The 144,179-nt window shown below is 39.6% G+C and overlaps 1 protein-coding gene across 7 annotated transcripts; it reads left to right on the top strand.

Moving 5' to 3' along the window:
- The first annotated feature begins 20,178 nt into the window (after positions 1–20,178).
- IGF1 (insulin like growth factor 1) lies at positions 20,179–96,532 on the top strand. 7 transcript variants are annotated; one of them, XM_037846759.1, is made up of 5 exons: positions 20,179–20,499; positions 25,013–25,169; positions 75,246–75,427; positions 76,898–76,949; positions 90,266–96,532. In XM_037846759.1, the coding sequence occupies exons 1-5, from the start codon at positions 20,437–20,439 to the stop codon at positions 90,289–90,291; spliced, it is 480 nt and encodes a 159-aa protein (XP_037702687.1). In that variant the 5' UTR covers positions 20,179–20,436; the 3' UTR covers positions 90,292–96,532. The 7 variants fall into 7 exon arrangements, with proteins under 7 accessions (XP_037702687.1, XP_037702683.1, XP_037702684.1 ...); XM_037846755.1 differs by lacking the exon at positions 90,266–96,532 and adding an exon at positions 78,470–79,682; XM_037846757.1 differs by lacking the exons at positions 20,179–20,499; positions 90,266–96,532 and adding exons at positions 22,229–22,299; positions 78,470–79,682.
- Positions 96,533–144,179: the final 47,647 nt, after the last annotated feature.

Consider the following 144,179-nt stretch of genomic DNA (forward strand, 5'->3'; position numbering starts at 1 on the left):
TTCAAACCGGCACAGTATCTTTTCCAGTTCCTGTTGTACATGAAAGATGAGAGAGGAAAGAACAGTTCCCACAGAGAAAGGTTGGGTAAAATCACTGCCCTCAGGAAGCAGCTGAGTTTCAGTTAGAATAAAAAAGGGGATACAAATGTTCAAGGAAGGTGACGAAATGGGGGATTTAGCTCATGCATGCCATGAGTTACAGAGGGCATAGTAGAAGGGTTTGGGGGAAGGTTATAGAAGATGAAGTCAGATAAGGGACGTGCAGAGCAGGATAGAGAGTACCCATGATTTGATGTGACCTGGGATGTAAACAGAGATAAAAAAGTATGATGGGATTAGTCCATGTGATCTTTTAGAAAAAAGTGAATAGTGACTTCTGACCATAGCCTCCTTTTTAAGATTGGTCTCGTCATTAGTTTCCAATGATCAGGTTGGAAGTGGTGGAAAGCAGAGGGGTTTTGCTAAAAAGCATGAGAAGCTTTGTTAGCCTTAGATGGAACTCCAAAGTAATTTCTATCAAGTTCTGTGCAAAACAAACTTTCTCATTTGTATTTTTACAGGCTGTTTGCACTTTTAAGGGAGACTTTTTCCCTTAAGTAGATGGAGAGAAGGAATTTTGAGCCTCTGCATCTTCCCTCCTCTGGTCCACTTTTAGGCTCCCCACTTCACCATCATCTAGAGAGTGAATGTGGCAGAACAAAGACTATAGCTGCAACTCTCCAGTCATCAAATAATCAAAATCAAATAAATATTCAAATAGAGTGGCCCTCTATATTTGATGTCTTTTGAACATACCCTCTAAATTACAGCTAAGAAATACAGCAGAAAAGACAATGTGACTATTTGTAGTTTGAATTAAATTTCAGATCCATCTACTGGAAATGCTGTTAGGTAGTCATAAAAGCTAAATATTGAGATTTGGTGTCTACTGTGGATTAATGACAAGGATGGTAAATTTTATAGTAAGTGATGCTTCCTAAGGGCTTGGCAATAATTCATATTAACTGAATTATTTCTGAAGGCTTAAATGAGCTTGGGAATACCCAAATCAGCTTAAAACAAGTCACCTTAACCTTGAACCAACTGCTCTACCAAAGGGAGGCTATCAGAAAACTCAAGTGTGCAGATATCACAAGAGTGATGGATCCAAATTGGAGAATTTTGTAGGTTAGTGGTGTGTACTAAATATGTAAAAATATTCTCATACTAATAGCATCTATTATTTTTTCAGCACTTTTTGTGCATTCGATCTGTAACATAGGTATTGATAGCCCAACTTTACAAGTGAGAGGATTCATAGATAATGAGTAACTTCTCCAAGGTCACACCAGTAGTCAGTGATGCTGCTAGGATTTCAACCCAGGTCTGGCTCAACCTGAAATTATAGATAGGAAAACTCAGAAAAAATGAGTAACGTGTTCAAGATCACAGAATTATTTGGTGCTGCTTCTGGTATTTAAGCCCAGTTCTGTTTCAACCTCTGTGTCAATTATTTTGGCAGATAGCTATATACTCTTTCCAATACCATGCTTCTATCCTTTTACATGGACCTATCTCCCAAAAACCTATCTCTAAACTTCCCTTCTTTACTGTTGTCTCTCTTTTCTGAAGCACAGAAATCTAGAAGATACATGTTTCCCAGGTAATGTGTCCAAGAAGCCATCCTACTTACCATTTGCCCCTTCTATAAAGTTTCACACTAGTAAACATATATAGCAAAAATACACATTCTTATTTCTTGTTCTTTGCCCAGTTGGGATCACTGTACCTCATTATTCTGTACATTATCCTGTATTAGATCTGCCTTCTCCATTTCAATGAGATATCAAATGAATAGGCAGTTGGACTTGAAATGGCCTCTAAGGTTCCTTACAATTCTAAAATTCCATGAGTCTACCAATACTGTACTTGTCTTGAAACATGGTATATTAAGCACTGTTAGCAGATATGTGCTTTCCTTGTTCCCCCCTCAGTAAAATATAGGCATAGTAATTATTTTAATTTTCTATTTCCATGTCTCTAGTTTCTTCTATGATGTCAAGTAACAAAGTCTGTCTGTAAAGAGGGAAGATGGTTGTAGTTTTCTCTTTTTGCAATCCAAGTTTCCAAGTACCCAGAAATAAGATGAAAAGATGACATTGATTGGCTTGTCTTTGATGCTGAGAGTAGTTATTCTTTATCAACTGACTCATGTTTTTCTTCTAGATGTCCACAACTTGACTCTTTTAGTCATTGCATTGGCAGTCTACCAGTTGAGCTTTGTCTGCTGCAGTTTCTGTTATTACTCTTTTTTTCAAGGAGTCAGCCATCCACCTACTTCTAACACAATTTTAGTACAATTCTATAAGATACATTAAACTATTCCCTTCTAGTAGACTAAAATTATCACAGTTATTATGAAGCAAGCAGGATCTAATTCACACCAATGATTTGTGTTCTAAATGCTCACAGACTCTAAGAAGTCAGAGCTGCATGAAGAAACTGAGGCCTAGGACATTAATCCACTTGTTAGATAATTGGATGTGAGACCACACTAGAATTTACGACTCCTTACTTTTATCCCAATTTTATTCCTACTGTATCTGCTACTAGAGGTGCTTTCTTTCTCTAAGGAAAATACTTTATTTCTAACCTGCTGTAATCAGACCTTTAGAAGGCCTAAACCTTGATAAACTGTGATTCCCCTGCTCCCATAGCAGTAATGTAAAGAAAATTAAATAAGTGGAAAAACGGTCAACAGAAATAATACTTGAGGGTAAAGGGAAGAGAGAAATGAGGTAGCAGCTAGATGGGGAAGTAGAATCAAATGGGAGAAATGCCAGCATATTTTTGTGCTAATGGACGTGATGTAGGAGAGAGAGCCACTGAGGATCAGAGAGCGGGGGAATAATTCTGTACTGAGGTTCCTGAGTAGGTAAAGGGAATGAAAGTGGAGGGCTGGCCTCAGCTTTCATGGATTTCATAAAGAAGCTTGGATCTTTATCCCTAATGATAAGAGAGCAGGCAAGATACGTAGGTGCAAAAACAAGTGGGAAGGTGGGTTTGTGTGGGTGATCTTCTTTTGGCAGAAGATCTCTTTCGACTGCTTCCCTTTTCAGTGAAACAGGAAAGGTTCTTCAGCTAAGAATGAGGATGGTGGTGAAGGTGCTAGAGAATTTGGGGGGAGGTGAGAATGTACCAAACAAGTCATGTACAAGAGGAGATGGAGTGAACAGACAAGGAAAATGGAGCATGGGTGAGGTCAAAGGCCCATTCTCCTCTCTATCCCACTAGCAAAAAACCCCTCTATGTCATATAATTTAGAAATTGATCATGCATTCAGTTTAATTCTTCAAGGTTTATATCATCTTAATTTCTTTGTGTTCTATGTCTCCTCCAACAAGAGAGCAAGCTTCTCAAGGTCACGAATCATGCATTATAATTCTTTGTGTACTTACAGTGCTGATCAAAGGGGCAGGGCACATAGTGGAATTTCCTTGATTATTCATTGCGTTAAAGTAAAACCACAACTTCCATCTCTCTAGAGTTAGAAACTAGTCTGACCTCACCAAGGTCACAATCCTGATGCCAGCACCAAAAGAGAATGTAGTTCAAGATGCTTGGTTCTGAGCTCCTGGCCTTTTTGATTGCTCCAACTCGTGATTTCAAGGGCACTAATTGAGATGCAAATATTCACACTGGAGAGCTGTTTGCCCCATGTGGACTTCAGACTATAGAGATCACTTTGGGAGACTTTACATGTGTTTATCATCATGTTGCCAGGCAGGTATTATGAAACCTTACCTGGCTCACAGCAAATACAGTATAATCTTTGTGGATGAGTTAATTGAGATTTATTCTTAACCCACTTGCTTGCTCATTTTTAAAGAACATTTGGGTATTTGTTTCCCATCTCTGTGCTTTCAATTTATAGAATTACAATTTCAACTGAGGAGTACATTTGATTAGGCTTGTAGTACTAAAGCTTATTCTGCCAGCCCAGAGGTTAGCGGGAACTTGAGATTTAAATTTGTATCACTACTTCTTTAAATCATGTTACTGTAACAGGTAATTTCTACATATTCAATTGTTCTGTTTGTCTGATTTTTTGGAACTACCTCTAGCTTCTTATATTTCTGGTCTTATATCAGTTTAAATTATCTGCCATCTCTCAAGTCCAGCCCACTTTTTACCTGCACTTAAAAAAAAAAAAAAAGTGACTTTGGACTCATGTTGTTTCATTGAAGCCCACAGCATCAACTTTCTCTTTGTGCTTCTAAGAGGCTTTTTATAAAGTGGGTCAATGCCATAAGCAATTAATCCAGGCACTAGTTAGAAGAATAAGGGAGTGCTACATTTCTAGAAGTATGCAGATGAGAGACAGCCAATACAATGGTGGCCTCTGAAAACAAGTTAGGGGAATGAAACAGAAACGGGTTCAGCCACCTCACACAGGGTCATCTTTGGGTCGATTCCTCCATATTGCTTTGTTAATCCTCCTAAACTATAGAGTATTTGGCAATGCCATATGTAGTGGCCCTGTTTTATTTTCTCCATTGTGCTTAACACTCTTTGAAATTAACTTATTATTTATTTCTTGGCATGCTCATTTTCTGTCTCCCTCCACACACCCCAACCCAATATACACTAAAATGTAAGCTCCGTGAAGGCAAGGACTTTGTATTGCTAATCAGCCAGACCCCAGAATCTGGAATGGTATCGGGGCAGGCAGGAGGGCTCAATAAATATCTGTTGAATGAACAAATGAATGAACTATCCAAATGTTCATTCCACACCCATTTCATTTTGTTCCTTAGTTACTCCAGCTCTGCCTGGAGTTTTGGGGAACAAAGATGGGTATTGAGTGAAGTCTGCCCTCAAGGAATACTTATAACTAAGTCCACCATTTCTACTTCTCCATTCCTTAAAGAAGACTCTGCTGCCTTCTTCCCCTCAGTCCACACTTTGCTCAGGTGCCTTTTTTACACTCTGTAAAAGAAATAAACAATGACAATGAACAGTAATTTCCTTCATGATGCATAGCTCAGTTAGTAGTTATGCAATAATTAGTATGATAATTTAATTAGGACTGTCTCTTTCCACTGGACAGTAAGCACATGGCAGGAGAGATGATATGTGGTTTTACTCATCATTGCATTTCTAACACTTAACTATTTTAATAGTTAATTCTAATAGTCAACACATAACTATTTTATGAATGAAGGAATAAGTAAATACGTGAATAAATGCAGACGTACTCATGTACATGCTACATATATGCATACAAGAGAAAGCATGAACCCTAAATGGGAGTTCACAGGGATGAGCCATCACTTCTAGCTGGTGTGAGGGGGGGCATGGAAGCAAGGATGACAGGAGGATTGATGAAGGACAGGTGGTAAATGAGCAGGACTTTTCAGCCAAAAGGGCAAGGGGGTGGGACGAGGATCCTCTAGCATGAGCTAAGGGTACAAAAGAGACAACAGTGTGTGTTTAGAGCATAGTAATTAGTCCAATTTGGCCAGAAGTACAGATGAAGTTACATAGTATGAAGAAAATTTGCAAAGGTCTCTTCAGGCAGAGTTGTAAATGGCTTGGGATGTTGTATTGATAACATAATATCTCCAACAAAAAAAATCAGTGTGATTTACTCTCAGCATATTACTCTTCAGGGTAAATAACATTTTGAAGTGGATTTCTACAGTCTAAAAAGTCTAAATACTTTTTAAGGAAATTCATTAGAGTTTGCCTAGAACTAATTTCTTTTGGAAGAGATTTTGAAATTTAAGCAACGCAAGAAATAAAAGCTTCTATTTCTGATAAGTGCAGGCCATTGAACAGTCTGATTTTACAAAGGTCAGTTACAGTGACTCAGTGATAACAGTCTATCTGATCTACATCTGCTTTTACTTTCCATGCCCTAGAGTTTTCCAATGAAGGCTCAGTTTGACAGTAGAAATGAACATGGCGATGTGGGGCTGAACTGGGAAGGAAAGGCCTCAGAGAGAAAAGCAAATGTTCTTTGCTCCTTTCTTTCTTTCCTTCCTTCCTTCCTTCCTTCCTTCCTTTTGCTTTTTACATGTTTGTTTGTTTTGTTTTGCGCACATATACTAACTTAATTGGAACTAAATTGGGATTTAGTATTATAATTCCAAACATATCAGATTTCAAGTGTGTTTCTGTCTCAATTACTGAAATCAGACTTCCCAGGCAGGAGAAAGCCTCCACTTTGTTCCAGCGAATGACTGGGACACAAGAACATCTGGAATGTATACTCGGCTTCTTTACATGATTTTGATAGACCCAATCCTATTGCGCTCTTCCAGGACCATAAAAACGTGTTAACATGGTTACATCACACACTTCAGCTGGTTTGTATAAGGCATGATTTTGCCACGTGACATTTCTTTAAGGAAGTAAATAATAGTCCCATTAAAGTGTTGCTGTAACTCAGGGCATCCATGTAAGCGCAGCCCTGGCATTTCCTGCCCAGTTTTTGCAGTTAACCAAATGGTTTGACACTGAGTTATGTAAACGTATTCTTGAGCAGCATAGTTTAGTACTTACAGGAGAATGAAAATTTCTCAAGTTTTAGGTGACCCCAGATGATGATCTGCACCTTCTAGTCTTATGTTTCAAAAATGCCCCCCCACACACACATGATCCTTCATGTATGGAATAACACAGGGCTGGGTTTGGCATGCTTGATACATGGGTGCCCCTGAAATTCTTCAAAAGGATCCAATATGGAGATCCTTGTGGAACTTTTATTTATAAACTGCAAAAATGCAATTTTATCACCACTGATGCTAAATGCTTATGACAGCAGCTGCTATTGCCTAAATATTCCTGACAATACTTAGTGCCTGCTCTTGGTTCTTTTCCCATGGAAAAGATTCCCTTCAATCCCAGGACCTTTGGCTTTTTTTGTTTTCTTTGTTTTGTGTTTTGGTCCTAAGATTTGGTTGGGTTTGGATCACAAGAGCTCCTTGCCCCACTGAGCCTGTTCAGCAGGGCAGCACCTGGTGAATTGCCCGTGGTTTGAAAGCATTTGCTCTAGCTGCAAAATCCACAAGAGTGAGTGGGTTGGAAAAGTCCAGACATTGGAAGACTTGACCTAGATAGCCTCTTGGGAAAAACAAATGCCCTCACTTAGCAGCCCCAAGTTCTCTCCAAACTTCGCAAATTCTACTATTGCCTCTGGATGTCTCTCTCTTTCCAAAGTAGCAGAGTGAGTTTTAACAACCTTGGCACCTTGTAGAGAAGCTTGCCAATCCAGGATGTGGGATTGCTACCTTGTGGGAACCCAATCTGGGAAGGAGCCTGCCAGTTGGGTTGGCAGTGCTCTAGTCCCAGCAAGATCCAAATCTGAAGTCACCATTTTCCTTGTGAAGAATCAGGAATAGAGAGCCAGAGAGCAGTTGATTAAAAGGAACTGGTTCAGCTAGTACTCATTAGCTAGGGAAAGAGGGGAAAGGAAAAAAATCACGAGAAATAACTGAAAGAAAAAGGTCAAAACACTAGTCAGCAAGCATACAATCTGGTCAAACCATCCTACTTTGAATTGCAGGAAAGTCAACAAGACTCCAGGAGTGTCCCTAATCCATCATGAGCCCCATTTGGAAATTGTCAAACAAGAAAAGCAATAGCTTTCTGAGAGCCCCCAAGCCACACTGATTCTAGGGCAGACTGAGAGGGATTTGTTATGTTTTCTATTCCAGGGCAACCTGTAGGTGCTGCTTTAGACTTAGGAAGTAAAGACACCAAAGATTGTGTTTGTCTTGGATTCTAGGACTCTTAAGAAATGAGCACTCACAGTTGTTGAGTAGGAAATATTAAGGCTCTAAGACTCGCCAGAACAAAGTTTATCTGAGTCAGAGTATGATACAGTAGATAAGATATTTGGCATTGTGAGTTGTATTAGAGCAGCTGCCCACATCTAAACTCCAGTAAGAACATACATCAGAAAACCAGTCCTTTTTCCTTACTGTAATTGGAAGAGTATAAGTATAAGTGGCTTCCTGTCTGAGAGGGGCTGTGCCTGAGCTTCTGACTTAGACTCTTGCATCTTTTGCTTTTGGAGAATCATTAAGAATTTTTCTGGACTGGCTGCCTGATTTGTTTTATTAGAGACAGAACAGTAAAGTCAAAAATCTGTTATGATTTCATTTCTTTTCTGTGCTTTCTGAAGTAGTAGCTCAGACTGGAAATGGTGGGAATGAGAAATAATCAATACAGTCTTTCTTCATTAGGTTCCCCTAAAATGATTCAAACATGACTGCAACCAGATCCCATCCTAAGTGCTCAGACCTGATACTTTGGGAAATGGATACTGCAAACTTATTTTGAGAATTAATTATCCTTTTATTGTGGGAAATATAGGGTTTTACAAAAATATGTTGAAAGAGATCATCCATCTACTGATACATAAACCATGTACTGTTGTGTATTAATCAACCTGAATTTCAATCCCTGGTCTGTAACTTACTAGCCATGTGACATTAGGCAAATCATTTAACTTCTCATAGCTCAATTTTCCCTTCATTAATCCAATATTTTTGAGAGTCTGATATGTGCCAAGAACTGCACCAGACACTTTGAAATGGAAATGGAAGTAGAATATGTTTCATTGGTGTATGAGAATTAAATGAGATAATTAAAACAATATAAAATAAAGAATTACCTGTAATAGTGTCTTCATTTGCCTGCACTACTATCACAAATACCACAACGGGTTGGCTTAAATAATAGGAATTTATTGACTCATGGTTTTGAGGCTAAGAGAAATCCAGAATCTAGATATAGGCAAGGTTTGCTTTCTCTCTGAAGAACTAGCATGCTGGTACTAGTTGCCATGAATCCTTTGGGTTCCTTGACTTTCCTGTCATGGTGGTCTCTTCTTTCTCCTAGTTTCTGTGACTTCTCAGTTCTCTTCATAAAGTCCTAGTAAACTGGATTAATACTCATCCTTATTAAGTTGGGCCACACCTTAACTAAAAATATCTTTTTCAAGAGGTCCTATTTACAATAGGTTCACACCCACATGGATTAAGATTTGTTTGTTGGGGTACCTAATGCAAACTACCACAAATAGGCAATCAAAAATGGTAATTGTTATCATTATAATTAATTAACAAATATTTACTGAGCACTTATTAAAAACTAAGCTCTATACTGAGATCAAGGATATTGTTCTAGTTTGCTAATGCTGCCAGAATGCAAAACACCAGAGATGGATTGGCTTTTATAAAAGGGGGGTTATTTGGTTACACAGTTACAGTCTTAAGGCTATCAAGTGTCCAAGGTAACACATCAGCAATTGGGTACCTTCACTGGAGGATGGCCAATGGTGTACAGAAAACCTCTGTTAGATGGGAAGGCATGTGGCTGGCGTCTGCTCCAAAGTTCTGGTTTCAAAATGGGTTTCTCCGAGAACATTCCTCTCTAGGCTGCAGTTCCTCAAAAATGTCACTCTTAGTTGCACTTGGGATATTTGTCTTCTCTCAGCTTCACTGGAGCAAGAGTCTGCTTTCAACAGCTGTCTTCAAACTGTCTCTCATCTGCAGCTCCTGTACTTTCTTCAAAGTGTCCCTCTTGACTGTAGCAACTTGCTCCTTCTGCCTAATTTTATATAGTGCTCCAGTAATTTAATTCAGACCCACCCTGAATGGGTGGGCCAACACCTCCATAGAAATTATCCAATCAGAGTCATCACCCTTAGTTGGGTGGGGCGCATCTCCATGGAAACACTCAAAGAATTACAGTCTAATTAACACTGATAGGTCTGCCCACACAAGATCACATCAAAGATAATGGCATTTGGGGGGACATAATACATTCAAACTGGCACAGATATGGTGTTGAACAATATCAGGTTATGAAGAAACCATACTGGGCATTAGCAAGAAATGAGACTGTTGAGGAATGAAGTGTTTTGAGTGGCAGGAAAGAAACTTAGAAATAACGGAGGGACTCTGAGGAGCCACTACATATTCCTGAGGAGGCGTGAAGCCCTTGAACAGGGTATTTGAGAAAAATGATTCCAACAACCAGACATTGACTAGGTTGCCATGAGGAAAGACTGGCTAGAAGCCCGTGCAATAATCCAGGAATCCATTAATCTTATTTAGGGCAATGCTGGGCAAATGGAAAGGATGAGGATGAACTTTAAAGACATTACAAAGGAAGGTGGAAGAATGAAGATGATGTTTGATGAGTACAATGACATCAAATACATTTATTGTCCAAGACCAAAATAATACTGACAGAGGCTCAAAATCTTTGAGGAGTAAAGAGGAAGGCCAAGTAACTAAATACACACACCCACACACACATGTATAGGTTACTTTCTTAGTCAGCACTAAGAACAGATAGCACAGGTAGCACCTATCAGTAATTTTTTAAATAACTATTTTGTAAGATGTTTCCTGACTGTGCAAGTAGTCCTTCCTCAATAATTAAAAGTATTAAGAAGAAGGGTACAGGGAGAATCTAAGATGGCAGCTAGAAGAGACGTGGCAAAAAAACACCTCCATGAAAAATACTAGCTAGAGGCCAGAAAGTGACCCAGAACACCAGTTCCAGTGATGCACCAGCTGGACAAGGTCTGCTAAATCCACAGGGACCATGCACTTGGTGAAACTGGGAGTCTGCATTCTGAAATGAGTGAGTGAGAATGCTGAATGTCCAGCAGCCATGCTGCAGTGTGGGGAAACCATAGGTTGACATTTGGAGGCAGACTAGTTCTTTTTTAAAAAAAACCCAGAAGCAGCTGCAGATACGGCAGTGAGAACCACACAGAGAAGCGCGGCAGGAAAGGGAGGTGTGAACGCCTCAATATCTGTCATGGAAGATAGCGTTTCATGCACCCACTGCTAGTTGTCTTGGAGTGAGGAGGGCAGAGGTTAGCCAAAAGGGGAAAAAAACATGCCCCTTGCAGCCATCTTCCTGGCGGGCTGGGAATGCTCCTGTCCAGCACTGGGCCCACAGCTCAGAGCCGCACCAAGGGGCCCAGTGTGACAGGAAGTGTTTCCAGCAACACCGCACACATGTCACAATATCGGGTGTGGACAATAGCCTTTCATGCACCCACAGCTAATTGTCCTGGAGCTGGGAAGGGGGAGCTGTGCCAAAGGGGGAAATTAACACGCCCCATTCAGCCATCTTTACAGCAGGCTGGGAACGCCCCCGCACAGCCCAGCAGCCCAGGGCTTCCTTTGAGGGTCCGCGCGCACTTGTGACATGGCACAGCCTTCCCTCAGCAGAGGCTCTGGAAGGGCACGGCTGCAAGAGGAACCCACCCAGAAATCCCAGGGACCCCATGCCAATACCAAGGACTTGTGGGTCAGCAGCAGAGACAATCTGTGGCAGGACGGAAATGAAGGTTTAGACTCTTGCAACAGCGTTAAATCTCTGGGAACACCTGGGAGGTTCTATTATTAAAGCTTCCCTGCCTCCCTAACCACTCAGACACACGCCCCACATTCAGGGCAGAGAGCACCAAAAACACACCCAAACTTGGTGCACCAATTGGACCCCACAAGAACCAGACTTCTACACACCACAAAGACAAAGTTGGGGAGAACTGACTTGAGGGGAATAGGTGACTCGTGGATGCCGTCTGCTGGTTAGTTAGAGAAAGTGTACACCACCAAGCTGTAGATCTGACAAATTAGAGATCAGTATTTTTTATATCCTGAAAGAACCCTATCAAGTAAAGCAAATGCCAAGAGGCCAAAAACAACAGAAAATTTTAAAGCATATGAAAAACCAGATGATATGGATAACCCAAACCCAAACACCCAAATAGAAAGATCAGAGGAGACACAGTACTTGGAGAAATTAATCAAAGAACTAAAGACAAACAATGAGACCATGGCACAGCACATAAAGGACATGAAGAAGAGCATGGCACAAGACATAAAGGACATAAAGAAGACCCTAGAAGAGCATAAAGAGGAAACTGCAAGAGTAAATAAAAAAATAGATGATCTTCAGGAAATAAAAGAAACTGTTGACCAAATTAAAAAGATTCTGGATACTCATAGCACAAGACTAGAGGAAGCTGAACAACGACTCTGACCTCAAGAACCACAGAATGGAAAATGAAAGAACAAAAGAAAGAATGGGGAAAAAATTGGAAAAATCGAAATGGATCTCAGGGATATGATAGAAGGGGAAGAGAAGGGTAAAGGTCTAAAAAGAGTATCCAAAGAAATTGTTGAGGAAAACTTCCCAAACCTTCGACACAATATAAATACACAAAGCATAAATGCCCAGCAAACTCCAAATAGAATAAACCCAAATAAACCTACTCCAAGACATATTCTGATCAGACTGTCAAATATTGAAGAGAAGGAGCAAGTTCTGAAAGTGGCAAGAGAAAAGCAATTCACCACATACAAAGGAAACAACATAAGACTAAGTAGTGACTACTCAGCAGCCACCATGGAGGCAAGAAGGCAGTGGCATGACATATTTAAAATTCTGAGAGAGAAAAATTTCCAACCAAGAATACTTTATCCAGCAAAACTCTCCTTCAAATTTGAGGGAGAGCTTAAATTTTTCACAGACAAACAAATGCTGAGAGATTTTGCCAATAAAAGACCTGCCCTACTTCAGATACTAAAGGGAACCCTACTGACAGAGAAACAAAGAAAGGAGAGAGAGAGAGAGAGAAATTTAACAGACATATACAGAACATTACATCCCAAATCACCAGGATACACGTTCTTCTCTAGTGATCACGGGACTTTCTCCAGAATAGACCATAGGCTGGGACATAAAACAAGCCTCAATAAATTAAAAAAAATTGAAATTATTCAGAGCATGTTCTCTGACCACAGTGGAATACAAATGGAAGTCAATAACCATCAGAGACTTAGAAAATTCACAAACACCTGGAGGGTAAAAATGAGGAGGAGATGAAAACATTCTCGGATAATCAAAAGCTGAGGGACATCATCACCAGTAGATCAGTCCTATAAGAACTGCTAAAGAGAATTATACAGGCTGAAAGGAAGGGACACTAAACAATTGACTGAAACCACATGAAGAAATAAAGATTTCCGGTAAAGATCACATGGTAAATATAAATACCAATAATACTGTATTTTTTATTTATAACTCCACTATTTACTTCCTGTAGGATCTAAAATACATAAACTATAATGATAAATCAGTGGTTTGGTGCTCATTGTAAAATATGTAATTTTTGACAAGAACTACATAAAGGTGGGGGAATGGAGGCGTATAGGAACATAATTTATGTGTCCTATTGAAGTTAAGTTGCTATCAAAGAAAACAAGATTGTTACAGACTTAAGATGTTAAATTTAAACCCCACGGTAAACACAAAGAAAGTATCAGAGAATATGATCATAGAGATGAAAAGTAGAGTATGGGTTATGAGAAGTGGGGGAAGGGGCAATGGGGAGTTAATAAGAAATGAGTGTAGGGTTTCTGTTTGTGGTGAAAGGAAATTTCTAGTAATGGATGGTGGGAAGGTGATGGCATTGCAACATTCTGAATGTGATTAATCCCACTAAATGGAATGCTTGGGAGGGGTTGGAATGGGAAGATTTATGCTGTATGTTTCCACAATTGAAAAAAAAGACAGTCTAAATAGATAATGACAATTAAATGCCATAGATGATCCTGGATGAGATCTAAGAATAGAGGAGAAAAGGCCCAAAATAACACAATTGGGACATAAGAAAAAAATGAAATACAGAATGTAAACTTTATATCAATGTTGAATTTCTTGAACTTTTTAACTACACTTAATGTGATAACATAAATGAATATTCTTGTTCATAGGAAATGTATATGTGAATTATATTATTTGTTCAAGGATGTGTGCAATTTGCTCTCATATGTTCAGAAGACAGAGCAATAGATGATGGATGATAGGGAGGGAAAGAAAGAAATGGTAAAGCGACAAAATATTAAAGTTGGTAGATTGGGGTATCAGTGGAGGGGGGTTGGGGTATGCTGGAGTTCTGTGTATGGGGTTTGTATTATTTTTGCAACTGTTACTGTAAGTTTGAATTTATTTCAAAATAAAAATTGAAAAAAGAAAAGAGAAACACAACTCACAGAATGGAATAAAATAATTTCAAATCAAAAAAAAAAAAAAAAAAGGAGAAGAAAGGTAAAGTCATTTGCTATCCTGTAATCCAAAGGCTAGTGATCCCACATAAAGCCAGGCATAGGGTCAGAATCTCTGGGGTAGGGGCATAAGCATGTGGGAAACCTTTCTCTCCCTTTTGCCAAGGGTCAGGATACTGCTGCACCCTAAATGTCAGCTTAGTCCTGAAACTTCTCACTATTAATCTAAATAACATCTTTAAGGGTAGATGCTTCCCTGGTGGTTATTACCAAGGGTTCCCCTAGATACTGTCTCCTCCTCAATGATTACTCAAACTTCTGATTATGCAGTTTTAATGAGAGGGACAGTTTCCAGCAGGAAACCATTTGAAAGATTCCCCAGAAGTCATCTTTAAGTAAAAGAGGCTGGAGCAGTGTGGCCTGCTCTCAACGAGCGCAATAAAACTTCCTCGTGGAGAGTGTGATGCTCTGATGGACCCAATTTCCAAGGAAAATCAGGGATCACCAGAAACAAGACCTTTTTGCCCCAACTCTTATTATGGAAAATCTTTATCAAGTGCAATCATTCCATTTTTCTGTTAAAATCTACTTATCAAAGTATAAACACTACAACTGAATCAAAATGGAATTTCTGGCAGGACCACTGGGTGACCACCCTGAACCTCAGTTCTTCTGACCCAGGCCTCAAACTGACCTAGATTATAAGGTAACCCAGGTGTGTTATTGCATATTTACTTTAAGCCCCAAGCCATTCCCAGGGTTAATCACAGATTCAATTTACACATAAATCTTTGTATATAAGGGAAATTAATGTATATAAGGGAAATTAATGATAGAATTAAGACTGTTTTCCAGTCCTCTAGCTACGATGACTGGGAATAAAGGGGCTCCACAGTACAGGACCCCAAGAACAGCTCCACAGTCTCATCTCCCGCAACACCCAACACTGGTTACCTCTTCATTCCCATTTAACTTGACTTATGCTATTCCCTCTGCAAGAAACAGCCTTTACTGTTTTTCCATCTTGGGGGTGAACTCATGCTTCAAGACTCAAACAGTATTTACTCTGCCAAGCCTATCTCAACTCCTCTAGGCCCTATGAGAGACTACAGTGACAAATAAGTGTGAACCCAAAGGGGGTATAAATTATCTAGAAATGTAATTATACATTTATATGGTGATTTTTTATATATATATACAGGGTCTTTGTTCCCTGTTTTCTCATTGCAGTTCTGTGTTTGTCTTCCTAGCACAATGGCTTAGTGCAGGGATTCCCAAACATCAGACATTCAAACACCATTTATGCCTTTTTTGTCATGATTGTTAGCCACCTGTAATCTTATTTACTTAATTAAAAAATATTTTTCTTAAATTGATGTTTTTAAGACTTAGATACGTGCATTTTTAAACTAATCCATAAAATATCTATTTTTAAACTAGCGTCACTTGCCCTAAATAGAATTTGCAATCAAATGCCATAAAAACAGAACAGTATTATTAAATTTCAGCAGAAACTGCTGTCTGCAAAGACTTTGGACTTGAAGTCGGCTCTTTCTGTTGAAAGGGAGATTTGTAAGTGTTAGAGAGGCATGGAAAGGACCAAACTGGGACTTTCTCCTTGGTAAATGCAGAGGAAGAGAAAGGTAATTGAAAATGGAAGCACTTCTCTACTATGTTTTGCTTTGATGCTGTGTCTTTGAACACTGGTATTATCACCCAGTTTGAACACTGATGTGGTGGAAAGAGTGCAGAATAGAACAGGGAGATCTGGATTTGAGTCGCATTCGCCAGCACCTAAATTTGTTTCATTGAACAAGTCACTTCTCTACCATCTCTCCCCACCCCCCAGTTTGTTTTCTCATTTGTAAATTGAGGAAGTTGGTATTTTCCAGTCAGAAAGTCTACGATCTTTTTACATGAAATAATTAATCTTTATCGTAATTCATTTTCCAGACTTTTGTTCATTCAAAAAAGATGTTTTGAGCCCATACCAGGAGTTAAGCATTGGGGATTTGAACTAGACATCCATGCCCTCATGAAACACAATCTTTCATTCCTCCCAAAGCACTATTCCCCTTTCGAACTGCAGTGAATCAAACACCTAGCTTATTTATTTCCAAAGGTTGAATAAATCTGCAGATAAGTATGGGCTTAAAGTATTTTTGAATCAAGAGCTTTTCAAACACCTCCCCCCACCTCTGCTCCTCCTAGATTCCACACATCAAAGGTTAAGATTGCAATGGAAGTTTCCCCACGGCCCACTAGAGGGCGCACACATTTTTCTTTTCCCAAAAAATAGCACGTAATGTGGTACTGCCCGTGAAGTTTAGAACTGGTGTCACCTTTTACACATTCTATTCAACTTGGGGCAAGAGTGGGGAACCCTTGGCTTCTCTCACTCCCCCAACCAGACCTCACCCTATGCCGTGACTCCTCATCTGCCATATGAAGAATTCTTTTGCTCACAAAACCACGCTAGTTTTGTTTTCTGTTTCCAGCATTTGCCCTTTTGACATTCTAGAAGACACGAGATTCAAGTTTGATGTTGAAAAGAAAGCACTGATTTCTTTAGTGCGAGGATTTCTCCTCCTTATTACTCTTTCCTAGCTGTGGGGAAACGGCCTTTGAAGGTTTTTGAGCAGTTCCTTCCAGCTAAAGAAGGTCTTTTTTGAGGAATAACTGTGTTCTTTTCAACAGATCTGTAGTTCCCTCGCTCTGAAACATTTTGTGTTTTGAGGTCCAGACTTTCCCTCTGAGCTTTACATTCTGAACTGACAAGCCCTCAACCCCTGCCTAGGAGAATATACTTCCAGACTAACCTTCCCCACGACCCAAGAGAAATATCCAACGGTTTCCTCAGGTCCTGTAGATTTCCCCAGAACCCAAAAGCTCACCCTTTATTTGATTTCAGATTAATTCTGTCTCCAAATATATATTCTGAGCTTTTCTTGGAAATCGGCAAAGACACATTGATGAAATAAATTGTGAATAGGACCTATTGCACACAGATAAGAAATTCTCTTTTGGATGTGCTCCTCCCCAGTTAACACAAGGAAGACTGGGAACATGGCTTGAGCAAAAAGAGGGGGCACTGGGCCTTGCCCACCACCCTTTTCTGTGAACCTCAATCAGTCAGCCCTTTAAGGAAATGAACAATCTAAAAAAAAAAAGAAAAAGAAAAAGGTGTCGGAAGTCTTCAGAGGCTGCAGCTTTATGCAAATATGCTACTCAAGAAGAAGGCTTTAGGGGAGAGTTATTTATATCCCACAAGCATTACACATGCACAAGGTGAAACTGTGACTCTCTGAATTTCCAGGAGTGGTTGTTCTCCTGATGAGCACATCCTTGCAGGAAGCTATTTTGGTGGCACAAGATTCCCATATCTAACTGTCAGATTTTTTTCCAGGCAGGAAACAATAGAACCATTCCGTAACTTTAGAATGATCCTGTGTGTTTCACTCAAATGGGACTTCACGGAACTTTTCTTCTTGGGGATCAAATGTACCACCAACCTGGAATAGGTGCTTTGGTTTCTTTTTCTCCTAAACAGGTACAGCATTCAGTCATTAAAAGGTAATCACAAGGGTACGTGCATTGCCCTTTTGTTTTCATATCGACTCTTGGAATCAACAAAGAAAATGGCCGTTTCTCTAGGAATTATTGCCCTGCTCTGTTGCTGGCTCACCCAACCCAGAAATATAGGCCATTCTTCAAATTGAAATATACAATAATCACTTCAGGAAATTGCTTTCACTACTGAAAACTGATAGTGCACATCGGAATGTTTCCACAGTGCAGCTGATGACAATTACAACTCACTGAAATTTCAGTTTGATTTCATTGTGACATAAAAACCGAGACATAAATTAAAATCCAATTATCCTTTAAGGGTAATTGGGGTTATAAAACCAAGAGACTATGAGTCAGTGTGTCGCTATCGCAAGAGAACAGTGTCTGATGGAATGGTATGTTTTCTGTCTCCCAAAGCTGCCCTTTCATAAGAAATGACTGGGGATAAGGTGATCGATGCACAGTACATGCCGGGAGAGCACATGAGATTGGGTTACAGACGGGGGAGTGTAGTGAGCTTCTAGAACATCTTGGAAAGATTAAAATATGCTAAAACTGCAACGGGAAGTGGTGGACCAAAGTCCTGGCCTTCACCTGAGAAGGTGCCGGTGGTAGAGCAGGGCACTCAGCATCGAGACTCTAGCCCTTACCGGACACTGTCTTGGAAATCGCTGTTTGTGAAATAGGTGAGATTAGCTCTTGGGTTCCATACAATCCACAACATCAAAGCCCATGTGAGGAGGACCTTGTGTTTTCACAAAGGGCATGATCTGCAAAAGCTGCACACAAAAAGATTTTTGGTAAGTCAAATCAGAAATGCTCGAAGAGAGCTTGTTAAAGGAAGCCTTGGGTTGTTCTTTAAATACAGAGATTACCCATATCCCTGCAGGTGCCTAAAGGACCACCTCTTGATGATGTGTGTTCGTGTAGTCTTTGGGCCAAAGAGTATCGCTGAAACTACACAACGTTGTATCCCCAAGCTTATCATAACACAACCCCCTTCCCCATTCTGCATTTCAAAAAGGTTTTCACTTCCCTGTTTTTGTCACTCCCTCCCCCTGTGCGCTGTTCATATTTTTAAAAGTGCGCAAGCCCACCACGTGGCAGTGACTTTTCCTCTGTGTCTCTGCCACTGAGCTGAGCACACTTGTTGGGCCTTGACCACAGCCTATTCCTCTTTGTTTTCCTAGGGATGAGTGTGGTTGGGCACATAGTAGGTGCTCACTAAATGATCCCAAATACAGTGAATGGTTGAAACGGCAGGACCCCAGATCTCATTATTTCTAGAAGGTAAACATGGCTGTGAATTATTAACCATGCAGAAAATTTAACCAAACCCAAACCCCTTTCAAAACCAACCAGGTTTTCCTTTGAGGGCACCCGCCTCTGCAAAAAAATTTCTGGCCACAGGACAACATACAGAGCCAGAAAAGGGATCCCGCTGCTTCCGTTTATGTGTCAGTGTCAGGGAGTCCCCAGAAAAGCATGAAAGAGAAACGTAGACTCCTGGTCATTACCACCTTGCCCGGGAAACCAAGCCTAAGGAAAGTGGTATGTGTGAGCCAGGCTTTTGCAACCGTATTTCATAATCCACTTTCTTATCTACCACCTCCCAAAACCAAAGAGAAATTGGTACAAATTGTATCAACAAAAGATCAGAACGTGATTCTCAATGGCAAAGGCAAATATACATTATAAATAGCAAAACAGCTGGCTTGGACCATGTTTTAGGCCCTCACCCCAGTTGAGGGATTTGGATGACATCATAACCCTTGAGAGGGTATTCTTAGCCAGCTGATGTTGTTTAGAACACACAAAAATTGGAGAGTGAAAACACACTCTCACACACACACACACACACACACACACAGGTTCAAGTTATACAGAAAAATTCTAATGGGAAAACCTCAGGTGCCCTCCCCCAGAGAGGTGATAAACAATCTAGTAGAGGAAGGAAGAAAAAGATTTTATTTTTTCAGTTGGCTTTATGGCTGAGCAAAGTCCCTGAGTGTTCTAAAGGGAGCTAATTGCAATACTGCCTGCCCTCATCATAGGTTCTAGGAAATGATATCATTCCCCTCAGTTGGCAGCTGGGACACGGTTCACCCTCAGGACTGTCTGCCAATCCTGTTTATCCAGTCACTTCAGGGTTAAAATTGGAGGGTTTGCTTGAGTTGATCTTTCCTAAATTTAAAAAAAAAAAAATTTTTGCATTTGCTTTAGAATATAAAATGGTTTGCCCCTCCCCCATATATATTCCTTTAATATTATTAAGGTGTATTAGCAGATGTGTGTGTCTTCATGCCCAGTCTAAAGTTAATCGGAGAACAGATCCTTATTTTCTATGGCAGTATAAGTATTTAAATGTCTGCTAACCCTGTCACCAACACACATTTTTTTAAGGGAAAAAAATGCTTCTGTGCTCTAGTTTTAAAATGCAAAGGTATGATGTTATTTGTCACCGTGCCCAAAAAAGTCCTTACTCGATAACTTTGCCAGAAGAGGGAGAGAGAGAGAAGGCAAATGTTCCCCCAGCTGTTTCCTGTCTACAGTGTCTGTGTTTTGTAGATAAATGTGAGGATTTTCTCTAAATCCCTCTTCTGTTTGCTAAATCTCACTGTCACTGCTAAATTCAGAGCAGATAGAGCCTGCGCAATGGAATAAAGTCCTCAAAATTGAAATGTGACATTGCTCTCAACATCTCCCATCTCTCTGGATTTCTTTTTACCTCATTATTCCTGCTAACCAATTCATTTCCAGACTTTGCACTTGAGAAGCAATGGGAAAAATCAGCAGTCTTCCAACCCAATTATTTAAGTGCTGCTTTTGTGATTTCTTGAAGGTAAATATTTCTTACTCTTTGAAGTCATTGGGGAATTTTCTTTAAATTGTGTACTGTTTGCTTCTGCTTAGAGATGTTATTTGCTTTAGAATTTTCATTGTTTCAGAACTGGGAGTTATTTATAAATTGCTGAATATGCAATTCTGTGGGATCTGAAAAAATAGCTCTGGGAGATGGATGCATTTACACAGAAATCTGTATGAGTAGAAACTAATGCAAGGTACTTATGCTAAATCCTCCACTTCTACAGGGCTTCAGTGCTATCATTAGAGAAGATTCCTTTAAGTCCTGTCTATGGTTAAGGGCTATAGAACATGGATATGAACTTTTGGAGCTTTTTCTTTTTTGCAGGTGCAGATGTTTTATTTTTAAGACCGTGTTCATGTATGTGTGCATGCATGTATGTCTGTGTGACTTGTCAGGACTTTGTTTATGAGGCATGCTACATATGAAGAGTTATATTTTAGATGATGTTAAAGCTTTTAAATATGATCTTTGGAGCTAAAGTCCCGGAACTCTCTGCTCTTATGCCCAGAGAGTCAAAGTTAGAGTGAAGTTTAATTTGCTCTTCCGAAAAAGAACTCCTTGACAACGCTTGCTGACCTTGCATATTTGTATAATTTAAACAAATGCATACTGTGTTTGCAAAGCGGAAACTTTCTAACAGCTGCCTGTCCAACTTTTGTCTTTTGAAGAGGACTTTCACCGGCAAAGTTTTGACTGGGGTTTTGTGTTGTAAAACTCTGCTTTTATGCTCAGAGCTGTAAAGTCTCTTTAGGTAAATTTGGCTGCCGTTTTCAATGCATTGACTTCTCCTTTCCAATCACTGGCCCTAGCTCAAGTTTCCATTCTCAGCAAAATAATATCCTTCAAAACTTGTGCTTTTTTCAGTTTGCAAGCACTTTTGAGCTGTTGTCACTGACTCCGTTGTTGCAATTGCCCGAGGGCTCAATACATAAAATGTCTCTGCCACTTAATGCTGCTTTCACTCTCAGCTCGCAAATACTACACCACTAGGACTTTTGTTGGCTAAGTGGTTTGGGAGTTAAGGACAGTCTCCTATTGGGCACCTGATTCTGCTGTCCTTGAGATTCCAAGGCATCATTTGTCCCTTGCTTTAAAAGAAATGAAGTCAATACACATTTATACTATGTTGTCTGGCAGTTGGCTTTTTTCCTTTCTACTTAGATGATCCTGAAAGAGGCTGTGGACTGTTACCTCTGTGTTAATTACACGGTTGGAAAACTCTCTCCAAATGAACTTTTCATTCTGGGTGTGCTGAACTTTTCAGAAGTGCAACTAGCAAGTAGTTACTTTTTCCTGTACTTGAAGCAGGAAGTGGTTTGAGGGAGCTGCGTGGTCTTTGGAATGTCATTCACTGAGTAGAGGTGTCCTGCCCAGAGGCAGAACTCAGAAGCTGATTGTACTTTGAGTCTCAAGGTATTTCCAAATGCAGGAGTCAGAGGGAAGGGTGCAAGGGAAAGGACTGGATCTTGAGTCACTCTTGCAGTCTGCTACAACAGGCACATAATGGAAACTGGTGGCTTGACTTGGGGGAAAAAGATGGACTCAGATCCCAGCTGTGCAATCTGTTCATTGTTTGAATGGACAAAAGGCAGTTTACCCAGGCTCGCGGCATACCTGCCTGGGTGTCCAAATGTAACTAGATGCTTTCACAAACCCCACCCACAGAGCAGCACATGTTTTTAAGTCCTCAGTTTTCTACTCACATCAGCCTCATAATATCCACTCTGACCTGCTGTAAAAGACCTGGAACAAACAAAAATGGTTACACCTACAGTGAGTATTTTCTTATGACTATTGCCCTCAAATTTTTACGGGGCATTTTTATTGTAGCCCAGCCATCTGGAATCAATTGCTATTCCATTTATTGGAGACAAAAAGAAAGGTCTTTTAAAATTTGGATTTGTGAATGATTTTTGAGAACGCATGTTCTGCATTTTTTCCTTTCCTCATTCTGCTTCTTCCTTTCTCGCAATAATATCTTTCCTTTCCCTCTCTTTGTTTCTTTTGTGTTTGGCAAAATAAAAGGCCAAGGAAATGATGAACATATGGGGCCACTTGTTTCAAACTTTTAACTCCTAAGCAAAGCCATTACTGTTTTCCTTTTTGGGAACATAATGTGATAAATTCTCTGGTTCTCTGGGGGTGTACTGGACTGTTCCCTGAACTAAAGGAAAAATGCCCTAGAGGTTCTATCTTGTCCTATAACTAACGTGCTGATATTTATCTGACAACATAACTCAGAAGAAAAAAAAATCTGTGAAAAAATTCTTAAGTTCTTAAATGCTAGAGATTTACATGTATCGTTGGGCCTAAATGTGTGAGACCAGAAATAAGTATTAAAAATATAGTGTTGACATCTAATGAAGTTCTTAATTTGCTGAGGCTATAAGCTGAGTGATTTTTCCCCTGAATTTCATGAGAACTGGAGAACTTCAGGGCATCCATAATGGCAGGTGCTTGGCTTTTAGCATTATTATAAACTCAGTGAAGAAGAGAGGGGTAGAGAAATAAGATTGGTAAAATCACATGCATTCTAAGAACTGACCCATGGCTAGAGTGTGGGATTATGTCCTATAAGATCATTTATGGGTTTGCTCATTTGAAAAGGACAACAATGTCCAGTTGGCTGGATTTGTTGAGGCTTCCATTGGAAATACTGAAAGGGGCAAAAACCCACCACTTCTTTTATAACTAAGAAAAATGAGGACTGGATGATGACATGTTTCTAGCAGTCCCTGTGGCTTTGGCTGTGTGGTGGTGGAGGGTCTCCATGCAGAGGTCCTATTGAGAAAATGGAAGAAACATTCAGCTGAGCTTTCACCTCCTCTTCTATTTCATGTCCATTATTTATGATGATTTGCAAATAGAGAGCACTTTTCATCTTCAACTGTTTTACAAGCATTAACTAAATATTTATGTTGTGTGAATGAGAGACAGGGGTTGAACTTTCTCTCAATTGCTGAGCCTAAGGTCTGGCCACAAACATGGAAATCTTAATTAAAATGATTGAGTGAGCATTGCCACTGATGTAGAGCCATTACACTGAGAGTTCACAAAGTGCAAGACAGGTGGTCAGAAAATAAATTACTGAGTCTGCTTCTTCAAGAGTAATGGGGTTGAATGGGTCCTGCCACTATTATGAGGTTCAAAAAGACATCGTTTAATAACTATGGCTTCCAGCTTAATTCCAGGACCCCTTTAATTGAGTCCCTGACCTACCGTCCTGTCCTGACTCTTCCAAAGTCACTGAAAGTAGATGCATCCAAGAGAAGCAAAGCTACTCACCTTGGGAGGCTTCCTGGAAGAAACCACATCTTTGGGCCACAAGTAGCAATATGGAAAAACTTAATGACCACCTTAGCGTTGTTTCTGCTACTTAGAGTAAAGAATTGAGCCACAGGAATCCTGCTTCTGGCAGGGCTGCAATTTGGCTGTCTCCCATTGGCTAAGTTGTCCAAACAGGGGTCCCTCAGTATATTTTGCTATAAAATGGATACAGTGACATGTAAGTCCCTCCAAGAGATGAAGTCAGAATTCCTGTGACTAAAAAAAAAAAAAGGACTTTGCAGGTTTTGAGCCCAGTGCCCTGTGCATGGAATGCACTTGCGAAACACATGTTGATGTGATTTTGGACTTGACACAAGGGGCTTTAGAATACAGGAGTAGCATCTACTTAGGATGAGCCAATTTCATTCCTAAAGCCTCATATTTTTCCTGTTTCTGTTTTGTGTGTGTGTGTGTTTATTTTGGGCTCCCCCCCACCTTTTCTTTCACTCCTGTTTGTTAACTGCTGATATTCCCTGGGTAAGAAATCAATCAGTCTCCCCCCACCCCCTCATCATCTCTCTTTCATTGAGTGGGCAAAAATATATTTATAAAAATTTATTCTATTTTTGCAAGTCAATTTTTGAGTCAGAGTAAATTCTTTTTAATCAGTAGCTGAGGAATGATGTTCTGGTTAATTTAATATTCTGATCAATAATGAATGCATATGCCACCTTTAATGGCCAATTTTTAGAGAATTTAAATAAGTAAAACATATTTGATCCCAAATGTAACCTTTGATAATTGAGGAGTCTTATCAGGATTTCAGAGTCCTGTGGGAGCCTCAGTATAATAATAGCATCTTCCATTTATGTAGTAAATGCTTCCAGATATTTTATCTCACTTAATCACTACAGGAACCTATAAAGAAAATCATCATATAACTCCACTTCTCCTCCAGAGGTAGCTGAGGTTCAGAGAGGATTTCCCCAAAATTCCACGGTAGCAAGGGGACCCAAACACAGATTGTGTGACACCAAGATATGCTTAGTCCACAACACCCAGCAGCCTCTCATGCACTTTGTTGTACTTCTGTGTGGGGTCATTCTGATTAACACCAATAATGGAATCCTGGGGGTGGGGGTGGGGATGGGGCCCCTGTCCCCTATTTGCCTTGCAAGGATCAGGGAGGGAACATGACCTTTCTCTGTTTCTTTGGCAGGTGAAGATGCACATCATGTCCTCCTCACATCTCTTCTACCTGGCCCTGTGCTTGCTCACCTTCACCAGCTCTGCCACAGCTGGGCCTGAGACGCTTTGTGGGGCTGAGTTGGTGGATGCTCTTCAATTCGTGTGTGGAGACAGGGGCTTTTATTTCAGTAAGTAGCTATCCCTCATAATGTGCTCCTAAAACCTGAAGTAGATGGCTCTATGGATTTACAACTGCAGAGTGTGTGTGTGTGTGTGTGTGTGTGTGTGAATAACTGAATGACTGCTGGTGCCTGGCAGCCATCCTGGGCCTCTGAGATTCCCCACTTTAAAGTGAACATAGTGTTTTAGTGGGACTTTGGTAGGTTCTGCAGATTTAGGATGGAATTTTTCCCCTTAATAGCTTGTTTTTTAACTACTTCCTGCTGAGCCTTCCTTCAACTATTAAGGTTTACCCTCCCTATTCCTGTCCTTTCAATGAAAGAATGGACAAAGTGACCCTTGGGTATTGGGTTTCTGTTTTCGAGACCTACACGTGCACATATAAACATATGGAAATATGTAAGCCTGTTTTAAGTGCTTTGTAATTTGGAGTTAGATAGGAAGGCCTCTCCAGCCATGTGGACTCAGAAAACAAATTAAGGGTGCCCATCCCAGATGTTTCCATGAGATATGAAATTGCCATGAACAGGCAGAAGGTGAACTTCGTTCAAGGGCACTTTTGCAAATACACAGGCTCTCTCTAAATGCAAACTGAAATGTAGTACTAATTTGCCTCTTTGGAAATTGACCTTGATTTTTTTGTTATTGCTCTCCGACATACCTTTTCTCTGGGACTCTCCGGTGATTAAAAGTAGACAGCCAAAAAATAGCAGGCAGCCAAGTCAATGCTTGCAAATAATAAACACAAACTAAAGTCAGTGTTGCCCAAGGGAACTGATTACCTACAAATCTACCTCAAATGCATAAAAGATTTAAAGCCAGATGCTCATGCTATATAATTCTTTGGAATTTTAGAGAGTTCCAGGAAACTGATGATCAGACCTTCAGTAAGCATGAATCATTCTTAAAGTTTCATATCACTCAAGTGTAGACAGCTTACCTCAGTTACCCACTAAGCTTTGAATAGCTCCTGGGATGACTCACATGCTTCAAGTCTCTCTCATCTCCTTCCCAGATGTCAACCTCTCTTTAGGCAGGTGGTATGCACGTGTGTGTGTGTGTGTGCATGTGCGCACGCACACACCTGTGAAAGAGAAAAAGAGAGAGAGAGAGACACACTAGGGGGTCTGTACATAGCAGTTTGAAGACAAATAGGGGAGGTGGGAAGGAAGAGGTGGTAAGGGGTCTGATGATCTATACTCATCATGGATTCGGCAACAAATAGCCTTTAAAAGACTAGTAACGGGGCTGTCTACCACTCGAATGGGCAAATTTCCACTCTCTGCTTCCAGCCAATGCTTTTATTGAGTGGATTCATTAATTTTTCTAGCAATAAAGCAGCTCTATCCAGTTCTCTGTTACAGTTCATATGAATGAGTTCATCAGGTGGGTGCTTTTATAAAATAGCAGATTTGTTTCACCTTTAAAGTAACCTGCAGAAGGCAAACATGAGACAGCAACATCACCCAACACTAAGTTGTAATTATTCTATGATTTCCTGCTTCTGATCCACATTAAAAAAGAAATGATTAAGTGGTTCTCACTTATTATGCACAAGAGGATTTTTTTTTTTTTTGCCTTGATAATACATTTGTGTCTTTTCCTTTGATCCAGTTCACTAGATACTTGCCAAACATGCAAGCATCCTCTGTTATGTGCCAGGTTGAATTGTGATGTTCAACCTGACATGCTCCAGGATTTCAGTGCACCATGCCTGGAAAGTAGATACTTTTATGCTTGTGATGTTTGCTCTAGATGGATAAAACAAGAATGAGAATGGAATGATTTGGTCCTAAGTAATTCTCTGTGAACACATATAATATATATATAATATAAATAATATATATAATATAATATGTTCACAGAGACACTTGAGGGTATTGGATAACTATAATGGAAACAAATTTCAAGGCATTGAAAGGTTTCTTTTATTCTGTTTCTACAATGATCAATTTTTAACAAACAAAAATAATTCTATTTTAACAACTTGCAAGGGTAAGGTTATATGTACAACTCATGGTGTTTAGAATAAGGATTTGGATAGAAAGTGGTTTTAGAAATCCTAGAGAATTGTGTATCATTGTTGTCAGCATTATCATTTTAAATGTTTCATATGTTCTGCCTTATAGAATTCCATGGTTATGTTAATCCTTTCTCTGAAACAGATCCTCATACACAAAAATATTCTTTTTAACTTTCTAGATAACTAGACAATCCTCTTTACCCAAGAAAAGTCGGCCCCTTTGATTTCTTTAGTCCAAAACGTTTATGGAGCATCTGCTATGTGGAAGCACTATACTAGGCATGCATAAGATGCCTAGAGGGGAATAGGAGATTGAGCTTGCCTTCAAGGAACTCAGTCTAGTTGAGAAGTAGAAACATGCACATGAGTAATATCAAGTATCGTAAGAGAAAAATAACCATGGGAGAATAGTTTATAGTCCTTTATTCTTTTCTTGCATATTTTGTCCCATTTTTGGAATCACCTGCCTTACCAACTTCTAACCTCCCAAGAATAATGTCCTCTCAATGGACTCCTTGATGTCAAAGGCCATATTTTTCACCTTTGACTCCAAGCGTTTAGCCCAGAAGCTAGCTGATATAGTAGCTGTCCACACTGAGTTTTGAACTGAAAGAGGAATGAAATGGAATGGAATGTACTTCAGTAGGATCTAATGGAATTCAATTTAATTGATTATAATTACTGGTTTGGGATCTTAGTCCTAAGAACCATCAAGAATTAGGTTGTGTCTACACATTCATTCTTCTCACATTAGGGTTGCCCAGTTACTTGATAAGACTGATGTTTCTTTTTTTTTTTTCCAATTTAATATAATATATGCTAACAATGGCTTAGAGAGTGCATTTCAGTCATCCCCAGGCTAAATTGAAGGCCTGCTTTGTGTCTGAGCCAGTTACTCTTAAAGGCATTAACTGTTGTCAACAAATTTTATTGTTTCCTTTTCGTCCCCTGAGAATTTCTGTGTATGTAGGCTCTAAGTCTTTACAATCTTTGAAATACTTTTCAGAGGAAATCAGTCTTCCCTATCACAACTTCCTATCAACTGACTCTTGTTTTTGTTTTCGTTTTTGCTGCCCTTATTTTAGAATTTTTACTGTGGCTGTGCCTTTTATTTTAAGCTGCTACAAATCCACTTGGGAAGTAAGTGTGGATTTTTTAATAGTGGAAGACAGTTCCTGATCTTAGTTTGAAATTCAAACATCCAAAAGAAAATTGCCTCCATAACTGTATCTTTTTTTCCCATCCAGAATATTTAACAAGGAGAGATTTTTAACCCTCTTAAGAGATCAAAGTGTTCTGAATAAAAGTTTATGTAATGCTTATTTTGTATTGATCAATGCAATGCTGTGAATGAGCTCATCGTTTCCTATAAGCCTAAGTTCCACTAGACCATGGTGGAAGCAACCTTTTAGATTATCTGTTTCATGAACATCTTCCCGACATAAGTGGGATAGTTTGTCTATAATTAATGCAGCTTCCCCAGACATTTTATGGAATGAAAGTTCCAGTGAAGAGCTAATTACTGATTCTTCCCTATGCATCATAGTAATAGAGCATATCAGCCAGCCTTGTGCTCTCACAGTCCTGTGAGAAAAAATGGTGGCATAATAGGTATGAAATCACACTGGGAAAAGTCTAATCAGATTTATGGAGCCCCCTTAGAGGGTAGCTTCTTATAATCTTGTTTTCTAAGTAACAAAGTAAGAGGAAAAGAGCTTCAAGAGAAATCGGACAAGTTAAGCTTGCCATAGATATAATTTTTGACAGCCATGTTGATTAACCATTTTAACATGCTGTTTATGAGCTTGTAGAAATTCCCTCCTTGGAGATACTTAAAAAAATGATGGACAACCAACCATCTTGGATGGTTTTAATTAAGAGCAACCAAAAGAAACAGAGTTTCTGGGGTCCTTTTTAGTTTTAAGAGACTATAAACAGTCCCTTACATAAACTGTATATTTTACCTTGGAGGTCTGAGAAAAAAAAGTAAATTAATTAGAAAAGAAAGTTGGATACCCTTTGAGCTTTTCCAGATTTACAGCTTTTGTAAAGCATACTTCCAATACATAGTTATTAGGAACAGATCTGAATAAAAGAATAGCATTTTCCCTGTGTTAAAATATACTGCTTTGTATAGACTTTAAGTGCAACTATGCAGTTAACTTCCGTTGTTATTGATTGCAACTACCTTCCTAGATCAAGGTTATTATTATTAACTCAAGCTTCTTGCATTGAAATTTAGTTCTCAGAAAGCTGCTCCCAGACCTGACATTCATTAGCTGTCTGACTTTGGCAGGAATTTAAACTTCCTGGGCTGAAATGTCCTTGTCTATAAAACGAAGGGATTTTGTTAAAGTGAATGACCTCTTCTAACTTTAACAGACTCTATGCTGGGTTGTAATTAACAAGGATTTGGTGCTGTTCAAGAAAGGAGAACCTTGGACTTAAGTGGTGACCAAAGAACAGTTAGTCTCCGTTATCTTCTTTACACAGTTTCTTTTGGTCCCCAAAGATAGGAGAGCCCACCTTCTTAAAGAAACAGGAGCCAGTTCTTTGTTTTGTCTTATTTTAAACTGGATTTCAACCACTCAGGGATGGACAAGAAGCTCAGGCATGATCAAATACGCACAGGTTATCTGACCAATGGAACACACGCCTCATGAAAATAGAACACCATTTTTCTTTGCTAGGAAGGACCAGCTGAAAGTGACCATCTTCACATTTCTTCACATTTTTTCTTGGATGTGAGGACAGATGAGTAGGTCAGTTTTTAGCTGGCCTTTATTAAATTAGAGGGGATGAATAAGAATCTATAGTCTTCTAAACCTTGACCAAAAGCCCTTTCCCAGCCTATTGATGCTGCCTTCCTGCAATTAAAGAAGAGCGCGTACAATGTGGGGCATTCAAAGACACACTCAGCAGCAGCATCATTGCTTTGAGTGGGACTAGATTTGAGCTTCACTGTTTGCATTCCCTTGCTTGGTACCACTTAGACCACCAGCCATGCATCTGTGTGATCACTGGTCAAAGTTAAGGGTACAGTTACTGACTGTGGAAAGGCTTTTTTCTTTGAAACTAATAGGCACATATGGGATTTGACCTCATGACCCTGGCCTCATTAGCACCACTAAGGTAATAGGCCACAGATATTGTTAAAGACAAGCAAAAAGATTCTATATTAACCCCAAATGTTTGCTACTACACTTAAAATGTGCCCAAGAGGACCAGTCTGGGAAAACAAAGCACCACTAAGAAAGTGATGGTTTCTGTGCAAAATCAGAAAATAACTTACATTCTCCTGATATATGAATGTTTGTCGAAACTATCTCCTCCCTGATAGAGAATTACAAAAAACAGGAAAGTGAAGGGTTTGAAACCAGTAGTATGGCCTCTATTGTCAGGTTTCCCAGGTTTGAATCCCAGCTCTGCAACTTACTTCGTGTGTAACCTTGAATAAATTACTTGACCTCTTTCTTAATTGGACCTAACTCATAGAGTTGGTGTTAGGATTAAATTAGTTAATACATTAAAATATATTAACTTAGAATACTGCCTGGCACACAGTAAGCACCATATGCATGTTAGCTATTGCACTCATTTATTCTCTTCTGAGATCAGTTGAAGGGTCTGTTGCAAAGGGTAAGGTATCTGAATAGCTCGATTAATTATACATTCATTTCCTCTCCTTGGAGGCAGCTGATAAAACCTGTTTTACTAGTAACAATTATGTAGTAAAGAAGAATGTCTTATGTTTGTCCAGTATATTTAATTTTCCAAAATCCAGTTGTATAAATTCCCCCACTTTGTCTCTACCCCAGTCTTGGTGAGCAAGTGTTTGGCTTCCTTGGACAAATGAGAAATGTGAAGCACTGAGATTCTGTGACTTCCCTTACTGGGTGGATCTAAACCCAGTAAAATCAAAGTCTCTTATCTCCAAGGAGAGTGTTCATTCCACCATCTGCCTTGTTTAGAAGCCCAAGGCATTGTTAGGATAAGGGGGATACTTCCAAAAGCCCATCCTCTTCTGGAGGATAAGAAGCAGGAATTCTTGATTGACTCAGTTGATTTTGAGTACTTCCTTGAAAGGAGGCATGAGAAAGATATCCATGTAGTGACCCTACATTTTATCTTCTGGAAAAAATGAAGAAACACTAATAGAATTTCCTCAGGGTGCACAGGACAGCAAGATATGCCATATAATCTGGGAGAGCCACTCATCTGACAAACTTTAGGGTCTTCTGCCAGCAAATCTCATGTGCTCCATTTCTTGCAGCTATTAGTTTTTTCTCTGAGACCTCCTAAAGAAGGGTTATTTATTTGGAGCAAGGATTTTACTAGGAGCACTATGAGAGGTGGTAAAGGGGAGTTGGGCATGGGGCACAATAACCCATATGGTGAGCAAAGCGGGGACGGGCTTCTCCAACCTGACTGTGAAAAGAGCTATAGGAGGAGCCATGGGTTTGGACAGAGGGCTTCTACCTGTGCAGGTATCATTCAATCAGTTGTTTTAAAACCATTGGTGCTGGAAGGTCTCATATCGTCAGTGACTGATAGGGTTGACATTTTGGAACCAAGAGGAAGTGTTGGCATTCTGAAAATTCAGTGGGCCTCCACAAACTTTGTTCAGACATCGTGTGCCATACCAGTATTCTTCAGGTCCTCTGTTACAGCCTACCTCCTCTTGCTAGCAGCCTTCATTCTGATCTCATTCACAGCCCACAGCAAAGAATCAGACACTAAAAACAGGCACAAGATCTCTCCCAAGAAGACTCTCCATTGTTCATAAATGGGCTACAAGGCTTTGCTCTTTTATGCAGCTAGATGTCTTTGACAACCATGGTGGCAAAAATCATTTTTGCACTGAGCTCCTGCCCTGGCAGTAGTTCCAACCTATACCTCTCTGAGAATCGTCAGCAAGCTCTTAGATCCCAAAGAATTATTTTTGGTTGCCTGGAAAGTTCAAATCCCCAGGCCTTATTAGCTGTTAGACTAAGAAGATGACAACACAGCATTTTGTTTGTCTTTATCTATATGCTAGATCATGTTTAAAGCATCGCAAAGAGCTGTTATGTGACATGCAATTCCTTAACTGCAGTAAGCTGTATGCGTATTTAATGCATTGTTTAGTCTCGCACTGGCTAAAGCCACTTAAAGAAGGACTTGGCAAGCTCTGGCTTTTCATTCTTGGTATAGCTGCCCCTCTTACTTTTGCACTGAACCTTAAATACCAAGACAAATCCTTCACTTACTATATATCTGGAATACTGCACTGCTTTATGCAATTGGCCAGAACCTTTGCACATGGCCCTCTGCATTTGTCCTAAGGTAATTAATGGCTTTGCAATATTTGATCGGCAGTAGCATGGACACAAAGAGAAATTGTGCAACCATGGGGTACCTCACAGACTTTTAAATTAAAACCTTTGGCACTAAATGGTCAGGCTTCCTCAGGGATAAGGGTTTCCACACACACACAAAAAAAAGAGGGGGGGCATACTGCCTCCTTTGGGAAGACACCCAAGAACCTGATTATTGATTAAATATACACTGCACTAATATCTCCCTCTTAAAACTAAACTGTTCAATTAAAACTAAATTGTAGACAGCTACAAGCTTGCAAGGCCTTGAAAAGTAATCTAGTCAAACACCACTGTTGAAGATGGGGACACTGAAACCCAGGGAGAAGTAATTTATCCAAAGTCACACAGCAAATTAGTGGCAGAGGTAGGAGATACTGTTGATTCTGTTTTCTGATTCCAACACAGTGTTCCTCCATTTAGCGCCAGTTAACCTGGCCTATGTCAAAGTTACCTGATAAATTAAAATGACTAAGAGAGATCTCCAATTAAGCTCACCCAAATGATTATGGATCTTGGTGGTTCTTTCATTCCAATAAGCTCAATAAGTTCTTCCACTTCAATGAGCTCAATCATGAAGTTAATGATTTTATTTTCCTTCCTTTAGAAATTTGCATAAACTGAAGTGATTCCTGCCTATCTTTCATATGGTGCTCACAGCCTTCAAGATGTGCTTTGGGCATTCCAAGTCCACTTAAGGTCATCATTGGGATTATTAGTGTATATTACATTATTCTGACTCTTTGGTCACTCTCTCCAATGTCAACTTGGGTAGAAGTTCTTGGAATGACTTAGCAAAGCTGTGCTCCTGGAAAATCTGAAACTGTCTGACGAGTTGTTGGACCAGCTTTTTTGCTGGAGGTTTCTCTAACAGCCCCATGCCAAAAGAAATTTACACCTGATTTTTTTGCAGACTTCGAAGCAAATGCTCTATGACTCTCTTCTGACTTTCTTCTTTCATCTATGGTCTTTATAAGGTATTACAAAGGGCATTTGAGGGGTCTTTTGAAACTTTGAAAATCTGTCAATCATAGAGTCAATTCTGTGAATATTGCTGGAATGATGGGACTACCTCCGTGCCATTTACCCTGATGAAATGGGTCTTTCATCAGAGCAAGTGATTAAGAAAGCCTGTGCTAAGCCAACCCACATGCAGCCAACTGCTGATTATCTGGGGAAAGGAGCAACGGGAGTTAGAATTCTGGAATTAGCTGATTTGTGGACAATGTAGATTTTCAGCCTCCTCTCCTTATTCTCTGCCCCCACTTCTACCCTCTTGATAGGACCAGGTGACATGTGTTTTAAATCTGACTTCATTCTCATACTCTCCCTCCACCTCCCCCCCAAAATGCCATTGCCAACAGGGTTTCTCAATCTCAGGATTATTGACACTTTGTGCCAGATAAATTTTTTTGATCCAGGGATGGGGAGGAATTTGTTTTGTGTATTGTAGCATATTTAGCAGCATACCTGGGCTCTGCCTACTGGATGTCAGTAGCCCCTCCCAGTCAAGACAATAAAAAATGTCTTCAGACATTGTCAAATATACCCTGGGGTGGGGTGGGGGTGGGGGGCAACATCATCCATAGTTGAGAACCCACAGGACTAGAGGAGTCACCAGAAAGGGAGCGACCAGAAAGGTAGGGAAATCTCCAGGGAAAGCAACACATAAACTCAGCAGTCACTGGTTAATCAGGGGTCTACATGGCCCATCGCCTGGAGTAAGAGTCATCGTGGTTTTGAAAGCTTTACTCTGAAAATAAAAGCTATTCCTATAGGACAGTTAAAAGGTATTTGCCACACCTCACTCTCACCATATAGCTATGGAAAACATTTATTTAAATAGGAGCGGTAAGGGCAGGTATAAATGGTTCAGAACAAAACCATGTGCTTAGAAATTTGGTTGTGACCCCCTGGAGCAAGTGAAAAAGGAGCTGATTATCTTTGACCCCAGTATTTGTGGCCATTCCCCTTCCGGGTCACATAATAAATAAGATCTCAATTTCTCACAAATGAAAATGCCTGGTTCAGAGGAAGAGGCCACAATTTGTCTTCTTCTTCTTTTGTCTTTCCCATCTGAGTACCATTAGGGTCATTTCATTGCCCAGAAACAGTCCACGAGAAAGCAGCAAGAGAACATTAAAGAAATAATACTTTGGAAGTCAGAAGTTCCACATTTGGGCCCCAGCTCCTCTACTTAATGGCTCTGTGACCTTAGAGAAGTCACTTAACATACCTGGGTCTTATATTCCTCATTAATAAAATGGGAATAAAAATATTGTCTTAGCACTGTTTTGAGGCTTAAATACAGACAGGTTTTGGAAACTGAAAAGGCTGTGTAAATATAAGCCACTCTTAATGAATTGAATTGGATGCTTTGCCTTGCCCCCTAATCATGACCCACAAATTGGTACAATGGTTCTACTTCAGTGCAACCTTCCACTATAATTGTAATCTAGAAAAGTTAATTTGGTAGTGTATCTTCTCAACCTTACTAATTAAAAAGAAAAGAATGTTGGTATTTCCTATTCACATATCACTTTGCATTCAGAAGATCTCCCAAGTGTTAATTAATGGATCTTCAGAGAGCTGGCTCAGTATTACTATTTATTTTCTCTCATTGAAGGAAGTAGAAAAGAAATGGGGCCTATCACTTTACCACAGTGAGCTTGCTTAAGGAGTTTGAGTCCCATGAGGTGGTTAGGTAGTCACTGAGGTATCACACGTAGGCAAAAGATTTCCGTTCTCCCAAGTCAGCTATTGGTGATTTCTGCTTAGCCTCAAAATGCAGTGTTCAGCAGAGAAAATGTACTCATTCATCAGAAAAGTATATTTGCTCTCTCAGGTTGCCCATCTAAACTGCTTCCTTATCACAGGCTGGCTTAGGGGAATTGATTTTTTTTTTTTTTTTTTTCATTTAATCTTGGCTTCAATGGAATCAAAATTGTGAGTTTTAGCACCATGGGGACTAGTGACTATGTGATTCTTCTATCCTAGACACTTCACACCCAGTGACTCTTCGAGACAACGGCTAGTAGGGACATAGAAATATCACTTTGAACACAGTCAAATACTGGTTACTGCTGCCGTGAATTTTCATTCTATTTTATTTTGAGCTCTTTCAGAAGTTGTCATTCCAGATGTTACTAGTTCCTTAAAAACAAAGACTAAGCATTTAAATTTTTTTTTTTTTCCTGTCCTCCCCTAGCATCCAGTGTTGGGTACTTAATTTAACTTCTTGACTTGATCTTGAGTTAAGGATCTCAACCTGACCCTGTCTTAGTTTCCTGGATGCTAAAACAAATACCACAAAATGGGTTGCTTAAATGATGGGAATTTATTGGCTAATGGTTTTGAGGCTAGGAGAAGTTCAAAATTGAAGCATCAGCAAGGCAATGTTGTGGTGTTCTGGGGCTAGCTGGAGGCAATCGTCAGCCCTTGGTTTTTCTGTCTCGTGGCAATGCACATGATGATGTCTTCTCCTTTCTCTTCTGGGTTCTGTTGACTTCCAGGTTTTTCCTATGGCTTTCTGTAGGTGGATTGCATTCTGCCTATTATAAAGGACTCCAGTAATCTGGATGGAAGCCCAATCTGATTCAGTTGGCCACACTTTAACTAAAAGTAACATTTTCAAAAGGTCCTATTTACAATGGGTTCACACCTACAGGAATGGATTGAGTTTAAGAACATGTTTCTCTGGGATATACAAATTCAACTACCACAGACCACTTCACTGCCGAACCCACTCAAAACTTCTCCTAGCTCAGCAGTGACCTAATTCTAGTCAACAGGGAGTTTTCAAATGCTACCAAAAAGCCATCACAACTAGGTTCCACCATGGATGTGATTTTGAGAGCAGACCCTTCTCTCAACTCCTCTCTCCTATTCAAACTAAGGTTTTACACTAAAGGGAGCTGTAGCAGTCAAGGGAAAGCACATAGAGAGCATCCCCAGCAGAGAAACCCCAAAGAAGTTTTAACAACTGGAACATTAGCCCTTAAAGGACACTATCTCCCAAAGCAGAATTGAAGAATTGGAGAGCTAGAAAGAACCGTAGAGCAATCTCATTCAGTGCTCTCACTTCCCAGATGAAGGAACTGAGGTCCAGAGAAGAACATGATCTACACAGGATCACAAAGAATGTCAGTGGGAAAGCTGGGGCTAGAATCCATGCTTCATTCTCAGTCTAGGGCTCTTGATAAACTCACGTGAAACTAGTGCTGGCTACTAAAATTCATAAATTCAGAGTGAACTGCTATGTCATATTCTTGTGTAATGCCTCAGAACAGTCTTTGAAATTCAAGCCCTTAACTATGTACAAAAAAACTGTTTCCAATTTCTATGATCCATTGGATAACATCAAGTCCCTTTATCCCCAATCTGATCCACCTGACTCAATGATTATGTGTCCTCATAGACCCTAGTAGTTTGATGGATTGGAGGCTGGGGAAAAAAAAAAGAAAGTAAAAAGCTAATTCCTTTTCAGAGCTAATTTTAATTTGAAGTCATGTCAGCTGGTTGACTAATTTGTAAATTTCGAATTGCTTGTTTGCTCAGAACCTACCCAAAAAAAAGATATTGTCAATGCATTATCTTTGTTTCGCCCACAATCCTGACTTGTCTGTCTTCCATGAAGGTCTTCCATGAAGAAGCTTAAATTTTCCTACGTATTTTGAGTTTTATGTTTCTTTCCATTAAAGTTTCCAGCCGTTCATAGACATATTTAGTTTGGCAGAAGGTAGTGGTGACTCATGGAATGAAGAAATTTGAAAGCAAAGCTACTGAAAATGGATCTAATTTCTTTTTTGGGTAATTTGGGAGGGAGCGATTGATAATTTGCCTCATTTTTTCTCATTTTTTCTGGTTTCATCAGCTGCGACACTGCCAAATATTTGTTCTGTATGGAGGCTTTGTTATTCCTGAAACATATAACAAATTTCAGCTGCAACTATATCTAATATGGTCAAAGGGTAAGACTATTGTTGGCTCCTTTTCTCATTGTTTTTGGCTGGATACCCTCAATCAATGGCTACTGAGTGAAAAAACAGGATCATATTGAACCCATTTTCAGCATGTTCCTTCCTATGGATCCAACCATCTGACTCTGAGTTTGTCAAGCAAGCAAATGTTCCCTATTAAAAGGATGACTATGTTTTCAGTATAGATGCAACTGCCAGTTAATTTCATTCCCCTTATAACTCTACTCTCTCAATTTGATGAGTGGAATTGAATGAGATGATTTGGGCTCTCCAAAGAGTCCTTCTTTTCTGCTTCTTCTTGCCTCCCATTTTGGAACAGATATTTGGCATAGATTCTGAAAAGATCAATGATGCACTCACACAATAGGCATCACTCCAGCTTACCTTAAGACAGACAATATTTGGGTCCTGTGGTCATATGAATCACAAGTCTTATGGAAGTTATTAGTGCCACAAATGTGACTGGCATTTCTATAGATTATTAGCACTTTGCATGCAATGTCAGAAACTAGATGAGAGTAAAGTAACAGTGCTCAAAAGCAGAGAAGGACTTATTTCTGGTTGGTTCTCTGAAGTGAGGCACTGGCCATTCAGTGTCTTAATGTTATTCAGTGGGTAACTGGTTTGTACAAATGATTTCAATATCCCCCACATAAAAAACAACACCAGTAATAAATAACAAAGAAATGTATCTCTTAGAAGAAACCAGGCTTGATTAGCGGCCACAAAAAGTGTTTTGGTGGCAAGAAAAACTCCTTGTTTATAATGGGCAAATTAGATTTGATAAACAAGTGTGTTCTAAGGTACACACATCAGTTTTGCTGAGCCAAAGTACAGCTTAGTGTGTGAAGAAAGATTTAGGGCCTTGCTACTCAAAGCAGTCTGGGAGCTTGTTAGAAATTCAGAATCAGGGCCCTATTCCAGACCAATTAGATCAAAATCTGCATTTTAACTAGATGATCTGGGGATTTGTATGGACATTACGGTCTGAGGAGCCCTGGTCAAGGGAATAGCAGGAGATAACAGGTACTTGTTGACTGGTGACTCTCCGTTTTTCAGAGGGAGAACACCAAATAGTCAGAGCTCAATTTTCGCTCAAGATTTGAAAAATGTTTTTGGGGCCAAACCCACTTGTGGTCATTAACAATGTAAGTGCTGAATCAACTGTATCAAGTCTTGATTCCTTCAAGTTGGTGGAACTTTACTCACAGGAAGTATAGAACCACTCCAAGGATAACCCATGGCCTGACACTCTCTGAACTGGAAATTGGAACTCCTAATTGCTATGGCTGCAATTTCCAAACTCATCACTGGGGCCAGGAACTGAGCTCCAGTCCTTAAGATCTTGCCAGCTTCTTTTCAATAACATTTTTCAAGAACAGCCAAACATGAGCACTTAAAAAAAATATATTTATAATTGTATTGAGTGGGCAAATGTGCATTTTAATGTATATCAAATTTGCTTCCCTTGTCATGCTTAGCCAGGTTCTAATATTGTTTCTTATGAGTCTGAGTTGATTTGTACCATTGGGGTTCCTATTGGGATGTAAGAAAAGTGTGCTTTTGTCACCTATCAGAAGTGGAGGGTGAACTTTAAAAGTGCTTTTTCTAAGAGACACGGCTGGCTTCCCAGTTGAAAGCCTTTACTAGACCCTGTTCTGGAATGAAGGTCCAAGTATTTGAAGGACATGACTTCCTCAGAATGATGTTATCTCACAGCAGAGCAGGTGAGATAGAGAAGGCCCATTTGAAATGACCCTTAAAAAACAGAGGAAGGGCTTTCAATTGGAAATTGAGTTCTCTCCACTCAACATTCTACCATTAAATAACTCCATAAACTTGTTGATTAGTCCAGTGGGTCTCAAAACCTCTTGCCATTGGAACTATGATATTTCACAAGAAGAATCAAGTCATTCTATCTCTGAAACTGGATAACTGTGATCTCTTTTCCCAGTTTTCTAGGGAAAAAAATAACTCATAGATACAGTTTTCACATTCTTTTCACATACCTTTCCTGGAACTCGAAGCACCTGCCACCCCTTGACTATATTCAAATCTAGGATAACATGGTACTTAGCCCACAAGTACATATTTAAATTAACATAAGAATATTTTAATACAACAGTATTCCAACTCCTTGGCATGCTACCCCATGAAAGAATGGTGATAAGATAATCTCTGAGATCTTTTTCAGAACTAACATTTAATGTTGTTTCTTAGAAATCTCTAAAATCCCTTAATAAAAAATCCAACTGGATATGGGACTTGTTTCTTTATTCACATTCTTCTTTCACTACTTTTGCATGATGCTTTAGTAAAATGTATGGAAGTAAAATTACACTAATCCACTTAATTACAGAATCATCAGTTGGATCTCTGCTCTGTGCTAAGCAATCTGCAAGGGGAGAATGAACCCATGCCTTCAAAGAGGTTTCACTCTGGCATGCGAGGATCCATTAAATATCAGCCATAGCCCCAAGCAAGCTTGAGTCCTATGGAAATATTTCTCCCCTATGTTATTCCAGCCCACAGCCATTTATTTGGTAAAGGTGGAACAACCATTTATCGAGTGCCTTCTGGTTACACCAAAACTAATGATAAGATGAAATGAGTAAAGCACAGCCCCTACCCTCATGGAGTTAATACTTGCAGCATATATCACACTGAGATGCCATTCCCTACTCCTACCCTGGCTGGATCCAGTCCACTAACATGTTTTGTTTTGTCTGTAAAATATATATATATACATATATATATACATATATATATTTAATTTTGGCATTATAATAATCAAGAAATTTTAAATAAAAACAAAGTTAAATAGCTTCTCTGAAAACAGTCAGCTATCTAGCAATGCCATGACTACATTCTTGGGTGGGGTGGCAGCTATGGGCTAGAATCTCCAGATTACCACGGGGCCTTCCAGGCTGGCTTTATTCATTTATACACCTGTCTGGCCTCAGCAAAACATTTATATACGCCACCTCTGCTCTAGATATGAAAGATCTCTTTGAATTTTAACCATACATCTTTCTTTTTCATTCAATTCAGCATGCATTTATCCAGTTTGTACTATCACCCAGGCACTAGGCTAGTCACTGCTGATCAGTATGAATATAACACAAACCTCATCTTGAAGGAACTCCATAGCTCCCCCAAACATAGCAAGAGTACAACTCAGCTAGAATTTAAATGACAAGTTGTTTTGGTAAAGGAAGAACACAGATCTGAAAAACTGAACATTTAATAATTTGGAGATCATCAAAGGGATACTTCTTCAAGAGCAAGTGGAGTTTTGGGCCTGACCTTATAAAGCAGGAAAGGCCAGGTTCCCAGCCAATACAAAGGATGGATTACACAATCATCCAGAGCATTTAGGACAATGGAGACCATCAACCCAAACTCTTCAGACAAACAGAGTTATAGCATTGTAGTTTGTTTTGCACCAAAATCCAGAACAGCTGTTACCAATTCACTGGAAGATTACACATGTCCCTCCTTCCATTCCCATCACTATTTAGGTCCTCCTCCTCACTCACCCAAACTATTGCAACAGCTTCCTCAATGATCGCTCTGTGTCCAATCTTGCTTGACACCATCCATCCCACCCATGAGATTAATCTTTCTAAAGCACAGTTCTAATCACTTTATCCTTTTTTCTAAACAACTTCCAGCGACCATCCATGGCTAAGGAAATTGAATTCAAACTCCCCAATTTGACAGTAAGGCATTTTACACAAGGCCTCTATCTGCTGTTCCAATTGTATTTCCTAATATTTCCCTACAGCACAGCTCACCAACTGGCAGTCTGTAAGTTGTATCCAGTTTTCAGTTTTTTTTTTTTTTTTTTGGTGAGTCCAGTATTTTTATAAAAATTGAATTATCTGCCAATATTTACTAATAGACTTTTCCTTTAGATGAGCAGTTTGGCATATGCTTTCCACTTTACCAAATTCCCCACCCCTCTCTACTGCATTACTCTGGCTACTTCACTCCTTTACATTATTTGCCTGGTTCTGGTAGGTCATTTGAGTTTTCAACTTCCCTATATATATATTCCAACATCCAACCTAGAGACTTGCTACACCATATATTCTTTGCATGGACTTTCCTCCTGTTATTCTCTCATACGTCACCTCTGTAAAATCTTCTACCAGATGTCAACTCTCTTTCCTCTAAACAGCGATAATATTACCCTTACAGTACTTATAATCTGTTCTGTGTCATGTTTTTCTGGTGAGTGTTCTTGCCTTATACCATCTGGTTGACTGTAAGTCCCTCAAAGGTGAGGACTCTGCTCTATTCCTCTCTGTAAGATCCCACACAATCCCTTGTACACAGTAGAATCAATGGTTGCATAGAATTAATGAAGTTATCTATTTTTCTTTGGCCTTACAAGCCTAGATTAGTTGTGTGTGTCCATAAGAAGGCAGTAACTCACTTGCAATGAAGACACGACTGAGTTGGAAGGCCCCCATGGACTTGTAGGCCTTTTCAAGTAGGGAGTGAGAAATGCTGTATCTTAAGGAAACTACTAAGGGAATTTAGGTAAACAGAACATGATCCTTTTTGTTGGAAGCCGGCTGTGATTTCCAGATTAAAACACTATTGCATGCCTCATGAGGAGCAGCAGCAAATCCTTTAGTATGCTCAACTTGTGTTAGAATTACAGGAGTCAATTTATTCCTGGTGGCCCAGCTGAAACAGTGAATTGAGGCAATGCCAGGTAGAACACAGATACCCTGGAAAAAATGAAAGAGAAAGAGCTCTGTGCAGAGCATTCAAAGGTCTATTTCTAAAGTTACTGAGCACCCACAAAGGAGTTTGCAGTCCTGTTTGCCCTGGCAGAAGGACTGTCAACAAGTCACAAGGTTTTAGAGTCAAATCTCAGTGGCTCCAGAAATGGATCCAACTCAGTGGATTTTGATCAGAGCAACCAGCTGTAAAATACAGACCAGACAGGAAAAAAAATCACTCTTTTACTATGTAATTCAATTCAACAATGTTTTATGGACTACTGTTTACCCAGCATAGTGCTAGGAACAAAAGGAAAGCTGAAACAAGAGAGCCAGGGGAGACAACTAACTATAGGGAGCGTCAACCGTATTCCCAAACTGTAGCATAAAAGCCTGATTTAAGGTTAAGGCAGAAACCCTTATAGTATGTAGGAATAGGCAGCAAAGTAAATCTATGGTGTTAAAGTAAGTGTAAAATATAATGAATAAAAATGGCAGTCTTTTTTTTTCTTTCTATTCCCCCTGGATATGGCAGATCTCAAAACATGTTTGCTGAATTTCTAAACAAATAAGAAGAATTTTCATTCTCCTTTTCCTTCACAGAGTCTTGTGAAGCCTTTTCATAGATGTTTGAAACTAAGGTGAGGGGGGAGAAGTGGGAGTGATTGCATGATGGGTAGGGGGTCTTCTCTCAGGTGATGAAAATATTTTGGAGCTAGAGGTGACAGTTGCACAACATTGTGATTATATTAAATGCCACTGAATTTAAAATTTTAAATTTTAAAGTAATTTAATTTTAAAGAATTTAAAATTTTAAAATAATTTAAAATTACTTTAAAATTATGTTAATTTTCTGTTATGTGAATGTCACCTAAATTTTTTAAAATGTGAGGATAAGAGGGGAGGCAGGAGCAGCAACAACAACAAAAGGAGGGTGGAATTTGTTGCTTTTGTGCACCCTCTGTCTGCCTGGGTCCTTGGCCAGGTGGAGGTATGGATGTACTCTGTTGCCTTCGGGCTATTCTCAAATGGGTACAGTAAACTGTACTGCCTAACCAAAGAGGTTTTTGTGAGTGTCAGGTGAGATGCTTGCTGTGAAACCATCACAAAATTCCCAGGGAATCAAGGTCAGCTATGGGTTTCTGGAGAGAATTCAAGTGAAGCACTGTTGGAATTGAAGGAGGGCTAGGCCAAAGTGCTTTCTGAAGGTATAAGTGGGTTAACCGAGATGGCAATCATGCGTCTTCCTCTAGAACTCGGGGACTTCCACTCGTTTTGGGGTCATGTATGATTTCTGCGGATTGCAATTACAAGGGCAAAAGTAGGAGCATCTATATTTTTGGTCAGTCCTTCCCACATTCCACCATCTCATGAGTAAGAGGCTAATTAAATACATCTCTCGGGCAACAAAAATGATCAAGGCTTCCCCCAGAACACAGTCGCTTTAAAAAGTAGGCTTTTATTTCAGGGAAGATCTCCCACAGAGAAACATGGAACGCCAAAGAGAACTATAAATAGGACTATCATTTATGTCAATTATAAATAGATTTGTTCCCTTTTGATTAGAAGATTAATGCTAGCTGAAAGTCAGTAGTTGAACAGAAATGAGAGGAAAACTCCTGACAAAATATTATTACATGCCAACTCTTAGATTTGATACTTTTTCCTTCCTCAGGTATTTTTCTGAGTTTCCCTAAATAAATACTCCTCTCATTTGAGTTAAGAATTCAGTCTCGTCCTTGAGTACATATGTTCACACCTCATCGGCTCCTCAGGATCTCCCATTGCCTTCTAGATTACACAACACATGTGCACACACCTTTCTTTAAACAGAAAAATTGAATATCAGTGTTCAAAGGGAGGTAAAACTTTCACCTCCAGTGCTCCCAAGATGGCCACCATGTCCTGTTGCAAAAGTCCTCCTATCCACAAAGGAGATTCTTTACCAATTACTATGAGCATGCAGACCTTCAGTAAGTGCATCTTTGCAGTGAGCATAATGGCTAAAAGATAAAGGATAAGCTCAGTACAGGAAGGACCGTGTCTCATTGGATGTTGCTACTGAGCACTTGTCAAATATGGAGTCGTTTTCCTTTCATTCTGGAGGGATCATTATCCAGAAGGATCCCAACTCTTTAGGTCTGGTTAGCCAACTTCTGGTCCTCTGCTCTTGTTCGTGATTCATTTCTATCAGGGCCAGTTTGAGAAACGGCAGCTTCCCTTGAGAGCCGTCTGGTAGGTTCATCCTGGAATAAAGGGCAGGCGATAGAGCAGCAGGGTGCCTCATTCTTGTACCAAGCATATGGAGTGCAATGGAATGTGTGTCTCCCGCCTGCTGGGGATGGGAAATCTTACATCAGTCCATCCACCTTACCTCATGGAGAGTCTTGATTTCAGCTACCCCAGTCCAGCATTAAGAGGGACCTGCAAGTAGAGATAGGTGGCAAGAGAAGGCAGATACAATGAGCAGGGACCCTCTCTCCCCCCGCTTTAAATGTCCTAGTCTGGATTCATTGTGGGGTATTTTAAAATGAACTTAGCTTGTCAACTGGAAATTCACTGCCTGACCTGAGATTCAGAGATTTCTGGAAAAACACTAACCAGGGATTTGGAAAGCCTGGGTCCCAACACATAAAGAAATATATTGAATATTTTTAAAGATATAAAATTCTTAGAACCGTTGGACAGGCTTCTGTGTGTGAACTCTCTTCCAAGTGGCATTGCTCAACAGCCCAGCTCCCGTCAGAAGGCTGACATCACACTGTTGTGCAACTCACAACCATAGCAATATCACTTTGCTAAGTGCGCTTGCTGTGCATTCGACTGCTAAGAAGCCGGGCGGCTTTAGGTTTTGAGTCAAAAGTTCTGAGCAGGATAATTCTTGTGAAACCTGAGCTCTTGGTTCTTCTAAAAAGTCAAAACACATTTGGATCTTGCAAATCAAGACTGTCAGAGCCAATATTTTCCTCTTTAATCAAAACCAAGGAATGGCACGGTGGGTGGCTGAGGCCATGTCCTCCCTTCCCCACCAGCCTTCCCCCACAGACCCTGCCAAGATTCTCCAGGCTTGAAAGAGCTGAAGCAGAGAAGCAGTTCTGGTCCTTGCATGTTCAGCCCTGAAGTTCTCTGCCAGTCACTGCACTGTTGGTGGACTCTGACACTGTGTGATAGGGAAGTATGACCTTGGGATCACCAATTTGTTTCCCAGACTGATAAACAGCAAAGAAGAGTCTTTTTCCCATTCATCCTTGTATTCCCAATCACTTATGTGGGCTTCTCTCCAATAGACTGACTCTACACCCAATACTGGCCTCTGACTAAGTTGACTGCCTATTGGAGTATCTTCCATCACACTGGATCACTTCTCTGGCTCAATCTGTGAAACAATTGTCAAAAATAAGGCCCCTTTTCATTCCTAAATAGCTCTGGCCTAGAATGCTCTTAGAGCTTCGTGAAGAGCTCCAAGTCCTGGCTTATTCCCAAAATTAGCAATGGCCTTCAGACTCAGGTAAGCCAAACACTGTCGCATGCAGGTGTCTGGCTGATGTTAGCATTTGTCTTGTTCTTTCTGTGTTTCTGTGTTGCATCTGTCAGAGAAATATAGGAGTAACAGAAAGACAGATCTGACCTTTGTCCCTGTGTGTACATTCCCCATCCAGGGAGAAGGAAGGGAAAATCCTGCCGTTCCCCTGACTGCCTGACCCGAGGGTCTGCAGCAGCCGTGCTTAATGGCAAGTTTCAAAAAGGAAGCCACAGTGTCTGTGAAGTGCAATGAGGGTACTCATGTTTGTCTGGAAGTCTAAAGCTGGTGTTTAGGCCTTGAATGGGTAGGATTTTGATAGATGGAGAAATTCTGGGCAGAGAAACCAACTTAATGGAAAATCACATGGCAGCAAAGTATGGGGCACGTTTGCAGATACACGAGACATCCAGCCAGTGGCTTGGGTAATGCGCAGTGGAAAGGAGTTCAGGACAAGCCCACAAAGTTAGGTTGGAGCAACATGTATATTAAAGATTAATAATAGCTAGCCCTTTCTGAGCTCTTATGTGCATGGCACTATTCTAAGCACTTACATTTAATCCTCACAACAACCCTACGAAGTTGGTGTTATCATTATCTTCACTTTATAAATGAGGCCACTGGGCACAGAGGAGTACAGAAAGTTCCCAAAGGCACACAGCTTCCAGGTATATAGGAGCCAGGGGCTGCCAACCCCAGTGCCCATATTCCTAACCTTTAGAGCTTACTGCCTCTAGCATGTCTTTATTCTTTGCTTTTTCTTCCCTCCTCTACCCTAGCTATGGAAATGCAGGGTAACTTCTAAGGCCAAGCTCAAATATTCCTACTTTGGTGAGGCCTTTTCCTACTCCATTAGCAAGAACTTATCTTTCCCCACAGCAGGCTCCTCTTTATTTGCACCTCCAATAATTTTCCCACTCTTCAATGTATCAGCATTAGATATAATGCTCACTTGGGAACTCTTGAGGTCAGAATTGACATCATATTCTGTTTATATCCTCAGTACCTGGGACAGTGCTTGTTATGTAGAAAATGCTCAATTGACAAAGCCTGAATTGAATACCTGATTCCACTGGTTGAGGCCTGAAAAAATGTCCCATAATCCTACCATACCTCTTTAAGATCATCTTTCCAAATTAAGACAAAAACTAAGAAGTGCTGAGCCCCACAGGGAACTCTCCCACACCTGAAAACCTACAACCCATAAAAAACAGTTTGGAAAAGCACAATGTTGACAATCCTAAGCCACAGACCAAAAACACCATTCCTAGTTTAGCCCTACTGGGCTGCAAAAGAATGCTAATGTGAACAGACAAATGATGTGGACACACGTGGATGATGTATCTCATCAAGGGCTGTGGGGTTCTAGGATTTCTGAGAAGGCTCCCTTCATTCTAACAAAGTTCCCAGCTTCTCAACCCCAAACCCCAACTCCCTTCAGGAGACTCAGAAACACCCAATTTAATTAAAACCTCTTTTTTTCACATTGAAGTCACAGATTTTCACAGGGTGCAATGTGTTGCTAACCCAGCAGTTTCTACACTAGACTGCTCAGCAAGGCAGGTGCTGTTTTCTTTTTAGAGCCCATGTCCTTAAATTGCTTTGCTGTTTAGATGTTTTTGAGGGCCAAATTGCTCTGGAAGATTCCAGCTCAAGAATCTCCCTCTTTAATCCAACTGTTATCTGGCTTGGAAGCTTTTTTCCCCCATAGATGAGGTTAACCAACAGGAAGAGAAACTTATTTTTTTTATTTTAAAATATACTTGTAATGTTTGTCATTAATTCTCTTTAAACTTAGAGCATCAGTAGCAACAGTAAGCACAGCACTATATACTCTGGAAGAATGGCCAACAAGTGTAACATAGTCTACAATTATCTAATTGATGAGACCAACCTAACACTGACTAAGCCATTATCGATCTGCAAAGTTGATTGCTAAAATGTGATCAATAATTGCACAGGTACTTACTGAGCATCTATCATGTGCCGGGCACTGTGCCAGGTGCTGGAGATATGGTGCTGTACTGAAATGACAAGGTTTCTGCCCTTATGTACTTGGAGTTTAGCCAGAAAGATACAGATGGCCAGTGCTAAGGGAGAGAAAGGAAAGGAGAGACGCTTGTGCACTGAAATCATCTTGGAAGAGATTTATACAGTGCATTCCGCAAGTTTCTTTCACTTCTCAACTTTTGGAATTTCTTTCTCATCAATCTCCCATCTCTTCTTCTTATTGCCCACTACAGCATGCATTGCTGAGCACACACTATTATAGAAAATGCTTTTATATCTTTTGTGGCAAGGAGAACTCACAACTGAGTTCAGTTTGGGCTCTTGGTCTTTCCTCTTCTTATCCCAGGCAAACAAGGATGGCAACTTAAGTTGTGTGACTCGTAGGTCTCCATCTGGAGTGAGAATCGTTGTTTGTCTCTGTTTTCCTGCACACATTGGGGCATTCCAGGTACACTGGAGTCTTCTTCCTGGGGAGGCCCATAATTCCTGAGGTGTTGTGAAAGGAAACCACAAAATGCCCATGGGCTTATATCTTGGCACCTTGATCTCAAGCTTCTGGAAACTCTAGCTTCCTGAAAGTTTATTGCACACTCTGTGTAAACAAACAAATTAGACAATGATAGAAAAACATTCAGCAATTCTTAAATTACTTGTTTGAGAAATACTGTGCTTTATGGAAGAGAGAGCGATGATTTTACAATCCTTAAAGACTGAGTGCATACGGAATTCACAGGTTTTGATACTTCAATGATGAACGCAAGTCTTACCTAGAAGCCAACTGGTCTACCTAGAAGACTAATGCAAATAGACAACCTGGACTAGGGGTGGGAAATCATTGATGGAATTACAGATATAAAACTGTGATTCTTTGATATGACATTAGAGTGTGTATTTTGATATTTGCTTATTTCTCACCAATAGCCTGAGTTTCAAAAAAAAAAAGAAAGAAAGAAATCCTCTTTGCTCTCTGACACAATCAGACTAATCTACTGTAACAAGATCCTTCCTAAATATGAGGGAAAGTGTTTTACTCTGAAGCCTCTTTCAAAGCTGGATCTCTCTGACTCTGTATCCCTACCTCCCAAATCCTCACTCAAATTAACAGAGATTTAGGAAAAATAACCCACGAGCCTTCTTCTGAAAATCTGCCGAAGGTATTTTTCAAGTCTTATTAGAATTAGAATCAAAAGTAGATGCATAGGTGGAAGGACAAAGGACTCACAAACATCACACAGACACTGAGAAAATGAAATTTAAAATAGCAAGAGAACTTGTATAAGTGTCCTAAATGAGTTTGAAAGAAGGGAAGGCAAACATATTTTTTTCCTGTATTTGCTAATGCAGAAGGAGTAATAACCAAAATATACAAATTAGATGGTGCTTAGCCTTAGCCTGAAAATGGGAAGAGGGGGGATGTAAAAGAGATTGAGAAGTCCAGGAGAGCAGCAAGTTATCAGGTCTAATTGAGTTCTAGAGCAATCAGGCATCCACTTTTCTCCATGCAGAGCATTGTATGGTGGCCTTGTTTCCATTCATGGCAACATGCCGCTGGGGCCATCAGAGCAAGAGAAGGTTCACAAAAGAAGGCAGAAAGCAGCACCAAAGGCAAATCCAGTTCCTGTCACATCCAACTAATTCACTTAGCAGTTTGTTCTATCCTCTTGCTCTTTGTAATGGAACAATGTCTGTGAGAGTTGTGGAAAAGTATGGAGAGTTTTCGCTTTGAGCAGCCAATGAGTGAGCCAGGCAAGGAAACCATGAAATTTAGTGAGGGAAAGAAAGACTATAAGGGGAAGAACAGAAAAGCCCTGGAAAAGCATGTTTCCCCTCTAAAGAATATGCTATGTGAAAATCTATACCTATAAATCAGAAATACTCTGGATGGGCTTGTGCATTTGGAAGAATCCAATGCTTTAATGAGACACTTTAAGTCTTCATCTCATGACCTCACATTTGACGTGGCAGAGCGTTTCCTCCTGGACAGTCTCCCTCTCGATGCTCTACTGGATGAGATGAAATAGGAGAACCCCCAAGGTTCTCCATGGAAGACCTACAGACCCCCGTGCTTCACTTCCACTAAGTGGACATTACATGACAAGACTTAGAAACCCCAGGTGGTCCAGAGGACAGGAGTCTCTGACAAGAACGGAGGTAGAGAAACCACAGAATTACAGAGTCAGAAAAGACCTTTGAAGTCACATAATTCTCTGAGGAGAAGGCAATCACTTCGACATCCTGACAAGACTTCTGCTGAAGTTCCTCCAGGGGTTGGGACAACAGAGAACACCTCCCCTGCCTCCCTGTTCTGCAAACAGAAAAGCTTCCCATGAGATGGTCATCTCTTTCAGGAGTGGAGGCTGCTCCTGACCCAGAGCTGACCCAGAGCTGGCCTCCTTCTCTGAACCTTCATTGTAGTTTGTACTTACTGAGGCACTTAACCTTATTGTGCTTTGTATTGTAGTTATTTATGTGTTATCTCAGACACACGCCATTGCTAGATCATCCCCATCCCACCCCATTTTGCCTCATCCCTTCCATTTTCACACTGCATAACACATAGGACAGTGCCTTCAGTATGGTGACCAAGAGACCTAGGAAACCAATAGTTTAAATTGAGGAATTTTAAAAATGAATTTCAGCTTAGTTTTGCAGGAAGACTCTCCATTGGAAATGATTGAATTTGAGTAAATAAATCAATGAATGACTTCTCAGGGATGATGCACCCATTTTCCCCTGTGAAGTTGAGGTAGAATGGGGAGAATTCTTTATTCCTCTGTCCCTAGTTCTCCCATTTCAGTCTAATATCCCTTACACAAAGGTGTCATCATCACTGTTAACCCAACACTGATGTAACCTGAACTTTTGCTCTGTGTAATCACAGATCTGGGATAAATTTCGTGGAAGAGAACTGCCCCTGGACAAAAGTGTTAAGTAGACAAAATATAAATTGGGTCCTTTCTCTCTGTACAGTCAAGACAGGCCCTGACTTTGCTCTTTCCCTTCCATCTTGGACCCTCTCCTATAACAGCATCCTACCAAGACCTGTCTCTGCCTCTGTCACCTTAAGTTTGACTATTGTGTACCTCTTCTGGCTCCATTCATGCCCTTGGGTGAGCTGTTACCTCCCTTCCCAGAAGCTCTGTGTGAATACCAATTGAACTTCAACAGCACACATAACTATGTTCCTATAGTACATAACTATGTTCCTTTCACCCCCACCTTTATGTAGTTCTTATCGCAAACTACATTTATACATTATGAATTTAAAAATGTAATTTATCATTACATTTATACATTATGCATCTAAAATGTAATTTACCATTACATTTTATGCATTTGCCTTTTAGAACCTGTAGGAAGTAAAAAGGGGAGGGACAACCCCAAAATACAATAGTACTGGCATTTATTTTACCCCTGTCATAACCCTAATCAGAAAATTTCATTTCTTCATACAGTTTCAGTCTGTTATCTGGTGTCCTTTCCTCTCTTTAGCATCTCTTGTAGAGCTGATCTAGTAGTGACAAACTCCCTCAGTTTTTGTTTATCTAGAAATGTCTTACTCTTAATATCTCCCTCATTTTTGAAAGACAGTTTTGTTAGATATAGAATTCTTGGTTGGCAGTTTTTTGTTTTTAGCACTTTAAATTTATCATCCCGCTGCCTTCTTACCTCCATGGTTTCCAATGAGAAATAAGCACTTAATCCTACTGAGGCCCTCTTCATGTGATACGTTGCTTCTCTCTTGCAGCTTTCAGAATTCTCTATCTTTGGCATTCAACAGTTTGATTATAATATGCTATTGCCTGGATCTGTTTGGTTTTATCCTGCTTGGAGTTCAGTGAGCTTATTGGATGTGTATATTTGTGTTTTTCATTAAATTTAGGAAGTTTTCAGCCATTATTTCCCTGAATATTCTCTCTGGTTCTTCCTTCTCCTTCTGGAGATTTCTGTTACTGTAGATGTCAGCGCTGTTTGGTTCTTTTTCACAATTTCCATCTCTCTAGTGATATTCTCTTTGTGTTCATCTATTGTTTTCCTGATTTACTTTAGTCCTTTATTCATGTTTTTACCTTTAGCTCTTTTCACATATTTAGGACTGTTTTTTTATACAGCCTTCACCTGGTATGTCTCAAGTCTGGTCCTCCTTGTTGATAGCTTCTAAAGCTTTAATTTCCTTCTTTGCCTGGGCCATCACTTCCTGTTTCCTTGTATGTTTTATAATCTTTTACTGAAACCTGGACAATTTTGATATTTTAATTTGTTGTTGCTGGAATTGAGACTCTGAGGAATCTGTTCCTAAGCTTATATACAGCTGGTGTTATGACAGAACTTTCCTGGAAGGCCAGCAGCTAACAAAAAAAAAAGAGGAAAAAAGAAAGCACCTCTTTGCAGATTGACCTGTGAGTGCTCTCCTTCAGGGCTTATCCATACAATGAGTTTAGAAAATAGCTTGAGGCCAAAGCATAGGGGTCACCGTGATCCTTTCTGCACATACATCTTGTCTTGGGCATGTACATGTGGCCTTTCGAATTTCCCCATTTACACAGATACAAATGTTCCTTCTTCCTTAGGAAACAGTTTCCTCATGGTTCCAGGTACTGCACTGTATATAGTACAGCCAGCAATTCTTTGTCTCAGGCAGCTACTTGACTGTTCCCCCACAGCATTCTTTAGGAGAGCTTGGTGAGCTGCCTTCTATCACAGGGCAAGTTCTGAGATAGTGAGTCCCTCAGACCATGACCAGGCAGATTGGGCCAGATGTACATACTCCCAGAATGGAAACAGTGATGAATCAGGACCAGGGATCTGCACGGGGTTCACAAGCCAGCTTCAAGCTGAGCTAGTTTGGGGTGAGGGAAAGTCCAGCCAGGGAGCCACAAGATCCTACTGCTTTTAAGTAGCCTTTTTCTTAATTCAGCACTCACCCTGTTACTGCACTCCTTTAACTGTTTTCTGGAGCTTTAAGAAAGATGTTTCTGACAGTTCTTGCTGGTTATTCAACACTTCCATGGGGGGATGGAGCCCTGAAGCATCTCACTCCGACATCTTGATTGGGGTGAGGCATTGGTTATCTTTTAAGGAAGGATCACAGATAACTATCATGTGGCACTTTCACTTATTTTCCATTGTCTAGATCTAGGGCCCATAACCACACTTAGCTGCAAGGGAGACTGGGAAGGGTAGCCAGCTGAAAATTAGAATTTCTGTGGTTATTGATGGAGGGGAGAATGGATTTTTGGCAATGACTAGAAGTTCCTGCCAGAAGAGCCATCCCAGAGCTCTTTCAGACATATCACTTAGGAACCCACCTATGCACTGCAAAAATTTAATCCAGTGTCAGCCAGATCCAGATGCCACTCCTAACAGCATCACTTAATGATTTGTGGGATCTGTGAGTCATTTCCCATGCTGTCTAAATTGAGACTAACACCTTCTTCTATAGGATGATGTGCGATGACCGGCAGTGCCTAGCATGGTGCCTAGCACTTGGTAGATACTCAGTCAACAAGGATTATTATTATCATTCTGCCTGCATATAAAACTGGCTCTGTGCCAGGCTTTAGACCAACATGGGCATGAAAACATTAACAAAGCTCCTGGCGGCCGTGTTTCTTGAGTAATTTCACACCCTATCCATTAGCCAGATGCGTTATAGCAAATGAGCGGCTGCTCAAAAGATTGTTTTTATCCTCAAGTGCTCTTTCCTTTCTTTGTTGGATGGTGTTGAACAAGACAGAAGCAATTAATAAACTTCTCAGCACCCTAAGAGATGACAATTAGGATCAGCAGAGCTGAAAAAGGAGTCTTAAATGATGGAGGTTGAGGTGGTGGGTCTTTTAGAAGGCAGAGAACATTCTTTTTCACTTCAACCTGTTTATCAAGTCAAACAAACTAATGTAGGAGGACTCTGGAAAAGGATAAAGAAAAATATTCATCTTTTGACACTGTCCACTGTACCATATCAAGTAAATGGGTTAAGAGGTAGGCTGGTCTTTATTTCCCATTGCTTCATGCTAAGTTCCTCTTAGAAGATGCAGAGGGCAGAAAGCTGTAGACAGCAGGATAGGTGAGAACAAAGAAGCAAAGGCCCTTGAAAATGATACTTGGGCATTTGGTATGTCTTGTAATGTTTTAAATTAAGAGGACACATTTCATGAAATTCATGACCCAGTACATTCATTGACAACTTTTGCGGTGTGGTTTTCAACAGATACATGGGGGTCATTACACATAAGTTCCCACCAAGCTCAGTGAAGAATAAAGCAATTTCTACTGAAGTGGACAAAGCTGATTTTAATTTGAGTTGCTTGATTTTTCTAACCATATCCCACTTATATATTTACAATGGAAATCTACTTTCAACTTATTAAGCAATCACACAATTCTGTCAACTCATCCTCTCTGAGATTCTGTCTCTCCCACCCCTGAGCTCCTCCCATTAGTTTCTGGCAGGCAAGAAGTCTCTACTCAAGTTGACAAACTTGAGGATGATTTGTAATAGGATGATTTAGTGCTCACGCATACTTGGGTTTGAATCCTGGCTTGGCCACATAATATATGGTATCCTTGAGACAAATTAATAAGCTTTTCTAATTTTTCGTGTAAAATGCAGATAATAATGGTGACCATCTCAGGATTGTTGTAAGAGTTAAACAAGATACTGTATGGAAAAGCCAGATGTCCCCAAGTCTACCAGGATCCTTGAGTTAAACTTTTCTCCTGTATCTACACGAAATGGCGTGTAACTGCTTTCCACATCCCATGAAAAGTCCATCCTCTGTCCAAGAATTTTGAAGGTTTGGGGCACCACACTTCTGAGTTATTATATTCCATAGCCTGCTTCCCAACTATTGCTTACTTCCAGTTGTCCTCTTGACTCCTACAGCTGCCATCTTCTGTCATTGGCCCCATTTGCTCCAAGAAAATGGTATAAAAGATGAATCGAGGGTATGAAAAAACTGAAGGCAGGAGAGTCATGAGGGTCTGGAATTTTGTAGGAGCAATAGGAATGGGCAGGAAGAGGGAGACATGAGAGACAGGAGAAAGGAAAAATTGATGGAACGTGGTGCCTTCTTGAATAAAAGGAAAAAGATAAGTAGAAAGCAGTCAAAGATGATTCTAAGATTTTGAAATCAGAGTAAGCAAGAGGATAATCAGGCAGATGTGAGCAAGTCCAGAGGAGGATTTACCTTTGGTTGACTCTAGTCAATGGCAAAGATGTTGACCTTGGTTTTAGAGATACCAAATGATAATAGAGAATTCAGAAGACAATTCCTTTTGGACATCAGTGGTGCTGGGTCAAAGTTCAGAGAGAGGGCAAGCCCACAGAAGTAGGTTTAAAAGTTTCCTCATATAGGTGATAGCTGAATCATTAAAAAATATATTTTAAAAGCATTAATATTTTAATTTAATTTTAAAAATAAAGAGAGAAGAGAAAGTTGCCATTCTTAGAATCTTAAGAGGTTGAGCATCATCTGATTATACCACAAATATTCTCCCAAAAAACTCTTTCCTTTAGACCAGCTGCTTATTTTCTACTTATTATTATAACTAAAATTTAGAATCACAGAATCATAAAACACTGGCATTGGAAAAAATCCTTAAAAATTTCCTGGACCAAATGGCTCACTTACACACAGGGAAACTGACTTAGGCAGCATCGGTGACCTATCCTTGTTCACTCAAGCTGACCTACTTGTAGAATTTCTGCTCTTTGGTCATATTTTCACCTGCAGTCAAGATACCTAAGATATGTTTTTAGACATTCTATCAGCATTAAAAATGTTCCTTCTAACTGAAGAGCGAGCACAGGTACTGAGGAGTTAGTGTGGAACAAGGACCCCAAGGCACCAAATTTATTCCTTGTGCTGGGAAGAACTAGTTTCATGCCCTGGAGAGAGTTATTTAATTTGCTACATCTTGGTTTCCTCATTTGAGTAGCAAGGGGATTGGTCTGGATTAGCTCTGAAATACCTTACAGCGCTAACATTCCGGGATTCTTGGAGGAATCAACTGTCTCCACATCTCCCAATCCCACACAAGATGGAGAGAAGCCCATCCCAGAATTTAGGGAGGCCTGTCAGGACAAAAGCTGGCCTCTTCTCTGTGGGGGCTGGAGAAGGGAAGCAGCTGAAGCAACACTATCAGTTTCCTTCTCACTCAAAAGAGAACAATTGAACTCCTCCCAAGGGAAGCCATTGGGATTTTGACAGTGTGGGGTCTGTCTTTTGACGGGAATGGGGGATTACTGTGGGATGGGTGCTTAGTGGCTGTGATTCTTAACACGGAATCAACAATGGAAGGAAAGCCAAGAGGTCCTTAGGTCCAGTCCCCTGCCTCTGTCTAAGCCTTCCAAGGCAGATGGTTGTCATCCTACATTTAAAGATTTCCAGGGTAGCAGTTGCTCAGCTTCCCACAGCGACCTCGGTCGGCATTTTTCTTCCTTATAATCAAGAAGTTCTTCCTGATGTTTAAGTGGAAACACTTTCAGTGTAGCATGAGTCTGTTTACCTTTGTCTAGCACTCAGTGGAGACACTGTGTGATTAATAATCCTTACTATACCTGGTGGTGGTGAATAAGTCACCTCTTAGCCATTTCTTTTATGGGCTAAATCTTAACTTCATTTTCTCCCCAGTTATCGTTTTTCTTACTCCTATCTGGATCCTTTCCAGCTTCTCCAAATGGGTCTTTTAATAGGAGGATGAAATCTGAGTTCCCACTCTAATTAAAAGCTCAGCAATGCCAAGTTTTGTGGAAGGATTACTCTCTAGGCTTTTATTTAATAATTCGCTATGTATGGCAGCCTCAGATTACAATTTTGTTATACTACTGTCTTGCTCATTTGGAGCCCACAGCTATGTTGTTATAGTACTTGTATCTGCCAGTTGGAGCCAATTTTTGTCCATTTTAAACATCTTCCTGTTTTAATGACCCCCCCCTTTCCAAATCATTAAAGGTCACTTAAATTCTAATCCTACCTTCTAAAGTTTGAAGATCTTTTCCCAACTTGGTGAAATCTGAAAAACATTCTATTATTTCAATCAGTGAGAAAGGAACCTCAATTTATATTTGTCCTAGAAGAGCCTATATATCACCCATTTCTCCCAATACCCAGAAGCATGTTTTGAAAATATGCAAGACAATGCCAACCACCCTGTCTCCATTCATTTACTCAACAAACATCTATTCAGCACCAATGATAGGAACTGGGGATACAGTGATGGACAAATCATTGTTTCTCTTTCCATTGGCTAACATGCCCACGCACAGGTACAAAATGTATCTGTTAAGCACTTCTGTTAACATTAAGCAATTCTGTTCTGGGTGTTGGGGCTACGGCAGTGAATGGGACATAAAGGCCTTTGTGGATCTTTCATACCAATGGGTGGGAGAGGGGTGAGGCAAAGTAGGAGTCAACAAATAAATAAACAGGACCATGTCAAGTCATAATAAAAGTTTGAAAGGAACAATAGATGATAGACTTCAGTGTGCAGCTAACTGTAGATGGAGTGGACAGGGGAAACCTCTCCAAGGAGGGGGACTCTCAAGGCTTACAGCTTATCAGGGTTCTGCTATTCAGAACCAGTCCTTTAGCAACCTTTTCATGTCCTCTTCTCTCAGACCGAGAACTAATTTTTGCTGTGATCTTAATGGTTGATAATGCAATATTTCTCAGTTAATTATTCACATTGCCAAAGGGCTTTATGTTCTTTTATCAAAAGAAGAGATAAACAGGCAGAATCACAGAATACAAGAGCCTTAGTTCCTCAGGAAGCTAATAGATATTCCCGGAAAACTGGGATCCAGTGGTCCATTAAGTGTAGGAGAGCAGATTCCTGTGCCGTCAAATAGATTTCTTCACAGCAGAACTTCTCACAACCTTGAATGGGCTGATGGACATTAAGAATGTCCAAAGTGGGAAAATATTTGAAGCAGTTTCCAAAGCTTTTGGCATGGAAGAACATTTTTGGTGAATGCTGAGCTGAGGAGTTAGTTTGGATCCCTTGGTGTCTTTTGACATTGGATTTTGCATTTGGGATATGATTCCAAATCATGAGCAGCCAATGTATAGGCCAGCCCTGGTTGTTTCGGAAAGGTGTGTTAGGAAGCAGTCTGCCACGGGATGCAGGGAGTCTTGTTCCTGACTTTGCCTTGGTTTATCCATGAGCTCAGGCTGGTCACTCTCAAATTTTCTCTGATCATGGAGCCTTTTGAGAATCTTTTGAGAGTCTGCATTTCCTCTCTCCAGGAAAATCCATAAACTTACATATTTATACTCCATGTTAGGGTATTCCCAGACCTCCTAGAAAAACTCATCCATAGACCCCGGGATAAAATCTCCAGGACTGGACGATTTCTAAGGACCTGTCCAGTACTAAAGTTCTAATGAATTTCTGCTAAAGGCTTATGTTGACTCATGTTTTTGATAAGCCTGCAAATTGCTTGTGTCCTGACATCCTCCCAAGCCTCCTTCAGCCTTGGTGGAGCACTTGGTACACAAGGGATGCCTGATAACTGTCCCTGTGCCAGTGCCTGACTCCCAAGAGACTGCTGTGGTGACTGCTGTGTGAGAAACAGCTAGAGAGGGTGGGGAGAACCCTCAACACCGGGGTACCAGTCAGCCCTGGGGATACCCACTTGGCTTCCCAATTAGCGAATGAGATCATTTCCCTCTGCTCTTTTCCAGAAATAGATCTGCCAAGAAGGCACGGGCTGAGATGACTTAGGGAAGCAACAGAAAGGAAGTAACTAGAAAGGGAATCATTAAATACCCAACTTCTTTTTTAAAGGGAAATGGAAACAGGGACCCAGAAGAAGGTCATAATTGTCAAGCCAACCATGGCCCCTCCTTTCCCTCCTGGTGCTCCCAATATGGATTTCCTGGTCTGTGGGGCACTGTTTGATTTAAAGCTATGAGAGCCTCACACACACTTTCATGAGAAGGTCTCAGAAAATAGAGCATCGATTGCCATCTTCCTGCCGCTATATATCAAAGCAGTTGGATTAATTAACCCCGTAGCCTCAGAGAGATTCATCCTAACATTTGCTTGAGAAATTCTGACTACTAGTGTAGGCTGGCTGACAAACAAATTATAATTTTTCTTTTTGCAGAACTGAATATCCTCTGGTTTATATAACCATCTTGGTTCTATATGCAATCACCAGTTGTTTATTTCCCCTTAGCTCTCCTTTGCCTTGAGTTTTGAATGACCTGTGAAAGGATGTTTTGAAGATGCAGCCCTGAAGGTGTGTCAAGAACCCACCCCACCTTTTTGCCTTCTTTGCATTACCCTGGGTGGTTATAAAGAGTAAGGCATACTCTTTGTTGCTCAGATGTGGCCCTCTCTCTCTGGCTAAGCCAACTTGAAAGGTGAAATCACTGCCCTCCCCCCTACGTGGGATCAGACACCCAGGGAAGTGAATCTCCCTGGCAACGTGGAATATGACTCCCGGGGAGGAATGTAGACCCGGCATCGTGGGATGGAGAACATCTTCTTGACCAAAAGGGGGATGTGAAAGGAAATGAAATAAGCTTCAGTGGCAGAGAGATTCCAAAACGAGCCGAGAGATCACTCTGGTGGGCACTCTTACGCACACTTTAGACAACCTGTTTTAGGTTCTAAAGAATTGGGGTAGCTGGTGGTGGATACCTGAAACTATTAAACTACAACCCAGAACCCATGAATCTCGAAGACAGTTATATAAAAATGTAGCTTATGGGGGGTGACAGTGGGATTGGGAATGCCATAAGGACCAAACTCCACTTTGTCTAGTTTATGGATGGATGTGTAGAAAAGTAGGGGAAGCAAACAAACAGACAAAGGTACCTAGTGTTCTTTTTTACTTCAATTGCTCTTTTTCACTCTAATTATTATTCTTGTTATTTTTGTGTGTGTGCTAATGAAGGTGTCAGGGATTGATTTAGGTGATGAATGTACAACTATGTAATGGTACTGTAAACAATCGAAAGTACAATTTGTTTTGTAAAAAAAAAAAAAAAAAAAAAAAAGTAAATGAATAATATGGGGGAGGAGGGGTATGGGATGTTTTGGGTGTTATTTTTACTTTTATTTTTAGTCTCATTTTTGTTTTTTGGAGTAATGAAAATGTTCAAAAATTGATGCGGTGATGAATGCACAACTATGTGATGATACTGTGAACAATTGTTTTATACTTTGGATGATTGTATGGTATGTAAACATATTTCAATAAAAAATAAATAAACACAAAAAAAAAAAAAAAAAAAAAAAAAAAAAAAAAAAAAAAAAAAAAAAAAAAAGAGTAAGGCATAGTAAAAGTAGATGTGGGTTCTTGGGAAGTCTGTCTTCTGAGCTAAGTTTTACAATTGAGCAGATTGGTTTGAATATGCACCCGACAATTTTGAAACCTTAAAAATAAATTGAACCTGGCTCTTAGAAAAGGTGGCTTTCAATATCAGAAGACGTCCCTGTGTTTCTAGCTTTCCATGTGATTTGGGAATTTGTTAAGGCTCTAATTTCCTTCCCTGAGACCTGGCTTGTTTTCCTCAGGTGCTAGCTGGAATACAGAATGACACAGACCAGGCAAATAAAAAATGCAGGGAAGGGAAAAAGGTCAACATGTGTTTTTCATTTCAGTTTCTTACTTTGGAGGATCATGATTTTTTTTTTTCCTTTTTGCAATAAAACTGAGTCTGCTACCCAAATAACATATGGATACCTTTACTGGCAATTATCAAAAGAGAAATGAAGCTTTTTCTGGAGTTTTTAAAGCATAAGAAGCCTTTCCCAAGATTCTAGTCCTCAATGACCCTTTCCTTCTTCCTAGTGCTATAGCACTTAATCATATATTATATACCAGTGTTGGAAGTGTATGTCACATAGAGGCATCAACACTGTCTGGGAACTCCTAAAACATGCAAATTCTTGGGCGCCACTCCAGATCTACTAAAAGAGAAACTCTAAGGGTGGGGTCCAGCAATGTGCTTTAACAAAGCTTCCAGGTTATTCTGATATGGGCTGATGTTTGAGAACCACTGGCTTGATTAATTGTGTAATCATCGCCCCTCCCCATGTTGGGCGTTGGCTGATTCAGGAACCCCCTCAGATTTATGAACCTGAAATTCATCCATTCATAGGTGATGGGGAGCACGTATGTGGATGGAGAGAGTTTACCATTTGAAATCAAAGTGGCTGCCAGATTCATAATTACTTAAAATGTTTCCACATCTATAAAATGGGGATAATGCCATCTGTCTCCTGGGGTTGTTGAAATGACCGAAGGACAGAATGTGTGAGACTGATTTGTGAACTGCCAGGCACTCTCTGGAGTTAGCTATAGATTTAGGTATCACTAATGCAGATGTACCTTATGAACTGCAGGCTTCCAGAGGGCCAGGACATGTGTACTTTGCCATCTTCTGTATTCTGAGCATGGAGTCCTGTGCCAGGCACACAAAGAACATTCACTTACTCTTTGTTGAATAATACTATTAACTAACATTTGACCAGTGCTTATTCATGCTATGATCCCAAGCGCTCTGTGAGATGGGAACTGTCTGCATCCCTATTTTCAGGTGAGACCTGAGAGGTTAAGTAGCTTACACACAGCCACATAGCTAGAAATGGTGGAGCCAGAGCTTGAACTCAGGTAAACTAGCTCCTGAGACGGTACTCCAGCCACTTCACCATGTGGCCTCACAATTAACTAATTAATGATGATGCTAAGGATGGTGATGTGAGATGATGTTTCGTGAATGCTTGCTCTCTGCCAAACATTCTATGCGACTTAACTCACAATAACCCTATGAGAAGTAAATACTATCATCCCCTTATTAAAAAAAAAAAAAAAAAAAAGAGGAACTGGAGACATGGAGACTGGCCTGATGTTAGGTTTCTTCTTTCCAATGTAAAATATATATATATATATACACTCAAAAGTGCTTTTACTAAAATGGGAAATTTTTATTTGTATATATGCTACCTCAACAAAAAGTTACATAAAAAAAAATTAAGTTGGGAAAATGGACCAGTCTTCCCAAAACAGAAGATAAAGGCTAATATTGTTAAGTGCTAGTTTATGATGCACAAAGTAATCGTTTAACACATTGAGAAGTTCATAGGAATGGAGTAGTCAGGCAAGAATTCGCATGTAGACAGGAGGGAGGCTTCTCTTGCTACACTCAGACTTCAACAAATAGCTTGACTCTAGGCAATTGTCACTGAACTATTGAGTTCGGCATCTCTACGCTACAGTTTCCTTTAAGGTTGTCATGATCATCAGGGTTTTAAAGGGGTGATAACCTATTATCCCATTTTTGTCTGTTTTATTCACTTCTTATTCTCAGTGGTGGGAACAGTGTCTAAAGCATAGTAGGTGTTCAATAAATATTTGTGATTGAATCATTATATGTGGAAGAGGAATAATGTGATGGAAGGAGGGGAGACATGATTGGCCAAATTTTGGATTGGAAGGGGAGGCAGGTTGTCAAGGATATTACAGCCAGAAAGAAGGTTGAGAGACACAGACTGGGCAGGAGCCAGGTTCTCTAGAGAGGATTTATGTTCAGAGGGAATGTGGGAGCAGAGCCTGCACTCCATATACTAGCGGATGGTGCTGTATTGGAGGTTGTGTTCCTTGAGTCTCCCCCAGCCTTCCCCACCCTCCATGGAGAAGAAACCTCATAGGTACTTGGTGATGTTGAAAATTGAGAACCAGGGTCACTTGTCATCAATTTCACTTTCCTTGGTTTTTCTTCTGCTTAGCCAACCTTAGGATGCCAAGCTGAAGTCTTGGTTACACCCCGTGTTTCCTTCAGAGGAAACTGCACCAGTAATTGAAAACAGAAATTGTTTCTTTTATTCTAATTCCATGGGATGCAGGTAAGGTTCCTATTTGCACTCCACCTTGGCTGTCTATTTTCTAATCCTGGGAGAAAATCTGGATATAATTCTATACTTTATTGATTAAATTCCTTCTGGTCCTTATGCAAAATTGTGGTCTTTCATCAGAATGGGATTGTCTGATAATACCCTTTGATTCATTAATTCCATTCCTGGGAATTGATTCTTATAAATGATCTAAAAGGAGAAGAAAATATGTGTACAAGGACACTTATTGATGCATTAATTAAAATAATGGTAAAATGGAAATAGCCTAAATGTCTAATAGAATTGCTAAAGAAATAAATGATGGCAAATCCCCTCAATAAAATATTCTCCAGCTATTAAAATTATAATTATGAAAACTATGTAGAAATATGTAAATTGCTAGCAATATGATGGTGAGTTAAAAAACCACAATAGTGCATTCAATCTAGACTGTGACTATAAGTATCTCAAAATGATGGGTGCATCTGGATGAGAGTGAGAAAGAAATGAAAAAGTGAAGCTAATGTGATTTATTGAGTTGCCAGGATTATGGGCAAAATTTCTTTATTTCAATTTCTGTTAAAGTTGTTAGAAGTATGTGCAATTCAGGGGGGTGAGAAACAGGATGGCTGGGCTGTATGACAGATCTGGCTGTCCCTTCCAAAATGGGGTGAGATGTGGGATGTGAGCCGTGCCCTAAGCTACAAAAGTGCACAGACTGCTCTCCCAAGGGCAAAAACATGACATACCTCCTGGCACACTCCAGAATACTTAGGATAAAACTCTGCCTACTCATGTCTCAAACCCTGGGGTTGGTGGGCTGACTTAGATGACCTCACCCATATACTTCGTGGATATTATCATCATAGTGCCTTCGAGAGTCCTAGTAATGGTATGAACTTCAGATTTTTCATCACCAGGGAATTCTCCCACTTTCGAAGCAGCCCCAGTTGAGGTGACCTGGCTCTACAACTTACTAGCTGTATGATCTGGGTCAAGTTATTTAACTTTACTAAGCCTCAGTTTCCTCATATGTAACATGGATATAGTAATAGTGTCTATACCATGTGGTTGTTATAAGGATGTAAATCAGGTAAGACACAAAAAGTAATATTTACTACAATAGCTTAATAGGAAACACTCAATAAAGGGAAGCTGTTGGTAGTGTATTATTGCAAACTTATATCCCCCAAAAAATAAGTTGAAATATAAAATGAATAGAGGAATTAAATGCCCCCTTTCAATCCCAGGAGAAATGTGTTTAATGGAAAAGTTTCTGGCCTCATTTGGTTATATCTTTGGGTTTTATTAATGTTCCTTCTCCCTTACTAGTTAATTAGTATCCTTTAGGTTTGAGTCTTCTCAAGTGTTCTTGCTTACATGGAGGTATTGTCTGAACTTTTTGTATTTAAATCATGTTAGGTTGCTTAACTAACCTTCAAACTGGTAGCATGGTTTTCATAGTTGCTCTGGCATTTGGAGAAAGGGGTAATTTCAGGCCAGTAGAAAGCTAGGAGAAAGAGATACTGTTGGTGATGCCACAGATGAGTAACCCAGATGGGGGGAGATGGGAAGGCTGGAAAGCAAAAAGCCACGGCCAAGGGCAAGAGAAGAATTTCATTTGAAAAGAGAGTGTTAAGACTCAATAGCCTGGAAAGAGAAGTACAAGGTGATTTGTGGCCTCTTGAGTACCAGGGAAAAAAAGTTGTGGCAAAAAAGATGCAAATGTTCCGAAGAATGCAAGGAATTTATGACAGTTCAGAGTCCGACTGCGGGAAACTCCTGTCGAGGAGAGCAGATCTCAGTGGACTGTGGGAGGATTGGTTCAACAAGATAATATGGGAAGACCAGGACTTTACAAGTAACTTTTACCCAGTATCTTCTAGAACCAGAAGCAAAGAAGGACAAGGAGAGAAGGAGGAGGAAAAAAGAGAGGGAGGAGAAGGAGGAGGAGATTGTTCTTAAGAAGAAAAAAAGTAAATTAGCAAGTCTTAAGAAGTGGATTAAAATGCTCCTGAAACAACTGCCTCCTTCTTCTTATCATTCTTTTCTTTAAAGGTCATCCTCAGTGACTTTATTTCACAGTTCAGGAATGAGGATGTGCCCTTTCTATAGTCTCTTATCAGAATCCCTATCAGAATGGAAAAGCTTCACTTCTTTTTCCATCCCTATAATATGCAAGCTGCTAAAAAAACATGTGTAACTTTATACAAATATGCATACAGCAGAGAGTATGAAAACCATTTTCCTCAAGAGGTCAATATGTTTGATATTCTCCTTTCTCACACATGCAAGAGATTGGCATGCAGTTACCAGGAGCAAGTCCTGGCTGGAAGGCTGGGAAGAGAAAACTGAGGCTCCCCCACTGAAAGACTGTACATCAGAAGAGAGGATTTAGCTCTTGAACTCAAGCCCTCACTTTCTGCCAGAGTACAAACAGAGCTGATTAGATGCATAAGTATTAGCATAAGCAAGCCTCCCTACAGCCTTCCCAAACCTAGAGCTGAGCCAAAAGAGAGTACATAGAAGGCAAGCAACGGGAAGTAAAATGGTCCCCAAGCAGTTGTCCTGCCCCAATGTCACTGCACCAAAGAGCCTCCCCATGTGAATGTCACTTTTGGCCTCATGTTGCAGGCTCCCAGTGAGGCTATCTGATCCTGCAACTATGGCTAGGTTTTGTGATAAACTGGAAAATGACTCCTGGGACACCCATCTCTAGTTCTCAGAAAGCAAATTCACAGAAGTTGAGTGAGTGGCTAGAGGGTCAAGAGGTCACTGCCTCACAGTAGAGACCCCTGGCGAATGAGAAGGTCATTCATGGTGAATGATGGGGGAACAAAAAGAGAGTTTGATTTCTCTAGCCAGTATCAGAAACTGAAGAGAGGTTCTCTTTGCTCAACTCAATAAAACAGTAAAAGAATCATAGATTTTTTTTTAGTGGATAATGATATTTGCTAAAAAGCATTTAATGAAACAAGTTGGGCATGCGGGCATGATGCCAGTCCCTGATGAAATAAGGATGAGAACATGATTTAGCCCGGAGACAAGCAGCAACTTAACAACATCTCTCTCTTTCTTTATTCATAGTGCACTTCTTCAATTCAGAAAAATATTACTCACAGGGCGGGGAAAGGGGAAGTGTTGTGTGAAGTGCGGTGGCTAAAGGCTAAAAGACTCAGTGATTGCCAGATTACAAAAAAACCTCTTCAGTGGACCCTGAGTTTGCTATCACGTCCAATGAGAAATGAATTCTTTCTTAAGGGAAAAGGGAGGATAAAGTATAGCAGCAAAATTCTACAGAAAGGAAAGACAGTCTGATGAGCCCAGATTTTATCTGAAAAGTTCATGAAATAATACAATCATACTCTAAATGAACCATTAAGCTTCATTCTGCATACTTGTTGGTATTTTGATCAATATACCAGAAGTTGCTTGAGAACTCTTTGCACAGATTTTAAAGTTTCAATAACCTTAATATTAGGTTACTTTACAAAAGGGGGGGGTTAGCATTTGATCATTATCTTCTGATAATGGGTACTAATGGCATAGAGGATGGCCTGTCTGGAAGCCCATTCAAATTCTCAGACAAGCGACAACATGTAGTTGTAGCTGGAATTTTCCAGGGAAAATATGCATCTGCCCCTCCAAAAGGTACTGAATATCACATAGAGGATTTATATACCACTGACAGACATCAAGAAAATTGGTCAAATGAAACATTGGCCTACATCGAGCACTAGTACGTTAAACATTCTGGTCAACAATGTTTACAGTGTTTCTAGGGCAGAAAGAGACACTTCCTCATCTTTTGAAGATGAGCTTTACAAACAATAATGGTATGAAAGGCCAGGGCATTTCTAGAAAGACTTTTATCACAGTCATTCTTATTTCCAAGTGTCTGCCAAAGTGAAGGCCATCCTTCTTCATCAAAGATTTTAAGCCACTTTTCAAAACGTAGTTTCTTTCCTTCTGCTTCAACAGCTCCACCAAAATAACTCTCTTAAGGATTCTTTTTTATCTTCCTTTTAATTCATACTTATACTCTACGTTAAGCTGGCTTCTGCAATCCCCATAGATATCTTGACTCCTCCCTTTAGAGAAGCCCACCTCTGCATTGGACATTTTCACCATTTTTCTCCATTAAAATCAACACTGATTCCTGAGTTACTTAAACTCAGCCCATAAATTTTGTTTCATCTCAAAATAACCCTGACAAAGAGGAAGATCTTCTCATCACTACTCTATTTCCGTATTCTTTGGGAGAAGCACTGATATACCAGCTATACTTTATTGATTAAAAAAAGTGGGTAACATATCCATTCAAATAATCTTTCAAGTCATCCTGTTAGAAGATATGCTTGACATTATCCAGTACTTTGGTTGTCTACATGAGAAAACTGAAATCAGGGGTGTCTTGTGAGTTAATATGCAAAGGAGCCAGGGCTGGAATCCAGTGTTGTTTTCAATATACCATATTGCCTTCATTTTATTCCCTCTCTGCAGATGGCACTTATGCTAAGTGCTATAGAAAACACTCCCCAGGAGCTTTCAATCCAAGTACAACACTGTTGATACACCGGCATGAAAGGGACATCACATACAACTCAACCGTCATTGGGTTATTTATATTATGTAACATCCTAACCATCTCCTCCCTCCCTCCCTCCCTCCCTGTGTTCAGTCTGTCGCTGACTCTGGCTGCTTCCTTCTCTGCTGTAGAGCCAAGGGCTGTCTCTGCTGCTGCAGAGGCTGCCTTCCAACAGTTTACTCCCTGAAGCAGGTCTGGATGCATCTCCTAAGAAGCCTCCACCCCCTAACACCCTTCAAACAAGCCAGACTTCCCTGGCAGCCATCACCCCTTCACCTGCCATCCTGACCATGTCACACCCACCCCTGGGAAAATCTCCAGCTCTGCCCCAAGCAAAAAACAGAGGCCTGAGTGAGGAGACTGACTGGAAGCAGAGCCCCTGAGAATTCAGGGCAGATGCCAAGTTGCAAAGAAAAGAGAAATGATAGACTTTGGAGTGAAACTAAAAATAAAGAGAGTGTATTTTCATACCTCTTTGGCTGATCCATCTTTCTGTGGCACCAGTAAGAGGGGCGTTGCCTCTATTCAGAAATGCCTTATGTTTTGCCTACAAGGCTTCTCTTCCCACATCTGAAAGAATAAACTAAGAATAGCAGTGTCAACATAAGGAGATAATGCCAGTGGCATGGCTACAATCTCCAGGTTGGAGCCAGACTCAGCTTACAATTTTCGTCACAGTCTTTCTCAACAAAATGAGATAACTAAGGTCCATGAATCACATTCCTCAACATCCCCTCTTATTCTTTCTCTTATTGTCTGTTTTAATCTCATTCAGGCATGAGTCCAAGATGGAGTAGTGATTACGTGGGCCTGGTGACATTGTATACTTGGTGACTGCTTATTCCCAAACATGGTTGGCAGGAGAGCGAGCCACAGTCCTCAGTCATCCCAGGGAGGGAACTGAACTCCTAGCCCACTGTAAACTCTGCACAGCAAGAACACCCATGTCTTTTGTCCTAAAGTTCATCACTGAGTAAAAGGAATGTCAATGGCTGTGGATAGCGAGAAGAGAAAAGAGAGAAAGAGAATAGAACGAGATGGGGCCTGAAGTGAAGAGAGAAAGGAAATACATAATGCTGGTTAAAAGTGATTAGGAAATCACTTCTGATGCTGCATTTCCCCACACTCACCCCATGCCTTGCAGCATGGTTTTGAAATAAGTGGAAGGATGCTAAAACTGAAAAACCAATGATTTCAGCCAGTGGATTATTTGGGAGAAATCAAAGGTAACAAGGGATCAAGATAACCCCCTATGACTTTGCCTTGCTTGACTTGATTAAAGGATCTGTTCTCATGGAGTGTTTACCCTAGATAGCAACTATTTGGGACAGTCTATACCACATAAATTTGGATATCCTTTCAGAGGAACAGTTACTCATTTATTTTAATGGAGAACAATCCTTCTCTGTCTAGTAAGGCCATCTTCAACCAAACTTTAGGGGTGATGCATTTTGAAGATTAAGGGAGGAAAAGGGAACATGCCCAGCTACCCAGGTGTTTTAGTTTTCTAGGGTTGCTGTAACAAAGTACCACAAACTTGGTGGCTTAAAACAATAGAAATTCTTTGTCTCACAGTTCTGAAGTTCAGGAGTCTAAAATCAAGCTGTCCTCTATGAGGTCTACATGGGTGACTCACTTGGTATCTCTTCCTAGCTTCTGGAGGTTTGCTGGGCAATCTAGCACTTCAGTATGCCTCTGACACCACATGGCATTCTCCCCTCATTTGTCTGCATCTCTTCTCTCCTTCTTATAAGGACACCTGTCATCTTGGATTAAGGACCCAACCTACCCCAGTAGGATCTCATCTTAACTAATTCCATCTGCAATTGGTATCTATTTCCAAATAAGGTCACATTTACAGGCTCAGGGGTTAAGACATCAACATATCTTTTGGGGGGTATGCAATTCAACCCAGAACACTGGATTAGCCAACTCAACTCCATAATAATAATTATAATAAACATTTAGAGTTTATTTTATAACAGTCACTCTGCAAAACATTTACATATATTCTCCTTTACTCTTTACAAGTCTACAGAGCTACTATTATTATCTCCATTTTACACATGAGGACCTGAGGTTTAGAAGGTTTGATGCCTTGCCTGAGAAGCACAGCAAATAATGGCACTGTCTGACTCCAAAACCAGTGCATTTAACCACTCCACGTATTACCTCCTTCACTGGTATGACAGATATCACAGGCAGATCATACTCACATCCTGTAATATGTTCTAAATAATAGAAACTATGTAACTAGAAAATGGTAGCTAACTTATATAGCAGGCCCCACTCAACTAATTCAGACATGAAAATGACCTCTTGGCATTCGATTATCTTTTACCTTAGATGTTGATAAACCAAGCCTTTCCCTTAGGACAACATTTCTGTCCAGCAAGCATTTCTTTTGCCAAAGTATAATTTTGTTGGCTGTATCTATCTCTTCAGAGCCCTGGAATTAGACCTAAGCTAGTAAATTGTGCTGTCCTGGCAAGATGTCATCCTCCAGGGCATTGTATCAGGCTAAAGCAATACATCATGTTGCTTCCCTCTTTGTTGGCCCATTTCTCCAAAGAGCCCTAAAACAGTAATGCTTCTGCTCTGAATCTCTAGTTGTCACTGTCTTCAAGCCTTGTACTTTAGCTCCCCAGCCTTGGAAACCGAGGTGTGCTGGATGCACCCTTTTTACACCTGCCTTTATGTTGGAGCTTCCAAAAGAAGGGAGGATCTGATGAAAGAGGCAGCCCCATGGAGCTCTGCTTTATTCTTTTTAGACCCAGAGATACATAAACATTGACTTGATTGGGTAAGGGAAGACTTTGGTCTTTGGGGTAATGGGGATTTAATAGCTGAGAAAGAGTTGCTGAGGGGTAGGGGTGGTATCAGGTCAAATAGGGCCATGATTCCTAGAAAAGATGACCCCGTCCAACTGAGAGGTAGTGAGACCAGCAAACACTGGCAATTAAAAATTAACACAGACAAAAAGGGAAATCGATGCCTAAATTTGATAGGTTTTCAAGAAAAGTTTGTAACATGCAGTCCATAGAAAAGGGAACGTTTTCTCAGTGTTCAACTTTAAAGATGCCAAAGGTCAATCCTACTTGGAAAGATCCTTCTGCAGAATAGCAGAACCATACAGGGCCCACTAGTAACATGTAAGGCAAGCAAAAGATTTTTTTTTTATATATTTTAGAAAAACTTCAACAACAATCCTTGAAAATCGTGATAAGACTGTTATCCAGACTCGGAATGTAATAGATTGAATGGCCAATATTCTCTCAATTCATAGAATTTACATTTAAATTAGAGCCTTTTGATGAGTCAATAGTTTATCTTTTAAAAGAATTTCTATGAAAATCACATTTGAATTATAACACATACATGCACATAGCAAATATTAATTTGAATTAAGTGAATTATCATCAGTATCACACCTAACAAACTGCATGTGTGTGTACATCCCTACACCTTTCCAAATGTGTAGTGATATGGCCAGTTTATAGTAGTAAAAGCTTGTTTCCATATCTTTACTAAGCAGATGACCACAAATATCCCAATAATTGTTATAATTCAAATCAATGTCTACTCTTTCTAATAAGAGAAATAAAGTAAAGTAAAACTTTCTCTTGGTTTCCTTTAAAGGAAACTAAAGTCAAGTAGTGTCCTAACTGCACTGTCAGAAACCTATAAGAAACACAAGCATGTACAGCACCAGTAGAAGTGGAACATTTTTACCAGTGATGGACATCCGCAGCTCATTTTTTTACACATTCTAGAAATGCTCCAGAATTCTCTAGAATTACACAATCCTCATCAGAGATGCAGGGAAGTAAGTTACTTGCATCCATGGCAAAATGTGAGATTCAGCTAATTGTTATGGTTTTGATGATGCCACAATTCTGCCCAAAACCCTTGTGACCAGCAAGTTTGCCCTGAAGATTATTGAATTACCCCACTGACCATGCATTATTTAAAGGGAAGTGCTGTTATTATAGAAGCCAGCTGTTTAACCATTGGAATTCTGTCTGTTGGCCAACTTTCAAGAAACAGCCGCACATTGTGACTAAACATTATGTCTACATGTAGCAAAGTCAAAGTCTAGGTTAGGCAGTGGCCAGCTTGTCTGCTAAGCAATCTTTGGCCTACATGCTGTGAAACCTCTAGAGCAAAACCACTGATAAAATAAATATATAAATATATGGCTTTTCAACATCATGACTTTGTCAGCAAGAAAAAATCTGTAGAATTTCACGTCTGTTCACTCGAACAGTTGAGTGAGTATTTGGATACTTCACCATGTCCGTATGGCAGAACTCTCAGACTGTACCTGGTTGGAGAAGGAACTCTCCCAGTCACCTGTCTTTTGTTGTAGCACTGAACAAGGACAATGAAAAATGTTTTGAGCATCTTGGGGAATTCAAATGATAAATAGAAAACAAATGTTCACTTTCTAAGCTAGAAAATGTTTGAACCTCTTTCTTGAAGCCAATGCAAGTGATTTCCAACCCTGCTGGATATTTGGCCCAGATGAGTTTTCTCCTCCATTTTTTCACTTGGTATAGAATATCTGGATTAGAAAGAACTTTAGCAATGATTTACTGTGTTCAATACAGGAGTCTGCTTCAAGGATCTCTGATAGGTGTTCATGCAGCCTTTACTTACCGGCTTCCAGCAATGGAGAGCTCATTACATATCAAAGAAGCTCATCCCATTTTTTAACACTCTTATGTTCAAATTGTTAGAAATTTTTTGGCTTATGATAAGCCAATATTTGTCTCCTATTCACTTACTGATTCTTATTCTGCCCACTGGAGCAGAATTACATAGTGCCTAATAAGGCGTTTTTAAAGACAAGGATGGAACAATTGGTTCAATCTCATTTAAAAATTAACCATAATAATAATAATTTGTCATACCATAAATTGACAATAGCTTGAATCTATTGGTCATTAAAATACCTATTTTGCTCAAAACTGATACTGGAACAAATTGTTTTGTTGTCTTTCCAGTAAGCCACATTGTATCAGGTTTCCAGTTTTAGCTTATAATAGCAAATATCTTTTTGTTTTGGTTCTGGAAAAAAAGGAATATGAGGCATTTGAAGATAAAGGACAAAACTTTGACCTTCATCTGTGGCCTCTCCATTGGTAAGAAATGGTGACTCTCTTAATATCTTGATGTAGGACCAGAAATCAAGCCTCTAGGACACTTCAAAGGATGAATTAAAGTTTAAAAAGCAATAGGTAAACACTTGTTATATTCATATATTCCCAGTGAAGTACAATGAGTCAATTGTAGTTCATTATGAATAGACAGAGGAAACCATCTTTCTGAGATTGTGGTATCTACATTTATGGCAAAACCCAAATCTGTATACCACTATTCAACACAATTTAAAAACCAGATATGGACTTAAGATACACTTTCTTTATGAGCCATTATAGAAAAGTCCTAAAATCTCTGTTCCTAAATTCATCAGCCTATGGCCTTAAAAACACATTTATCTTATAGACTGTGCTACATCAAACTCTGAGCTCATTTAAAAGAGATGACTGCCAGATCCCTGGTGCATGCTATCGTTTTTTGTTGTGCTGGTGATTACTTTCCGTTTCACAAGAGGAAATAGACCTGTGGTGAGTTTCATGGCTGATGACAGCCACCAAGAAGAGAATAATGGAATATGTAGAAATGTTCTCAGCCATCCCAAGATGAGTATCAGTGCCTTCCTCTAGTAGGAGGCAAGGAGCTCCCCACCCATGGAATCTCGGAGGCAGAATCAAGTTGGATATGCTTGACATGGAAATGCTAAACAGATCCTGGAATCCCAAAGCCTTTCTCTATCTTCAATCCATACGTGTGGATTTTGAAATCAGTTATTTCTGCATTAGCCAAGTTTGAAACTTTCTGGAACCACTTCCACCACCCCACCTCCGAACATTGAATTGCTATCCCGTAATCAACAAACAAGTTCCAATCATGTCCCATTAAGAATTTTGAATGTATAGCTTCCACAAAGAACAGTCATTACCTGTGGTGGACTATAGGCACAGTTACCAAGTTCTGAGTCAAGTCACCTTCTACTTCCTCCCCACCTCAAGAGAAAAACCAAAGTGTATCAGCTGCTCGACTGGCTGACCACTTAGCCTTCTGAAATAGCCCCTTAGCAGGAAGTATGTAGAAGTCCTTTGTGGATTGCGAAGAACCCTGTAAGCCCATTTTTATCTTTCCTTTAATTAGCAATCCCAGGAAAATATTACAAAAAAAAAACAAAAAAAAACATATTTTGTTTACAGAGCTCGGGAGACCAGCAGGTCTCAGCTTGCCAGGGCCTGGCTGGGAAGCAGAAGCAGACAGACCTCTGCAGAGTCGATGCTCCAATGGCAAGTGAAGGCACAGCTGAGGCTCTGACTGGGGCCAGTTGCCTGGTCCCTTGCAGACCCCACAGCCATGAGAAGCCCACAGAATTTTCTCCAAGCGAAAGCAGCAGCAGACCACATCCAGAGAGACCAAAAATGAACCCTCACTGAGTTACTTTTATTTAAAATGGAATGCTCTCTTCTCTGTCAGGAATCGATATTGAAAATCTGTCAGATTGATTAATTGGATTCTGGATCAGTGGTTCACAAACTTTCTTCCATGAAGCCTGGGCGTCAGTGAAGACCCAGGACCCTCTCACCTCCAAGGCAATAATGAGACAAGAAAAGGCAGAAGGAGCTCCAGAGCCCCTGCCCTTTGCCTCAGCCAGTGCAGCTTTCCTTTTGTCTGTTTTATATATTGGTGTATATGCAAGATTCGGTTTAACAAACGTGCTTGTTTTGCACTCTCTTAAATTCTAGAGCCGGGAAAAGTGTGTCCCAAACAAAATAAAACAAAACAAAAACTAAACCTACTTGCCAAGTAGAAAGGAATGATTGATTTGCACATTTCAAAAGAAATTTGATTTGTGGTGTTCACCCTAGCTTATCAGAATCATATGAAATATGGAAATCTAGTTCATTCTGTTTCGGTCTGGCAGTTATTCTACAAGAATACAAAGTTGATTATTCTGGTTTCTCTGGGGTGATGGGAGAGGGAGCCCCATCACATTGGTACTGCCATCCATTCCCTGTTCAGAGACTACTAGATGGAGCCAACAGCAAAACCGACTGCTTCTTCACAGGCCATTTAAGGCCCTAAACGGCAGTGTTCAGAGGAAGGGAATCAGTATTAAGAACTCACTACGTGTTAGGTGCTATGCTAAGCACTTTTCATAATTTTCCATTTAACCCTCAGACAATCCTTTCAAGGAAGATATTATTAACCCCATTATGCATATGAGTTAAATGAGACCCAAAGAGCTTAAGTAACTTGTCCAGAGTCATAGGACAGGTTTCCTGGGCTCTATGAGGCACTTGGGCTTTGCAGAGAATAGACCCGAGTTTGAATTCTGGCTCCATCACTTACTGTATGAGTAACCTTAAGCAAGTCGTTCCCAAGCTATAGTCTTAGTTCCCACACAAATAAAATGATGAGTCCTTTCCAGATTTAAAACATCTTTGACACTCAATCTGATTTTACAGTAAAAGCAGTTAAGCAAAAGAGGAAACATTTGAGCGGTCCCGTGTTATAAAAACTATGCTTTTTAATGCTAAAAAGGCTAAGGGAACTTAGCACATGATCTTCCTTCAATTACCATTCCTGGCAATTCCTGGCCAACCCAATATATAAGGAAAGCCTAGGACTGGGCATAGACAAGATCCTTGACTGCAGGTTGCTGAGAAGTTGGGTGAATTAGCAAATATGATGTGCACGGTGAGTGGATTAATGCTAACAAAAGTGGTACAGACTTCAAGAGAGATGCTGGAATCCAGAAGACTCTGTGTGGCCTGAGAGAGTTAAGGAAGTTTCAAGAAGAGGTTGAGACATTGGAGAATGTGTAGGTTGACTAGGTGTGGGGAAGGGGAGGCACTGGGAGCTGAGTGGAAGGTTGTAAAGTTATTAGATTCCACCCTAAAGCCAGCCCACTGTGTTTTTGATTTGCACAGACAAGCCCACGGGGTACGGCTCCAGCAGTCGGCGGGCACCTCAGACAGGCATCGTGGATGAGTGCTGCTTCAGAAGCTGTGATCTGAGGAGGCTGGAGATGTACTGCGCACCCCTCAAGCCCGGCAAGTCAGCCCGCTCTGTCCGCGCCCAGCGCCACACTGACATGCCCAAGGCTCAGAAGGTAAGGCCGCCATGGTGGGATCTGGCTATCCTCAAGTGGTCTGTACCTTATACGTGTAGATGAGCCAAACAGAATGCATGCCCCATGGTCTTCTGGTTTACAGGTCAAAAGATGGCTCTACTCTTACGTTAGTTATCCATTCCTTCGGTTACTCTGCATTGCAAGTTCTCCCTCCCCCCTGCCCAGGATGATGGGAGAACCTGAAGATGATAGAGAACATTAACTAAACTGTGACTAAACATTTGTTATTAAACAAAATTGAAGTCCCAGCTTCACCATTCATCAGTTGAGAGCCCTTGGGCAAATAATGTAACCTATCCTAGCCTTAGTTTCATCAGTAAAATGGGAATATTAATAATATCTACCACATCAGGTTGTTGTAAAAATTATGGTACACAACTTTTCATGTGCCTACACGATGTAAGTGCTGGATAAGGGTTAACGTCTATCATTATTGTAATTATTAACAAGACATGTAACCTTTTGAGTTTGGGGATTCTGCAATGGCACAAAGTAAAACACTCTAAAATGGGAACTATTTGAAATTCACATTCAGTGACAAATATAATTAAAGGAAAAAAGTTAAATATAGAAATTTTTGTTTGGCTCTGAGAACACCTAGAAATTTCTAATGATCAAAATCTGCAGGTGTCTTTTCCTAAGAGCTAGACTTTGAACAAAACTCAGTGGTCCTGTCTGTGCTATCACAAGCACATACGACAATGGATGCACATTAGTCACCTGATAATTGTTTTGTTGAATAAGTGAATGAATGAATGAAGACATGAATATAAGTGATTACAATTTCAGTCATTAAGATAAAAAAAAAGAGAGAGAGAACTAAAGATAAGGTGAAGAAGGAAAAAGAAAATGGGAAAATGAATAGGGAAAGAAAGAGTTTTCATTTAGAATTCCTCAGGGACTCTGTAGAAAAAACACCCACATTTGGAGCCAAAACTAACATTGTGCAGAAAGCATGAGATAAGAGACCAGCAAGTTCATGATGACACCTTGCTGCTTCGTGGTCCTAAACTGCAGCTGAGGCCAAAGAAGGACTGTGGGGGCTTAGCAGAGGTGTGACCCCAGAAGGCCACCTTCAGTTATGGAAGGGGATTGGGCAAAATACAGTGGCCACCAGGTAAGTCAGGAAGCAAGTACCTCAGAAGTAACCTTTAGGTAAGCATGGTAGGAAAGTGTACTTGAGGGGGCAAAGATGAGTTAATTCTCTCTCTTCCAAGGTATCCCAGTGCCTCTCGATTTCTAGGTGAGGAGGGGATGAGTGTTGGAGACGCGTCCCAAAGTTCTGAAATGCTGGGTCTGGTGACTCAGGTATAGGTCCTTCTCCAGTGCTGACGTTTATTCTGACATCGTATTAAGCTGGGGCTCCCTGGGCTGACTAAGAGGATCTATCTTCAGGGACTCCACAGGAACCACCAGTTCTCAATTCAATTATTTTTGTGATGTTTACAGTATCAACCGCCATCTACCAACAAGAAAATGAAGTCTCAGAGGAGAAGGAGAGGTGGGCCAAAGAAACACCCAGGAGGGGAACAGAATGAGGGGACAGAAGCAAGTCAGCATATCAGAGGAAAGAAGAAAGAGCAGAGGGAGATTGGAGCTAGAAACTCTGGACACAGAGGCAAAAAAGGAAACTGGAGGAGAGAAGGAGTAAGGAGACAGAGGAAAGGACAATGAAAGAAACAGACAGCATAAAGAAAAGCAGGAAATGCTATGGAGGAAATGAAGAAAAATAGGCCTGGAGGAGTTAGATAAAGCTTGGAAGGAAGAAAAGGAAACATGTTATAGAATGTGGCTACAAAAGTGGAGAAAATGGAAAAGAAAAACATAATGCCCAAGAAATGCCAAAGAAAGACAATGGCAAGAATGAAAAAAAAAAAAAATAGAAATACTAAAAGAGGCAAACAAGAAATAGCAGCATCACCCCCTCCCCAATTAAGTGTAATTTTTTAAATTAAGATAAATATCAAGGCTTTTATATGTATTTTTAGAAATTTTATATAAATCTATTATAGAAGAATTGCCTGTATCAATACCAGAGTTAAATATTAGCCCCAAATTCTCAGCAAGACTGAATTGTGTCACAGAAGTTCCCAGATTTCCTTTCCTGCAGTGTCATTGGAGGCTGCATTTCTTAGTCAAGTTCAGGGTTCGGGTCAAACAGCATCCAATATTTGCCTAAAGGCATGTGAAGTAACCTATGAGAGGAGGTCACTGAACTTTTTTTGTGTGCGTACTTTGGAATCAGATGTAGACTTCTGATGTCTGACTATGGCCTTCTGATTTAATCTCCTAGAAAACATAATCATATTCATTCTCTCTCTCACAATCTCTCTCTTTCCCCCACCCCCCCCTCCACCACCACCACACACACACACATCTAGATTTTTATATCTGAAGTCCTCTGAGTTCCTGCTCCATAAAAACCCTAGGACCATGTGATGTTACAATTGGAATTTGGTTCAATCCCTTCATTTTAAAGATAAGGGCACTGAGGTCTAGAAATGGCAGATGATTTGCTTGGGTTCTAAGCAGCCATCTTTCTGATCAGCAGAGCACAGCAAAGAATCAAAGTAGAATCTAAGAAAGATTTCCAAAATTAAAATATGGGACAGAATGGTCACATGAAGTCCCCCACTAGTTTAATATTTTTCTGCCAAAAGGAAGGGGGCAAATGAGAGCAAGGGCACACTGGATTTTCCTGAGACTAAGGAAAAGCTAAGCGATATCACAAAATTTAGGTCCTAGAGATCTTCTCATTCAATTCCCTTGATTTAATCAGGGTCTTCATAGATAATGAAGCATCTGAATTCTAAGTTATAAGAACTGAGAGAGAGTACAAGAAAGAAGTGCTCAGCAAAGCAAACAACAAACATGTAGGGTTAAGAAGATGACTAACCCAAGAAGGGAAGCATGTCATCCAAATAGCCTACTTGGAAGATGGCGTAGTATAAAGGAATCTTCTTCCTGCCTGGTCCTTCAGGCTCTTGCCATGCCTTTTATTTAGGATTATTCTTCCTCCAGGTTCACTGAAAACCCAGGACCCCTCAAATACAATGGAGACACCCAAGCCTCAACCCTGGAGGAGATGGTCCACTCAGAATTGTATCAAAGCCCCAGATGGGAACCAAGCCACTGATGCTGTGGTTCAAAAGTGGATCCCGGCTTCTCAGGGCAGTCTGACTGAGACAGCCACCCTATTCAGGAGACACTGATTTCTCCTACTAAGTCATCCATGCTTTGGGACCAGCCCCAGGCACTGGCCAGAACCTACTGTGACCACCACCTTAGAGTGGCTTGCAAATGCAGATGGCTTTCAAGGGACCACAGTTCAAAAGAAGAATTCAGAGTTCATGTCCTATGGAAAGGTTCCTTGGAGGATTATCTCTTCTTTCATTGATGTCTGGGTAAATGTCAATTATAACTCAAGGCCTTGGGTAAACTATAATTGTATATTTACTTTACTGTCATCAGGAAACGTGCAGTCTTTCCTAACCCAAAATTATACCCAGTGAGAAACTTCATTCAAGAAGAACTAAATCAATGGCTTTAAAAGAAAAAAATAGAAAAGAAGAAACAGAACTTTCTAGTTAAAGAATGCTTAACCCCCAGACTATGTATTAAAGACCACATCTTTTTGGAATGGATTTTAATTCCAAAACAAACATCTTGAATTCCTACACATGATTACTGAATAATACAATCTAGAAAACAGGAAAAATCTATTGTTGTCTTTCCATCTCCTCCTTTCTGGGATCAATACCTAAGCACCTGATGATCTATGTCATGTAATGCTGGATAAATTGGTGAAAAAACAAATAGTAGCAGACGAACAGTAGTAGAAAGACAGACCATAAAACTAAATTGATCTGCTGAGCTGAAATGATTTCTTTCACACTGCATGGGATATTGAGGCCAGTGCAAAGAAGAGAAGATGAAAGATTTGTGCTGTGCCTACTCAAATCTTACATGTTTGGAATTTCATTCTATAGCTAAAATTGGAATTGCTCAAGAATGTACCACTATAGGTGGAAAATGGCTGAATACTTTATAGTGAATGTTATGTACTTATTGGTCCCCTCAATACTTTCTTGAAGGCAGCAGAGTATTAATCATCATTTAAAATTCCACTGTTTCAACATCAACTGTTTCTTTTAGGTCAAACTGATGAGTGTCCGTGCAACCAATGGGAATATGTAAGATACAATGGTCCTGAAATAAAACTGTTGAAAAATAATTTTATTGAGCATCTACAATACACAAACCTCTGCACCGTGCACCAAGGATAGTTATAAAGAATTGAGAGGCAGTAAAACCTGGTTTTTCAGTCTACTGAATCTAGAGTCAGACTGCTTGGGTTCCAAGCTTGTCTCTATCACTAACTAGCTAGACAGCCTTGGACAATTCACGTAATTTCCCTGTGCTTCAGTTTCTTCATCTGTCAAATGGGGGTAATAACTGAATCTGCCTCATAAAGTTGTTGAAAAGATTTGAGATAATATGTATATAAATGGGTGTGTATTCAAATATAGTCCTTTTACAATTTATATTGCTTATAAAACAGTGCTTATACAAATATAGTGCTTGCACAATACATATTTTGTATACAAATTATAGTGCTTAAAATTGTGCCTGGCAAATAGTAAGCACTATTAAAGTATTAGCTAATACTGTTTTACCTAGCTCTGAAAATTAGCATCATCTGAATAAGAATAGGTCTCCTCAGATGGAAGCTTGTCTCCCACCATCAAAAATGTCAAGCCCAAGTTTGCCAACACTTTTCAGTGACATGGTAGGAAAGGTGAAAGCGTATGATAGGAGAAGAAGAGAACTAGGTTAACCTATGACCCATTCCAACCCAGATAACCCCTGGTTCTGTGGATAATTCTGATTTAAATGATAGCTTGGCTCTCCCATGTGAAGAACCGTTAACTTTCATTTTGAGGTCATAGAATGAACTTTCAGAAAACCACCATTTTTCTCAACCAGTTAAAATCAAATGTAATATGTGTTTTCATTTCATGGTGCCTGGGGAAAATCTAATTGTAGCATGAACTCCAGCTTTTGCTAGTTTTAAGTAAAATTGCCAAAATAAATAGAAATGTGGGATATTTCCGGGCTCACAGGGCTTCCGGGACACTTTGGTTTCTAGGGTTCCTGATTCAGTGCCTTTCACAAGCATTTGATCTTCTTTCAAACATCTCTTAAAAACAAACAAAACCTCATATAACTTCAAATGTGTGTACTGTTAGGATGTAAGGGTGGAAAAGGAGACAAAAAAAAAAAAGAGCTCCCAAAGAACAACTCTCCTGCTCTCTCCTCCATCCCCAACCATTAAGGGGAAACCTGTTTTCTTAGGTCCTAAAATTTGCAGTTCCTTAAGTCCATTAGCACCCACAGGGGAAGATAGAGATATTCTCTCTACTTGCCTGCATGAAGGGAATAGAGCTTTTATCAATATCTACTGGATAATATGGAGCTGACTTTTAATCCAAGGGCAAAGTTGATAGTCTGAAGTTCAAATGGAAGCTTTTGGCAGAAATGAAAAGATTAATAATTTTAGATGAAGCAGAATCCCCTCTCAGAAGGTTTAGAATATCTATTTTAAAATTCCTCAGCCTGTATGCTCACTTCAATACTTACAGCCCAGTTACTGATATAGTTGAAAATCAGTGACAGCATTTATTGACACAAGAAAGACAAGTCCACTTGTAAAAAGAGAATAGCTGAGGTGAACGAAGGTTCCTCAGGGCCAATAAATCTCTAAACCTTCAAAGCCAAAATCAACTTCTCCCATCCTCGAGGTCTAACCAAATATGGGTATCTTTCCCTGATGCCCACATTTGGGAACCTTCTTTAATGGGGCCCCTAAATGTCTTTAATGCTACCCCCATTTTTATCCGGAAACCAAACTGATGATTTAGAAATATAAACTTAAGTTTTAAACTCAAGAAGAGAGAAATGGAAGTTGAGAACAGCAGGCAAACGATGAGAGATGTGGGTTGATGGATCCATGAATCCATGTCAGGTACTTCTAGAGAGCAGCTAAGAAAATTGTCACCATATTAGGAACTCCATTACGGCCCCACCTCTTGCCAGATGAGTAACAGAAGCTAGAAAAAAATTTGGAAAATCCCCATCTTCATTTTATTAACTAACATGTTTATAGTTTTAAGAACCATTAGTCAGGAAACTAAATCTTTTGGAAAAAAAGTGAGGTTTGACAGTTAGAAATAAGAATGCTAAAGGTATATCCAACTGATTTAAATTCCAAATGTTCTTGATGATAATTTAGAATCTATAATTAGTTACAAGAAACAGTTTTGGTGGGGAAGAGAATTTTTTCTTCTTTCCTTTGTGTGTATGTGTAGTTCTGTGTTCAAGCATTGTAACACTCAGTGGGTATTTGGGGAAAATTATTTTCTGGAATTATTGGTAAATGCAATTTCCTGGCTTTTCTTTCAGTGAAGGTAAATTCCTCCATAAAAACTGATCATTATCAGAAGTAACTGCATGACACTTTTGTCTTCTCAGAGACCCAGGTTCTAGTCCTGAATTAAATATTATTCAGGAAATAAAAGGAACGTTATTGGAGGGGCAAAAATAAGTTGGATTTCTTTCTATTATAGCTTTTAAGAATCAGGGTATTTCAATCACTTCCTATATAATCTACAGAGAGGGGCAATGCCATGAAACCAGCAACTTCCACAGAGAACCAATTTGCAACTTTAGAAATTTCCAGGCATAATTCTTGACCGAGCACAATCAAGGGTCAGTGAGACCAGCTGGTTTTCCTTCTATCATCCCCTGTCCCTACTTCTAGTAGAAATTGGGATTATTGGCAAAAAATATCGAATACCTCTTTCACCACTTTCCCCTTCCTTAATCCTAAACCTTTATTCACGCTAGCATACACTTTCATTCACACTGGTTCAGATAAAGGAATATACTTTTTTTTAAGCAGACTTAAGATATCATTGTCACTCTGGAATAAACGGTGACAGTGGGTTATACTGGCCTCCTTGGCTCCTCTGCCTGGCTGGTCAGAATTTCCATAGGAATATGGGATGTTAAAAGCAAGAATGTGGGACGTGAGCATGATGGCAACTCTTCTGTCTGGTAAAACAGCTTCAATGTTTCCAGCGAGAGACAAGATTTTTTACATCAAACCCAACGGACCAAATGGCCCAGGCTTCCAAGTTGGGATTCATATGCCAAAAGTTTAAAGAAAAAGAAAAAAAAAAAACTGTATAAAATGTATAAATGTTCACACAGGTTTCTCTGTCTGGCCAACACCAAGAGGTTAAGTAATCAAAGACCAACTAGCACTGCCATCTGTGAAAATAGGATATGCTATTTTCACAGCTGTAGATAACAATTATGGCAAGACAAAAATTTCAAATGATTAGGAGCAAAACCACGGCAGGTTGAGTGTTGGGTAAGGATTCCCAATTGGTTGACAACTGTAGTCTGGGGAATGTACAGTATTTATGTCATTTATACATTTATGCAAGTGTGGCCTGCTGAACAGTTCATGAGGCATTGCAGGTCTAGAATAAATGAAACTGTAAGTCAACCAATAAATATATAGCATTATTATTATTTTATCAGTATTGGTTGACCTAGGCCACTATTGATTGCCCTGGTTTCTCTCTCTCTCTAAATAATGATATTTGTTTCCTTCTTCAAAGGAAGTCTACAATGGAGGTAGAGATCCTTTGGGCACAAAGCAGCAATTCTGTTTTCTTAAAACTGTATAGGGGCATGAATTGTTAGTACACCATTTACCACTTTCCATCTTGGAAAAGCACTGGCTGGCACCCAGCACGTTTACTTTTATATGCTGAAGGCTCCCATCAACCTTAAACAGATGCAAATCACTTTACCTTGTCCTAGTGTTATTTTGTTCATCCTAAAATTTTAGAAGAGACTTCCATCCTTCCAATATTTCTCTCAATTCAGAGAGGAGGAAAATTCAGAACACAGCATTTGAATATTCTACCCAGATGTGTCATGATGCATATAAAGAATGAGTGGAAGAGGGCAACGCACTTTCCTACTAACCCTTTGAACTCATTACTATTCTATTGAAATGGCACCTAAAGGTAAAACTCTGGGCCTTACATCTCCCCACGGGGGCTGTAATATACATTATGGCATATACTAGTTTAAGTATGCTAGCATAAATTGCGCATCAGATGAAACAGTGGGATTTTGGAGACTTAAGAAAAAAAAAAGAATCAAATCCAGTTTTTAGGTAAGAATGTGCTGAACCTTTAGCACATACAGTGAAATTGCTAGAATCTGGTGTTTTACTTTTTTAGATACCACATTTGAGCCTTCAGCAATTCCAGAATCAACTCACTCTGGGAAAGATAGTATGTTTAAGCTTTTTTTAAAATTTAAAAATGTAACACACACAAAAAAATAAATAAATAAATAAAAATAAAAAAAAATAAAAATGTAACACAAACACAAACAGCTAACTAAACAAGCTGCCCATAAAATCAACACTCTTAAGCAGCCCTGAACCCTGAAGGATTTTACATCCTTCAATCTATTAAAGGCAACATAAATACCTCTCTCCAGCAAGGGAAGTACCCTTCAGCAAGTTTTTCCTCTTTTTCTTTGCAGGCTTCTAAACCATTTGATAGTGGTTTCTTACATCACAGGCAGGAATATTTGAAACAGAATCAGTTAGTGTCCTGAAGACTAAGAAAGTTGCAAAGTCAGGATCATCTTGGAATTTGATAGGAATGCATCAGTCACTGAAAAAAAGCTCTGGGGGCCCCGAAAGGTAGCTACTCTTGCCCCACACTCAGCCAGAGAAGGGGGATCCCCTACTGTGAGGCATGCTTTGGCAACAACAAGAAAAAGCAATAATAATAACTGTTATTTACCAGGCACTTGCCCTGTGGTAAGGCCAGTAGTGAATCACCTCATTGAATGTTTCACAATAATCCTGTGGGGTAGATAGTATAATTATGCCCTTTCTCCAGATGGGAAAACTCAGACTGAGTAATGCTATTACATATCTTCCCAATTCTATCAAGTCGCCAAGTCAGAATCCAAACCCAGAATGGACTCCAGCATCTTAGCCATGCACTGCACTGTCTTTCCTGCATTTCTTAGTCAATATCTACTGTACCAAAACCCACCACTTGTAAGTTCCCAGAAGGTGAGCGCTCTGTGCTAAGTTGTCTTTGTACAGAGCACAGCAGGAAGTAGGTAGCCATGTAATATTTGCTGTTGACCTAGGAACCTATTCCACCACTCCTGCAGGAAATTTAAATCAAACCATTGTCTGCTTTGCAACTCTAGTCAAAGCACCATGCTTGGGTCTAGGGAGAATACAGAGATGGAGGAAACTTGCTCCCTGCCCTCAAGGAACTTACTTCTTAGTGGAGAGACAAACATATCCATAATTTACTCTATTTACTCTACTATCCGTGCTCTAACAAAGGTAGAACCAGAATGATTCTGACAGTAAAGAAGCCAGACAAATTGGCATTGCTAACTGGCGAGTTCACAAAATGGATCTATATCAAGCACCCTTGAAACAGTAGGCTTCCCTTACATACAAGAGAAAGTTCTTTATGCCGGGTCAATAGTAAGGATTACCACGTTTACTCATAACAACACTGTGAGGAAGGTGCTGTTACTCCTCCACATCATTTTACGAAACAGGAAATGGAGATAGAAGGAATGTAGAGATTGCCAAAGATCACACAACTCCTGTGTGGGGAGCTTAGATCCAAACCAGGTGTAGAAGTTCAGGTCCTCTGAGAGGCAGATTAGATGGGGTAAAATAAGCAAGGAGTTTAGTTGGAGAAATGCCTTTGTGAAAGGAAACAGAGAACCAGAACCACGGAAGCCTGAGCAAGCCGTGGGACCATCTGACCCCAGGTGAAGGAGAAAGGGAGAGAAGACTGGGTAGAAACACCGTACAGTCTAAGGAAAGTTCAGCAGAGCCATCAGAAAGTCCTTGAGCCAAAAAAGGTGGCTGACAAAGAAGTTCTATTTTCTAAGGAATGAGTCTGCTTTCATATCCCCATAATATTCAGACATTGGCTTGGGCCACCCTAGGCCAATCAACTGTGGCAGAGAAGAAAGTCATATTGGGAAGGAAACAAAAAACAAAAAACAAACAAACAAACAAAAATGGCCACTCCTGCAGGAACCACATAAAAGATGGGATGGGGCAGTTTCCAGAAAAAAGCAAGAGCCGAGTAAGTAAACAACACCCACTGTTTGTTAAAGAGGCAGTCACATACACCAGGAGCAGTGGCACCTAATGAAATGGGCACCTTATGCTTTGGTTTGAAAAGTCACATCCCAAAGGGTTGAGTAAATCACATGACACTCACTCTGCTTCCCTCCCAGAGAGGAAAGGCTGACTTAACTCTCCTGGAATTTGAACTTGTGATTCCCTGCAGTAGAGTGATATCAAAGTTGATACACATCTAAATGATCCTCCACAATTTCAAGTATTATCAGGCCAAGCCAGCAATACAGCTATAGCACATCCTCTTCAATAGGAAAAGAGCTGCTATGTGGGCCATCTTTCCATTAAGCCCAGCTGGCTCTTTGTTTCCCCGTTTTGCCCTTTCAGGGAGAAGGTCAATGCTGAGTTGTTACTTTATGCTGTACAATAGGCTGCTAGTGTTCCATACTGGACAGTATTTTCCTAGTATTTTTTATAGGGTGCCAGGCTTTTCCTAGACTTTATGTCTTACAATACTTAATTTGTTTGGAGTGGGTGGAGATGGAAACATAGTGTATTGAAAACATCACTGCTTCCTCCCTGAAATTTAAAAAGCCTATTATCATCCTTCTTTTAGATTCTGTCTCTCAGGCAAAATCTCAGAAAGATATGTGGGGAGAAAAGAAGAGTTATAATTTTCAAAGGTTTAGCTTTGGCTAACTGAACACTGTGCTACTAGACTTCTTTCAAGAACCATGAATGGGTTCCACCTCATACTTATGATCAGGGAGGGCACCCACCCTCCTAGTTGAGAGCCTTCTGTCCCCAGGGCAGTGCCAAACCCTCTAAACCAGCATCTACCACCATCTGGGATCAGGGGCAGCCCATGACATTATCTACTATTGCTACTGGAAAGAGTCTTGGACTTTGAGGCACCAGGTACTGTTTTGCCTTTCGGAACAGCCGTATAGCAGAGTAGCTAACAGGTGGACTCCAGAATCAGAAAGAACTTGTTGAAATCCCAACACCATCACATTGTCACTGTAAGAAATTAGACAAAATACTAGCATTCAACCCCAAAGTGTGTTATAGGAATTAAATAAGAAAATACATGCAATTAATGGGCATAATACAGTCTCTACCACATAATAAATGTTCATGTAATATGAACGATAATTATTTTAGTCCAAGTCTATCACTTTATTCCCATGTGACTAAATCTTAGCAATCTTCAGCTCACAGAATAGGACTGGTACAATTCAGTGAGACCATTTTGTAAATTGTAGAGCCTTCTGAAAATGTTAAGCAATATTATTATTGTTACTGTAATTAGCCCTCGGTGATCTTCTTAATCAAAGTTTGTGGATAGCTTTCCAAAGTAAAGCTTGGAGCTAGGATAAGAGCCAAAGGCTAATGGGAAAATACTAATGGCCTCTTCAGATCTTTTCTAGCTTCCAAATTATCTGTGTATGGTATACAATGTAATAATATGTATCACAAATTAAGCCCTTCTCAAACTTGTTCCCCCCATGAGTTTGTTAAACTTTTTCTCACAGGGATAAATTTCCTCAACCAACCCTGGAGAGCTGAAGGACCCACATACTTTTTAAAAATAATCTTATCTTACCTGGTATCAATAGGAAACAAAATTTACTCACTTCTGTTTTCCTTTCAAAAATCTGTCTCGTTGAATACTAGAAACAGTTTCGGCTGGTTTATTTGTCTTGGACAAGCTGTTGAAGTGAAAAGTTTTTGCTTGGCTGAATGTGGGACAGTTTCATAACCCTTCAAGAAGCACATTGAAGGTGGGTACCAGCTCTGACGGCTGCTTCTAACGTGCTTCCACTTGCAGCCCAATGCCAAGGGTGGCCAGCATAATTGAATTAAGACAATGAGCAAAACAACAGATGCAATGGAGACCAAATCCCTGAGTACTTTGTTTTGTCACTGTCATTGTCTGCAACAAAGAAGTCACATGTGAGAGTCTGGGAAGAGAGCCAAATGCAAACGAGACAACATCCCAGCTGGTTTTGAATAACCTCCACCTTACACATGTGTGCCTGGGAACCATGCTACTGGGAGCAGAGTCAACTTGACTCAAGTGAGTTTCAGCCCATGGCTTTGCTACAATGCTGAGTCAGACCTAGAAGAAAAAGACCAGAGGATCCCTCTGCTCAGACTTCCCACTTTCTACTTTCTGCACTGAAAGAAAAGAAAAAGAATCTCTGTTGGAAACCAAAGATAATAGCTGTATGATTGACCAATCTAACCTCTATCCTTTTTGCTATAGTCATCATGAATTCAATGAGTGAAGCATAAAAGATACCTGAATGCTCTCTTCTAGAATTTTGGAGTTAATTCAGCTTGAGACCAACACTGAAGATTAAACATTTCATGAAGTTTCTTTTGATTTGTTGCCATTTCACTCTTCAGCATTTTTTTTCAGTTCGGGGATTATTCAGATTCTTAAAAATCTTCTTTTTCTAAATTGATCTGCCTCTTATACAGAAGAGAAGGCAAAATTCAATTTAATGTACAGTGTTTGACTTCTTTTTAATTTGGTTAGTAGTTTGGCAGAGAGGTGGTGTTTAGGGTCTTGGTGAGCCACATATCAACAGCAGGGTTCATCAAGAAACAGAAATGTTTCAAGGAGTTGGGGAACATTAGTGATTCTACTACATAGCCCCATATGTTTTCATTTCATTTTCTAGAGAACTCCTATAAAAAGCAGATTAAGATATAAGATTAGGAAGACGAGGTTACTGACTGGTATCTTAAGAGTAGATGTTTTGTACGGCACAAATGCATGTGAAATGGACTGGTAAAAGTTGTGTAACATTTGGGAAAAAGGTGTCAGGATTTTAAACAGATGGCATTTCAAGCTATCCTGTACAAATATCTAATTTATTTCCACCAACTTTTTTCAGCAGCCACTGAGCTAGATATTTTAGTAAACGCTTTTACACAATGATGTCATCTCCCTTCCCTTCAGTCAGTACACAATATTGGTTATCAGCTGAAAGTACTAACCAACCTTCATGAAGACTAGGTATAGCTCTAATGTTCTAGGTAGTGCAGAGAAACACATGTAAGAAAGATCACCACATCCCTATGGACCTTGGCCAATAGGTGTTCTTTCCAGGGAGTGGTAGCTAATTTCCCCCCAGCATCAGTATTAGAACATCCCACCCTCTCTGGCCTTAGGTCTCAGTCTGAGTGAACCCTAAAATCCCTTACTCCTAACAACATTGTGATTGGGTGAAGCAGTCACTTCCTGAGCTAGGAGAAACGGATTGGCAATTCCAACCACCATAGTGAGAAATCTTGTTTTTGATCCTGATAGAAACGTGCATGTTCTGGGGAAGAGAGCCACTGGGGTTTCATAAACCTCACCCTGTACCAATAGTTGTCCACTCTATCCTCCAATAAAAGACCCTAGAGGCTAGAGGTGAAATGAAGAGAAGAGGCACTGTCAAATTTATGCATGTAAAAGCCATTCCTTCCTGGATTTTATTTCAAATCTCCTTATTTGTCTAAACTTTGCTATGGAAATACGTTAAAGGCAAAATAATAACTGTAGGGAAAATATGGGCTTGATTCTGCAAATCATCAGTCAATTATATTCATTCATTCATTCATTCATTCAATGAACTTATTCCATAAATATTTATTGAGTACATGTGATATCCTGGCCACTAGTCTGGATACCCTGCTCTCATAGAGCTTATATTCTAAACAAAACTTGATGTTCTTTGGATAAAAGCTTTGTTTGTTGATGAGAGAATGATAACACCAAAGCAAGGTACCTAAGGTTTTTCATCCAGGAATGGTTACTTTCCAATAAAGGTGAAATAATAATAAGAGCAAATATAATAATAATAAAAACTAATACTTATGTAGTGCTTATCATGTACCAGGCCTATCGTAAGTGCTTTTACATCCGTTATTCTTTAATCCTTAATCCTATTCAGTAGATTACATTATTATCCTATTTAATGGATAAAGAAACTGAGGCACAAAGAGATTAATGCTTGCACAAGTTTATATAGCTAGAGAAAGGCTAGGATTTGGGCCCATAACAATACATCATACCAAAAATAAACCTGAAATTTTACAAATTTCTAAACGAATTATAAACCTCCCCAAACTTCAATTTCTAAAACTCTCTCCTGAGGGCGGGAAAAAAAACTGGGGGAAAAAAAAAAAAAAAAAAAAAAAAACAGGAAAGGAAAAACTACAAACAACAATAAAACCACAGAGGATAATCCCAGAATCTAATTTTTTTTTCATTAGGAAAAGATACGACAGGTCAAAAGGCAGAATTTTCACTATCCCCTTCCTATCAATGAATAGGTGACAGAGGCGGATGAATATGAAAGCACAGATTTGTGTGATTATAAACCAATCTGCAGTATCCAAGCCATGAGGGTACACAGAGCTGCCTGCCTGAGATTTGGCCTGTCTACCTATATGTCCTTCCCAGAAAAACCGGGGCCCAGGCTGTCTATTGGTTTGACTCAAAGTATAAGATATGCAAAGTTGAGACCCAATGTTAGAAATAGATGGATACATAAAACCTCATCACGTTAATGTCACCTTTTCTCCCTTATTTACAGGAAGTACATTTGAAGAACGCAAGTAGAGGGAGTGCAGGAAACAAGAACTACAGAATGTAGGAAGACCTTCCTAAGGAGTGAACAATAACATGTCACCAGTGGGATCCTTTGGTCTGCAGAAGTTACCTGTTAAACATCGGAAGACCTACCAAAAAGAAGTTTGCTAACATTTCAAAACATGGGCATTCCCCCCAATGACATACGCAAGTAAACATTCCAACGTTGTCTTTAGGAGTGATTGTTAAAAGATTTGCACCTTGCAAAAATGGTCCTGGAGTTGGTAGATTGCTGTTGATCCTGTATGAATAATGTTTTATAGAGAAAAAATATATATATATATATATCTTAGTCCCTGCCTCTCAAGAGCCACAAATGCATGGGTGTTTTATAAATCCAGTTGCACTAAATTCGTCTCTGAATCTTGGCTATGGGAACCACTACTTCAGCAGCCTGGTCTAAGTGGTTTTAATTTTTTCTTATTTGCACTTCTTTCTGCACAACATGGGCTATTGGTTTTACAGTGTCTGATACTTGTTGTCTAGTCCTCACACCCCCCTCATCTCCTTCCTATTTGCTAAATTTGGCCTCCTCAATAGCAGCAAGTAGTCATAGCACACCGATTTTTAACCCGCAAGATTCCATCTGTGGCATTTGTACCAAATACAAGTTGGATGCATTTATTTTAGACACAAAGCTTTATTTTTCCACATCTTGTTAAAAAAAAAATACAAGTAGTTGCAACTTTGAGGCCAATAATTTTTAGGCGCATGTTTTAAGCATAGAAAGTCTCTTAAACTCACAATAGTTCTTTCAAATGAAGAGTTAGCGTGCAACCTGATTAGAAACGTCTCTCTTTTTATTTTTCCATATAAAGCAGTATGTAAATTTAGCACAACAATATTACAAAAATATATCAAACAGTATGTAAAACTCTGTTTTTTAGTACAATGGTGCTATTTTGTAGTTTGTTATATGAAAGAATCTGGCCAAAATGGTAAAAGGTGAAAGCAAAATGAAAGGGTAAGCCTAGAGCCAGAGATGACACAAAGGGAAAGGGTATTGGAAAATCCATCCATCTGGAAAAGAAGGCAAAGTCCCCCCATTATACCTTCCAAAAGGAACTGAAGACACAAAAGTTCACTGACACAAGTTAGATTGGCAGGTGCAAAGAGGAAGCTGGGGAGTGGAAAAAACAGAAGCTTAGGAAATTTAATAGTCCTGGTTTCTTTTTCTCACTGAAGAAACAAACATCTGCCAGCTCTGCCATAGACTCACTGCTGTGTGACATTGGGCAAGTTACTTCACCTCTCTGTGCCTCAGTTTCCTCATCTGCAAAATGGGGACAATATGTCATCTACCTACCTCACAGGGGTGGTGTGAGGATTAAAAAGCTAAAGCTCCAGATTTTTACCCTGGGTTGCTCTGAGGGTGCAATGTCAGAGCCCTTGAATTGCTGGGATGTTAGGAATTCTATAAACAACCCATTCACAGCATAGCTAGAGGATTGATTAATCAAAAGCTCCTGACATTTCATTCCTTGTCAATGAAGCTATCTAAACAACTCTATAGCTTTTAAAACACTTTTCAAAATAAGTTAGAAACATTTGATTTGCAATTTGATTTTGAATTCTGCATTTCAATTTATGAATACGTAGATAATCAAAAAGTAAGAAAGGAAAAGAGACAAAGAGAAAAACTAAAAGATTTCTACAAGTGAAAGAGTGATCAAATTGCTCCATTCTTTAGAATCCACTGACTCTTCCAGGCAGTTACTGTCTATCTAGCAATACCTCTTTTAATATTTAAAAAACACATTTATTTCTTCTCTTTTGGCAATATAAGAAAAATGGTCCAACAGTTTAAATATTGAAATGATATCTAATAAATAGTTACAAAGTTACTTTCTTTAATGAATTTTACTCTTACCCTAGGTTGAGTGTGTGTGTGTGTGTATATACATGTATGTCAAAATATGCTTGACTCGAGTTGCTAGTTGATAGGCAAAAATTTCCTTCACAATCAGAAAATTCCCCATATGTCTAACGAATGCTAACTCTCTGTAGATGTGTCTTAACCATTCAACTGAAAATTGGTATTGGGAAAAACCAAAGATGAGGACATGAGGACCGGCCCATGGCAGCCCAGAGGTTTCCTGACTGTGGATCAAGACTTTCTTAGAAAAGTCAATCTTCCAACATTCAGATCTTTTTATCTGCTTTAGAGCTTTTGGGTGAAAAGCACCTAGGTTTCATCATGTAATACAAATATTATCCTTTATATTCTTGGAAAGGGTTTATGGAAAACAAAAATAACATCATCCTCAGTTTTCCTTCCACTGAGTCATTTTAAGGTGCAGAGGCCAGAAGAGAGGTTCCTGGATCTCTGAAGATACACAGGAGGAAGGCCCCGACTGATGGACAGCCCCAAATGATGGACAGCTCCAGCTCAGTCAATGCACATTTTCACTCTCTGACCACAGCGTTAATTGAATTGGGCATCTCAGAACTGCTGAGCAATGTTCTGGTCACTACGACAGATGTTATAGAAACTAAGTCATTTTTGTCTTCCACCTGTATTCCATATATACAGGTTCTTTAGAATGAGATGCTGAGTCATTCTTCCCAAGATGTCACTTCTGATTTTTATTTTTTGTTCCCAGTGTATACCTTTTAAAACATTGACTCCCAGCAAAACTTTACAGGTAGTTTCTGCAGACTTATGGGTTTCCTGACATAGTTGGATATGTTCTTTCTAAGAATGTCTATGATTTATTTTACTCACTTAATTCTATTCATAGCCAAAATGCTCCCAAAGAGGAAAGCTTAAATATGCAAAGTCATATTATCTTTCTTAACTTTTCCCAACACATAACCCTCTCCAACTGGATCATGAATCAATTAATTAAAATTGAGTATACTAATCCACAATTTATTTCAAATGAATAAAACCTGGAAGACAAATTGATGTAAACTCTGAAAGTTAGCTAATAATCATATACCATAGCAGAATGACCCTGAATTCATAGAAGGCAGTCCCTAAAATTTCCCAACTCAAAACTTTGTAAGCTTTGCTTTAAAATTACATTGTTTTAGAATTTTAAAATGGGGCAACTTCATGATTTTTATGAAAGAGCCATAAATATTGATAAGAATGAGCTTTCAGCTTATAGGTTTAGTTCCAATTTCATTGACAATACTTGATACGTAGATCAAATTTTCTGTTCCCAATTCCCCAAGTAACATAATGGTATTATTTGAACATTTTAAGATGGGGAGCCTCCACTAAACAGGTTAATTCATCTTTCCATCAGAATCCACCCTCCTAAGGATAAAGAAAAACTCTTCTAACATCCACTACACACACACACACACACACACACACACACACACCCCAAGAGTCCAATAGAATACTGAGAAGAAATCACTTCCTTGCAGATCTTATTAAAAAAACAAAACAAAACAAAACAAAACAAAAACCCATGACTGGCCTCCTTTGAGAATTCTTACCCTCCTTGCAATGTAAATACTTGTGTAGATGAAACCATGTCATGCACTGTGGCTCCAGGGTTTCCATCACTAATTTATGCCCTTGGGGAAAGGTTTAGAGTGGAAGATGCAGCATATTTTGCTTTCCCATTTATTGTTTGGCCAGATATGCCAATGTGGTGCTATTGTTTCTTTATGAAAGTACTTGACTAAAAAAAGAAAAATGAAAAAAAAAAAGTATAGACATATTTTTTTAAAATATGAAACAATTCTATAGATAGATGGCTTAATAAAATAGCATTAGATCTAGCCACCACCATCTTTCAACTTTTTAATCACTCACAAGTAGTTTACTGTTCACCAAATTGTGAGTTTGGGGGTGCAGGGGCATGAGATGGAAATTTTTAAAAGTTAGAAGGCTCCATTATTTTTTTGGCTCCCAAACTCAGCAAAATTAGCAATGTATTACCCAATCTGAACACCTCGATCAGGAGCATGGAGCACAAATGGTGTAAAAAGGGCCTTGTAAACAACTGGTAGAATTAAAAAAGTTATTAAGTTACTTTTTGATTTTGTGTGTGTGTGTGTGTGTGTGTGTGTGCTCTCTGCTCTAAAAATAGACATTCAGCAAGTGGAGAAAATTTTTTAAAAAAAGAGAAGAAATACGTTGATTCACCTGCTAAAAATAACTTCTGCCACATCCCCCTTGGGTAATTCTTTGGTCTTTACTGGTCTGTGTAAGATATTTTCCCTTCCCCTAAACATCTCAAAGAGCTCTTGCTCTCATCAAAAGCAATTACTGATCTCATTAGGAACTGTTTCCTTTTGAGATGGGGGTTATCTACTGATAAGAAAAGAGAAGAATTTATGAGAAATCGTTGAAAGAGATGGCTAACAATCTGTGAAGTTTTTTTGTTTTTGTTCTTGTTTTTTTTTTCTGTTTTTTTACTTTATACAGTCTTTATGAATATCTTAATGTTCAAAAAATGACTTTGTTCTCTTCTTTTTTATATTGAAATAAGGGATGATAAATTAAACCCACATAGACTCTTTAAAACTATAGGCTAGATAGAAATGTATGTTCGACTTGTTGAAACTATAATCAGACTATTTAAAATGTTTTTGCTATTTTTAATCTTAAAAGATTGTACTAATTTATTAGAAACAGAACCTGTCTGGCTCTTTTTATAAGAAAGAGCATTCCCACTGAAATCATGTGGGCATTCCCATCAATGTTTTCAAAACAAAAATCTGATTAATGTTATGGCATCATTTAATTTAAAATAGAAGAACTGTGATTCTTTATTCCCCCTCCCCTGCATTGATCATGAAGTCCAGAATCTGAGGGGGAAAGAATGAAAATAAAATCTTGTTTTTTCTTTGTTTTGTTTTTTCAGTGCTAACGTTTAACCCTATAGTACATTTTTACTTATCACAATTTTAATATTCTAAAAGACTTTCCTGTTAGGTCTTAGAAACTGAGACTTATATATCTTTTGTGTGTGTGTGATTTCTATTTAAAAATATAAAAATAAAAGAGGCTGAGAGGACTGTCTGAAGCTTTAAGTGCATATGGTACAGGATAAAGATATCATCAATATTTTTTTTTTAGTGAAAGATGAGACAGAGGCCCAGGGGATTTCTGAAACTGTTTTTATTCCTTCTAGTTCTTATTCTTGTAGTATCCACCTCAGAATTTTAAAGAAGGCTGACCAACCTAAAATCCTGGGTCTTTTAGAAAGCATGTATTTCACCTGTTCCCTATTAATTAATGATTACACAATGGTATTAAGCATGATCCTTCTCACTCCCCATTGCTCAAATATCATTGATACAATCTTTCAAGAAAAAAAAACAGTTTTAATTAAAAAAAAGAACACAAAAGTCCAAATGTCACTGCCCAACTGAAATATGAGCTTAGAAAGAGATAGAGTTTTTCCTACTTAATAACCCTTGCTGAATCACCTGTCACCTTCAAAATGACCTTTCATAATCCTTAGAATCTGCCCTTTTTTTTTTGGCCTGGGCCTACTGCATTCTAAAAGTAAATATTACTCATTTTCTTTTACCCATCATGCACTGATGTAAAGTAAAAAAATGAAAATAGAACTCTAAAATTCCTTCCAAGCCACTCACCAGCCCAACTTGCCCATCCATAGCTGTCACTTTTGTTAATCCCTTAATCTGATTATGTTTGGATATTTATCTTGTACCTGCTGCTAAACACACTGCAGGAGGGACTCAGAAACCTCAAGCTGTCTACTTACATCTCTTATCGTGTCTGTGTATCATTAATGTCTAGTGAAGATATCAAAAACTTTCCAACATCATGCAGCTTGCATTCAGTTTACTTAAAGGTCTCACATCAGATCTTCTTTTGCTAATAGAGTTAATGAATTCTGAGAATTGGGATTACATCATGTGTCTTGCTTCATAATGGTTTCAGCACATTTATAGGCCAAGTGTGATAAATAAACTTACAGACACTGAATTAATTTTCCCTGCTATTTTGAAGCCAGAAAATAATGATTGGTTATTCATTTTATCTGTCTTAGTTCAAAAGCATATTTTATTAAATGAATTCTGATTGTATTTGAAATTATTATTCAATTCATTTATGGCAGAGGAATATCAATCCTAATGACTTCTAACAATGTAACTAACTGAATCATTATCTTGCATTTACTGTTTAATAAGTATATTTTGAAAATGTATGGCTAGAGTGTCATAATAAAGTGATATATCTTTCTTTAGTAATTATATTAAAATTAATCATGTTTGATTCTGAGTTTTTTTGGATAATGTTGGTGTAATGTGTCATCCCTTTAAAAAATCTACTGTTGCACAGCATTTTTATTAAGGACATTGCAACAACTAAACATGAAAATGTACCCAGGAAAATGAAACTAATCACATCATAATGAAGATATCTTATAGAATATACAGGCTATATTTCAAAATAAATATATTTCAATGAACTTGTATAAACCGTGTAAGAGATGTAAGAACTGTACAATATATGCATTAACAATAAAGCAGGGGTAAGTAACTGACCCCACTCACTGTAACCCACCAGTGAGTTATAATCCATGACACAAAGTGTTTGGGAAGAGATTTTCTTGCCCAAAGATATAAATAAAAGAACATATTATATAGGCTACATAATATACCAATGGTATTTAATACACTCCCATACTATGATATTTTATAAGAATGTAATCTCTTAGCATTGCGTTTTTGTTTCAATAAATACTTCTAACATTGTTTATTGAATAGATCTTGTGACTATCAAACTCACAAACAGCATTTGTAGCAGAACAAAGTGAAAAGATTAGTAAATTCTCTCTTGTTAAGAGCATCCCATTTCATTTTCCTTTTTTAAAAACCTGCCATGAGCATGTATAAAAAAGGTTTGTGAGCTTTGCATTTGGTTCTAAGGAAATAATAATTCTGACGTTTCCTTTAATATCTTTTTGCATGCCATTGGGAACCCAGCTCAGCATCACCCCCAGGCTCAATTCTCAGGCCAGCACTTCCTCCCAATGTCCTGCCCCTGCCCAGCTTCTTGCCTTCTTTGGCCGTTTCTTCTATTGGCTTCTCTGCAGCCCACTTTCTGGACTAGACCGTTCCCCTGCATGCCCCTAAAATGCCATTCACACAAGGCTAACCTGGGTCCAGCCTTTTATTGAAAGTTTTGAGGATGGTGAAGTGGGAAACAATTAAGCACAGGACAGAAAATGACTTCCAATTCAATGTCCAGCCATCACTCTAACTACAAATCCTTCAAGGAATTTCTAGCTAATAGTGTTCAAAAGATCCCTCCTCTCTTCTGGAAACTCCCCCAGGAACTCCTTCCTGTCCAACCTTTCATCCCCTCCCTTAGAAAGAACTTGAGATAAAATTCCCTCATGATCTTATGCAGAGCAATCGCTGGCTCACTTTTCATCACTGAATATGCCCTAAAGGTGTTTTTTTTTTCCTAAGCAAAAGAGCAATTCTATACCTAAGAGGAATTCTGCCTTCCTTCAAGGTCATCTGGGTCAAATGACAATATCTTTTTAAGATAACATTTTTTCCTTCCTGTAAGATCTGTATCAGTGATGATAACCACCACCCCAAAAACCATATTTGCTTATCACTGACCACGAGTCGGTCACTATACCAAGTGGTTTAGCTATTTCAGTCTTAAGTCCTTACAACAATCCTATGAGTTAGGCACTATTAATAACTCCATTTTACAGATGAGGAAATGAAAAGCTCAAAGACAGTTTTTAAACTACTGCAGACCACAAGGAGTCAGAGCCAGGCTTGAACCTGAGTCTTAGGACCTCAAAACCCATGTTTTTACTGCTTTACCATTCATGCCCCAATCCACAGACATAAGGACTGATACATTTTAGCTCAAATTTGTTTTCACAAACATACAGACAGAAATATAGCTAGTTGCACTCCTGAGTGATAAACTATTTTTGAGTACATGATCATCAAGAGAAATAAGCAACTCCACACAATAGCCAATGTATCTAACAGAGCGTTCAACATTACCCACTGCACTCCCTCTCCTTGTTCACATTAAAAAATGGCCAGTTCTCGATTGTGCATATAATATCTGATGCTAAACCAACCTCAGGATATCTCAATAAGGAAGGTTATGCCTTGGGTCAAGGAGTAACCGTTTTCACGTAAGGAAAACTATAAGCTGATCATAAAGAACCTTGCCAAAAATTCTGGAAAGAATCCACCTACTTGTCTCTCGACAGCTTGTCAAAGTCAGCGTGGTCTCAAGAGACACGGATGAATTAGTACTTCCAGAAATACAAATGTGGACTCACAGCCTGGAGTTTCATGAGACCCATATTCCTATATTCCTGCCCTTCAAAAAAGTGTCCCAGTCAGCCTTTACCAGGGATTCCCAATGGGTACAGTACTGTCATTTTGGAAACTTTTGGGGACACTTGGAGTGTCACAATGACCATGATCGGGAGGATGTTACTGACATTCATTTGCAAGAGGTGAAAGCTTCAGACATTCATGTAGGAAATAAACCTATTTATAATTACCTGAGCCTAGAATATAACTCCAATTTATTTCTAAACTCAAAAGTATTTTTGAATGATTTAAATAGAAGCTGAGTTTTCCACAAAAGCAACCACCAAGTGAATCAAGCGAAGGTTGTACTTTATATTGTTTGGAATTTTACCAGGAGTTGTCCACCATTTCAGAAAGTTACATCCTCAATGGCAACACTAATCCTGGTGTCTGAGCCCTTCCATCTGTATCCTCCCCTGTATCAGTCTGGACTTGGAGCTGCTACATTTCTAGTGATTCTCCATAAAGGTGCAAATATCTGACCATTTCATTATGTTTTCTAGTAGAGTTGTGTCTCAGCATTTCTATATTGTAATGTACATTATTTTATTACAAATCTATTTTGTTTCATTTCTCCTTTATATTACAGTTCTGGCATCATTCTGATTTTTGTTGAAATTATGTATGTCAATATTATCTATAAACTTCACCTTGGGACATTGTGCAGTATATGGTAAAATATTTGTTATAGAAAGGGGGCTTTGGAAACCATTGACCTATCACACCAATTATGACCCACCCTGGGTTTGTGGTCAGGATGTCAGAGTTTTTGCCCTTTCTCAGTGCAATGACAAAAATGTAAAGCTCAGCTAAAAGCTGTTATCTTCCTCACCTGTTTACGTGTAGAGATTAAACCTCTTTAGGATCGGGTAGAAGATAACGTTTATGGTTAATACAACATCTGGTTGCTAAATGTTCATTCCTTCACTCTCTGATGGAATGAGGTGACTTTGAAAAGAATAAAAAAATCACTAAAAACAGAAACAGATGTAAATGGATTTGAGACCATTGCAGCAAAACATTAACATAAAATTTAACCTTGGACTTCAAGTAAGGTAGGAAATGTAGCCTAGCAGGGAGGTTTCTCTTTTTAGTGGAGAGTTGAAGATTTACTAACTGTCCTATAATTTCCTAACTCTACTTTGCATTATTAAAGTCAGTGACTCCATCTTAGCCCCCAATCTCCTCCAGAGGGGACAGTGGTGAGGGACTCTCACCCCAAATGGAAACTGGGGGTGAGGGGGTGGTTGTAGGCTCTGTTCATGGCAACTTCTCTATGCATGTGCTATGGCTGAACCCACCATTCCACCCTACAAACATGGAAGTGTCCTTCTGAACCCCAAATTCTAAAAGATGAGAGAGAAAGAGAGAAATAGAGTGCAAGAGGGGTGGAGTGGGGAGGAGACAATGTGAGAAAAGCAGAAGGGTTACCCTAGAATTGTGCTCCCTCATTTTATTTGGCCCAGAGCTTCTAATTCTAATTCACATTTACACAACTTTTAACACTCAAAGATAGGTTTACTCCAGGACCAAATATCTGCCCTTATTTCTTTGCCTCTCTCTGCTTTAAATGTCATTGGAAATTGAGACATTTCCACCCCCACCCCACTATAGCCAAATAGATTGTCTTGGACTGTTATTCTCAAAAAATCTTTTCTGGTATCTCCAGACCTCACTGTCATAGTAAAAGGTACAAATTTATTCTGGAATGTGCTGATCGTTCACCTGTTTGCTCTCAAATCCAATTCCCCAACATTCCTTTGATCTGCTCACAAGGAACTACATTTCCCAGGATATATGCTCCCTTGTTTCTGGGTAGGTTTGGCCAGTGGGAAATACTAGTAAAAGATAGAGGGCAGGAGGAAGGAAGAAGCTGGGGTATTTCTCCTGCTTCAAGCTGCATTTTTAGCGGTAGTTGAAGCTTCTCCTTTCATGGTCCCTGTTCCCTACCCATGGCAGCACCCTGTCACCCCAGTGGTCCCAGACTGACACAAATAGTCCTTCCCAAGTAGGAAATCCACTTCTTTCTATGTTTCTCTAATCCTGGGGGTGGTAGTGACTTTTTTAATGTTGTTAATCTCTGGGTTGACTCTCCTCCTTTATTTTGTTACCTAGCTGTTCCATCTCCTATGTTAAATCCCCTCTGTTTAATAAACCTAGATGGTTTCTGCTCCCCTTATTGGACCCAAACTAATACAGACAAAGAATACCAAAGTGGTCAGAAACATGAGTACTGAAATCAGACAGATGTAGGCTTGGGTCATGACTCGGATGCTTCTAGACGGGTGCTTTGGACAAAAATTCTGTGAGGCTCAACTTCCTTCTTTTGTAAAATGGTAATAATAATAATATCTACTTCATATTAATGTCTGAGGATTAAACATTATCATGCAATAGTTCCTAGGTGTCTAGATTTCTCAAACTAGTGAAATTTACAAAAATAAAAGTAGGAATTGAGAGAAATTGATATAGGGTGGCAAAATCTTTATCTGGCTAAAATAAGGACACTAAAAACTTACTATCATCTTTATTTCATTAAAGTGGAATGAATAAAAAACATGGCATGGATATAATCTCAGAATAAAGGATAATTCCTCAAAACAAATATATTTAGCTTAATGGAAAACTCATCACATTGTCTTAATTTATCTTCATCCTTTTAATTCCTCTGTGGTTACATAAAAAGGCTGACACAGTGCAGCACTGAGATGGCCTGCTCATCAGCTACTGTTTGCTGTGGTTCCTGGCATTTTTACCATTGCCACTTCTATTGTTATTATTAGGAGTAAGAGTAATAATTAAAGATCTAAGATAACAGAGGTGGAATTATCTCCACTGGGTTTGCCACACATTTTTCTATATATTCTCTGACTGTAACCTCAACTTCAAGTTTTCTCACACTGATCAAGTAACCATCTTTCCCCCTAATTTGATCCTGACTTAGCAAGGTGAAGAGTTCTGGCATTTGAACCTAAAAATCCTTACTCCACAAGGCAAACTGTAAAATTGCAAGGAACAATTCTCATCTATGTCACTATAAATCTTTCTCTTTCTTCATCTTAGCCCAACCAGCAGAACTATAAACTTTTCACATAATAATTTTAACTACTTATTTGATAATTTCAGGCTGTACCTGTACAAAAATGAAATAATTCCTCTTGTCAATACAATGAATTCAGGGAAACACCAATAAGTCAGTTGTTTGCCATTATGCACAAATGAAGTGGCAGTAGTTCTTCAAACAGCTTTATTGGATTCATCAGCATACAACTTTAGTTATTGTGCCTTTTACTTTTTTTTTTTTTTTTTTTAGTTTTTTAACATTTTATTTTGAAATAATTTCAAACTTACAGGAAAGTTGCAAACATAACACAAACTACAGAGAACTCTAATATACCACCTACCCAGATACTCAGATTTACCAACTTTTAACATTTTGCCACATTTATTATATAATGCTATCTATTTATCTAATCTATTCAATCTATCTAATCTATCATCTATTTCCTAAACATTTGAGAGTATCTTGCATACTTCGTACTCCTTTATCATTTTTTTAATCTTCATTTTATTGAGATATATTCATATACCACGCAGTCATACAAAACAAATCGTACTTTCAATTGTTCACAGTACCATTACATAGTTGTACATTCATCACCCAAATCAATCCCTGACACCTTCATTAGCACACACACAAGAATAACAAGAATAATAATTAGAGTGAAAAAGAGCAATTGAAGTAAAAAAGAACACTGGGTACCTTTGTCTGTTTGTTTCCTTCCCCTATTTTTCTACTCATCCATCCATAAACTAGACAAAGTGGAGTGTGGTCCTTATGGCTTTCCCAATCCCCTTGTCACCCCTCATAAGCTACATTTTTATACAACTGTCTTCGAGATTCATGGGTTCTGGGTTGTAGTTTGATAGTTTCAGGTATCCACCACCAGCTACCCCAATTCTTTAGAACCTAAAAAGGGTTGTCTAAAGTGTGCGTAAGAGTGCCCACCAGAGTGACCTCTCGGCTCCTTTTGGATTCTCTCTGCCACTGAAGCTTATTTCATTTCCTTTCACATCCCCCTTTTGGTCAAGAAGATGTTCTCCGTCCCACGATGCCAGGTCTACATTCCTCCCCGGGAGTCATATTCCACGTTGCCAGGGAGATTCACTGTGCCTTTTACTTTTAGTCATATTTATTCTACAGCTATTATTCTTAGAAATCTGTTCAATGATATTTGATGGTCTGGTCTCTTCTTCTTGGCCTTGACCTTTTAAATTTTCCATAATGTCAAATAATAGAAATACCCCTGGTGTGGCAAACTCTGATTTCCTGAAAGAAAAATAAACCTAATTTTCAAGTTCTTTTTAAGCTGGGAGGATTTATCTTGAATCCTTCAATATGAGTGTAACATTATTCCAAATCCTCTTTGGGGTTGCTCATACAGTACCCAGGGGTGTATCAGTCAACCAGGAAAGCAACCTGAGAACCTCTAGGATTGATTTTTGAAAATGCAGTATCCACAGGAACAGATTTTAGATACTATTCTAACAAATGCTGGCAACCCTGTACTTATGTGGAAGATGCCTTCTGTGGATTTGTCTAAGGGCTGTTCTATGGACATCATAATTTCTTTAAACACAGCACATTCTATGCTGTATCCCTGCATGATCATTTGCAAGAATTCTGAGTGCAGACTGGTATTTCCCAGAAAAAGTATGCAGCAAACTAAAGCAGCCTGATAAGATCGGGAAAATTTGTCAGTTAAAGGTTTGCTTGGAGAGTCTTTTGGGAACATTCATGCTCTCCAGGGTTTCTTTGTACATTAGTAAAACAATTCTCAAAATCAAGCTGATAATACTCCAACATTTACAAGTAGACACTTTCACAGAACCACCATACACTCTGAGATCATCACATTCCCCTTTACCTGAGAAGTAAATAATATGGGAAAGCAGATGTGAGTGAGCACAAACATGACAGTTCCAGGTACATTTGGTCTCTGTGTTGTCACTGAAATGTGATTTCTGTGCCAAGAGCTGAGGGAGGAAGGCAGACAAAGCTTCCTGAAGAAACAATGTGGGTAAACCCACTTGGAGCTATTCTTCCAGTAGTTTTGATGGATTGCATACAACTACTCACACTTTCACACTGGGTTCCCATGGGACCAATGCTACATGTTTTAGAGACAAGCAGACAGGATTAGGAGTGAAGTCTGTGAACCATGGAACACAATTTTCCTCTCCATGAAACTCACTGGCCCTTCTGGGGATCAAACCCATGACCTTGGGCTCATTAGCACTTTACTCCAAGCATGCCTAAAACAAATACAGGTTTGAAGCCAGAAGAACTTCAAACCACACATAAGAATGTAATCAACAGAGCCACAGGGAAACACATAAAGTAAACACTTTCTATATAGGCAAAGAGAACAGAAGATTTGGAAAGAGCCTACATTCTCTGAATCCCTTAGTCATATGACAGCTTACTGGAAATTTCCACTTGGATATCTTCCATTGCTTTGACTCCAGCCCATTTCCCTCTCTCAGCCCCCACTCCAAAGCATTTCGCCATTTGGAACTTTCCATCTATGGCACCATCAATCAGTTACCCAAGATCAGAACCTCAGAGTTGTCCTAAACAACACATTCAACCATCCAATGAACATTTAATCCAAAACAAAGTCCACTGAGACCTTTATTCAAACATATCTCATATCTCTCTCCCGCCTATTCTCAAAGGCATCACCTTAGTCCAACCCTTATCACCTTCTGGACAGTTGTAATAACTGCCTACACACATTCCTAGAATTCTGGTTAGCACAACTTCTCAAAACCTTCAGTGGCTCTTCACTAGCTGTTCTTCCAAACCGATATCTTACTTTTTTCCAATATCTGTTAGAACTAAACTATTCACATGCATTGCCACCTTCGCATAAGGCACTTGCCTTACCTAGAAAGTGTTCCCTTTCATTTCACCTATTCAAATGATATCCATAATTCAAGACATAGCCCAAGTTCCAACTCTTTCTTTCTAGACTATTTCAACTCCTATGTATCTTTCTCTCTATTGAACTCCTGGTGCAGGAAATTAGCAATGTCATTCATTAGGAATCTAATTCTCTACTAATCTATCATTAATTTATTTCTCCTCTATGTAATGTTTGTCTACCAATCATACCTAAATTCTCTGAAGACAGAGCTCTCCCTTCTATCCCACAGGTATTTGAATCTTAATGTATGAGCTGTATTGTTCTGGAAATACAGCAGTGAACAAAACAGACTTAAATTGCAGTAAGGGAGAGATGGACAAGAAACAAATACATGAACAAGGTACTTGCAAATAGTAAAGAAAAAAAGTGATACAATAAAACATGAACTTAATCACTACTGCAAATTCAGATCTTTTCTTGGACTGGGCAGTCTAATGGGAAGTGAGTCCTTTACAAAAAGTTATTTCTCCCTTCTGTTCTGGGTTCCCTTCCTTTCTAGCATTCTCTCCCTTACAAATTCCATCCAGTCATACAGTACCCTCCTCCATGTGGGTGATTCAGACTGAACTCTCTCTTCTGAGCTTCCATCATTATCTACTGCTCAACCTTCATCTCCACCTAGAATTTTACTGTTTAATACAGCAAACACCGAGCACTTGAAATGTGCTGATCCAAATTTGGATGTGCTGTGGGTATAAAATTTGCACTGTATTTAAAGAACATAATACACACACACACAAAGAATGTATAATAATTAATTTTTTACCCATAGTTGGCCCAACTACCAGGTTAAGGGCACAGTCCTCCAGACTGCCAAGATTGTCCAAGACCTTTGACACCAACTGCAAATTTAGGGGTTTCTCAAAACCATCCTCAGGTTTAATAATTTACTAGAACAACTCAGGAACACAAGAAAACACTATACTTAATGATCACAGTTTTATTATAGCGAAAGGCTACAAATTAGAACCAGTCAAAGGAAGAGACATATAGGGTAAGGTCTGGAAGGGTTCCAAACACAAAAGCTGCCATGTCCCCAGAATGTGTTTCCCTCCCTTTATCAATATGTGGAAATATGCATGGAGTGTTGCCAACCTGAGAAGCTCACCTGAGCTTCAGTGTCCAGTTTTTATTGGAGTGTCATTATGTAGGCACGATTGATTCAAACATTACTGGTTGAACTCCAGTTCCTTCCTGTCCCCAGAGGTCAGGCTGATATCATGTAGATCAAAATCCCAACCATCTTATCACATGGTTGGTTTTCCTGGCATGACCAGCCCCCACCCTAGGACTACAGGTGCGGTCAGCCCCACCTGAGTCACCTCATTAACATAAACTATCAGGAGATGTCCTGGGCCACCCTCACCCCCACCCTGCCATGAATATCAAAGACACTCCTAATACTCAGGAAATTCTTGAGTTTAGAGTTTACACCCCAGGATCCCAGATAGAGGCCAACCCTTTCTTAATGTGAGGCCAAATTCTTTAGTACACATATTTTTACATTGATTAACTGTTGAAATGATAATATCATGGATATATTGGGTTACATAAAATGTATTAATAAATTAGTTTCATCTATTTCTTTTTGCTTTTTAAAATATGGCTACCAGAAAACTTTAAATTTCACATCACTCACATTTGTGGTTCTCATTCTATTTCTAATGGACAGTGTGGACCTAGAAGATGTACCATCTATTCAACAGATATTGAGCACTTGTTGCCTGCCAGGCATGATTCGACTTGGTGCCTAACTTCTAGTCCTGCCAGCACTTCAGTGTGGTGAATCTAAACTGTCCTTTCTCCTCTCAGGGCTAATCTACATCTTGGGTTTCCTACTTTGGTCAATAACTCTGTTTCAATTTTCCAGAGTTAGGAAGTCCAGACATCTTTATATTTTCTCACAGTTCATCTTTTACCAGGTCCTTTGTGGCCTCCCTCTGTAGCATCTCCTCTTTCTCCTCCCTCCCCTCCAGTCTCGTGCCACTGCCCTTATTATCTCTCAAAGCACAATTTAATAGGCTCCCTGCCTTCATCTCTCCCCTTTCCGTCACATCTATCCTTTATGCTCCTGCCGTTTTAATCTTCCTAATGCACCATAACAACAAAAGAATCAAGAAATTGTACAACTGAAGAGACCTCAGGAATCTTTGCTCCATTAAGAATAACATGGATAGATAAGAGTTATCTAGGAAGTTCTGCCTGCTTGCCACTGACTATGAAGTACTCACATGCATAATGACATTACTCATCCCTCAAAACATTATGAGGGAGATATTATTATGCCTATTTTGCAAATGGTGATTCCAAGGCCCAGAGAAATTAAGCAACATTCCAAAGGCACAGTATTAGTTGTGAGCCCAGACCTATCAGACCCCGGAGTCCTGGCTCTTAATTTATATGCTATGTTATTAAAGTGATTGGGGAAAGTCTCCAAAATCCTTTTCCCCCAAAACTTGCTTCTCTCTAGGTCAGTAAATGGTACCACCATTCAAGTAAAAAATCTGAGTTATTCTTGATACCTCCCTTTCTCTAATAATTGAATCCATCAACAAATCCCATCAATTCTTTCTTTAAAATACACCCCAAATCCAACTTCTCGCCATCTTCATACAAACACTTTCATCATAGGTGTATTAAAATTCTAATTTAGTTCCTTACTGCCCTTTTGGATTCCACAGTCTATTCTGAATACAATAACCAGAGTCATCTATTGACTGCATGTAAAACAGATCAAGGCATTCCCTGCTCATAACCTCCCCCCCACCCCCCCATGGCTTCTCATCACAATTAGAACAATATCCAGAGATCTGCTCATGGCATTCCAGGACAGATGTGACCTGGCCTCTGGCTACTCTCAGACCTACCACTCCATGTCCACTCACTGCTCCAACTGCTCTGGCTTCCTGACTGCCCCTCAGATGCAAAGCATATTCCCGCCTCATAACCTGTGCACGATCCTCGGCCTGGAAGACTCTTCCCCCAGCTCTTCCCAAGGATCTCACTCTCACTTCATGTAGGTTTCTGCAGAAATGTCCGCTTCTCAGAGAGGCCTTCTCTGACTACACTACCTAAAATAGCACGCCCTGTCCAAGACTTTCAATCTCCTTGTCCTGCCTCATAGCCCTCCCAACTGCCTATTTTATGCACAAGCTTATGTATTTGTTTGTTTATTGTCAGTCTACCTCACTATCATGTCAGCTCCCCAAGAGCAGGAACTCTGCATATTTTGATCACTGCTGAATCCGCAGCACATAGAACGTCCCTGATACACAACAGGCCCTCAATCAATATTTGTTGAATGCATGCATACATGAATGTGTGAATGAATCCTTGAATTGGGTCCTCAGAAAAATTGGGGAAGATTTTGTGAGTGGCCAGATATTATAGGTCAGGGTGATAATAATATAAACAACAATAACAGCAATAATTGCTTAAGAGATTTCTATGTGCCAGGCACTACACTAAGGTTTTTAATGTCTTGTCTCAACTAATAGTCACAGCACTCTATTAGGCAATTGTGATTATTCTCTCCCTTTTGCCTATTGGGTAAACTGAGTTTAGAGTGGTTAAGTAGTTTCAACACATATAACAGAAAAAAGAATCCAGAATATAAAAATAATTCCTATAATCAATATAAAAGTACAAATAACCTAGCAGAAAAATGGGCAAAGATATGAACAAACAATTCATGGAAGTGAATATACCAATGAATGATAATCATATGAAAAAAGTGCTCACTCCCATTTAAAATCAGGAAAATGAAAAGCCACAGCGAAATACCACTTTTTTTTTTTTTTTTGCCCATAACATTGGCAAAATTTTAAATTTGGTTACATCAAGTATTGACAAGAGTGTTAGAAAATAGGTATTCTCATATCCTGGTTATGGGAATATACTCTGATTTGCTGGTGTACAAGTGAGCAGTAATTATTAAAATTAACAATGCCCATATCCTGAGATACAACAATTCTCCTTCTACCCTAGAGATGCCCTCACATATGTGTGGAAGGAAGAAAGCCAAGGATAAGCATTGCAGCATCTTATGTTAGAGCAAAAACTTGTCAACATCAATGTTCACAGTGGGAGAATGGTTAAATAACTGTGAATATATTCACGGTAACGTCTATGAAGCAGTTAAGAATAGGATAGGTCTCTATGTACCATAGGGTTATTTCCAAGCATATTGCTAAGCAAAAACATAAGGCACAGAATATCTACATTAGTATATCATGTGTGCAACAGAAAACAAACAATACATTTTCTATGGAGATTACAGATATATAGATTAGATCGACAGATAGACAGATGATGTAGAGTAAAGGAATAGATGAGAACACCTAAGAGGAGAGTATGGAGAGAGAAGAATAAACGGCCCAGGATCCAACACTGAGGAATGCCATCGTTTAGAGTTTTGGTAAAGGAAGGGGGTTCGGAGAAGTGTGGTCATAAACTTAGAAAGAAGACCAGAAAATTGTCGTGCCACTGAGTCAGGATGACAAAGGGTTGCAAGGAAACTTGCTGACCTTTCTAGAGTGGTTTTGGTGCATTAGAGAGGGCAAAAACCCACACTGAGTTTGAAGTGAAGAATGAATAAGAGGTGAAGAAATGAAGATAATGAGTGTAGAAAACTTTTTAAAAGAATTTTGACCAAGAAGGGGTCAGAGAAACAGGGGGCAACTAGAGAGGTATGTAGGACCTTAATGAAAGGTATTGGAGAAGGTGTGTATGCTATTGGAAATGATCCCATAAAATAGTTGAGGTTGATGATGAGAAAGAGCGAAAAGGGATAACTTGAAGAACAAATTCCTTGAATGATAAGAAGGGATACAATCCAGACCCTTACAGAAGAAATGTTCTTTGGTAGGAGAGAGGATCCTTCTTCAATTATAATAAGAGGAAAGAAGAAAGAGAGAGATACAGGTGCAAGTAGGCTTATAGAGTTGGTAGTGGCAAAATGAGGGCATGCCTGGTGACTTCCACAGTCTCTGTGATGTGGGGGCAAAGCCATCATTAAAAGTAGGTCAATGTATGGTATGTGAATATATCTCAATAAAATGAATATCAAAAAAAAAAAAAGTAGGTCAAGGGGGTGTGGAAGTTTGAGGTAAGAGCAAAAGGTATAAAATGGTCACTGTGATGGGTGGGAGGATAATCTTCACAGAAACAGATATTAGCAGAGAATGCCTATTTGAAGTTCAGGATCACAAATATACAGTGATTCCAAAATGACCGTTGACTGCCTCTAGGACCATAGGTTGATTGTACCAAGGAGAAAATTCAAGGTCTTTGCTGAACATAGCATTATATTTTACTTTCTTTCAACTTACAGTAAACTCATTACAGTCCACCAGCAAGTGTACACACTATCTGGCATTCAGTTTTTGATATCAAAGAAATATTGGAAGAATATGGTTTGGTTAAAATATTGTTCTCTTAAAACCATTCTCAGAATTTCACCACCAGTGTGAAATGAGCAGCATTCTTTTGTTTTTTGTTTTTGTTGTTTTAACAAATTAACTGAGAAAAAATACACAGGTTATCTTTGACTCCTCTTACCCCACTCATCAAGCTTTGCCCATTCTGCCTCATAGATCCTTTTCCAATGTGTCCTCTCCTTGCACTTCCACTGCCATCATCCTATTCCTACACATCAGTGGGGCCAGATCTGGCTGCAGATAAGAATCCTCTGAGCCCCACCCACACTGGTTCAGAACTTCTAGGAATGGGGCCCTAAAATCTCCATTTTAAACAAGTTCCCCAAGTGATCCTTTTTCACTCAATATCTGTCCACATTTAGATATCTGTCCACTCAACCATACATAACTTACATTTTGCTCTTCCTTGACTAAGGAAAGATACACCCACACTTAGTAGAGAAACAAATTTGAGGAATTGAAAGAGGATTTCCATTTCTGAACCAATAAATTATTCTCAGAGATGATTTCTTGGGTCTGACCTGTGTCCTACAGGTCATTTTGTACGTAAGAATTAATATTTGTGGAATGAATGGATATGAAGGCCACAGGATGGGGCGAGGTGGACTATTCAATAATAGTCTGCAAATCTTGTCAAGAAATTTGCACATCCTCTGTTGAAGAGTTGCCAGGGAGAAGAAACACCCAAGGCCAAGGAAAAGTTGAGTAAGAAGAAAACTTATGAGAGGATTATGGAAGTTGGAAGGAGCCATATACAAAATAAGATATAATTTATTCTTTCCCAGTCACAACTCAGTATAATGAAGAAACTGGGGCCTGGGTGGAATAAGGATGCTCTCTTAACCAAAGAAGCCAGTGCACATCACAGTAGCCAAATAAACTGTATAGGTCTTCCCTAATTTACCAGCTGTTTCCTTTCTGTGGAATGGAAATAGGAAAATTAAACCTTCTAAACTCAATACGAAAATAATCTCTTCAGTCTCTAGAGAGCATGATCAGGTTCTTACAAGAGAAAGAACTTAGCAGTGACTTAATAACACATCCTCAGAATATAAATGCAAGGGACCAGACATGGAACGTTCATCAGCCTCTCTAATGACATTCGCAGAGTTATTTTTATGCTTAATCAAATGAGACTCAGACAGCTTTTGAATATGGAAAGGATGATACACAAATGTTTGTGCCAATTTCTGGTTATGCACTTTGCTTAAAAAATGACTTGGACTAACTGAAATTTCGGCTAAAGTATTTTCTTGGTGAGAATGCAGTAAAATATGTAGGCATTTAATCTGAGTTAGGAACGATGTCGCTTCATTTTGAGTCCTAGGGTTGAAAAAGGTCAGCTAGGTGACAAAGTGACAAATTCTCATTATACCACTTACTGGGATTTTATAGATTACATGTTGAAGTAGGCAATTTCCATTATCGTTGCCTGGATGGGAAATACATTGAAATCTGCTATTAAAAGTATCATAAATGACTCAAAACATAAGAATAAAAATTAAGGTATGTTCCCTTCATCCATTTTTGCCTTAGAACACAAATTTGTGATAAAATAATTTAGAACTAAAAGAGACCTTAGGAAAGCATCTAACTCAAACCATTTTTTCATGAATGAAGAACCTAAAATTCAGAGAAGGTGTCATATTTAGTTCAAAATTAGGACACCTTAGAGCTGATTAGATTTTTTTTCCATATATGTTATATACTGGAAACAAGACCAGGGTTCCTCAGATACCCCATGTAGGAGCACATTCCACTTCCCTCAAAGTCATTGTCTTTATACGTTTCCAGAATGCCCTGGTTTCTAGAAAATAGCTGGTGGGGGGAAAAAGCAAAAAGGGGAAGGAAGACCCCAGAAAAATCTCACCAAAACCAATTCATGTTAAGAGAAAAAAAAATCATTTTTTCCTTGGCTAAAGTAATTCGGTTTGGCTCGCCACATGACCCAAATTCACCAGATAATTACCAGTTTTCTGTTTCTCTTTTTGCCGTTTTGTTCAGGCCTTTGAATCCTGGGTGTACCCACAGTCCAAGGGATTAACTGAAAATTTCCCCTGACATTATTTAACCCATATACCATGCATTTTATGGCCTGCTTCAGGACCCCAGATCACCAGCCCTAGAAAATATGCTCAGAAGATTGGCCCAGGACCCCAGATAGCCTGAAGGAAAAGGAGTTCTTGGACTAGGCTAGTTGCAGTTATAAAATACATGAGAGCAGGGATCTATCTGTCTCATGTGCCATTTTACCCCAGCACCTAGCGTAGTGTCTGGCAGTGAAATAGAAGAAACTCAATAAATATTTCTTGAAAGCATACCTAAATGAATGGACAGCAGATAAGTGAATGATTCCAAAACATTGATGTAATGAAAATGCAACTTCCCTCTTGGGTATTGCAGAAAATTATTAGAGTTTGCACTCTATACCTTATGGGTACATGCACACCCACACACACACTCACACATACATGTGAATTTGCCCTGGGATGACTGAGCACAGGCAGCAGCAACTACAGCTAGCAATTATCGAACTCTTACTGTGTGTCAGGCATTGTTTTAACTTAGCCCTTCACATGTATTAATTCCTTCAATCACTGCAGACCTAAGTGGCAGATATTAAGATTATGTTCATCTAGAAAATGAGGAATCCAAGGTACTGAGAGTTCATTAAACTTCCTCAAATTTGCCCAGCTAATAAGGGGAAAGAGCCAGAATATAAAGCAATCAATCTGGCTCCAGAGACCACACACTTAAATCATCATGCTCTACTAACCCCTAAAATTAAACCTAAGGAATAATGATGATTGATCAACCTAGTACAAGGACCGGGTGCTTATCCTCCACATCTCCAACAACACTTTGAGAACCTTGTCTCTGTTTCATGGCATTTATTGGTGTCCTTGGCCATTGAAAAAAGGAGTATCCATAATAGGCAGCTCATTTGTAACTTAGCAAAATCTTAGGATATTAAGTGGTGATCACTTCTGCTAACAGTCCATGGGTGATGTGCAGGCAGCTGTTTACAAAAAGTCCTCAAAAGAAAAGGCTGAGAATGGCTAACAGAGCCCTCCCCTAAATATCAACGAAAGCTCTGCTGTGCACATCCCTCTATGCTCACCAGCTCCCTTCCACATGGTCCCTTCAGATTTGGCTTCTTTATCCCAGTCCTTGGCCCACCCCTTCTCCTCTACCTGTTCCAGTTGGGTGACTATCACCCACTAGTCCAGAGAGGTGGTAGGGTAGCCTGGCTCTTCCCATATTCTCCGTGGAAACTAATTTTACGTCATAGACTCTACAAACTGCACCCTTAAGGACCTTCCCTTGGATTCTCAAGGGCCTTTTCCACTTTCAACAAAATCTGGCTCTTGCAAACCAAAAGCTTCAGCTTTCAAAGCTATGCCTCTGATGTGGCCTACAAGAACCTTTCTCTTTGCTTTCTTGATTGAACAATCCAAATTTTCCTCAAAGCAATATAGATGCCTCTTATGAAACAGGGAAGAAATGCTAAAAAAGATAAGCAGAGAGTAATATTTCAATGAACCAAAAAACCAAGACCTCTCTTCTGTACAAGTCAATTGCAGGCCACTCAGTTTAAGAAATTCCAAAGTGTAACAATTCACCTTGAAGTGTTTTTGGTTGGTTGGTTTGTTTGTCTCTTGCCTCCTCCCCAAACCTGCAAAAGCCATACTTAGACATGGTTCCCTGTGCTTAAGAGCTCTGGGCCTTTTCTAGGCCTTGGTTCTTGAACTAAGTCTGACATTAACTTGCCACAAACTTGGGCTAGTCACCTCCCAGCACTGGATGATCTGCCCCATCCACTGTTCATGAGGTAATTAGTCCGGGAAGATGTACAGGCATTGCGAATCCTGACAGCCAGGGGGGTGTTTTGATCCCCATTTTATAAATAAGGCAACTGAGGATGCTCACCCAGCTGGAGTGATAAATCCAGGATTCAAACCAAACTTTGATGGGCTCTGAGTCCCTTTCCACTGTACAACTATAGTGTTTCTATTTGTGTGTGTGTGTGTGTGTGTGTAAATACAGAGCAGATAAACTTATCCTAAAGAAAATCTTAACAGGCAATACAAAGTCTGGAACTTATCTACACACAGTACTGGAAAGGGAATACCCGATAATTAGTCACCCACGTCAGGGACAGAGCCATGGGGATGTCCTCATCCAAGGAGGTAGGGGCAGTAAATGGAAGTAAACAGGCAAATTCCCTTTGGCTGACCAATCTGGGTTGATTACATTGATGGTACAATTTTTCACCCTGCTAAGACGAGACTAGAGTTGCAAAATCCTTAAAAAGGACAAGGAAGAGACCACAAGCATTCTGGCAAAATTCTGGTTTGCAACAGCCTCTCATGCTGACATATTTCTGCTGAAATGACAAGGGTCCCGGCAGGCTCTCTGGGCAGGAAACCCCAGCGCCTAGGGAGGGAGCCTAATTGGGAAATGGACAATGGACCATATGCAGACTGTTGTATCCCTGACACCGCAAAAACTCCCTTTGCTCTGGATGGGAAAGTTGTTTTCCCACTGTGCGCGTGGGAGAGAGATGACACACTCTATAACAGTAACTGTGAACAGGTGGGGGGAAAACAAGGGTCACTTCCAAGAGGCCTGTTAAAACTTTCCCTTTTCAAAGTCTGAGGAAATAATAACGTGACTGCCCAAATGAAAATCTATCTGCTGCTATGCATTCAGTGTACACCTGTCTATCCACTCAAAAGTCCCTATTAAATTCACAGCTGTTATTTGTGCCTTGGGTTCAGATATTCTCCCAAGGTCATGGCAAAGGAACAAAGGAAAATACCCTTGTTGATTGTTACACCTGCAACTGGCATGAATGGTGGTTGACAGCAGCTGCGTTCATACTATATACAGGATAACAAGAACACCTTTAATTTGCAGACAGCTTTACAGTTTATGAAATCCTTTTACAGGCATTTCATGCATTTGTTAAAATTAAATATGGTTCCTCCCTTACAGAAAACAATACAAAAGGATACTTTAAAAAAAAAAAATAAGCTTCTGTAGCATGTAGTTGTCTAAATACTTCTGAGTATTTAAAAATATTCTTTACATGGTAATAACTCCCCAAGATTTCCCACTCAACAATTTCTTCATCATAACAATAATAGCAACACACACACACACACACACACACACACACACACACACACAAGAGCATTTTGCCCATTTTTAGTCACATTGTCTGTCTTTTATTCTTATTGGTTTGTAGGAATCCCTTATACATTCTCCATATGAGTTCAGATATATGATTGTGAATATCTTCAGTTTCTTACTGGGTCTGTGATTCATATCATTTGTCAAATTTTAGAGTTAGAAAAATTGTCAGTTATTCTTTAGCCCAATCTTTTCATTTACAAGTGGGGAAAATGCAACCCAGAGAGAAAGTCACATAGCCACTCAGTGGTAGAATTAAGATTAGAATCCAAGTGTTCTAACTTTTTCTCCATGCCTATAGCTAATATTCTGCACTGATGAATTTTTAAGTTGTAGTATACTTACAATGTATATATTCATACAATTCATACACAGCAATGAAAATAAAAACAGCCTACTGAAACATGCAACAACATGGATGAATCTCTGTTGAGTGAAAAAATCAGGCACAATAGACTATATACTGTGTGACTCCATTGATATGAAGCTCAAAACTAGACAAAACTAAACTGTGGTGATAGAAGTTAGACCTCTACCCTGCAGGAGAGGATACTGACTGGAATTGGGAACCTTCTCAGAGTATTGAAAATGTTCTATATCTTGATTTGGAGGTAATTTCATGGTTGGAAAGATAGGTAAAATTCATCAAGTTAAGATCTGTGCATTTTACTGTATATAAGTTATACAGAAATAAAAACCAAAGCAAAGTAGAGATTTAACTATTTCTCATTAACTTGATGGATACTGAGCAAAAGGAAATAATTCTGGTCTTCACATGATTTTTAATCTGAATTATTCTTGTTGGCTGACTTTCACTATTACACAATCGCAAAGTTGCCAAATCTCTACTTTTTGGAATAGTCTGGCTCTGCCTTGAACTAGCTATGGGTTGGGCTAGTTGACCTTCACAGTCTCTCCTATGTCCAAATTTCTGGGATATTTTGAAAACAAGATGCCAAAATATATATAATCACTGAGTGGGAAGGAATGTCAGAGGTTGTCTGGTTCTTGTCTGTTATTTTGTAGGAGAGAAGACTGAGCTTGGAGAATGGAAAAGACTTGTCCAAGTTTGCACCAGTAGTTATTTGGTGCATCTAGACTTCATCTTAACTCAATTCAACAAATAATCCTTGAGCACTTGCTCTGTGCCAATCAGACACAACGTTGGATTCCCAGACTTTATAACACCACAGCAAAGGCGTCATTGCCCTGTGTTGCAAAAGAAGCAATCAGCTCACCTCCCACGTCATAGTGTGAGGGCACCAGCAAACAAGGTCAGAAGACCTGAACAGGAAGCAAGACAAAGGTCCAAGCACCAAATTAATGTGGCTACATTGTGTTCTTTCCTGCACTAAACCGTGCAACCATAAACTAAGTCCCTCAATGTCCCAGGACAGTGGTTCCAGGATTCTAAGTCATGATAATGGCAAACACAGTAATTTTGGAATATACCATATGTAAATTCTAATCATACGGCCTAAAGCTACGTGAACTTGAAATTTCCTACTACATAAATTTCTACTTTTCTGGTGCAAATTTTTTTTTTAAGCAAAATACTTTTCTTCTTCGGTAAACTTAGCAAACATATATGAACTAATTGTTGAAGTCTTCTTACAGAGTGGTTGTAGGAACCAAGGCATGTTTGATGAATGTACAATTTGCTGCCCAAAACATGTAAGACAGAAGAATTCACCATTGTGACAACAGTAGAGTACAGGAGACACAGGCCTGGAGAGAAAGTCAGAAGACGTGGCTGGGTACTAGTCTTAATTCTACCACTAACTAGCTAGGTGACCTTGGGCAGGACACTTCTCTCTGGGCCTAAATTTCTTCATTTACAAATTAAAGGAGTTGGACCAAAGAATCACCACTGTTCCTCTTAGCTCTAGGACTCAAGATCCACTCACAGGCCTGTTAAGAAACTTCCAAGACTGGTGGGCTGTGTTGGTTGTTTTCAGGAGCACCAGGGCAGTGAGGATGCAGAGATTTAAAGAAGAGAAAAGGCAATGGAGAAGAATATAGAGCTTGGTATAGGAGCACTGAGGAGACTATGAATGGGGAAGACTTCACTGAGGTCTAATAGTGCAGCAACTGAGACCTTTAGGTGGCTCCTTCACTAGACTCTAACCTCTTTTTCTTTACCCCTCACCCCTGTATCATGACATATCTGCTTCTATCCGGACCAACTTGGCCTACCAAAGTCACAGGCATCTCAGCATGGGTTGATGACTGGCTGCTTTCCTGTACTCTCTTCTTCACCTCCCTTTTCTCCCTCTTCTACCCCATTGTGGTCCATCACAAATGGACCTTCTCCTAAGGCACCGTAATCCACACACCGTATTTACATCTATTCCTGAGCCTCGGGGACCTGAATGAAGTCTCTACCTCCAACCTCTGAGCCTAATGGATGCCGAATGTGTATATAATACCCCACCACTACCACCACCAGGACTCTTCCTGCACTCTGCCTCCTTGAAGCTTTGCACAGCTCAGAATTTACCTGGGATACAGATGAGTTTCTTCAACAATTGGCATGCGATAGGTGCCCATTAGTCTCTGAAGAAAGTAACAAGATTACCCAGAGCCCAGTCATTAGGGAAGGACAATTATTCTGAGGGCACAGCTAAGCCCACCTTACGCAGGGAGGCAGTAGAGCCTCCCTCCCTCCCCCAACACCAAGGTAACTAAATCAAATTCACTGTTTCCTAACACCACCATTTAACGAGAGACCTAAGTAGAAGTCAGGACTTATTGGAGTTACCTCCCCTTTGCCTCTCCATCACCTAGACAAGTTTAATAAGCATCTCTGGGGGTGAGACCTAGGCATCAATATTTTTTAAGCCCCCCTGGTGATTATAGTGACTGCCTAGATGGAGAACTGCTTTAATTGGTTTAAGAATCGTCTAGGAGGCTTGTTAAGAATAAAAACTACCAGGCTCCACACCTGAGATTCTACATCCTTAAGTATAAGGCGGGAGCCTTGAAATGTGCATTTTAAATAAGCTCCCCAAGCAATTACGATGCAGGATGCAGATGGCCTTCAGGACCACAACTTGACCCACAAAGCTACAGAGCACTCTCCTTAGCTGTTTCTGCTTTGCTGTCTCCCTGGAATGCCTACCCTCCTCCCCTGGACCTCTTAGAGAACCTTCTATCACCTTCCAAATGTAAGCTCTTCTTTGTGACTTTCCTTGACCCTTACCAGGAGGAAGTAGTCACTCTTACTTCTGAGTTTTCATAATACTTTGCACATGCTTCTATTAAAGTTTTTATCACATGGTATTAAGACTGTTTCTTTATGCATCTTTCACATGTTTTAAACATGGAATATTTTTCCTTTGTCATCTCACAAATACCTAGCACAGTGCCTGGGACATAAGTCAGTAAATGTTTATTGAATTAAATGAATTTATTTGTGGAGTTGGTCATCTTATTAGATAACTGTCCCTCTGTGTATGGCAAGACTACAGACACTGGGATAGGGTATAGAAAAGAGTCTAGCATTAGAAAGAAGAGTAGGCCAAAACAAGGCAGTGTAGTGAACTGCCAGTCCCCAAACCAGGGTTAGGACACTGCTCAGTGAACACAGAGGGTATACCAAACAGATTCAGGCTTGATTCCTAACACCAGCAGGGACAAGGAAATACATAGGGTAGTAATTGGAAGCTAGCAGTAGATATGAAGCAGACATCAAGGCACATGGATGTTAGAGCAGTAGGGTTCTCCACAAAAATAGAACCAGTAAGACATGAATATATATATATATATATATATATATATATATATATATATATATATATGGAGAGGGAGAGAGAGAGAGAGATTTATTTCAAGGAATTGGCTCACATGATTGTGTGGGCTGGCAGACTGAGAACTCTTGGGCAGGAGCTGATGCTGCAGTCTTGAAGCAGAATTTCTACTTCCTTGGGGAAACCTAGTTTTGCCTTTCAACTGATTGGATAAGGCCCACCCACGTGATCATGGTTAATCTCCTTTAATTAAAGTCAACTGATTTTAGATGTTAACCATATTTAAAAATAACTCCAGGGCAACACTTTGATTTGTGATTGATTGAATGGATACTTACAGACTTGCCAAATTGACACAAAACTAACCATCAAAAATTTGCTGAGTGTTTCTCAAACTTGCATACTCATAACGATAACTGGGGCATTTGTTATTTAAATTTTTTTTTTTTTAAAGCCTCCCAAGCCAAATCGAATGACCTACAATCAAAATCTCTATGAGATGTGCTAGGAATGTGAATGCTTAACAAGAGCCTCAGGTGATTCTTATCAACCAGGTTTGAGAACACTAGGTTAAACTAATCTCAGTGCATGGAGTGGGAAGAAAGAATTTTTTCTTTTACTGCAGTTTTGAGATATATTCACACACCATACAAACCATCCAAAGCATACAATCACTGGCTCATATTATCATTACATAGTTGTGCAAACAACCCCATGATCAATTTTAGAACATTTTCATTACTCCAGGAAAGAAATAAAAATAAATAAATAAAATCCAATTCCTCCCATACCCCTTATCCCGCCCCCCATTATTGACCCATAGTATTAGTGTGATACCTTTATTGCTGATGATAAAAGAGTAGTAAAAAATCACGGTTAATTATAGTCCATAGCTTGCAACAGGTACATTTTTTCCCATAAACTCCTCTATTATTAACTCCTTTTAATAGTGTCATACATTTGCTCTAGCTCATGAAAGCATTTTTTTATATTTGTACAATTAATCACGGGCATTGTCCACCACAAGATTCATTGTGTTATATTTCCCCATGTTTTAGCCTCCAACTTTCCTTCTGGTGACATACATGACTCTAAACTTCCCCTGGGAAGAAAGAATTTTTAATGCAAGGGAAACTCAACATCCCCAAGCACCTACCCTGCCCTTGTCCCAGGTCTGGTGGAAATGAGGAAGGTTCCAGGAATAGGAGCCAAAGGTCATCCCTTGGCCCTAGGAAAGCCAGGTCTGATTTTTAGCAGACCTTAGTAATAAGCTACACTGGCTGAATTGAAGCTGTTCCTATTTATCCTACCTCCATGGACCCTAGAGCTCAGGCAAGGCTGAATCCAAGGTGATAGACACTGTGGAAGGAGGGGTAAGAAGCTGAGGAAAGTTGTAGAAATGAAATCAGCACCAATAGAGGGGGTGGAAAAATGCATAGGAATGGAAGCAAAGGTCAGCACTATCTTTTTCAAATGACAACAATGTAATTCCAGTCATGTTTTGAACTCTGGGAAAGGAGGAGGATGTGGGTGTGTCATTTTCCTATCCCTCTTCCACCATCACATGAACCCTGGTTTACAACCCCTCCGGACCTCAAGCAGGGAAGAGGGAGACAAGGTAAGGAAAGCAGAAAAGTTCTTAATTGACTGGAATGGGAGTCAGATGGCTTCAGCCTCTCTAGAAATGGGCAGTGTTTAAAGTTGACTCTTTCCCTTTGGGACACTTACATGGTCCTTTGGAGATGACCACCATTACTAAGGCCCTCTTGCCAACCATACACCTTGGGACTCCAGTGATGCCTTCTGCTTCTCTCTGCTGAGGCTTGCTGCTGGCCCTCTGAGATCAGAATTGTGGAAGAAAGTGTATGGTGTGAGGTCAGAGAGTAGTCAGAATCCAGATCAAATATGGTCTTAGGGGGAGCTTGAGAGCAGTGGAGAGATATGCCTTGCTATTTAGAGAAAAGGTGAGAGAACAAAAGAGAGAAAGGAAGGCTGCTGGGAGATATTGGAGTGATCAGGCAAGAGAAGATGGTCTATGGACTAGGGTGGCCCTGGCAGAAGAATTGAGAAGTGTTTGGATTCAGGTTACAGACTGTTAGAACCCAAGAGAATTTACTGGTTAATAGGATATGAAGTGTGAAGAAAAAAGAAAGACGAACCCCAAGGCATTTGTCCTGAGCAACTTGGTTGGGGGGTGGGGTGGGGTGTAAAGTTTTCATTTACTAAGAAGGAGGGGAAGAGGACAGGGAGGGGATGACAACAAACCCAAATAGTTTATATATGATATAACATATAACCATTGCAGAAGTACTTAAAATTTATTGAATACACATTACATGTTAAACACTACACTAACTAACACTATTCAGGTGTTCAATGAGCAATAGAATTGACAGAACTACCATTGCAAATATAACTATTCAACTTACTCTGGTTCTTAATATCATAATCCAATTCTGTCTTCATAATCAATCAAATTCAGAAATAGCTATTGAGTTCTAACCATGATGCTGGCTTAGTTGCTGTAGGAGATATAAAGATGAGTATGAATGAGTCCTTGCCTCATGGAGTTTACATATTTAAATATATGCATGAGTAGGGTAATGGGTAAAGAAAGTGGGTAATAAATGTGCAAATTGTTATAAGGCTGGATGTAGTTCATGCCAAAACAAAATGCTGAGGGTGAAGATGTTAAAGAAGAAAAGAGTATATTTTAGTTGGAAGACTGAAAAAGGTTTCATATATAAGATGACATCTAGCATGAGTCTTGAAGGATGAGTAGGATTTGACCAATAGAGATAGTGGTGGAAAGATTTCCAGAAGAGGAAACAGTTTGAGCAAAGTCATGGAGGAAAGAAAGGCAAGTCCTGTTCAGAGAACTGGGACTAGTTGGGTTTGGATTGTTCTTTAAATTTTTCCATGAATGCCAATCTTGAGCTCTTCAAGGCCATGGACTTTTATCCTCAGTATGATCCTGAACTCAAAGACATTAAAATGAAATACATGTCTGCTATGTGCCCTTCATTGTGCTAGACACTTGGTGAGATAAGAGAAATGAAAAGGAAAGGGCCTGCCCACAAGGAGCCTACAGACCATAAGGAGAGAGAGTGTTAAGAAAAAGAAAGAAATGCGTTAACTAGTAGAAGACCAACCACAGAGAAAATTAGAAAACACCATTTCTGACACCAAGACTTTAGTATCTACTGGAGAAGTAGCAGATGCTCACTTTTAAGTAAAATAAGAGTTACATAGAGAAATTCATCATATAGGTAAAATAAAAGCATGCTGGATCCTTAGTTGCTGAAGTACCAAATATTATGACAAAGGTGTCACTCTCACCCTCACACTTAATTATTACAGATTAAATCCCTCTTCCATTAGAATGTCAACTCCATGATGGCAGAGATTTTTGTCATTCTGTTCACAACTCTATCCTCAGTTCCTAGAACCATCTCTAGAACACAGTAGACACGCACAACGTTTTTTTTTTGGGGGGGGGCATGCAAGTGAACACCTAAATGCTAGGAACACACACACAAAAGGCAAATGCGGAAATGTGGAATCAATGCATTACATACTCTCCCACTCCAACCATCTCCCCTCCACCAAAACAGAATCCCTGGCCTTGACTTAAGGACCAGAGAAAAGGAGGGAGTAAAAAATGCCAAGGAGAAGGTAGAGGAAGAACATTTTAAAAATATACATAACACCATGGAGCCATTTGCTTTATCCTCTCCACCTCACTTCACCAATTCTTTTCTGCTCACAGAAATTCTTGATATTGCACATGGCTGGAATATTTTCATTTGGTTCCCAAAACTGTTATTGAATTTTAATATCTACTCTAGCACAGTTGTTTAGTTTTCTCTTCATACATGTGTAGGGAAAAACTTGTGCTTCAGTGGAAAACTATGGGTTGTCTACAACAGGGCTCAGCAAAGTTCAGGCCACAGGCCAAATCCAGCCTGCCCTGCCTGTTTTTTTTTTTTTTGCTTTTTAACTTTATTGTGGAGAATTTGAAACATAAAAAAAAAGTAGACCAATTTGTATTGTAAGCCCCCATGTACCTATCTCCCAATTTCAAAAATGATCAACTCATGGCCAGTCTTGTTGCATCTAAATTGGAGAGGTCTGCAAACTACAGCCTGCGGGCCAAATTCAGCCGTCTATGTGTTTATGTGCTCTTTTTTTTTTTTTGGCATTCATTTTTATTAGAGATATGTTCACATACCATGTAGTCATACAAAGCATACATTCAGTTGTTTACAGTGCCATTATATAACTGTGTGTTCATCCCCAAAATTAATCTTTGAACATTTTCATTACCACACACACAAAAATCGTAAGAATAAAAATTAAAGTGAAAAGGAGCAATTGAAGTAAAAAAGAACACTGGGTGCCTTTGTTTGTTTGTTTGTTTGTTTTCCTTCCCCCATTTTTCTACTCATCCATCCATACACTGGACAAAGGGGAGTGTAGTCCATATGGCTTTCCCAATCACATTGTCACCCCTCATAAGCTACATTTTTATACAATCGTCTTCAAGATTCAAGGGTTCTGGGTTATAGTTTGATAGTTTCGGGTATTTACTGCTAGTTATTCCAATTCATTAGACTCTAAAAAGGGTTATCTATATTGTACATAAGAGTGCCCACCAGAGTGACCTCTCGGCTCCTTTTGCCTGCCTATTTTTGTAAAAAAAGTTTTATTAGAACACAAACACACTCATTCACTCAGTTTACATATTGTCAATAGTTGCTTTTTAGCTACAATGTCAAAGTTACGTAGTTGAGACAGAAGCCATGCAGATCACAAAGGCTAAAAAATTTTTATCTGGGGCCTTCACAGAAAAAAATTGTGAACCCCTTGTCTAGAGCATGCTCTCCTGGGTTTTCTGATTCTGGTTCTATGGGAGCTATTTCTGTAAGTTGTGAATAACTGATAACAGTGCAAATAATTCTTGTCTATAGACATGTAAATTCTGTCTGGTAAAGGTTTAATAGATTTCCCTCCCCCATTATGAAAGAATACAGTTTTGCCTCCATTTATTTGCACATTCATTTCATCATTCCCAATCTATGTATAGTGTCTATTTTGTATTTTCCTTGGAACTGTTTTGTTTTTTTCTTAATCTTATTGGTTATATTGCAAGACCTAAAATTTCATGGGCTGCCTAAACATCTTAGACCTTCTAGAGCTACAAAGGCCTAACTCAGTTCCTCTGCTCTCACCTGATACGTCCCACACACAGCAGGAAAGGGTCACAGGCTAGTTCCTTATGAGCTGGACCAGCTACACTTCATCTGGTCTTTAGTATGATAGGTTTCACTTCCCTGTCAGTCCATGAATTTATTCAGTCAGACCAATCACATCCTCCCTTGGGAACCAGGGGTCCCCTCACCTCAGCCTGCCTCCCACAGCCTCTGCTGATTCACTTAGCTCTCAAGTGTTGCCCTGTATGGTATGCAGTGGCCTTTTCCCTGGGCCGTGAGTAGGGGTGAGTAATCAACTGCTGTCTATCTCATCTGTCCAGTGTTGGGTGTGGCGTGTTCAGCCATTCCCAAAATCTTAGTATGAACGATCCCTCCTTCGCCAATGCAGTGAATAGGAAGTGATCAGTACACTGTTTCCCTTATTAATTAATGAGTCAAGGAAAAGGTCCAATACATGTTCATTTTATATCTGAATGAGTCGTGATTTTACATTTTGTGAAAATTGCCCTTTAACACATTAAGAATCATATGAAGTTTTGGTATTAGATCTCCAGCCAATCACCTCAGCCATCCCCCATCACCACAAAGTTCTGGATGGAGGTGTTCTAGACAAGAACCAAAATTTATTTTTCGTTATGTGAGTAAGCACCTAAGCCCCCAAAGGCTAGACAGTGGTTCACAGCTTAAGTCTGAGGCCCCCTACTCACTCCCCTCCCTTAAATCCAAATCAGAGTAAGCTTTCTCAGACTTGCCTACAGTGGTATAAAAGGGAAGGAAGAATGGAGAGGGGGAGACTGACCATGCCAGAAGCAGAAAGAAACCCTCAGTCCTCTTAACCATGAGCTGCACAGAACAAGAAGGAGATTGGTGACAGGACCCAGGACTTAGTTAATGATTTAACCTCTTAGAGTAGAATAGAGAGAACCAAAGGAAGATAATGGAATCTGGCCTTCTGCCTTTTAAAACAGAAGATCCCATCCTTCAGCCATCGTGTTTCAATCCTCCGTTTGAATTCTAACTAATCAGATTAGCAATTCCTCCTCTCTTGGGGGGAGCGGGACTAGGAATGAAGAGGGCAGAAGTGAGCTTGTAAAAAGACAAACAGGAGCATTTCTTCCATTCTCTAAGACATAACCACCCATTTGCACATGTGGAATTTAATACTCATTTATTGAGCTCCTATTTGTTGTTTCCAGTATATAATAATGAGCAAGGCAAATACTTTGCCTCCAGGAACTCACAGTCCAGAGGAGACAGGTAAGTAAATAGATGATTTCAGTGCAGTGTGATAAGTGTCTGATAAAGGTGAGCACAGGATTCCAGGTAAGCCCAAAGGAACAATGAAAGGGCAGGTAGACCAGCCCTGAAAAGGGAAAAAAATGCCATTCAGACCATTTTTAAATATCAAACTCCACATCCACACTTGGAACCTGGAAACCACTCCTTCTCCAGCAGCATCATAAAACACTCAAAGGAAACTCACCCCAAAGATCACATGTTCTAGAAACACACCTTTCCCAGCCCACTGACAATGACCCCATATTATGGCTTCCTATGGCAGTAATGGGGCCTACCAATGTTCTCACAATTACCTTATAAATACAAAGTCCTATGGCAGAAAGAATTACAGAGGAATAAAAATGTCAGGTTCTTTTTCAGTTGAGGTTGATTTTCCCTATATCCTCAACACAAGTTAGAGCTGGGATGAAAAAATGAATTCCATTTTACAAGTCAATGCCAATTAATTGGTAATGGCTGCCTGGAGTGCTGAGCCGAAAGGAATGAAGAGGCTATGTCCTAGATGGATGGGCCGGTGTACCGTGACCAATTAGCAATGCCTGCCAAAGTTAGAGGAGGGCTGAGGGATGGAGGGTGTGCCTGGTTTTTGCCATCCTTGGGAGGGTGTTAATGCTTGCAGAATCAAAACTGGATTTTCCATAGAGACATAGGGTCTCACCCATCTGGCATAGGGATATTCTGGGCAGTCATTGGGATCAATTCATGAACAGATTAGAATGAAGAAAACTTTACTAAAAGTTCGGAATGGAGGTAAAGACATTCAAACATACATACAGGATGACTTGCCTATACTTCAGTAAAACCTCTGTTAGGAATCCATCAACAATGCTTATTGTTGAAAAGAGAAGCCATTGTGTCCAGCACTCTCCCCAGACATTAAGCCACTATTTGGGGGAATGCTATAGAAACATGAGAAAAAATCAGTGGTGGGTGAGTGGAACAAAATGAAGTCACAGAGGCAAGCAGAGACCAACTCACATGGGCTTTTCTAAACCAGAGCAAAAGTCTGAATTTTACTCTGGCTGCAAAAGGAAGCCACTGGAGAGTTTCTTTTATGATCTTCCATCTCAGTAACAGAACTAATTAAATGCAGGTATTTCCTATTCTTTTCATATCTGCTTACAACTGTGACTTCCTTGGTGTTATGGATTAAACTGTGTCCACCAAAAGGATATGTTCAAGACCTAACCCCTGGGACTGCAGAATGTGACCTTATTTGGAAATAGGGACTTCGCAGATCAGAAAATTTAGGATGAGGTCATACTGGATTAGGGTGGACCCTAAATCAAATATGACTGGTGTCCTTATAAGACAATACACAGAGACACACAGGGAAAATACTAAATGATGATGGAGGCAGAGATTAGAGTGAGTCAATTGCAAGCCAAGTAATACCAAGGATTGTTGGCAACCACCAGAATTTGGAAGAGGCAAGGAAGGATTCTCTCCTACAGGCTTCAGAGAGACCATCGTACTGCCAACACCTTGATTTCAGATTTATAGGCTCCAGAGCTGTGAGAGAGTACATTTCTGTTGTTTTAAGCCATACAGTTTGTGGTAATTTGTTATGGCGATCCTAGGAAACAAATACACCTGATAAGGAGACTAAAGTTGATATTTATTATTTCCATTCTCTATTACTCATTCCATGTTCTCTTCACTTTCTCTTCAGATGATGAGTGTTCCTACTATGGAATGCCCCAAAATTTTATTCCTGAGGGAGCTGAGCTTTCAGTGGTTCCTGCTATAGTCTTCCCTTAATTTACCAATGGACAGGAAATACTAGGAGATTCCTCTGGATTTCCTTCATTTCCTTCTCTGATCCCAGAAAACCTTTATAACCAGGATCATTCACTCTAATACATTTTTACTGCCCAGTGGTAAAAGGAGACTGAAATGGAAGAGTGGTGGTCTGTGTAGTTTCCTCTGATGGAAGCATTTCTACTCCAAGTACTAAAACTCCTGCATAAATTTTTCCAAGAGTCATAGGTATAATAGCAAATGAAACAGTAGGTTGTGAGAAATGGCACTCCCTTTCCTTGCCTTGATTCCTGAATCTATGATTTCTGCAAGAGCCAGCACCATATAGCAATCACAGGAAGGATATATCTCATCTCTAAGATAGAACCCCAGCCTTTTAAGATGTTGACGTCAAGTTGGTACAAAAACTGAGCCTTACCTCAGTCATTCCATTGTTTTATAAAACCAGCTGTATTTAGGACAGAAATTATATGATGAGACCATGAATTTCCATAGGCATCCACTTTCCTAAAAAGTGGTTTTCATGGTCAGAAGCGCAATTGGATGGGATACTGTATTGGGGAATAAGGCATGAAGATCTCTACAGATGGTGGCTTTGGCAGAGGATGGAGGACAGGAAAATAAGTCCAAATCCAAATAGTTTCTATTTTCATGAGGACAAATCACTTCTCCCTCCACGAAGGCAGAGGATAAATGTGATTAACCTATCACCATGTGACTGGCTGGTTCCTTGGAATGGTATCATATGGGAAGGTCGGGGTTTGTCACTAGAGCTGGCAAGTTGGTGACACTAGGACAGCCTGAGTGAGGGGAAGTTCACGTATTTGAGCAAATGTGTCAATTCCTGCCACCGTGGCCACTTAAGTAACAGGCTCATTGAGCGTCATTGCACAGCCAAGGACAAAGGCTGACTGACATATACAGGGCAGATCATATTGATCACCTAATTATTGAGGGCCTTTTGGTGAATACTTACATGGAATAAAAATATTGTGGATCCATTCTGAGAGCACTTCAGAACAGAATGCTACTGGGCACACCTGAATGTGTTGCTTTTGTATCAGAAAACACTTTCATTGTACCCATTTTTATATCTATTATTTAGTTGTAAGCATCAGAAACAAATTTTGAATGACTTACAAAAACAATGATATTAGATAGGTCACAAAAACCCTAGGAAGTCCAAAGAACCAGGTTCAGATACTACACATCCAGAGATAATGTCCAAAATTATGCTGCAGAACGCAGCCGGTGAAGACACCACTGCTGCCACCATGGAACACCAGAAAACCCACATCACTGGCCACTATCAATAGCCCTGCAGCTATTTCTGTCCCTAGAAGTCTAACGTGACTGCTATTACTGCCACTCATCACCCAAATGGATCTATGTGGTCCTTGATTCTCTGCATCCCAAGCTTGTTTTTGGGTTTTTTTGTTTGTTTGTCTTAAAGATTTGTCTCCAACAGCAAAGTCTAAAGGACAGCAGACTTTATAATATAAACCAAGGAAAAGGAGAAAATGGGTGATGAACTAAGGGTATTTTTTCTATACTGAAAGAAATTAGTTTAACCAGTGGGTAGGAGGACAATCTCAGGACACTCTCAGGGAACTTGGCTGTATTTGTATGAATTTGGTCACAGAGAAATGGCTAGCACCCTACTTCTCTCATAAGATCAAATGTCCAGAGTGGCAGATGAAAGGAATCGGGATATGTTCTGGGAAACTAAGAGATAAAGGAACCATTGCCTGGTTTCCAAGTGTGTGGCCTAAGAGACTGCAAACCTTGCACAAGAGACTTGGGCCCAACATGAAGGAAAAATAGCAATAACTGAGGAAGCTGTGGCAGTAAATCAAATCAGAGAAACAGACATCACCCCAGGCATTTCAAAGACAAGCAATTTAATACAGAGAATTGGTTGGATAGATGATGAAAAAGCTAAAAAGCCAAATGAGGGTGGTGAGGCAACCAGATATGAGCAAGAACAAAAATCCACTACTGCTTCTAAGGCTGGAGGACAAAGGGAGGGTGTGACATTACCAGAGCCAGCAACTGAGGCCATTTGGAGAGAGTTAGAACCATGTCAAAGGCCACTCCACAGGAGCTGGGACCACAGAGGGTGGGGTTGACCAAAGAAGCTGAAATTCCACAAATAATCAAACAAATAAAAGCAGCTAGTGCTGGAGGCAGAAAGGAGTAGAAATTCTCTGGCTCACACTGCCCTCCAGTCTTCCACTAGTATTTTCCTTTGACCAAACCTACTCAAACCCCAATTGGCAACGGAACCTAGAAAATGTAGTTTCTTGCAATGCAGATGGCACAAGCTCTTCAAGGTGTTCACCAGAAGGTGTGGGCATCCACACATGAAAACTGTTGAGCTTGACCTTTGGAATTGGGGCAGTCTTCAATACCAATTGTGTACGCCTTAGTGCCCATAAGGCCTCCCAGGCCTTATCATCATTGCAGAGCTGCACATGGGCAAAGCCTATTGATAATTTTATAAGCTGTGGCTAAAACAGCAGAGTGATGCTGGGCAGCCATCAGGAACTATGCTGGGCTCTGGAGTGATGTGCCTGGGGATCTATGAAGTATATGTGGGTCCCGAGAAGCCACACTCAGCAAACGCCTCCTATTTGAAGTCATCCTTAGCCTTTGCTGAGAACTTTTCCCTTTGAGCTTGCCTCACTAAAGTATAACTTGCAAATAATGTGTGTGTACTGGTGCATTTTTACCCTACCCTGTTGGACTAACTGGAAAAGCCAGTGGCTTAACCCTCAGGCAGTCAAAGTTTTAAGAAGAGGTCTTCAGCTGTAGGTATGAAAGCAACAGTGGACAGTCTATTTCACGTTCCAGCTTGGCCGTTCAGGAGAAACCTTGCCTCTTAGGAGCAGAGTTTCTGTAGACCATCACACTAAGTTGACTTGCTTTTTTCCTGGGTAATCCCCAGGATTACTAGGGCAAAGCAAAGACAACCTAGACTTCTCTGAGAGAAGAAGGGAAACATTTACTGGGAAACTTCTGTATGCCAGATGCAGCCCACAGTAGTTTCCAAATGTACCACATCATCAGTGCACACAATTCCCCTCTGAGTGGTATTACTCCATTTTAAGATAATGAAATTGAAGCTCAGGTAATTAAGTCAGGTAATTAAGGAATAAGTGGGGAACTGGATTTTGAGACAACAGCATCCAAGTCTGTCAGAAACATTTAGAAGCCCTGCTCAGAAGAAGGAAGGCAAGTCAAGGAATTCTTGGGGTCTAGTTGTCAAAATTGGGGGAATCAAAGATGCTTGAGACTAGAAAAAATCAATTCAATTGCTATCCTCAAAGATTCAAAGAGAAAAACAGGTAGAGACTCATGACACTGAGTTGAAAGAGGAGTCTGGAATTTTGTTTAGCATTTGCTGCTTCCCAATGTGTTTTTGGATTATCCGTGACTCCCTAATGTAGCCTAAACAGTGGAAATGTTACAGCAAATTACATAACTCCATCATATGGAAGCAACCTACATAGTATAATTGATTTGCTGGTCAGAGGTCCCCATCTCTAAACTCATGGGAAAGGTAGGGGAAGGAGATGGAGGCTTGCCCCACTTGCACTCGCTTCTCCAGCACAGTTTACCTCTCCCTGTCCCTTCAATCCATCCCATTCACATCTGACTCAGCTTCCAGAGTCATCTCCCTCCCACTGTTTCAGTTGGGCACCATCTCTGGCCAAGGCATTTTACTACTTGTGAAGGAATTTTAGGGCCAGCTTTCCAGAGTTGAGGTGCAATGCCATGCATACTGGTAAGCTCAGCTTAAGTTTAATGCTTCCCCCTCCATGCACTGATTCTATAAAATAATACATTTTAAAGCACAAGGCAAGCCTTTCCTGGCATGATTTGTCCCTGCAGGTCCTATTAGTATGCTGCCCTCCCTCCCAGGACTTCCCACTGGCCTGGGCACTCTGGGGTTCTCTCTCTCTTTCAGACAGTTTGTCCTGTTTCCACCTTCCAACCTCAGGTTAAGCTGTTTTCTTGTGAGAAGGGTTAGGGCAGGGATAAAGAGAAAGGGTAGGGGAAGGGCAGGCCTTGCTCTTTGGGTCCCTAGGGAAGCCTAATTTTTCCCTGTTATTTGTCTTTTCCCTCCAGCCTGTAACTGATGCCCTTTTAGAGGATGTCCCTTTTCCTGTCTCTGGACTAAATGAACTAGGATTCTCTCTGGCTTTTGGTCTGAGAGCTTCGTCTGTGGCCCTGCCTTTATTCTGTATCCTTTCTGATCTCGTCTCCCTTCCTGCTTCAGTTTTTCTACCCCCCACTCCTCCCAGGCTCCCTTTTCCTGCCTTCCACTCTTTCCTGTTCCCTGATCTCTCAGTCTGTTGTCCCAGGCAATCAACCATTCCCCCACCCCCACTATCTTTTCTACAGCTAACCTTGGCATTACCTGCTCACATCTGACACAGCTATAGGTCCTGGCCTTTTCCTCCATCCTAGACAATGGCATTTTCCTCTGCACAATCCTGTTCTCAGCCTCGCAATACACATCTGTATTTCAAAGCAATAGCTGTGGATCCTTATCACACTAATGAAATACATAAGACTGCACTTTTATATTTTAACAAAAACATTTTTAGTCAAACATGACTACTTTTTCAGGAAATATTGCATTCTTTCCTACAGAAAGCACTGTCAGGTATACACAGCAAATCAGAAATACTCCTGCATATATTTGCAAATGAAATGCTTTGGTATAATGTGAAAGCCAATATGTGTCTAAAAACAAGTTTTCTCTTCTCCGCTCTTCAGTGTCTCCAGGTGATCTTCAAACCCTTACCATCAAAAACCTCCATAATCTCTTGGGGGAAATTTTCTTGACATATTCCTGGTCTTATTTACTATATACATGGGCAAGTCCATTCAAATGAAAATTTATGTTGTCCAGTGTCAAAAGCCAAAAAGAAATTTTGTATTTTCAGAATGAGAAACAAGCAAGCAACTACAAAGTCAATAGAATTCTGGTTCAACTTCAAGGAGTAAGAAAGTTAAGCCAGAGTAAATTGATTTTTTGTAGATGGATTTCTTGCTAAGCCAGAGAATCTCTGCTAGCATCAGTTCATACATTTACCACAAAAATCAAACCAAAATTTAATTCCTCTGAGCAAAGTTAGGGATCAGAAAGCAAGGTATTTCATGGAAGCATAGAGTTTTAAAGCTGGGAGGCATTTAAATCTCAGTGATCCAAATAATTAGACTGAAAAAAGATAGACTTCATAAAGTCAGTCTCAAATGGTACTGGATAATAGAATGAGAGCTAATGTCTAGTACAGAGACCTTACAAAGTGACATCCTCTATGCTAAGTGTTTTCCATACATTATTTTTATGTTATCTCACAATAGCCAGATAGGGTAGGTACTAGTATTATCCCCATTTTCCAGATGAGGAAATTGAGATTCAGATACATTAAGTAACTTATTCAAGTCTTTACAGGTAGAAAGAGGCAGAGCTGGTACTGAAACCGAGGAAGACTGATTACACAGACCTGTTAACCACAAAACCATATAATCATCACAAAGATCTGTCAATTCAAGACTTTGGTTAAACCATTCAGATAATGAAAGCAGATACATTTAGGAAGTACTTTTTGGGTTTCTACTTTCTGAATGGATGATGTCTATATTAGTTAGAATAATGTAGGTTGTGCTATAGTAACAAACAATCCCCAAATCCCAGCGGCTCATAAAAGCCGAGGCTTATTTCTCACTCATGCTGCATTAGGGTGATAGTGAGCTCTGCTTCACAACATCTTCACTCTGGGACCCCGGCTGTCAGAGCCTCCACCCTTTGGAATGTTGGTCTCCACGGATGGATTAAGGGAAGATTGCAATCCATGTACTGGCCCTAAAGGTTCCTGCTTGAAGGTGACATACATCAGTTCTAATCACATTTCATTGGCCAAAGCAAGACACATGACCTCACCTAATTTCAAGGATGTGGGGAAGTGTAGTGTTACCATGTGTCCAGAAGGAGGAGATCTGGAAATACTGATAAATCATCCTAATGACAACCACAGTACCAAATTCATGAAATTGCCTTGAAAACTCATTTTAACTCTGGTCGTGTTGACTAGCCCTCATTCTATAATTTAAATAGTCCTAATTTATTTGGGTACTTAGTGAACAAGTCTAATTTCAAAATATTTACTACCACTGTGGCTTTTTGAGACCACTAACTACATCTCAAGTACAAAACTACATAGGCAACATTTCAGACCAAATTAATAAAAGCAAGATTTGAAGAAAAGTAAATAAATCCATATTCTAATTAATAAGCAGAAAATTTGAGATTTTGTGACATGAGATAATACATGCATAAATGGCCAGCACGTTGCCTGGCACAAAGCAAGCACTCAACAATTGTTAGCCTCCCTAAGCATTTCAGACTCCAATTAATCTGTCTACAAGAAACACATCTCTCTCAATAACTGCTGAAGACTGTTGAAAGCTAGCAACATTTCTGGCTCTAACACTGATTACCAGACATGTGACATGCAGCAAAATTAAAAGTAAAAAAATGGATGACCTTGGGAGGTATTGTCCCAAAGCTCTTCTCCAGGGAGAAAATGTTGAAGAGAAGCTAGTTCACAGTTATTTTCACACAAGCTAAATCTACTAAAGCATGGCCCTTTCTAATTAACTGGAATAGTTTTCAAAAACTTCTGACATGTCCTGGTCATCATCACCACCCTCTTTCTCATGCAGTTACACATTTGTACAGAATACTGGAGATAAAGGCGAGGGTTGGAAAATAGAAGTTGTTTTCTCAGGAAGAAAAAAACGATACCACAATTGGCACAATAGAATTTTCCTATTAAACACTGGAAAGATAGATATGGGTGACCAAAGGCAAAATGCTGAAAAGACCACACGAAAGTGAATCATGGTAATCAGAATTGTAGATCTTGGGGGAAACCCATGCTAAGAGAGCAAATTCCCTTTGAGAATTTAGGAAACAAAACAAGGGCACTGCCAATCACATAATTATGTTCTTCCCTTTTTCTCATTAAAACCAGGATCAAAGGATGGCCATTCTACTAGAAAAAAGAATGGATATTTTTGTACTGATCTCACCCATCATGAGGACACTTTGGTGATGGAAGATCCCCTGACTACCTTACTTGACCCCACATATGAACACTACCCACTGAAACCTAGCTTCCTCATTTTGCAATATGAAGAAATGCTTGCTGGGGGAACTTTCTATCCGGATACCCTCAAATGTACTTCCTGATAAAGTGGGAGATGCGCCAGCTGCCACTACAGATGCTAAAAGAATTGGGAGCTGATTGTAATAATAGGTTGCACGAGGCTGAAGGAGCTATGGTGGTGGAGAGTCCTAGGGCAGTATATAGGCTAAACAAAGGCTAAAGCAATATTTGGCCCTTTGTTCTAGCACAACTATGAGGGTTGCTTGCTAATAAGTTATACGGCATGGGAGTGCTGTAGAAAATTTCTTAAAAAGAAAAAGAAATGGTAATATCAGTGGGAAACTAAAAGTTTCTGGTTCCTGGTGATTATGATTGGCAGTTTAAGTAAGCTGTATAGGCTGTGATTTCAGAGACATGGAGAAGGCTCTCAGCCAAGAAATAAATCCATTTTACTACTTGCAAATGCTTGAATTTCCTTCATTAGAGAAGCATTCCTTTGATCTAAATCTTGTTCTGCTGTTAACATAAAAATTCAAAACTTAGTAGGTCAGCATCAAATCAGTTACAACTTACTATGAGTGAATGAATTAATTAAAATCCTATCCTGGAGAGTTGTTGACACCTACTAGCAGCAAAATGGGGGGGAAAGAAAAATAAAATGATGTTCCCAGTTTGAGGGAGATTTTACAGCATACAGGAACAGATTACTTTAGACTTAGAAATGAGAGGTCAGGAGTTAGTTTTCTGGGAATATGACAGAAAGAGGAAAACAGATTGGGAAGACAAAGGTAAAGTTAAATTTTAATTTTTAATTGGAATCTTTTTGTTTATTTCAATAGATTGATTGAGTCATTTTCAAAAATGGGATTCTTGAAGGATAAGTGATAGTAAACTTTACACCAAAGATGAAGCCCTGGAAACCAGCATTGGCTTGTTCCTTTCACTGAATGTAACTGCCTCTCACGGCCTAGAAAACTATCTGGCACATGGCAGATAATAAATATTTTTTTCATGAGTGAATAAAACTAAAGCATCAAATTCAAATAAACAGCATTTCCTTCAAAGATATCCTATGGGAAGTTGTGCACTTACTAATTCCAGTGGTCCCATTATTGCTCAAAGCATATCCAAGACACCTTTCTGAGAATTGCCAATGCAATAATAAAGTAATTTCAATATCTTCAGTGGTGTCAAATCGTATTCCTTTGGTGAACTACTTGGTTTTATTTTTTTAAAAAATGGTAATTTGGTTTCAAGTCTAATAACAGGTGAATTTTCAAGCCAGTCCTATCTTTTAATCAAAAGTGAGGTGTAGTTTTATGAAAAGGTTAGGCTGACTTTTCTTGTGTTGGCATGGGCAAATCTCAAGGTGGGGGGGGGGGTCCCAATCACTCCAAGAAAGTTCTAAGCAATGGCAGCATTGTTGAGCCAATGGGCTAGCCTCCCAAGTGGTTACTTTGAAACACAGAATTTATCTGAATATCTAAATTTTCATTTGTTTATAACAAACAAATGGGAAAAAATTGTATTGAGTCATACATCTATGTTACCATCTATTATTTATTAAGCACATCATTAGAGAAAGATAACATTTTAAAAGTGCATGCTCTAATAAGACAGAGCAATGACATAATACTTCCTTTGTATCATCTCAACTCCCCACTCACCCAAGATCTAGCTTAGGCAATAAAAACAACATGTATACAGTAAGGACTCCTGCATATATGTCTCTAACTCTGACCTAACCCCTGAACTCTAGATTTATATTTTCAACTCTCTACTTGACTCTCCACTTGGATGTTTACCAACTGTCTCAAAAGCAACATGTCTAAAAGAGTCTTGCTTCTCCATGTCAGCTCATGATGTCACAATCGCTCAGTTGCTCAAGCTAAAAACCTAGGGTTTGATTCCATTCTTTCTATCAATCCTCAGAAATAAAGATTTTAGTTTCAAAATGTATCCAGTCCTCTACAACTTCACCCTTCTACCACTCTTCATAATCCAACCCAAGAACATCCCCCACCCAGCTCACTGCAGTAGCTTCTTAACCCGTCTCCCTGCTTCCACCCTTACCTATGTGTCTAATCTCTGCTACCAGAGTGATCTTCCACAAATGCCAATCAGGCAATGAAAACCCTCTAAAACCTCTGATTATCTTAAAATCCAAACTAATTGCTATGAGGCACAGCTCTGTGACTGGCTTCTGCCTCCTCCTCAGCTCTGACCACTCTACCTTTTACTTACTCTGCTCCAGCCGCTCCCAGCTACTCTGTTCCCGAAAACACCAAGCTCATTGACTTAATATTTTTTCTTCCTTAAACTTTTTCTTCCTTATCCCTAGAATTCCTCTGCCCCAAATCTTCACATGGCTGATTCCTTCTCATTGTTCAGATCTCAGTTCAACTGGGGTCTTCCTAAAGATGCATTTTGGGATCTCTCTGAAATTTCCCTACCCTTGCCACCTTGCTTTATTTTATTCATAGAAGCAATCACATCTGAACTCATTATTTTGTGGCTTAATTGTTTATTGTCTGATTTTCCTACATCTAGAAGGTTAGTGCCATCAGAGTAGGAACATTGCTTAGCTTATTTACTGCTAGAGTTTGGAACAGCACTTGGTACATAGTAGGTATACAATTAATATTTGTAAAATGAAACCATATAAGTTGTTTGGTTGGTGGTTCTAAGAAATGTTTATGATCAAATTATGCTCTTCTTAAGGTAAAGAACTGTTAATGGAGACAGTAGCCATCAGTTAAGTAAAGAAACCATTGGATCCAGAATTAATATGTCCACCCAGGCCTGTCTTTGTTCCTAGTTTGGGCCTGTATTAAGTACTAGCTGCTAAATGGGTCTAAACAGGGTGTATATCATTTCACACTATCTTTAGAATCTTCGTGTACTGGATAAAATGCTTCCTTGGGCAGATAGAAGAGTACCTGAAATAAAGGAATATATATATATATATATATATATCTCAAAAAATGACCAATTCTGGCATCGATTTGCTGTCCTTCTTTGCTCTCTTTCTTTCTAAGGGTGTGGAGCCTGTTAGAAAAGAAGCATTATATGAATTCCAAGCATTATCTTATCAAATTTCCATAATTATTTTAACTATGTGGCATAATCTGTATGCAGCCAGTGATTAAGCCAAAGCACAATTAAAACAATATCACGAAACCAATTACAAAAGAGCTAGACAGACTGTGCTATCTTTCTGCTTGCTGTCCAAATATTACATAGAAGAATGCAATTCTACTCTGAAGACACCATTAAATCTTCCAACATATTTTTAAACCCCTGGCTGTCTGAGGGATGAGTGGGGTCAGGGGAGGACTTGTGGTGACAAAGAGTGGGGAAGAATCCTGAATGAAGTTTGGGCTGTTTAGATAAGCCTTTCATCATGAGGAAGAAAATAATTTAAAATGGTTCTTAGGAAAATATTAAAACTGCTAATCGGAAAGCCAGATAGTTTGGCTGGACTACAGGAACTATCTAGAAGACAAAAAGAAGACCTGGCTGATATTCCCCCATTTATAATGAAGCTACATTTTTTTTTCTTAGAGCAGATGAAGGAGAAAAGAAAGAATCTGAAGACTAATATTAAATTCATCATTTTCTGTTGTTATCCATGCATGGCCAGTGGCATGAGTAAAATAGTTTATATGTGTGCATCCCCTTGTTAGCAATATGTTTAGGTGTTGCTTTCATTGGTATTATCTGTATTTTTATTCCCAACTAATGGCAGGAGAGGCAGACCATAAGTACATGAGAGAATTAGCATAGGAAAGATGTCTGTCAGTAAAAATTTGCCCTAGGTCATTGAAAACTGGCTACAAAATTATTCAAACTGATTCCTTTACCCCAGGTCCGAGGCAACACTATCAAAGCCATACACATATAATCACCCTGTGGGGTTATACAGGAGCATGGGAGAATAAGACTTCACCTACAGTAGCATCGGCACTTATCTTAGACCAGTGGTTCTCAAAGAGTTGTCCTAGAACAACAGCATCTGCATCACTTGGGAACTCACTAGAAAGGCAATTTCTGTTATCCTAACCCAGACCTACTGAATCAAAAACTCTGGAGTGGGGCTCAGCAATCTGTGTTTTAATAAGTCCTCTTGGTAATTCTGATGCCTGCTCAAATTTGAGAGCCACTGCCTTCAAGCCTCCATCATTCTTGCCACAAAATTATAAGGATCCAAACATGCCATCCTGTGCATGTTGCATCCTTCCCTTCCTGCTCTAATCCTAACCTTCCCATACACTAGGTGAGTGAGCAGCACTAGAAATAACTTCCAGTTAAACTCCCCTTTCCATCTGAGGGGAGGAGTTTAGGTAGATCCACCTACAAAGCCAAATCAGAGGACAGCAAGAATTCCATGTATTTTCTCTGGGTAAAAATAATTGGGAAAAACAATTTAGGATAACATTATTCATTGAATCATAGAACTAAAGAGAAATAGATTGTAAGCTTGTTAATTCCTACTCCCTTTTGAAAGTTCTTCAGTGTCTGACACTGTGCTTTGGAAGTACTGACATTCCATACAGATTTGTTCAAATGAAAGAAGTCATTTCTTTTTAATAGACTCAAGTAGCCCTACTTAGGGAAGGAATACCTTCAGTTCCGTTTTCTCTCCACTGTTTTCCAGAGTGCTTCCTCCTGGCAATTTATACCATCTTGAAAATAGGAAGAAATGACCATTTACCAGGCTCTCTGACTTAAAAGACATTATTGGAAAAGCGTGAACTTTATTCACTTTCCCGTTTATTCAACAAACATGACTATACATCTATCACATATTAGGAACTGTTCTAGAAGCTAGAGAAGCAAATTCAGGTATTACAGTGCCCTATACCTGGGAGTACACGGTTTAGGAGACAGCAAGACACACATGCATAATTAAGTACAATAATGTGTGCTAATTGCTATGATAGAAGTGAGCACAAGTTATGCTTTGACTACAGGATGGTACATACCAATCAACTTCCAAGAGCGTGGAGGGGTGTCTGGTAGTTTTGTGCCAGAATACTCTGTATATTCTTCTTACCTAGCAATTCGAACTAAGTCAACCCTGTAAAGATTAAAAACTAATTCTATTATCTGGGGGTGATAGTGACCAGTATTAGTTTGGAACTAGCCAAGAACATGACAATTTGAAAAAATAAAACCTTTCCTTAGACAGAATCATCTGAACCATCTTACTACAAATTACTTCTCCTGGGCTGTAAGCAGAAACTGTGGGTCAGTTCATTTGTGCCTCCTTGGTTACTGAAGTCAAGGCCTAATGCTTAGCAAAAATAATTTGAGCAACATGTCACCCACTCCCCTGTCTGCTGCCACAGTGATCCTGGACTTTGTGCAGATCTACCCTAAGCACCTAGAGACTATAATTAGGAAAACTGATTTCCTTAAAAAGCAAATAGAGTGGAGTTGCCAAAAGAATTTCTAGGAGTACATGCCTGGAATTTGGGGTTTTTGATTTGTGTTTCTACAAACCCTGGGCAAGCTGCCCTACTAAAATTATCATTAAGTTGAATTTATGACCAAGTAATGCATTCCTCTCTTTAAGGACAGATCTTCTCTGTCTGGGCTCGAGGGTGAACTGCGTGGGAAAACAATAAATCACCAATCCCTGGCTGTTCTTTTGTATGCCTTGGGAGTCGAGGGGTTTACCAAAGTGGTAAAGGTCAGCTTTGTGATTTGCGTCTCAGGAGGGTAGATATATCAGTTTGAGGATTTGCTAAAGGATCAGCAAAATAATTGATAACCAGTACACTGGCATGAGTCTGCAGTTGGAATGCCTTTAAACCCATTCCCAAATGGCACGAGGGATTAGGAAAGATTCTTAAACAGAGAATGAGCTATGTGACCTGGACTCTACTTTAACTTCACCGTTGACTTGTGTGTCACTGTGAGGAACACGTGCCTCGGTGACCTCAACGTCTGTCAAACAGGTTGACTGATGGCAGTGACCCAGGTGGAGCACACAAAGCACCAAGAGAGACGCACTCCCAAAGCTGTCAAGTATTTCCATGGGCTTCCTCAAATTTTCCATCACAATCAGAGAAACAAAACAGATTTCAATCCTCAACCCCAAGCTAATGTTCTTGCTTGAATTTTCCGATGCGTCTTCACCTTCAGATTTCTATGTAGAAGAAAGAATGATGAGAATTGTAATATTTAATATTTATTTTGAATGTTTAAAGCCTGGGATCAGGCACTGTAATAAGACTTTAGACCTGCATCTTGTTTAATTCTCACCACTACCCCCAAGAGGAGGGGAGTTGTGGCCCATTTTTCAGATGAGAACCCTGGCGTTTGTGAAAGTCAAGTCACTAGTGATGGTCCTGGGACTCAAATTCAGATTGGGCTGTTTCCAAAGTTCATACTCTTAAGCACCACCTAGCTCTAACAGAGGAATTACATAGCTGATGAAGGAAATCCTACCTGTTCTTAAATTTGTGGATCAAATTTTTCAAATGCTAGACAAAAATCTTAATGCAAGGAGGTTTGATGATTGCTTTCTTGGTAATTGCCCTTTTCAGTTACTTTCATCATACAGAAATCCATTCAGTTATTAAGGTTTCTCTCACCTACAATTAGCTGTTTCCTTCTATTCTGCACTGAGAATATTTAAAGGAGAAGCATTTTCAAGATAAATTCTTCTACTTAACTCTGTTCATCTCTCTGACTCCCTGCTTTTGCATGTCTTCTACTTTTTATAGCCTCAGATGATGTCATAATATAAATTATTTATATTATTAGGGATTTAATTATATGTTCCTCAAAACTTTATTCCCTTTTAGAATTTAGAATTTATTTCAACCATTTTGGGGATAAATTATTACAAACTTCCTGATGATGCAATGTTCTCTGGGGAATTCATGCTTATAAGGCTTTCTGTATTAAACAAAAGAAACCCAGACATCTGTGTGTTATAGCTTTTCAGTCTGCACTTTCTCTCTCTCTCTCTCCTTCCATCATTTCCAACTGTTATATCACATACTGTCAGTGTGGGCTCACTTATAATCGATCTTGATTTATAAATAATTGTCTAGAGAAGGGCCTGAGGTCCAATCCATGTCTTTACTGTGGAGCAAAGTACATGGGCTTTGTGACATGCCTTTTTATATAATCATTCAGTTTGCCTGTGAGTTCACAACTGTCTTCCCAATGGTTATTGTTTTGGTTTGCTAAATCTGCCAGAATGCAGTATACAAGAATTGGGTTTGTTTTTACTGTGGGGATTTATTAACTTATAAGTTACAATTACAAAGCCATGAAATGTCCAACAACAGAGTGATACCTTCTTTGAAGAAAAGCTGCCAGTATCTGGGACACCTCTGTCATAAGGGAAGGTACATGGCTGGCATCTGCTAAGCCTTCTCTAAGGGGTCTCACTTGCTTTCAGCTTCTAGTTCCAGTGGCATCCTCTCTGAGGTTTTGTGGGTCCTCTCCTAGTTTCTCCGGGGCTTTTCTCTATGAGCTTCTCTCAATTTCATCTCTGCTGCCTGGGTGCTTCTCTGAATTTCATCTCTTAGCTTCTGTGTGTCTCCTTGTCTCTCAGCTTCTCTGGGGCCTTTTTTCTCTAAGTTCTCTGGGCTTTTTCTGTGTGTCTTTTATTGTCTTATAAAGGATTCCAGTAAGGGGATTAAGACCCACCTTCAATGGGGTGGGTCACATTTCAATTGAAATAACCTAATCCAAAGGTCTTACCTATAATAGGTCTGTGCTCACAGGAATGGATTAAAGGAACATGGTCTTCTCTGGCATACATAACAGCTTCAAACCAGCACAGTTATGTTTGACCAAAGACATAAGTTGGATATGAATGCAAGTTAGATGTTTTTTTGCAAGTTACACATGCAGATGGAAATAGATATAGATAATATAGATACAGATATAGATATATAGATGATAGAGATAGAGATAGGATTATATAGATATCATGCAGAGGTATTTTTGCTTAGACTGTTTGCACACCAGACATAACTACAGTGAGAAACCACAACAGGAGGTGCTGTCTCTAAATCAGAGATTGCTTTGAAAACTTTGTTTAAGGCCCAGAATTCAAGTTTAAATAATACTTTCCACAATGCCTATTTATAGTACAATGTTCTAAACACAAGTCATTCAATAGATGCTAACAAGCTAAAGAAAACCATATAAAAATGCACTCAATGCCAAACCACTAAATGGTTTGCTAATATTTATTTCTTTCCAGGTCTACTGATGCTCGTCTTTGAACTTAAAACACTTTGTAAAATATTCCATATGTTTTAAAACTTCTTTCTCTTTAGGAATGTAGAAAACATTAAGGGAATATAAACCATAGAATGGGAGAAAATATGTGTAAATTATGTATCTGATAAGGAACTTATATCCAGACTATACAATATAGCAGTTTCATTCATAATAGCCAAAAATTGGAAACCACCCAAATGTCCATCAACAGTGAATGGATAAACAGATTATAGTTTATCTATACAGCAGAATACTACTCAGCAATAAAACGGAATGAACTATAGATACATGCAGCAACATGGCTGTATCTCAAAATAATTATGTAGAATGAAAGAAGCCATTTTAAAAATGGTGCATACTGTATCATTCCATTTAATATAAAATTCTGGAAAATTCTAATCTATAGTGACAAAAACAGCTCAATAGTTGCCTGGTGACTATGGTGGGGAGGGGTGGCAAGGAGGACTTACCAAGGAACACAAGGAAATTTGTTGGGATGATGGATATGCTTACTATCTTGATTACAGTAATGACCATAATCAAGTATGTCAAAAGTATGTCAAAATTCTCAAATTGTACACTTTAAATTTGTGTAGCCTATTTTTTTTTTTTTTGTCAACTAGAAATACCTATAACAAAGAGAAGAGTAAAAAACAACATATTAAATAGAGGAAATGGATAAAGCAGTCACAGGGTTAAAAGCTTAGATCTGAAAGAAATTTAATAGATTAACCCATCCACTTATTCATTTTATGGATGGGGCAATTGAGGCCTGGACAATGGTTACTCAATTGGTAGACTAATCAGGGACACCAAAAGAACAAACAACAAATTTGAAGTTTGATTAATCAAAGTAAGCAAGAAGTAGTCATCTTGGGTAAAATCAGAACATTGTTAGATATATTTACAGTTATATCTGGAGTCAAAACACCATACCAGCTTCCATGCTTGAGCTTCTAAATGTTTTAATCCTGTCATGGACCTAGGAGTGTCAAATGATTTGACTGAGCTCACAGTCGGTGGCAGAGTGTCAACTTAACGTCTTTAGATTCTCATCTCAGGACTCTATCTCTTAGAACAGATTCACATAAGAGAAGTCCACACCTGAAGAATTGGTAGTCAGATGACCTGATGATCCCTAACCAGAAAGTAAAAGAAATAATCCAGTCCAAAGTATTTGCAACTCATTTTTCAAAAGCACTCCTGCAGACTACATTTCCTACAGACTATGCAGATTTCCACATTGTCAAGGATGCCAAATCTCTGTTTCACCTTCCTCTGTCTTCTAGCCTGGGTTTACTCTGATGCAGATTCCTGCAAGCAGGAGCCACACAGAGGGCAAGGGAACCTTCCAGGAGGGGAAAAATAAAGGAGGTCTATTTAGGTCTCCAGTGAAAGGATGTGCCAAGTGACTGGAAAAATAGACGGCTGGGTGCTGAGAAGCATCTAGTAGCCTCTTCCTATAGCTAGAGGGATT

The sequence above is a fragment of the Choloepus didactylus genome, chromosome 8 (assembly GCF_015220235.1).
Source record: "Choloepus didactylus isolate mChoDid1 chromosome 8, mChoDid1.pri, whole genome shotgun sequence".
Classification (NCBI taxonomy): domain Eukaryota; kingdom Metazoa; phylum Chordata; class Mammalia; order Pilosa; family Megalonychidae; genus Choloepus; species Choloepus didactylus.

Excerpts from the sequence above, each read along its gene's own strand:
- IGF1 (XM_037846755.1), top strand. The coding sequence starts at position 20,437 with ATGGGAAAAATCAGCAGTCTTCCAACCCAATTATTTAAGTGCTGCTTT. Across the intron at positions 25,170-75,245 it reads AGACAGGGGCTTTTATTTCA|ACAAGCCCACGGGGTACGGC; the intron begins GTAAGTAGCTAT and ends TGATTTGCACAG. Across the intron at positions 75,428-76,897 it reads ACATGCCCAAGGCTCAGAAG|TATCAACCGCCATCTACCAA; the intron begins GTAAGGCCGCCA and ends TGATGTTTACAG.